This window comes from Lacerta agilis, chromosome 8 (assembly GCF_009819535.1).
Source record: "Lacerta agilis isolate rLacAgi1 chromosome 8, rLacAgi1.pri, whole genome shotgun sequence".
Classification (NCBI taxonomy): Eukaryota; Metazoa; Chordata; class Lepidosauria; order Squamata; family Lacertidae; genus Lacerta; species Lacerta agilis.
In genome coordinates this window covers 6,460,545-6,601,456 of record NC_046319.1, presented here as the reverse complement: position 1 = coordinate 6,601,456, position 140,912 = coordinate 6,460,545, and the positions used below count along the sequence as shown (strand labels likewise).

Below are 140,912 nucleotides of genomic sequence, written 5' to 3'. Positions count from 1 at the left end.
CAGCGGACAAGCCTTTCATCTGCGCCAGCCTCCCCTGGGGGCTTTTTCCTCTAGCCTCCTTGATGTGTAAAGGTTTGCTGTTTCAGTCTTGGCCGCAGAGCAAAAGAATGTGACTGCTAGGACTCTATCTCTTCAGGGTTCTCACCTATCATAAAGGTGTGTGTTTGGCTCTGCAGATGCCAAGGTGCTCTGCATCACTCACCAATGCAGCATCCAAAGGTGCTCACCCTTTCCTCCAGCCTTAGAGCAGAGGGAGGGGTAACAGGATAATTGCAGCCCCCTTTGGAAGCTCCAGGAGGAAGAGGAAGACTGGGTGCTCATTTGCCAGAGGGTGGTGAGCATAAATTGTGATATTGCCAGCATTCATATGTTGCAGTTTTCACTCTGTAGGCAGGCATGCATAACTTAATATTGTGTCCTTGACTCTGTTGCCAGCCCTGAATGAGGCCTTGAAGAGTGTGGGTGTGTCATCCTGGGATGTCGATTCAGGCTTACAGCTAGACTTCAAAACAGAATAATGTAGATTGGGGCAGCCAAATGTTAACATGGTTACCAGTAATTGGAGGGTCCCTTATCTTTTCTTTTAGCTGCAGCTGGAAGGCAGAGTGTCAGCTTCCGCCTGCCTTTCCTATGAGCAAGAGCTATGAGCCCATGTAGGGTAAAGGAAGGAGAAATGTCAGTGCAGTTGGAGGCTGCAGTTTGCTTCCCAGCCCAGCAAAAGGGAAAAAAAGGGGTGGGGATTGTGACAACCTTAGGCTCCACTTTGGGAACCCTGATATATTGAAGCTGCCCAGCCTGACATCAGCTCTTTGTCCACAGTGGCTTCAGCATTGAGCTGGCATCTGCTTTGACCGTAGTAATTGCTTCAAATGTTGGCTTGCCTATCAGCACGACTCACTGCAAGGTAAGTGGAAGAGCTTCTTTGCGTAACACTTGGATCTATGTCACTGGCAAGGGCAGTCCATTTGAGGTTCAGGGGCTCTACAAGTGGGCTTTGGGAAGAAAGTGGGTCTATAGAGTGGCAGATTTTGGTTGGCTCAGAACCGGAGTGGGGCATTGCCTTTTTATTCTCATCCGGGCTGGGAGAGAGTCGTTTGCTCAAGGCCACCTTGGCTTCATGGCTGAGCAGGGATCCGATTCCTGATCTTGCGGATCCAAGTCCTAGCATACTTTCCCTGTTGCCTCTGCCTCAGCTAAAGTTTGAGAACTGGATTAAGCTTGCTTTTAAAATTCATTTGAGCTCTAAGGAAATGGAGAGTTCTTCACACGCTTCATCGTTTGTGAACTGGATGAATTCTGGACTGTTCTAACTAGCCTTTGTGGGCCCGCCTGCCTTGGTGCCTGGGACTCTCAGATATTACCCCTTGTCAGGAGTGCTTGTGCAAGACCTGTGCTTTGTCCCTTGCTGCAGGTGGGTTCTGTGGTCTCTGTGGGATGGCTACGCTCCAAGAAAGCCGTGGACTGGCGCCTGTTCCGCAACATCTTCATGGCCTGGTTCGTCACAGTCCCAATTTCTGGTCTCATCAGTGCTGCCATCATGGCACTGTTCAAGTATCCCATCCTAGGGCGATGAAACAGACGTGCCGGACACCCCGTAGCTTTGCTGCCCACAAGCGCCTGTCTGCATATCCTTGCCAAGTGGCTGAAACAGTGTTAGGGTGACTCCACCATGTGCAAGAGGGGCCGGTTGTCTTCTTGATGCTGTACCTGCTTTTACGCGTAAATCTCTCGTCTTGGAACTAGAGAAGTCCCACTTCTGCTGGGCTGTGAATAATTGTGTCTACATTTCTATACTGTTTTGTATTGAGCTTTAACTTCATAATTAATGTTGTTAGACCTATCATTCTTGTTCTCTGAGCTGAGCCTTGAACCTGGCGAGCACAATGAGGAGGGAGTAGCTTAGCAGAAATGTATGTGATGAGGGGCCACTTTTATAAATAAAAAAAATCTTTTTAAAATAAAGTAGGCTGGGAGTGTGTTTTGGTGGGGGGGGGGCAGTACTGAATCTTTGCTTGGAAGTACATGGCAGACCCAAATGGGGCCCAAGAGAGCCAACAACACAAACTCTTGTTAAAGAAGCACCAATCCAGTTTGGGGCAGTGAGCCAAGAATGTGTGCCTGTGCTAGTGGCTTCACTGCGTGATTTGGAAATGGCAGCACCCGTAGAGTTGAAAGGGGACCCCCAAGGGTAATCTAGTCCAACCCCCTGCAATGCACGAATCACAGCTAAAGAATCTCTGGCAGATGGCCAGCCTCCCAATGAAGGGGAATCCATTACCTTCTGAAGGATTCCTGGAGCTAGTCCTCTCCTTTATGAATGAAGGGGCTATTGATGTCTGCTCAGCTTGCAGTTGGAGGCAGCAGTGCTTCTGAATGCTAGTTTCTGGTAACCACAGGAGGGGAGAGATCCTGCTTGAGGGTCTCCTGCTGGGGCATCTGGTCGGCTACTGTGAGAACTGGTTCCTGGACTAGATGGGCCATTGGCCCGATCCTGCAGGTTCTTTTATTCTGAATGATCCACATTTGTTCTTTAATGTCAAATGCACTTACAAAGATAAACATTAAAATGTTAACTAACAGGCCACAAAATCAAAGAAACAGCATGAAAATATCAAATATTTGAACCATTGCCAAAAAGCTCAGGAAGATCAAAAGGACTTTGCAGAAGGACAGGCGCCTGGGGAGATCCTGCAAGGCACCACCTTCAAAGCAGTCCCGTATATTTGTTTATAGGTGGGTACCCAGGGAGGGCAGAAGCAGCCCTTAAGTGCTCTGGCCCTCAGCCATGAAAAGCTTTTCTAGGTCCCAGCAAACAGATTGGGTGCCCGAGGGGATTGATATACCACAGGTGTCACATGATACCAGCCAGTCCTAACTAGTCATCTAGCAGACACGTTCTGTCCTTAGGGCAGTTTATGGACACAGCCCTATGTAATGAGCCTGACCTGCAGGTTACTGGAGCATGGAGCGCAGAGGCCCAACCCTGCCCATCGGATTTATCATGGAAGCTAAGATTTATTAACGCATTCCATTCCAAAGAATGGGTCTGAACTTTGCTGAGGTCTAAGTTGATGCCCAGGGGAACCCTCCACTTCCATGCTGTCCTGTCTACCTTGCCTCAATCTCCTCATCCCTTGAGACACATGGGTGGTGGTGGGGGAGACCTAGAACTTCTTTCATCCCCCTTGAAGATGGTTAGAGCATATTTTCTGGCATGCCGCCAGGCCTGGAAGATCATAGCCAAATGCCCCGAGGAGCATCCGGCACACTGGTAAGTGGGATTCTTCAGCAGCCATGTGGATGAGCAGTTAAACTGCAATGCTGAGAAGCCCGTCTTATTTCATGCAGCCTCCTGTTGCCTCTATAGCATGCTCTAATCTTTAAGCTGCACCCTGTAATTATATAATTACTCTTTCCCACTCTGCTGGCTCCGTGGAGTTGTGAGCTGGGGTGGGGGCAGAAGGGAGTCCTGCAAGGATCTCTGCTGGCCCTGAGGACTTCCTGTCCTGTAGGCACAACTGCAGATTTTTCTTTCCCAGGCAGCTCTCCCCTTCCTGGCATTTTATCTCTTGTAATTGCTCTGAGGAATATTCCATGGCTCTTGGGAAAGTGGTAACAGGCAGTTGGGGAACTGTAGGGATGGTCCTAAAGTAAACAGAGCCTGGCCTGCAGCTGCAGGATCAGGCTAAAGGAGGGCCCATCTAGTTATGTGGCCAGCCAGCTGCAGTGCCTTACACCCTGCAATTGGTATTGGAGTGTTGCGGGGAGGACGTTGTGGTGATCTAGTCCACCATTTCTGGTAGCAGCCAACCAGATGTTCTGGTAGCTCCCATGCATGGCCTGGGCACATGGCCTCCCAGGTTTGATCTTCCTCGGGAAGCCCCACAGATAGCACACTGCAGTAATCCAGTCTTGAAGTAACCAGTGCATGAACTTTAGTTGAGAGTTCTGCGTTGGAGGGTGTTTGCTGGATCAGCCTTGGGATCCCTTCCAGGTCTACCATCCTATGATTCTACTGTGGCAAGGCTTTCCCAGTCCAAAAATTAATGCTTCATTGGAAAGTGAGGAGGTACAATTTGCCTTGAAGGAATCAGTGCTGCTCCCTCTCCTTAAGAAGACTCCCGCCCTGGCCCCATAAGTGTTAACAACTGTTGCCCAGTGGCAGATACCCACTTTCTGGACAAGGTGCTTGAGAAGGTTGACGGTCCAACTTCAGGCATGTTTGGAGGAAGCTGATTACTTAGATCTGTTCCAATCTGGCTTCAGGCCTGGTCATGGCATCCAAGAGGACTTGGTTGACCTTGGCTGATGACATTTATTGGGAGAGAGATGAGAGAGTTGTGCAATCTTGGCTCATTCTCCTCAACCTGCCTCTTTGGATGGTGTTGGCCCCAGTATCCTTCCAGACAGTTGCGCCATCTCCTAGGGGCTGAGCCCAATATGCAGATGAAGCCCAGCTCAATCTCTGTTCCACCTGAATCAGGAGAGGTGGTTGAAGGGTTAGACCAGCGCTTGGAGGCAGTGATGGGTGGGATGTTAGCCAATAAACGGAACCTGAGTGCTGAAAAGACAGTGGTATGACGGGTCCCAGATTCTCAGGCCCCACAGATGGGGAGCCGACTCACCCTTGGTGGGGTTGCGCTCTCTTGGAAGGCGCAGGTTTGGAGTTTGCTGCTGGGTTCAGCGCTGTCACTGGATGACCTTAGCTGCCTTATTTCAGCTTTGACTGATTTGCCAGTTTTAACCCCTTCTGGATTGAGATGACTTGGCTTCTGTACTCCGCACGTGGTAACTTCCAGATTGGACAATTGCAGCGCACACTATGTGGGTCTGGCTCTTTGTCAGGTGCTCCCCCCAGCCATTTTCAGCCTAGCCCGCCTCGCAGGGTTGTTGGGAGGATGAAAGGGGTGAAGGGAACACGGAGCTGTTTAGAACAGGCTTCCTCACTCAGCCCTCCAGATGTTTTGAGACTACAGAGAGCCAGTGTGGTGTAGTGGTTAATAGTGGTAGACTCGTAATCTGGGGAACCGGGTTCGCGTCTCCGCTCCTCCACATGCAGCTGCTGGGTGACCTTGGGCTAGTCACACTTCTCTGAAGTCTCTCAGCCCCACTCACCTCCCAGAGTGTTTGTTGTGGGGGAGGAAGGGAAAGGAGAATGTTAGCCGCTTTGAGACTCCTTCGGGTAGTGATAAAGCGGGATATCAAATCCAAACTCTTCTTCTTCTACAATTCCCATCATCCCTGACCACTGGTCCTGCTAGCTAGGGATCGTGGGAATTGTAGGCCAAAAACATCTGGAGGGCCGAGTTTGAGGAAGCCTGGTTTAGAGGAAGAGCAGAAGAAAATCCAATTCTGATGGTTTGCAGAGCTTTGAGGCTTGAGACTCCCTCAGCAGAGAGGTTGGACTGAAATGACCCTCAAGGATTCCTACTGACTACAATTCTATGGCATTGCCGGGGGGTGGCTATCCATCTTGCGTTGCTCTGGAATGGGATGCCGAACCGGCCCCCTCCGAGGTCCAGAACATTTTAAACTCTATCTGTTAACGAAACTATGCTGCCATGTCTAATCGGTTCCGTTTGCAGCTCTTAAACTGAGAGATTGCGTTACACTTGGGTCCAGTTCGCATAAAGGCAAGGTGTCGTCCCTCTGGCAAATTAAGAAGCGTCTAAATTCGAGGTCCCCTTTGTGCTTGAGAAACACACACCCCCACTCCCCACCTCGCCAAATGATCCTTCCGATTCCTCATCCCCACTCACCCTGTCTGACCCCGAGTTGCATTGTTGGAAGAATGTTGGGGGGCATGCAGGCAGACGCTCTGATTGGTTGGCCCCATCTCCAGGGGAGCTTGCCTGCCTGCCTGCCAGAGGAGGAGGAGGGGGAGCCCCCTCCCTTTTTGGCAATGGCTGCTGCTGCTGCTGCTGCTGCTGCGGTTGGGAGCCTGCAAGGTCACAGCACCTGCTTCTGCTCTTGTAAGGACGTCAGAGGCTGACTATGCCAGCGCAATCCACTTAATAGCTAACTGCCTCTTCCCAAATGCCAGCTCAATGCAGTACCTGAAGGGTGAAGCTTTAAAGAGGACATTCTGCCCTGCATGGAGATGGGGGGGAGGTGTAGCCAAGGTGATTTCGGGTGCAATGGCGGTTCTTTGTCCTGGTGATAAGAGTGGGTGGGCTGTGTCAGGTTTTGTTAACAAGTGTCAATACGCGCTCATGCATATTTCATCATGGCTAAAGGTCTCCCCTCGCCTGTTGCAAAACTTGTCGTATTTAGCTTGCGAAAGATGCCGAAATAATTTCGCTAGCAATTGGCTGGGCAGAGAAGAGCTGTTCTGGGCCTGGAGCAATGGGGGAGAGGGACCTGCTTGGTTCAGGGGGTGGGGGGGCAGTGATGGGCCAAGGCAGGGCAGGTGGGAGGGTTTGCTCTTGCTTGCAAAGGGGACAAAGTTGCAGGGATAACCCTGAAGTGCAGCAAGCGGCAAATAGCATTAGAAACAATTTCATCCCTGATCCGGAGCCCAGTGGGATAATGGCCCGTTCCATGTGCTGTATTGAGTGTGAAGGAGGGGAGAAGGTTAGTCTGGAGGTTTTAAAATAGGTTGGTTGGTCATTTGCCAGGGATTCCTCAGCTGCAATTGCTGCATTGCAAGGGGCTGGGCTGGCTAGATGGCCCTTGGGGTCCCTTTCAACTCTGCAATTCTATGATGCCACGGTGACTGCAGTTTGGCTGCTGCTGCTGTTACCTGAGGAGAAACCAAGAGCTGGGAGTGGGGGGGTGGGAAGGATCTGCTTTGCTTACCTGCTCCCCAACCACTCCCAGATAGTTTGTGCCTTTGACAGTTTTACCCTTGGAAATATAGGAACCACACCTGGCCTGGGATGGGGGAAGAGGGCCTTTGTAACCTTGGCCAAGGTCCTTTGGGTGCAGGAGCCAGGGCTGTGGGTGAAGAACCCCCCCCCCTCGAAAGGTGCAAAGCGTGTGCCAGGGAGCAGCAGGGGGTGGCAGAAGTTAGGTGCCTGGGTGCTGGCTTTGGGAAGGCAGCCATGTTCAAAGCCGGAGGAGGAGAGAGGAGGGGGTTCCTGGAACTTCTGGCTCTCAACTCTGGTGGCAGTAGCTGAAAGAGGCTCTTGTGTCTTCCTTGTGGGTGGTCTGGCTCCCTTAATCTACATTTAAAGATGGTGATGAATCATGATCTTGGGCATCACACTTTCATTCTCAACTTCCTGTGAATGTTTTCCAAAATTAGAGGGGGCTTGCTTTGTTGTTGTTTTAATTTAATTTCTGTTTAGGTGGAAGATTTAAATGTGGCAGGTGAAAAAAGGAGCTGGGGTGTGTGTGTGAGAAAACGCAGGGGGGAGATGGTGCGAAAACAGAAAGCTGGCTCTCCAGAGTGCTGGAGGATCACACAACTGCCACCTTGGAGGCTTGCGATTTGTTTTTTGTTTTTCACAATGCAAATGACGCTCCCAGGAGTCCCCGTGATTCGGCCGTCTGATTTTGTGTCAGATTGCGCATTTGTACCTGTGAAATCCCAGAGGGGTATGTGTGATGCCTCATAGGCAGAGTCACTGAGTGGGTGGAGGAGGAGGAGGAGGAGGAGAAGGAGAGGGAGAGGAAAAAGAAGAAGCCAGTGTTGCATAGTGGGTAGAGTTGGACTAGGACCTGGGAAGAGACCAGAGTTCAAATCCCCAGTTGGTTGTGAAGCTCCCTGGGTGACCTTGGGCCAGTCACTGCCTCTCAGCCTAACCTACCTCACAGCGTTGTTGTGGGGAATTAAATGAGGACGGGGAAAGAACTGTGTTAGCCACCTTGAGCACCTTGGAGGAAAAGGTGGGATATAAATGCAAAATAATAATAATAATAATAATAATAATAATAATAATAATAATGAGCCATAAGCACTGGGAGAAGCCATTGGCTGGCCAGGAATTTGAGTCTGTTAAGGAGATTCCAAAAATCCCAAAGCAGAGTTCCAAAACTGGTGAAGGCCTTCTGGATCTGGCTGCCCACATGCACTCGGGCAAATCTGGAGGAGAGGCTCCTGGATGGGCAGTAGCCAGCCAGGTCAGGTTGACCCTGTGGTGGGGAGGAAGTCCAGCCTGAAGTGCCACTGGGATGTTTGCTCAGCCTCTCCAGCCCAGCTGGTCCTCTGCTTCTAGCTTCTAGCTCCAGCTCCTTTGACATTGCAGAAGTGAGGGGTAAGTGGGGGAAAAAATATATCCACAGCTGTGTTCATCTCAGGAGGCCCTGGGGTGAGCGAAAATAACCCTCTCTGCAGAGGCAGCCAAGAGGTTGCTTGGTTCAAATAGCTGAAGAGCTGTCCCACGGAAGATGGAGAAGCTTGTTTTCTGCTGCTCCGGAGGAGAGGACCCAAACCAATGGATTCAAATGACCCAAAAGGAGATTCTGACTAAACCTTAGGAAGAACTTTGTGATGGTAAGAGCCATTTGACAGTGGACCCGGAGTCCCTCAAAATCCCCTTCCTTGGAGGTTTTTAAAGCAGAGGTTGGATGGCCATCTGTCAGGGATTATTTAGCTTTGCAGGGGGTTGGACTAGATGACCCCGGGGGTCCCCTTCCGACTCTACCGTTCTATGATTCTGTGAGTTCTGATGCCAAAACAGCTGAGCAAAATATCAATCAAAGCCCACGTCTACCTGGCAGAAGGGGGGGGGGGAGAAACACAACAAGCCCTAGTGGGCCAGTGAGTGGCCCAGCCAGCAGGATGGGGGGAAGGCCAGGATCCCCTTTTTAGCTTCCCTACATGATGGCAAGAGGCAACGCTCCCTTTGCTTTCCTCTAGCCCGTTCCAAAACAGAGCAAGTGGAGTTCAGTTTCCTCCCCTACCTGCCCCCCAGCCACATATTATCTGGAGCTGGTTTTGAGGGTGTGCATTGGGGGGGGGGCTGCAGGGCAAGGAAAGGAACAGGATATGCTGCAAGTGGGTGTTTCTTGCGCTTATGGAGCAGAAGTGTGGGATACCACCCCATTATTTCCTTCGTCAGATTAGAGTGTGTTAATCTAGCGAATGCTCGGATAAATAAACACACCCAATCTAGCTATATGGCTGAGCCTCAAAGCACCTGTGCTCATTTCGAATCGATTTGCATTCCTAAAATTGTTTTCTCAGAAACAATGGGATCCATGGAATTCACTAGTGTGCAATTTTAGGGCTGGGCTGAGCTTACCGGTACTTAAAAATGTGGTTCATTGAATAAATTGTTTATCATTTAATTTTTAACCAACTATGAAGAGTTCTGCAGGATACAGGATGGGTGACACCTGGCTTGAGAGCAGTACATGTGAAAAGGATCTAGGAGTCTTGGTAGACCATAAACTTGACATGAGTCAACCGTGTGATGCAGCAGCTAAAAAAGCCAATGCAATTCTGGGCTGCATCAATAGGAGTATAGCATCTAGATCAAGGGGAGTAATAGTAACACTGTATTCCGCTCTGGTCAGACCTCACCTGGAATACTGTGTCCAGTTCTGGGCACCACAGTTCAAGAAGGATACTGACAAGCTGGAACGTGTCCAGAGGAGGTCAACCAAAATGGTCAAAGGCCTGGAAACGATGCCTTATGAGGAACGGCTTAGGGAGCTGGGTATGTTTAGCCTGGAGAAGAGAAGGTTAAGGGGTGATATGATAGCCATGTTCAAATATATAAAAGGATGTCATATAGAGGAGGGAGAAAGGTTGTTTTCTGCTGCTCCAGAGAAGTGAACACGGAGCAATTCAAACTACAAGAAAGAAGATTCCACCTAAACATTAGGAAGAACTTCCTGACAGTAAGAGCTGTTTGACAGTGGAATTTGCTGCCAAGGAGTGTGGTGGAGTCTCCTTCTTTGGAGGTCTTTAAGCCATCTGTCAGGAATGCTTTGATGGTGTTTCCTGCTTGGCAGGGGGTTGGACTGGATGGCCCCTGTGGTCTCTTCCAACTCTATGATTCTATGATTCTAGTCCAAGTTGTGTTTGCCATCTTACTGCCTGTTTCCCCAATCTGGAGAAATCTTCTTTGAGCTCTCCACAGCCTCTTTTTCTTTTAACCACCCCAAAAGAATTAGTATCTTCCTATTTCATGACTTACTCAGGAACCTCACACAGGAAACGGAGAAGGAGGTGGCATCACAGTTAACAGTTTGTGATGTTGGAGAAATATTTGCAACAGAACTAAAGAAATATGAGGACAGCGAGGAGAGGGAAAGAAACCCAGAAGAGAGATGGTAGACAAAGAAACTGAAGAAAGATGAAATATATACAAGGGGGAGACCAATAAAGTTCCAGAATAAATGGGACCTCTCTCTCGGGTGCTATTAAAGGTAAATGTAAAAGCTGAGATGGAAAACAAAAAACAAAAGGGAAAAAAGATGCTAAAATGTGGCTAAATATGTTTATTTGTTACAGAAGAAATTACAGTTGAACTGGATCTGCACAGGGACGACAGTGAAATGACAAGGACAGATTTAGCTGTTAAGATTCCGAAATAATATTAAGCGGAGAGGAAAGTGAAGGAGAGGACCAGTCAGAGTACCTTTAAGGTACAGAGTGGGAGTCACAGAAAGAGCTTATAGGATTAACCTGAGATCTGCAGTTAAAAATAAACTTGACAGGGATATTCACATTAAATATATGAGAGTGAAATGTCATAAACTGAGAAGACATAGAAATATTAGCTGATGTACAACCAACGTGATGTTTTGAGGCAAAGGGAACCTGTGGTTTTTTGTTTTTTTTTAACAAAGTGTTTAGACGAAAGAAAGATTCAGTCTAGGTGTGCATGGATAAAGAGGAGCAAATTTTGGTTCAAAATGCTGAAGAAGAGGAAACGGCCCTACTAGAAAAACTAACCGGTAACCTGAAACTGACACGGGGACAAACAGAAGAAGACGCCTTCACCCCGGTATGGCTCCCCTTCATCTCACACACACAGCCCAACAAGACAATGACAAAAATCTACCGAGAGCGTACAAATCAATATGGCTAACCTGATCCAAAACACCCACCAACCCCACTCACACAGGAAACCAAAGATCACCACAGCCAAGCACAAATGAACAATCGCACCCTACGCCAACCTGAACCTCTCTCACCGCCAAAGAAACACAAGCGAACAACAGAGAACCTACACAGACAACGCTGACGCCAAACCCTACATATATTAAGCAAAATAGAAACATCATCACCCCACCCCACCCACCTCCCCATCCCACCCTCCTCTCTTCCCCTTTTTCTTCCTAATGTCTTGAGAGCCAGTGTGGTGTAATGGTTAAGAGCGGTAGACTCATAATCTGGGGAACCGGGTTCGTGTCTCCTCTCCTCCACATGCAGCTGCTGGGTGACCTTGGGCTAGTCACACTTCTCTGAAGTCTCTCAGCCCCACTCACCTCACAGAGTGTTTGTTGTGGGGGAGGAAGGGAAAGGAGATTGTTAGCTGCTTTGAGACCCCTTTGGGTAGTGATAAAGCGGGATATCAAATCCAGACTCTTCTTCTTCTTCTCAACAACCGAAACTGATTTGTAAAAATGTTACATGGAAAAAATACGAGACATTACATACACTTTTGTAAATCAAGAAAATCTTCAATAAAAAAAAATGCTGAAGAAGAGACAATTGCTAGGAATAATAACTTGCCCAACAAGGGTGGAGAAATTTGGGGGGGGGCAGGCGGGGAGAAGCAATAAGGAAGCAGCCCTTTTGGGGGTTAAGATCTATGAGTGTTTTTCAGTGAACATACATAGAATTAATGATGCGGCAAAAACAGAAAATGATAGTTACAAGATGTGGCCGCGGGATTGCTGACTTTCTGATTGCAGTAAACATATGCAAAGAAGGGAAATGAACAAAAAAAAATCATTTGTAACAAGCTGTATATTTAGTACTCTCTGGTAAACTGGGTATTAGAACCTGCCTCTGTAATCTCGCATTTATTTATTTTATTTATTTATTTCATAAAATTTATATACGGCTCGATTGTAAAACAAACAAAATCCCTCAAAGCAGTTTACAAAAAGATAATAACACCGAGTAAACTGGCAATAATGTAAAAATCTAAATCAAATAAGTGTTGGAAATGTAAAGAGAAAGAAGGTTTCTTTTATCATATGTGGTGGTCTTGCAGTAAGGTTAAGGCTTGCTGGGAAATGATTTACACTGAAATGAAAAAGATGCTCAAAATAATGTTTGTAAAAAAAAACCAAAAACCCCAGAAGCCTTTCTCTTTGGAAATTATAGGAACAGAACTACCTAAATTATATAGAAACGTATTCATGCGAGAATGTTACTTGCCCCAAAATGGAAAGAAGTCTCACAAAGGAAGAAAGGATACAAAAAATTACGGACTATGCAGACATGGCGTAACTTACCAGAAGAATAAGAAATCAAGATGACAAACTTTTTTAAATAAAAGAATGGAAATGGTTTATTGAATATTTACAGATAAATTGCAAACAGATGAAAACATGAGCAGGATTATTGTAATAACCTGCAGTTTTAGAAGAGTATATATTTAAAATAGATAATTAAATGAGCAAATTAAATGAATTTGGATATTATTATTATTATTTATTAAATTTATATACCGCCCTATACCCGCAGTGCAGAAGTTATTAAAAATATATATTTAATGAACCGCAGAAAGGGGGGGGGAAGGAAGTCAGACTTCGAAATGTTAAATTGATTGTAAAACTAATGGAATGTATAAACTTGAAAAGTATAAATAAAACTTTTTTTAAAAAAAAAAAGATAATACAATTGATAAAAATTCACAGCCATACTTTAAAACATACAAAAGTCAAAATAATAAAACAGATTAAAATTAGCTCAACTTTCTAAGCATCTAGGTAGGCTTGTCTAAACAAGAATATTTTTAGCAGGCGCCAAAAGAACTACAATTCCAGCTTATCAGGAATTATTGCTAAGTCCCAGAAGCTTTAGGTACATTTATCTCCTTTTTACTGGGAAACTGAGGCCTAGGTGGGGTCACGAGGTTTCCATCCGCTGTGAGGCCACCAGCCCTGCCTGCGAGGTGATAAAACTATCAGGGACTCTGGGGCATCCTCATGTGATCGCTGCAGCTTGTTTTGGAAGGCGGGAGAAAGTTCCCACCACTGACCTAAGAGGCAAGTCGCCCTCTGCCTCTTTTTGCAGAGGGAGCCCAAGGCCACTCTTAGCTGGAAGCAGTGCCGGATTTACGTATAAGCTAAACAAGCTATCGCTTAGGGCCCCACTCTCTTGCAGGCCCCCCAAAAATTTAAAGGGGGAAAAAAATTGGACGTGCATTTCCAAAATGTAAGATAAAAAAGAAAATAAAACCTACATACAGCAACAGTATGGCCAGCTCATGAGAAGAGAAGACTCCCTAGAAAAGACCCTGATGTTGGGAAAGATGGAGGGCACAAGGAGAAGGGGACAACAGAGGATGAGATGGTTGGACAGTGTTCTCGAAGCTACTAACATGAGTTTGGCCAAACTGCGAGAGGCAGTGAAAGACAGGCGTGCCTGGCGTGCTCTGGTCCATGGGGGCACGAAGAGTCGGACACAACTGAACAACAGCAACAGTGTTTTGTATTGTGTACTGCCTCCGACTCATTGGAAGTTTCTAAACAGATGGCCACCTGTCAGGGTTGGGATTGATGACCCTTGGTGTACATCGCAGCTAGCTGTGCAATTGTAGTTGTTCCCCAGACATATGAGGGGTGGGGTGGGGGGTTAAAGGTAAAGGGACCCCTGACCGTTAGGTCCAGTTATGTCGGACTCTGGGGTTGCAGCGCTCATCTCATGTTACTGGCCGAGGGAGCCGGCGTACAGCTTCCGGGTCATGTGGCCAGCATGACTAAGCCGCTTCTGGCGAAACGGAAACGCCGTTTACCTTCCCGCCAAAGCGGTACCTATTTATCTACTTGCACTTTGACGTGCTTTCAGACTGCTAGGTGGGCAGGAGCAGGGACCGAGCAACGGGAGCTCACCCCGTCGCGGGGATTCGAACCGCCGACCTTCTGATCGGCAAACCCTAGGCTCTGTGGTTTAATCCACAGCGCCACCCGCGTCCCCGGGGTGGCAGGTAGCCCTCCACAAACCCCCTTCTCCCTGCCTGTCTCCAGCAGAAGGGGAGCAGAAAGGGCCCCTCTCTCCCCACCCACCCACCCTGCCAATCTCTCAGCCACAGTGGGTGGCCCAGCTCAGCCTGGCTCTGGAGATCAAAGGCTGGCGCAGGTTTGGGAGTGGCTGCTGGAGACAGCCGGGTGCAAGTCACTCCATGTCCTTCCCTGCCATTATCTGCTCCTGCAGTGGCTCTGGAGCTGGTGGGAACCCAGGACTGGGGGTGGGGGGTGGGGGAAGGAAAGAAGCAGAGGAAGGAGGGAGGGCTTTTGGCTCCTAGCTCAGGCTCTGCTAGCTCGAACTGAAGGGCCTCTTCCTCCTCACCTCTGCCCTGTTCTGTCACCCAGACAGCTTCATCAATAACAGCCCCGTCTGTTGGGGGCACCACAGAAAGCCCTTCCTGCTCCCCCACTGTGTGGGAGAGCATTGCACATGGATGAGCCCCTCCCTTTCACAGGCCTTTTAGCTAGCATGGTGTTGTGGTTAAGTGTTGGCGTAGGACCTGGGCGATCTGCATTTGAATCCCCTACGCAGCTGCGAAGCTCTCTCCAGGTGACCTCAGGCCGGTCTCTCACTTTTAGTCCAACCTACCTTGCTGGGTTGTTGTTGTGAGGATTAAAGGAGGGGGAGGGGGATGACCATGTATATACAACCTTGAGCTTCTTGGAGGAAAAGGTGGGATAGAACTGCAATAACTATGGGTGTCGGACCCATCTAAATTCATGCACCCAGCAAGGATTAATATATAAGCCAGGTGAGCTTCCTCTCGAAGTAATCGCCTGGGGTGATGGGCCATTGAGAGTACAAAGGAACAGTGATGGGCAAATGGGTGGGACCCCTCCAGCTCTTAGATAGTGAGAAAGATGAAAGCCGGAGTTTCGGGTTGAAGAAGTTGTCTATGAGATGACCTAGAGGGGGAAAGGTTGGAAAAGGCAGAGCACGATGTTTGATTTCTGCTTGAATCCAAGGCTACAGCTATGGAAGAAACGGGACCCTCTTGGGGTGTTAATGCTGTGAGCCCCTCCATCATGAGCTCAGGTTGTATATATTTGTAAATAAACCATATATCACAAAGACACCACAGTCTCCGTTGTGCCTCATTTCCAGAAGGTAGCAGGAACTCTGGGTAAGCGCCTGGAATCTGCACTGCCCCGGAGACCGGTGTGACGTGCAAGCAATATCTTGGAAGGCACACGGAGGACAAGAGATTCCTGCACCAGGCTGTTCCATTGCTAGTATTAAATTGTTTCTAGATGTTGTGTTTATTATGCTGGCATAAGATGGGACTGGTGTGGGCATGGGCATTGCCTATTGGATTTTTTAAATAATTTTTTTTTTGTATGTACGCCTGGCTTTGTACTTTGAACTGAGGCTGTGGTCCTGGGGTCAGGGGCGTTTCTAGCCCCCTGGCTGCCAGGGGCGGCAAGCCAAGAGGCACCCCTGGGGGCGGGGCATTGCGGCATGTGCATGCGTCATGACGTCATGACGCACGTGCACAGCGCGATGCCACGCCCCTGGGGATGCCCCCGCAGGGGGAAAAAAGGAAAGCAAAGCGGGCGCTTGAACGCGCCAGCTTTGCTTCCTTTTCTCTCCCTTTTGGCGCCCAAAGGGGCGGCCGAAAGGGGGGGGGAGAAGCAAACAGGCGCGTTTAAGCGGCCGTTTGCTCCCCCCCCTTTCCCTTTTGGACGCTTCTTTCGGCACTGGCTGGGCTGCGGCTCTGCAGTCCAGCCGGCACCGAAAGAAGCGACCGAAAGGGGAGAAAAGCGCCCGTTTGCTCCCCCCCCTTTCCCTTTTGGACGCTTCTTTCGGTGCTGGCTGGGCTGCGGCTCTGCAGCCCAGCCAGCATTGAAAGAAGCGTCCGAAAGGGGAGAAAAGCGCCAGTTTGCTTCCCCCCCTTTTCCCCTTTCGTCCGAAAGTGAAAAGGGGGGGAAAGCAAACGGGCGCTTTTCTCCCCTTTCGGTCACTTCTTTCGGTGCCGGCTGGACTGCAGAGCCGCAGCCCATCCAGCGCCGAAAGAAGCGTCTGAAAATGAAAAGGGGGGGGGGAAGCAAACGGGCGCTTTTCTCCCCTTTCGGCTGCTTAAACGCGCCTGTTTGCTTCTCCCCCCCCCTTTCGGCCGCCCCTTTCGGCTCCGCAGCCCAGCCAGCGCTGAAAGGGGCGGCCGAAAGGGGGGGGGGGAGAAGCAAAGCTGGCGCGTTTAAGCAGCCGAAAGGGGAGAAAAGCGCCCGTTTGCTCCCCCCTTTCCCTTTTGCCGCCGTTCGTTCCGTCGCCCCAGGAGCAGCAGCACCGCACACACTGTGCGCTGCTGCTCCCACGGCGACGGAGCGAGCGGCGGTGAGCAGGGTGAGCAGCGGCGGGTGGGGGTGTCAAGCGGCGGCCCCTCCCACCACTCCCCACGCACCACCGGTCACCCCGGGAGGAGCAGCGCTGCACGGACGGGGTGCTCGCTCGGCCGAGCGAGCACCCCGTCCGTGCAGCGCTGCTGCTCCCGGGGTGACGGAGGGAGCGGCGGCGCGTGGGAGTGACGGGAGGGGCCGCCGCTTGACACCCCCACCCGCCGCTGCTCACCCTGTCACTGGGGGCGTACCGCCCCTACCGCCCCTCCCCAGCGACGCCCCTGCCTGGGGTCTAGGAGAATGCCAGATGCTCCTGCTGACGCTGGGCAGCTAACTGGGCTGCAAGGGGGTCCTTGCGCAAGGGAGACCACGGACTCCCCAAGCTATCCAAGGCTATGCTGTTGCTGAGGCAGCTCTCTGGCTGTGCTGCGTGTGCAGAGGGGCTTATTGCCAGCCTCCACCCCTGCCCTTTGCCCGCTTTTCGAACGTGAGGCCTGGATGGCCCATCTGCACTGCTTGGTTAGGGCAACCTCTGGCGGTCAAGGCCTGGCCACTTTGACGGTGCCAAAAAGCTGGCTGTTGCAAGACGGATGGGTGATTGCAGGGTGGGAGAGCTCAGATCCAGTTTCTTGTGCGTTTGGGGCTCTGGGAGCTGCAGTTTCCCCACGGATGCAGGGGCGTAGCAAGGGGGGGTGAGGGGGGGCGGACCGCCCTGGGTTCCATAATGGAGGGGGTGACAAATTAGCAAGAAATATTTTTTTTGATTTTTTTTTTGAAAATGTCTGCTCATAAGGTCTTATCTTACTATACTAGGGATTATATAGCTTTATATGAAATTTCATGCATATCGGTTAATATCTTGATCCTCCTCCAACAAAATAGCTGTTCACTTGGCTGTTTTCCTATGTCATGAAGGCTGAAATTTCAGTTCAGAGAACACTTACTGTTCCCAACCCTAACCCTGTGGAAAGCCATCTAATTAGACTTTGAGAGGTTTTTAGGAGGTAATTTAATTATTTTTTGATTTCATACCAATGTTATGTATCTGGTGTTAGCCACCCTGACCCCAACTTTGGCCGGGGAGGGCGGGATATAAATAAAAGTTTTTATATTATTATTACTTGTTATTATACCTTTGTAAGAAAATATGAAATAATATAAAACCATTTTTGCGGGGGGGATCAATGGGGGGGGGTTGACAAGAAATTTTCCGCACCGGGTACCGCATGACCTTCCCATGCCTTGGGGGGGGGGGGTTGACAATTTTTTTTTGCCCCCGGGTACCAATTTACCTAGCTACGCCCCTGCACGGATGGTAAAATGGCAATTTGTGGATGCCGAAATCCAGCATTGCCTGAGCTCTGTGAGTGCAGATTTCTCCCAATTGAAGTGCAGAGTGTTTCCGGACCGGGACATTCGCAGGGAAACCAAAATGCTAGTTTACAAAGCTATTGTGCTACCAACCTTACTATATACTTGTGAAACATGGACCACTTATAAACGCCATCTCCAACTCCTCGAAAGATTCCATCAACGGTGTCTCTGAAAAAGTTTACACATCGCTTGGGAAGACAGGTGAACTAATGCCAGTGCACTGGAAGAAGCAGAGATCACCAGTGTTGAAGTAACGATTCTTGAACATCAACTTCGTTGGACTGGTCATGTGCGGATGCCTGTTTATCGTCTTCCAAAGCAACTACTCTATTCTGAACTTAAAAATGGAAAGTGTAATGCTGGTGGTCAACAAAAGGGGTTCAAAGACTCTCTCAAGGCAAATCTAAAAAAATGTAGTATAAACACCAGCAACTGGGAAACACTGGCCTGAGAACAGTTGTGAGCTTTGAAGACGCTCAAACTCAGGACGAAAGAGAGAAATGTGGTAAGAGGAAGGCATGTTTGGTAAACCCTCACCGGGATCAACTCCCGTCCGGAAACCCATGTCCCCACTGTGGAAGGACGTGTGGATCCAGAATTGCCTCCACAGTCACTTATGGATTCACTGTTGTTGTTGTTGTTCAGTCGTTCAGTCATGTCCGACTCTTTGTGACCCCATGGACCAGAGCACGCCTATCCTTCACTGCCTCCCGCAGTTTGGCCGAACTCATGTTAGTAGCTTCGAGAACACTGTCCAACCATCTCATCCTCTGTCGTCCCCTTCTCCTTGTGCCCTCCATCTTTCCCAACATCAGGGTCTTTTCCAGGGAGTCTTCTCTTCTCATGAGGTGGCCAAAGTACTGGAGCCTCAACTTCAGGATCTGTCCTTCTAGTGAGCACTCAGGGCCGATTTCCTTGAGAATGGATAGGTTTGATCATCTTGCAGTTCATGGGACTCTTAAGAGTCCCATGGATTCACTGTTAAGACCATGTTAATGGAAGACAATCTTACTTGACTACCAGTGATCGCCAAAGAAGAAGAAAATGGCAAATGCAATTCCATGTGTTTAAAGCGATGCAAGTTTGGGCAATTTCTGTTTCTTAAATTCACATATATGATCATGGGGCTGGAACCGGGGGTGACGGAGCGGGAACAAGACCTTGGTTCATAGCAGGCAGCAGCTCAAGGAAGATGTTGACCAAGTGTGCGGCGGCCGTGAAAAAGGCAAATTCTAAGCTAGGGATCACCAGGAAAGGCATCGAAGATAAAACTGCCGACATCACAATGTCATCATACAACAAATGTGTGTTGCAACTGCATTTGAAATGCCACATGCAGTTTAGTTGCGTCACTTCAAAAAGGATATTGTAGAGTTGGAAACGGTTCAGGAAAAAGGCAAGCGAAATGATCCAGGGGGGGTAGAGAGACTCCCCTATGAAGAAAAGTTGCAGCATTTGGCATGGATTCCTTCCTAACTCTGGAACTAGTGGATATCGAATGAAGCTGAATGCTGGAAGATTTGGGACAGAGAAAAGAAAGTGTTTATTTATGCAGCTCATAGTTAACCTATTGAACTTGCCTCCACAGAAGCCACTGATAGTCACCAACGTAAATTCACGGAGGAGAGGGCTATTAAAGGCTACTAGCCATGATGGCTCTGCTCCCTCCATGAGCACCAGGTTGGCCACTGTGAGAACAGGATGCTGGGCTAGATGGGCCTGATCCAGCAGGCTGTTTTTATGTTCGTATGTTCAGGAGGCCTATCACTCAGATCCTTGAGTGTTTTTTTGGGAAGCTGCCATCAGCTTTAGCACACATTCCACCCTTGGCGAAGCAGCTGCAGCTTTGGATAATATCGCATGGCCTTCCTTGCAAGGCTGTTGTGAAGGCTACAGAGACAATGTGTTTGCTGCACTGTCCATCTTCTCTGTGATGGGGAGGAGCATGGAAGCAGCCAGGCATTGCCCACACCCGGGGGGAGGGGGGGAGTGAGGTTCGTAGCTGCTGTTTGCTATGAAGGACTAGAATGTTCCCAGCATGAAAACTCTTGGGAAGAGGGAGTTTGGTCACCATTGATGCAGGGGCGTAGCGTCGCTCCGTGAGGGCGGGGCGTTGCTCCGTGCGCATGCGTCGTGACGTCACGATGCATGCACATGGAGTGAGGCCCCGCACGGACATGCTCTGGCCCGGGCAGAGCCGCGGAGGCAAGGGGCGGGCCAGCGAGGAGGGGTGTCACTCCAGCCTGTCACCCTTCCTCGCTGGCCTGCCCCTTGCCTCTGCCTGGGCCAAGCAAACCAGCTGCCGCCGCGCCACATGAACGGCTTTGGAGGCACCGATCGCGGGGTCGGGGTCCCACCCCTAGTGTCACCCCCCAGGGTGCTGCCCAGGGCGGACCGCCCCCCGCCCCCTTGCTATGCCCCTGCATTGATGCATTTCATGTCTTCCCAGAGGCTGGTCCTGCCCATAGCTGTCAAGTTTCGGATTTGAAAATAAGGGATCAGCAGTCTCACCTATCCCAGGGACAGTCACATGTCAGTGGTGGGTGGAGCCAGAAGCAAAAGTGGGCGGAGCAGCAATGTAAACTCCAAGCGGGCTCGGGCTCGGAGCGGAGCAAAGAGGAGGGCAGCCATGTGCTCCGCACGATGGAGCCCCATCGTCTTCTTCTCTGATCCCATCAAAACAGGACAGGAAGCAGCAGCTGCTCAAAGGCAGCCAGGCTCCGCTCACCAGCTAAGCCTATTGGCCAGCTGAGGGGCTCGGCGGCAACGGATAGGGGCTGATGGAGGGGGAGGAATACACCCCCCTGTAAGCACGGGAAACGGCCCCCACTTGCTTTGAGGGCTGAGACTTTTCTCTCCAAGTAGGTGAGGTCTTCCCACCCAGTCCCTGGCCAGCAGGGGAGGAGCTGCTTCCATTAAAAACGGGAAATTTAAGGGAAATAAAAAAAATAAGGGAGAGCAGCGGGAAACTGCTTGAAATAAAGGAGAATCCCCGGGGAAAATTGGATACTTGACAGCACTGGTCCTGCCTGGGGTGTGGAATAGTGCAAATTACGAAGCCCGCTGCCCCATTGCCGCTGATCCTGTAGCCACACTGCCTCTGTGCCATGAAAACTCAGGCTGCTGGTTTGTGGGACCCAGGGCCCCCTGCTCCCCTTGAAGTGAGAAGGCGCCTTGTCCATGTGACTTCTTTATAATCAGCTGAGAAAGTTGTTCTGTGACCAAATAAGCCTGGTGTGGTGAGTATTCTTAGCACTCCCTGCCTTGTGATGTGTCTTTCAGAGTCCGGGGCACCAGGGTGGTATTATTTATATCTGAATTTCATCCTGATAGCCCATTTTACACTCCAATGTCATGCTGTCTTTTGTATTCTGTTTGAATTCGCTGTTGCACAAATCAGTTGAAGCTCTTAAGCTCTTCCAAATCTCCTTTACCACCCAGCCTGAATAAATTTACACAGTGGGACGTTTGAGTGGGGTGGATTCAATTTGCTTCGGCCAATTGCAGCTACCAGCCAGTGAGAGGTTTTTTTTCGGTGGGAGGAGGGGAAATGCAGCTCTGTGAAGTCTTGAGATGGGACTGGCCCCCCCCCCCCACTTCCCACCACAGAACTTGGCCTTCAAAGGTTCCTGATGGCACCACCAGAGATTATCTGGAGATTCTGGTGTATAATTAATGGAACAAGTGAGGTGGTGGTGGGGAACATGGGAACAGAGCTGGCCTCTTTGAAGGACGAGGTGTGCCAACACAATCCTACGCCTGTTTGCTCAGGAATAAACCCCACGAAGTTTACTAAGTGATTTCAGGAATGCAGCCTTACTGTGGCTGGAGAGAGACTTTTGTGGATTAGAAGCTGATTTGTGGGGTGTTGTCAGTCACTGGCAAAGTCACACTTTTCTCTCCAAGTGTTGTGACATTTGTAGGCACTTTGCATTCCCTCCAGTCTCAGGCCTGGGAACCCCTTTCCCCACATCTGTCTGAAGCTGGTGTGGGGAGTGTCCTGCCTGCAACTTTCCTGCAGGGGTTGGACTAGATGACCCTTGGGGGTACCTTCCTGTGAAAACAGGAACGCAACTGATGGCTTTGGCCAACAAAGGTTGGCCCCTTCGGTCATCTTGATAATAGGCTTAGGCATAGCTGTCAACCTTTCCCTTTTTTGCGGGAAATTCCCTTATTATAGCATTGGGAAACAGCAGGGAGGGTTGACAGCTATGGGCTTAGGGCTTGTCCACGCTTCTGCTGTGCCTAGAATGCATGGGTCTGAGCATTCCCCCCTTGTCCCACACTTTCTAAGCAAGGGTCCGAGCAACTTTCTGTTTGCGCTGCCCGCGAAAACCCATTCTTTAGCACTGAATTTCCGCAAATCCGATTGACGTTTGTTCCGATTCAGCACCGAAGAGCGGGTTTTCCTGGGGGGGAAAGTGATGGGACAAGCCAAAGCCTGGATGGGACATGGCCAGCTGAATAAAGGATGGCATCCAAGTGCCACCAAACTGGCTTTAGTTGTGAGAACGCAATCGATAACGTGCAACTTTCAGGAAAAGAAATCAAAGGAAATTTAGCCGCTTTAACTGTATGAATAATGGAAAAAGGGGAATAAACAGTAAGGCTGTTGTGGGTTGTGGGGGCAAAACAGTTTGTGGAAGTTCTGCCTTAATAATGTATCTGGTGGTCTTCCAGATCCCACCAAAGGAAAAAATGCCAATAAATTCCTTTAAAAAAAAATGCTAAACTTTCTCAGAGCATCCCTGATTCTGGTGGACAAGGGGCGCCCTCTGCTGGAAGATCCACACAATGGCACCTGGTCTTAAGCTATGTAGTCTTTTGGTTACCTTTCCCCATTGCTCATCATTCAAATGACAGATCTGTCTCCATGCTCTCCCTGCCCTCGTGGCCCCCTGGTTCCTAGAACTGCCCCAGCATGAGCAGTCCAGCTTCACCAGAACTGAATTGGCAGAACAAATTCCAGGAATATGTTGAAATGGCCCAGTTAACTAATAGCCTGAGAGGAAACAACACACAGGTTTTTTTTGTGCACAAACGGGAGAGATATAGAGTGTATCTACAAGGCATTAACAATGGTATAAAGTCTGTGGCGGCCTTTGAGTGACCCTGGAGGTAAAATAACTGTATGAAACAAATTAAGGCTGTATCTGGGTTTCAGAATGTATTGGAAATAAGCTAAAGGATAAAATGAAAATGTTAAGTACTGTACTTTCGCAAGCAGAAAAGGAATGTTCATCGGAAAAGATTGGAAGTCTATAATTTATTTAATTTCTATTTTTGCTTTTTGCTTTTTATTTAATTATTATATATATGTTAGTTTTTTATTTTTTATTTTGTATTTTGTTATTCACTGTTATTATTATTATTATTATCATCATTATTTTGTTTTTAAATGACTTATTAGTATCTGGAATGGAAAGGTATGTTATGGAAAACTTGTAAATTTGTAAACTGTGTAACTGTTTATAATATTGATAATAAAGGATTATTTTGAATTTAAAAAAAAAAAAGAATTTCACGGTGGCATGCCTAAGAATTGAAGGCATAAGAGAGCAAATTGGAGAAAAATACGTCAAAGAGAGTTGAGGCAAGAAAGCAACCCAGTTTCACACTTCCAGTAGCACCTTAGAGACCAACTAAGTTTGTTCTTGGTATGAGCTTTCGTGTGCAGTGTGCATGCACACAAAAGCTCATACCAAGAACAAACTTTGTTGGTCTCTAAGGTGCTACTGGAAGGAATTTTTTTATTTTTTATTTTGTTTTGACTATGGCAGACCAACACGGCTACCTACCTGTAACTGTTCCACACTGCTATCGAGGATGAGCCGTCATACTGGACAGTGCCATGCATGCTCTCGTGGAAGGGACACAGTCATCTTGGTGCAACCATAGCAGTGACCAGAGGAGGCATGACCGCTGGAAAGAGTGCAGAGAGAACAAACACCTTGGTGCATCTACAGCAGCACAACCGGACGCCCAGCTGCAACAAAACATGGCTCTCCTCCATCGATCTGTACAGCGACAACAGGTGCTGCAACACTACTAACAGTTTGACTTCATCCGTGATAGCGAACTCCTCCATTGCCTCCCAAGACAGACAGTTGCCAAACATACGTAAGAATTAATTATCTACAACAGAATAGTAAACCCCCCATAAAACACTAACACTGCATTGGCTCCCAGTACGTTTCCGAGCACAATTCAAAGTGTTGGTGTTGACCTTTAAAGCCCTAAACGGCCTCGGTTCTGTATACCTGAAGGAGCGTCTCCAGTGGCGGAGTAAGGCTCCGCGGTACCCGGGGCGGCAAAGGAAACGCCCCGGGGGCGGGGCGTCGTGACATCACATTGTGACGTCATGACGCTCCGCCCCCAGGGCGTTTCCGGGGGTGCCGGCGCCGCTTCTGCAGCCCTCTTTTAAGCCGAAGAGCTCGCTTTTAAGCTCTCCGGCTCAAAAGGAGGCTGTGGAAGCGGCGATCCGATGACAGAGTGCGCCTGCGCGTGCAGGTGCACTCCGTCGTCGGGCCGTGCGCTGCCGCTCCCAGGGTGACGGAGGGAGCGGCAGCGCGTGGGAATGGTGGGAGGGGCTGCCTCCTGCCACCCCCACGTGCCGCCGTTCGCTCCGTTGCCCCAGGAGCAGCAGCACCGCACACACGTGCGCTGCTGCTCCCAGGGGGACGGAGCCAGCGGCAGCGCGTGGGGCTGACAAGCGCCGGCCCCTCCTGCCACTCCCCACGCTGCCGGTCACCCCGGGAGCAGCAGCGCTGCACGGACGGGGTGCTCCCTCGGCCGTGCGCTGTTGCTCCTGGGGTGACGGAGGGAGCGGCAGCGCTTGGGAATGGCGGGAGGGGCTGCCGCTTGTCACCCCCATGCGCCGCCGCTCGCTCCGGTCGCCCCGGGAGCAACAGCGCACGGCCGAGGGAGCACCCCGTCCGTGCAGCGCTGCTGCTCCCGGGGTGACCGGCGTTGCCTGGGGAGTGGCGGGAGGGGCGCCGCTTGTCGCCCCCACCCGCCGCTTGTGGCCCCCACCCGCCGCTTGTGGCCCCTGTCGCCCGGGGGCGTACCGCCCCCAGCGCCCCCCCCTAGCGACGCCCCTGAGCGTCTCCACCCCCATCGTTCAGCCCGGACACTGAGATCCAGCCCTGAGGGCCTTCTGGCGGTTCCCTCATTGCGAGAAGTGAGGTTACAGGGAACCAAGCAGAGGGCCTTCTCGGTAGTGGCGCCTGCCCTGTGGAACGCCCTCCCATCAGGGGTCAGAGAGATAAACAACTACCTGTCATTTAGAAAATACCTGAAGGCAGCCCTGTTTAGGGAAGTTTTTAATTTGTGACTTTGTATTGTATTTTGGTATTTGTTGGAGGCCGCCCAGAGTGGCTGGGGAGACCCGGCCAGATGGGCGGGGTATAAATAAATAATAATAATAATTATTATTATTATTATTATTATTATTATTATTTATTAACCAGCAATATAATAAAACTTGCGAGGAAATAAATGGCCGCTTTGTTTGTGTATCTGCAACAGGGTTCGTTCCTGGTAGATTCCAGGAATGTCTTAAGCCCAGACACTGGCTTCCCATAAGGACATAGGAAGAGCCTGCAGGATCAGGCCAGTGGCCGGCCTTGTCCAGCATCCTGTTCTCACAGTGGCTAATCAGATGCCTGCTGGAAATGAGCAAGCAGGATTCGGACCCAAGAGCCCTCTCCTCTTCTGTGGTTTCCAGCAGCTGGTTCTTCAGAAGCATTGCTGCCTCCAGCTGTGAAGGCAGAGCCGAGGCCTTGCCATGAACTGTCTAATCTTTTAAAACCAGCCAAGGCCCTCACTGTTTCCTGGGGGAGGGAGTTCCAGAGTTGAACTCTGTGCTGCCTGAAGAAGTCTCTTCTTTTATCTGTCCTGAACCTTCAGCTTCACTGGATGTGCAGGAGTTCTAGTGTTATGAGAGAGGGAGAAAAACTCTCTCCACGCCGTGCACGATTTTATTAACGTCTATCATGTCACCGCATAGAATCAGAGAGTTGTAGAGCTGGGCGGGACCCCCAAGGGTCATCTAGTCCAACCCCCTGCAATGTAGGAACGACTTGCCTTTTCTTTAATCTAAAATGCCCCAAACGCTGCAACCTTTCCTCTCAGGAGAGTCGTTCCAGCCCCTTGATCGTTTTGGTTGCCCTTTCCCGAGCCTGTCCCAACTTTATCATATCCCTTTGGCAGCGACAACCGAGTGCAGCCTTCCAAATGCGGTCGCAGCACCATAGGTTTATGGCATATATCGCCTTATGATCCCACGATCGCTGGCATGAAACTGCAGAGGAACGAGAGAGAGGGAGAGGTCCGGGGTGTGTGTTCGAGAGTGCCTGGCGCGTTTCTGGAAAGCGCCTTCAGGCAGCGAGCTGCAAATGCGCGCATCTTGCAGAGAGCCCTTTGCAGGATCCCACCCTTTCTCTCTCCCACCTCCCCCCGCCCCACTCTCTCCACCCCAATCAGGCCAGGGCCAGGTCCGGGAGGGGTCCGTCTGCAGCTGGGATGGCTGCCTGGAAGCACGAAGAGGACGGGGAGGTGGTGTTTTGTGTGTGTGTGTGTGCGTGCGGGGAGGGGGGAGAGGCTAAAAATACGCCCCGGCAGGAGGAGCAAAGTCCCCGGTAGGGGAGCGCAGTCGTGGCGGGGAGGCGGCGGCGCTGGCCAGCTTGAGCGAGCGGGGCAGCCCTCCAAGCCCAGGCACAGCAAAGGGGGGGGGGTGGTAGGCTGGCTGGCGGGGGGCGGGAGGAGGAGGGCCATCAGCTGGGCCGGGCTGATAGCCTATCTCCCGGGTAAAAGGGAGCAGGCCGCCTCCTCGCCTATTCCTCCTCCGCGCCAGCCGCTGTCAGAGGATGGGCAGCATCACCAGGGAGCCAGCCGACGGAGCCATGCAGCCCAGCGCCGAGCTGAGCGCCCCCGAGCCGCGCGCCCCCGTCAAGCGGGACTACCATCACCGGTAAGGGGGGGGGGGCAGCCGGGCCACCGGGGCTTGGGGAGTCGCTGCTACCTCCAGACCTTGGCATCCGTAGAACTGGAGAGCTGGAAGGGACCCCCAGCGGTCATCCAGTCCAACCCCCTTGCAAGGCAGCAGTCACAGCTCAAGGCTCCCGGACAGATGGCCAGCCAAGCTCTGCATTAAAAACCTCCAAGGATGGAGATTCCACCATCACCTTAGGGAGCCCAGCGCCAAGAGGCTGCTGCCAGCTGCTCTATAGAGTTGGGGGCGGGAAAAGGGGGCAGCGGGCTCCCCCTCTGAGTGTGTGTGGGCAAGGGAGTGTTTCTGAGTGAGATCTCTTGGCAATGGCTGTGATGTTTGTTTATCCAGTGGCAGGGAGTTACTCTGGTCCCCCTAGAGCAGGGATGTCCAACCAGTAGGTCGTGATCTACTGGTGGATCCCTGGTAGATTGCAGGATCCTTATCGTGTACAAAAAGTTATGGAGGGAAAGCTAAAAAACTCTGTGCAATCCCCCCCCCAAAAAGCTCAACAACTCTGGGCAATCCACCCACCCCATACACGCTCCTCCTCCCTCCAATAACAATGGGTGGATCACTGCCAGATTTTTTTAATACTGGGAGTAGATCACAGCCTCTTGGGAGTTGGACATGCCTGACCTAGAGGATGTGGGGGCTTAGGCAGGGGTGGGGGAATATGTCTCTCTTCAGTTGAATATGGTGCGGGGGGGGGGCCGGGGGACAACGAGGAAAGTGGATTATTGATGGGAGCAGTACAGCTCTCCCCTCCTTCAACTGCACTCGATTTGCAATGGTTGCTGATATAATCCCTGGCCAAATTCAAGGTGTTACTTAACAGCGTTGTTACTTGTTACTTAACCAGTTTACCTGCAAGATCATCTCGCCCCTTAACACCCAGTTGACTGCTTCCATCAGCGGAACTGACCCTGCCACAAAAGGCCTGTTCTGCCTTTGTAAGAACTCTAGATTTTAGGGTGGCAGCTCGCCCACTTTGGAACTCCCTGCCTATTGACATCAGGCAGGTGTCTTCACTGCACTCTTTTTGTTGCCTGCTAAAATCATGTTTTGTTAGGGCAAGCCTACCCAGGTGTTCAGAAAGCTTAAAGGTAAAGGGACCCCTGACCATCAGGTCCAGTCGTGTCCAACTCTGGGGTTGCGGCGCTCATCTCGCTCTATAGGCCGAGGGAGCCAGCGTTTGTCCGCAGACAGCTTCCGGGTCATGTGGCCAGCATGACAAAGTCGCTTCTGGCGAACCAGAGCAGCGCACGGAAATGCCGTTTACCTTCCCGCCGGAGTGGTACCTATTTATCTACTTGCACTTTGACATGCTTTCGAACTGCTAGGTGGGCAGGAGCTGGGACTGGGCAACGGGAGCTCACCCCGTGGCAGGGATTCGAACCGCCGACCTTCTGATCAGCAAGCCCTAGGCTCTGTGGTTTAACCCACAGCGCCACCTGGGTCCCTCAGAAAGCTTATGCTAGTCTTAATCAGTTTTCAGTCTTTGTTGTTGTTGAGTCGTTTAGTCGTGCCCGACTCTTCGTGACCCCATGGACCAGAGCACGCCAGGCACTCCTGTCTTCCATTGCCTCCCACAGTTTGGTCAGACTCATGTTAGTAGCTTCGAGAACACTTGTCCAACCATCTCATCCTCTGTCGTTCCCTTCTCCTTGTGCCCTCCATCTTTCCCAACATCAGGGTCTTTTCCAGGGAGTCTTCTCTTCTCATGAGGTGGCCAAAGTATTGGAGTATTTTCAGTCTATTGCCATTTTAATGCTATGGATGCCTTAAATTATTATTGCTAATTTTTCTTAGCGATAATTTCATTGTTTTGTCTCTTTTGTGAACCAGTTGGAGGCTTCTCCTTTACAATCAAGTAGGGTAAAAATGTTAAGAAATAAATGAATGACTGAACAGATTAGTGTTCCTGGGGACGAAGGGTGAGGAGCAGGCGAGAGCAGGCGCTTCCTGGTCAGAGAAAGAAGCTTTGCTGCATCCAAATTGGCCCCTCTTCCACTTCAGGGCTCATTTCCATCTCAAAAGCGCTTTCTGCTCTAATAACTTGAATTCTCTCTCCCCCCCCCCCACAGTCCTCCTCCTCCTCTCCTGGCAAGGCCTTTCCTCCCCCCCTCCCCCCCTGTCAACAGGGAAGCTGCCCTGCAGGCAGGACCCAAGGGCCAGGAAGGCTGGGGGAATGGGGTGACAGGGGCGTAGCAAGGGGGGCGGGGGGGGGGGGCGGTTCGCCCCGGGTTCCATAATGGAGGGGGTGACAAATTATCAAGGAACAATTTTTTTTTGGATTTTTTTTTTGAAAATGCCTGCTCCAAAGGTCTTATCTTACTATAATAGGCATTATATAGCTATATATGAAATTTCATGCATATTGGTTAATATCTTGACCCTCCTCCACCAAAATAGCTGTTCACTTGGCTGTTTTCCTATGTCATGAAGGCTGAAATTTCAGTTCAGAGAACACTTACTGTTGTTCCCAACCCTAACCCTGTGGAAAGCCATCTAATTAGACTTTAATTTGATTTTAAGATGTTTTTAGAAGGTAATTTAATTATTGTTTGATTTTATACCAATGTTATGTATCTGATGTTAGCCACCCTGAACCCGACTTCAGCCAAGGAGGGCGGGATATAAATAAAAGGGTTTTTTATTATTACTTGTTATTATTCCTTTGTAAGAAAATATGAAATAACTTAAAACCATTTTTGCAGGGGGGGAATCAAAGGGGGGGTTGACAATAAATTTTCCGCACCGGGTACCACCTGACCTTCCCATGCCTCTGGGGGGGGTGTGTGTGACATTTTTTTATTTTTTTTTTGCCCCCGGGTACCAATTTACCTTGCTACGAGGGCAGTCAGTCCTGAACAGCCAAACAGCATTGCAGGCCCAGAAACTCAAGGTGGGGGGGGGGGGGGAGATAGGAGGAGAAGGACTTTTCCTCTGGGGTGCTCCTGTAATGTTGTTGTTGTTGTTTATTTTAATTGTTGTTATTTTAGTTATTGTATTTATATCCCACCTTTTTCTCCACGGAGCTCAAGGGGGCATACATGGTTCTCTTCCCGTCCTCATTTAATCCCCCACAACAACCCTGTGAGCTAGGTCAGGCTGAGAGGCAGTAAGTGACTGGCCCAAGGTCACATCCAGTGGGCTCTGTGGCTGAGTGCGGAGTTGCACCCTGGTCTCCTGGGTCCTAGTCCAACACTCTAACCACTATGCCACGCTGTCTCTCCACAACAAGGGTGTCTCCTCTGGGCACTGGTGGCTGAATATGCAGCCTAGGTGGCGAGTGTCAAACGATCCCTCCTGAGCCCCTTCTTTGGCAAATGTGTCACTGGGCCCTTGTGACACCGGCCTTTGAACCGCCAGTAAGGAACCCAGATCAGCCTCATCTGCATTCCAAGAGGAGTTTGGCTCAGATCTGGGTCAGGGGAGCTTGGGAACTTGACGGCACTTTCCTTCAGATTCCGCTCACCTCCTGTTTGCAAGGAGGAGGGTGGGAGAGACCCTCCCCTCGTGGCTTTTCCTCCTTCCCTGTTGCACCCGTGTCTGCCTGCAGGGGGGCCTGGTCCGTCAGGGCAAAATGGGGGCACTGCCAGCCCCCACTTGCCTGCCTTCCTGCTTTCAACCAGATGGCCCTGGGGGGTCCCTTCCAACTCTACAATTGTACAAATCCATGAACCCTCTGTCTCAGTGTTCAACTGCAATATAGAGACCTCTTGGGACACGGGTAGCACTGTGGATTAAACTACAGAGCTTAGGGTTTGCCGATCAGAAGGTCGGCGGTTCGAATCCCCGCGACAGGGTGAGCTCCCATTGCTCGGGCCCTGCTCCTGCCCACCTAGCAGTTCGAAAGCACGCCAAAGTGCAAGTAGATAAATAGGTACCGCTCCGGTGGGAAGGTAAACGCCGTTTCCGTGCACTGCTCTGGTTCGCCAGAAGCGGCTTAGTCATGCTGGCCACATGACCCGGAAACTGTACACCAGCTTCCTCGGCCAGTAATGCGAGATGAGTGCCGCAACCCCAGAGTCGGACACGACTGGACCTAATGGTCAGGGGTCCCTTTACCTTTACCTTACAGTGTGACTAAATTTGCAATACTGTGTACGATTCTAGCCACCTCACCTCCAAAAGGATATTGCAGGTTGGAAGAGGTTCAGAAAGGGGACACCCAAATGATCAAGGGGATGGAGTGAACCAGTGTGCCTTGAATGATGGTCAGGGGTGCCGCGAGCAACACTGGCCTCTGTCCCTCTTTCCTTCCCTCCCTCCTCGGATGCCCTCTGGCGTCTCTGCCTCCCAAAGGCTTGCACAGCTGTTTGTTGCAGCAGCCCTGGCTACAAGCTCCCCAGGTGAATGATGCCTCTGGGAGGCACCTCTCTTTGGGGCGGCGGGTGGGGGGAGCAGCTCAGAGAACCAGGAACAGCAACAGCAGCTGCCTGGAGGACTCCCAAGGAGAGAGGAGAGGAGAGGACGCTGAGGGAAGAAGAAGAGAAGAAGAGTTTGGATTTGATATCCTGCTTTTCACTACCCAAAGGAGTCCCAAAGTGGCTCACATTCTCCTTTCCCTTCCTCCCCCACAACAAACACTCTGTGAGGTGAGTGGGGCTGAGAGACTTCAGAGAAGTGTGACTAGCCCAAGGTCACCCAGCAGCCGCATGTGGAGGAGCGGAGACGCGAACCCGGTTCACCAGATTACAAGTCTACCGCTCTTAACCACTACACCACGCCGGCTCTCTCAAGGGAGGGTGTTCGAAAAGGGTTGAGGGGCTGCCAGCTCTGTAGGCAAGGGGTGACATGACTGGGCTCCTGAGCCCCCACAGGGGTGCCGCAGAAAGAATGTAGTTGGTCAAGGGAGCCGTGGACTCAAAAAGGTTGAAAACCTCTGCCCTGTGAGAAAAATGGCTGCAGCAATTTGGGACTTTTTAGTTTAGAAAGGTGAGTGAGAGGCAACATGAAAGAATCGTATAAAATTATGCATGGCATGGGGGGAGGGGGGGGAGAGAGAAGTTCTGTCCCCTCTCTCATAACACTAGAAATTGTGGAGAGCCAATGAAGCCAAAGGTCAGGAGACGCGGGACAAGAAGAACTTGTGTGGTGTAATGGTTAAGAGCGGTAGACTTGTAATCTGGTGAACCGGGTTCGCGTCTCCGCTCCTCCACATGCAGCTGCTGACCTTGGGCCAGTCACACTTCTCTGAAGTCTCTCAGCCCCACTCACCTCACGGAGTGTTTGTTGGTGGGGGAGGAAGGGAAAGGAGAATGTTAGCCGCTTTGAGACTCTTTCGGGTAGTGAAAAGTGGGATATCAAATCCAAACTCTTCTTCTTCTCTTCTTCATGTAGCACATAGCTAAAACTACAAAACTACCGGTAGGAGGCAGTGATGGCCACCAACTTGGATGGCTTTTTAAAAGGATGGGGCCACAGGATTAGGATATGGCCATCAATGGCTGCTAGTGGCTACCGTATCTTTTACCTCCACTCTGCCTCTGGATACCAGCTGGAATTGCAGGAAGGCAGAGTGCTGTTGTCCAGCTCGTAAGTTTCCCCTTGAGACATCTGTTTGACCACCGTGAGAACAGGATGCTGGGCTAGACAGACTCTGTTGGCCTGATCTAGAAGTCCTTGCCTTATATTCTTAGGCTGTGTACCTTTGGTAATTTTTATTAATTGTCAAGGAAGGACATACAAAGTTACGCAAAACACAGTGTTGTCAAAACAGGATCTGATGACAATATTCTAGCCCTTGGAGCACCGTCGAACAAATGGCCACATACTTTTTGGAGCAGGAACCTATTGAACTTAAAATGATACATAGGAAGGAAGCTGTGAAATTTGGGCGGGCCACAGCTCAGTGACAAGAGCATCCTCCTGGCACCTGCGCAGGTTCAGTCCCTGCAATCTGTGGGTCAGACTGGGAGAGGCTCCTTTCTGAAAACCTGGAGAGGGGCTGCCTGTCAGTGTAGACAATATTGAGCTAGATGGACCAAGGGTCTAATTCGGTATAAAGCAACTTCTAGTGGCTTTAAAAGGAGGTAAGACAAGGAGGAGACTCTTGAGAGTCCCATGGACTGCAAGAAGATCAAACCTATCCATTCTCAAGGAAATCGGCCCTGAGTGCTCACTAGAAGGACAGATCCTGAAGCTGAGGCTCCAATACTTTGGCCACCTCATGAGAAGAGAAGACTCCCTGGAAAAGACCCTGATGTTGGGGAAGATGGAGGGCACAAGGAGAAGGGGACGACAGAGGATGAGATGGTTGGACAGTGTTCTCAAAGCGACTGGCATGAGTTTGGCCAAACTGCGGGAGGCAGTGAAGGATAGGCGTGCCTGGCGTGCTCTGGTCCATGGGGTCACGAAGAGTCGGACACGACTGAACAACAACAAGACAAATTCATGGAGGAGAGAGCTATCGTAGCCATGTTGGCTATGTTCTGTCTCCACAGTCGGAGGCAGCAATGCTTCTGAATGCCAGTTGTTGGAGAGGGCTGTTGTGTTCAAACCCCGCATGCAGGTTTCCCACTGAGGCATCTGGGGTGGCCACTGTGAGAACAGGATGCTGAGCTTCGGCCTGATCCAGCAACCTCCTCTTCTGATGTTCTTATGTAAGCGTGAGCCATGGGAATTCCAGGGTCAGCTCTGGAAGCCGCAGGCAAAGTGGTGTCCGGAGTCAGGACTATTTGCACTGGCTCAAAGCAAACAGGAGTGTCTCTTACCTTTGGCCGGGGCCTCCGCTCATCCTACCAGGATGGCTTCTGGCTACACACCTCCTTCCTGGCCTCTCCTGGCGGACCTTGCTTTGGCAAGAGAGGGGTCCGTCCCCGAGGGAGGAAAGGTTGCCCTCCTGTGTGGGCACTGCCTGAAGCCATTACATCAGCTGGAGCTGGGGGAAGCGGCCAGGGGACCCTTTCCAAACATAAGCTACCGTTTATGATGCAAGGCTGTGACGCACGTGCCGAGGTCAGGGCCCTCCCTTGGCTGCTCAAGGCCTTTCTGCAGGGCCCTGCTGGACTTCTCCAGAGCAAGCAGCTAACACCTCCCTGGGACAGGGTGGACAGGACGAATCACTGCATTCCCAGGGGTTGACTTTGTAATAAAAATTAGGTTCGGCCCCAGAAGGGAGTCCACGAACCCGAGGGAGAGCCTCAGCAGGGCTCCCCTCCTGTCAAGAGCACCTAAGAACAAATAGAGACGATACAGAATCTCCCAAAGCAAGGCGATAGCCCTTTATTAGAAAACTGCTGCAGCAGGGTGTCTTGCAAGCAAAAGACCTCAAACAATGGCGCGCAAGCTCCTATATAGACTTTTGAAATTGCCACCCTCCAGCTCAAGACCACCCCTCCATACATCAGAATTACATCAAAAATTGGGAGGGTCTGGTAGCAGTGATCTGAGCATCTTGGACCCTGCCCCCATGTCTCCTCTTGCCCTCCACCCAAAACCCATCAAGTGAAACAAAAGATATTTATATTTCCCTATATCCCAGCCAAGTTAATCACACCCTTTTGTCTGACACTCAGATATCAGGATGCCAGAGATTATCACTCAGGCAGAGGGCTGCTGAGTAGCTGGAGGGGCAACCCCCCCCTTTGTTCCTGAGAACTTGGCCAGTTGGGAGTCAAAATGGAGTGAGTCCTGTCTTCCTGTGCTGTTTTCCAGACATGTGGCCTTATTTGTTTTGGTACATTAATAACAATTATTATATATAAATGAAATATCTTAAAATTCTTACAACAACTTGATGACTTTTTGGGTCTACGATTCTACAATTCTTCGCTACTAGCATTTTGTGGCTGGCCACCGGGCCTTAACGGCAGGCTTTGTGCCTTGGACGTGGCTGGGTCTGCCCAGTTAAGGAGCTGGCAAGCAGCCTCTGGAGGGACCTGCTCCTTCCCTACAAAGAGGTCAGCTCCCTCCTTCCTCCACCCCTTGCACATTCAAGGAATCTGCCTGGTGCCTTCCAACTAGGCCACATTGTATTTAATGTAGAACTTGGAAGCTCCTTTGGTAGAATGCGAGTGTGAGATCTGCTTGGGCGTTTTGTTAGTAAGGAGGATTAAGTTTCTAGACCTCATGGGGAGGGTGGGAAGCCCTCCCCCAAAGTCGGGGTTGGTTTCAGCTTGTGAAGGGGTGGGGTGGGAATGCAAGCAAGTTAGGGGTGCTCAAAAAAAGACTCGGGGGGGGGGACACACACATTGCTGAAAACATTAAGACCACCGTCCAGAAGCTCTTCAAATATATTAGCGGCAGGAAACCATCTAGAAAGGCAGTTGGATGACAAGGGAGTCAAAGGAGGACAAGGAGATGGCAGAGATGCTGAATGAGTTATTTGCATCAGTCTTCACAATGCAGGATGTTGGACACACCCCAGTGCCTGAACTAACTTTTGCAGAAGGTGAGTCCGGGAAAGACAGTAGTGAGGAGAGGTCAAGTTCCACCTTCATGATACACCTTTAGGCACCAGGCAAAAATGTTCCTTTTTAACCAGGCCTTTGATTGATTTAGGGGATGCGGGTGGCGCTGTGGTCTAAACCACAGAGCCTAGGGCTTGCCGATCAGAAGGTCGGCGGTTCAAATCCACACGACGGGGTGAGCTCCCGTTGCTCGGTCCCTGCTCCTGCCCACCTAGCAGTTCGAAAGCACGTCAAAGCGCAAGTAGATAAATAGGTACCGCTCCGGCGGGAAGGTAAACGGCGTTTCCGTGTGCTGCTCTGGTTTGCCAGAAGCGGCTTAGTCATGCTGGCCACATGACCCGGAACCTGTATGCGGACAAACGCCGGCTCCCTCGGCCTATAGAGTGAGATGAGCACCGCAACCCCAGAGTCGTCCGCGACTGGACTTAACTGTCAGGGGTCCCTTTACCTTTACCTTTACCTTGGTTGATTTGATTGACATCCTATGCCCTTCTAAAATGTTTTTTTTTTTTGGGGGGGGGTTATTGGGTTGTTGTTTTTATTTTGATTATGCATTTTGTGGTTTTATATTTTGATTTTGTTCTGTGAAGCGCCCCGAGACCTCTGGGTATAGGGCAGTAGATAAATTCAATAAATAATAATAATAATAATAATAATAATAATAATAATAATAATAATAAATTAGAAGAAGAAGAGCATATGCTGGATCAGGCCAGCATCCTGCTGTCGTGGCGGCCAGCCAGAAGCCCATTGTGGGAAACTCACAAACCTGATCCAGCAGTGGCCCGTCTTCTGCTGTTGGTACTATAAATTGCCAGCTCCAAGAGGGAGTTAGCCACCTGGATTGTGCAAGCACTGGGCTAGTTTGCGGCTCCTCCTGGCCAGTCTGTGCAGGGTGTGTGACTCTGTCCTGGTGGTCCTGGAGTTTCACCTGGCAGAGTGAAAAGATGACTGCTGCTGCTCCACGCATCCCTTTGGGCCCCTTTCCAAACTCTGATGTGTGTTGGCTACTTCTTCCACGCAGCGGGGAAGACCCCCGCGGGAGAAGAGAAAAGAGCAGCGTTTTCCTAGGTGCCTTTGGAAGCAGCAGTTGGGCAATTGCAGAGCCCCAGTAATGATTCTCAGTATCATAAAACATAATTAGAAAATGCCTGGGATGCCTGCGGTGGAGCCCTCTGTGATCCTCGCTCAGTGTCAGGGAATGTGGGTGGGAGAGAGAGGAGCCTCCCTTTTCTGGAGGGCTGTGCGTGTATAAGGGCTGGCGGATGTATCAAAAACTCCTTTGCGAGCTGGTCTGGGTCTCGAGATCTCGCATGGAGGAATCTTTCGGTGAATGTTACGTTCACGTGGGGTCTGTGTGTGCGCTTAAAACAGGGGAGGTTGAGTTTCATAGCTCATAAATCCCTGTAATGGGAAACCTGTTGACATAGCCTGTCCAGGAGCCTTGCTAATGTTACACAGCTACCCTTGGTGCCCACCAGGCCAGCTCCCTCCCTCTCTGTGCATCAACGATGCTGCCAGGCTCATCATGCCGAGCCACCCACGACCAGCAGCCACGAGTCAGGCCTGGGTGTAGGAGCAGTGGGGGGAAAAAATGGAAACCTAAAGAAATGGGATGCAGGGGGTCTTCCAGGAAGATTGGGCCATCTAGTCCAACCCCCTGGTCTACAATTCGCACTCAGAACTCAGGGCTCTCCGTAGCCAAATGACCGGCAGTGATGCAGTGTGACTTGGAGTAACTGGAAGATGGTTGGGCTTTCTCGATCTCAAAAGGACTCTACACCGGTGAAGGCAGAGAGTGGAGTGTGTGTGTACCTTTCAAAAGAGGGTTTGGGTAGAAAACCTTCCATGACCCAGCACCCCAGTTTCCTAGGTCCTTTCCAGACAAAGCGCAGCCGATGAGATGGGACACCCAAATTGTCGGCAGGTCAGGGGGCAGCCTCTGGCTCCTGGGAACCTCATGACACAGCCTCTCCTTTGCAGGATCTTTGTGAACCGGAGTCTGGCGCTGGAAAAGATCAAATGTTTCGGCTTTGACATGGATTACACTCTCGCAAGTAAGTAAGAGGCCACCAGATGATAAAAATTGTGACCCATGATGGCTAAAAACTCTTCTTTTTATACTTGTTTGCTTTCCGAATCACTTTGAGCTGTTTTTGTGAAAAAGCAACTAACCAAGGGGATACTGAGTCCTTGGGGGAGTTGGGCTGTAAAAGCCAACCCCCCATTCCCCCCCCTTATATCAGATACTAATACTAAATGGTTCCTCCCTGTTCAGGGGCAGTCTACCTCTGAGTATACAAGCAACAGGGGAACGTTAGCCCGGCACCTGGCTGCAGTTCTTGTCCACTTTGCATAAATACTTCATTTTGATTGCTTTCTAAAATTTGCATGCTTGCGTGTTTATTTATTGTTTCATAAAATTTATGCACCGCTTGACTGTAGAAAACCTCGAAGCGGTTTCAAAAGAAGCCCCCCCCCCAAAAAAAAATCACTAAGAAAATTAACAATAATTTAAGACATTAAATACAGATAGACTAAAAAAATAATAATACTGTATTTTCCAACATATAAGACGACTGGGCGTATAAGACGAACCCCAACTTTTCCAGTTAAAATATAGAGTTTGAGATATACTCGACTGCAGATTCTCCACCCGGCGTATAAGACGACCCCCGACTTTTGAGAAGATTTTCCTGGATTAAAAAGTAGTTTTATACGCCAGAATATACAGTAATTGTTTAGGCTTGTTCATAATTCCATGACACAAAAAAAAGTAGAATCCAGTTGTTACTCCAATGACTCTAGAATATCCAAAGCAAGATGATGAAAAAGAACCAGGATATTGACAAATACAGAACTGCAATTGGAAGTTTGCTTTATTTAGCAAACATATCCAGGCCTGACATAACAAATGCAACTAACATACTTAGCAGAAAAACGTCGCAAGTTGACACAGTAAGCTTATAATGAATGGTTCCTTTAAAGTATCTTAAAACACATATCATTTCATTGCATTCCAATCTTTCTGTATTGGCTTGGGCATTTTTCTGCTAAGTATGTTTAGTTGTATTTGGATATTTCTGCTAAATAAAGCAAACTTCCAATTGCACTTCTGTATTTGTCAATATCCTCAAATTCTTTTTCATCATCTTGCTTTGGATATTCTAGAGTCATTGCAGTAATCATTGCAAAAGGGAAAAAAGACCACTGGGCTGTATTTGATAGATGTGGCCCAAGATTTCCTGAATTTGCTTTGCAACTTTTTTTGGGGTGGGGAGTCAGACCAGCCTGCAAAGATACACCCAGGAAGTGCCTCCCTAAAATTACTTTTATCAAAGTAATTGTTGAACTGAAATACAATTAAGAAGAAGTAGAATAATAATAATAATAATAATAATAATAATAATAATAATAATAATAAAATTTATTTATACCCTGCCCATCTGGCTGGGTTTCCCCAGCCACTCTGGGCGGCTTCCTACAGAATATTAAAATACAATAGTCTACTAAACATTAAAAGCTTCCCTAAACAGGGCTGCCTTCACATGTCGTCTAAAAGTCTGGTAGTTGTTTTTCTCTTTGACATCTGGTGGGAGGGCGTTCCACAGGGCGGGTGCCACTACCGAGAAGGCCCTCTGCCTGGTTCCCTGTAACCTCACTTCTCGCAGGGAGGGAACCGCCAGAAGGCCCTTGGTGCTGGATCTCAGTATCCGGGCTGAATGATGGGGGTGGAGATGCTCCTTCAGGTATACTGGACCGAGGCTGTTTAGGGCTTTAAAGGTCAGCACCAACACTTTGAACTGTGCTCGGAAATAGTGAGATACACGCTGTTGCTGTATGTAGTTTATTTTATTTGTTTTTTTATCTTATATTTTGGAAATGTACATCCAGGTTTTTTCCCCTTTCATTTTTTTGGGGGCCCCCAAGAGAGTGAGGGCCCTAAGCTATAGCTTGTTTAGCTTATCTGTAAATCCGGCACTGCTCCCCAAACTGCCTTTTGCCTCTGCAGTGTACAAATCTCCGGACTACGAGGAGCTGGCCTTTGAGCTCTTGCTGGAGCGCTTGGTGTCCATTGGCTACCCCCACGAGATCCTGGAGTACAGATACGACCCCACTTTCCCCACCAGGTAAGGGAGCAGCGATGCCTTGGCAGCCCAGAGGTGGGAGCCATGTGGCCCGGGGGGGGGGGAAGGACCCACCCTCCTCACCCGCCCTCTCCTCTTCCTCAGGGGCCTCGTATTTGACGCCATGTACGGCAATTTGCTGAAGGTGGACTCCCACGGGAACCTGCTGGTCTGTGCCCACGGCTTCCGCTTCCTCAAAGGGTAGGTGATGCCTTCCACCACAACCAGGTTTTACTCTCTCCAGTCCCCACCAGCTGTGGGCCCCCCCAAGAAAAGCAGTCAGCCCTGGGAAGCCACAAGGAGAAGGCCCTCTTATGTCTCCTGGGATGGGGGGACGGACGACAACACACATTTTCCTTCGCAGGAGGTTTTTAAGAAGACGCTGTGTGGCCATCTGCAGGGATTCTTAAGCTGTGGTTCCTGCATTCCAGGGGGTTGGAGTAAATGACCCTTGTGGGTCCCTTCTGATTCTATCTATCTGTCTATCTATCTATCTATCTATCTATCTATCTATCTATCTATCCATCCATCTATCTATCTTTTTATTGGTTTTACATAAAATTATACACAATTGCCATAACCATTCCAAAACATACAGTAAAAACAAAGAAGGTCCTTTCGAACCTTCAGACCTCCTTCCCTCCCTCTGTGGGTTCCATTTCCAAAAATTTAAACGTTTCCCCCTGCATCACAGAGCCAGTGTGGTGTAGTGGTTAAGAGCAGTAGACTTGTAATCTGGTGAACCAGGTTCGTGTCCCTGCTCCTCCACATGCAGCTGCTGGGTGACCTTGGGCCAGTCACCCTTCTCTGAAGTCTCTCAGCCCCACTCACCTCACAGAGTGTTTGTTGTGGGGGAGGAAGGGAGAAAGAGATTGTTAGCCGCTTTGAGACTCCTTCAGGTAGTGATAAAGCGGGATATCAAATCCAAACTCTTCTTCTTCATCATCTTTTACCGTTATCCATCTATTATATAATCATATTAACCACAGTTCATTTCACTTTGCAAGTGTCATTGTATCCCTGCCAATGATTTCAACAGTTTACAGCGGCCTTTTAAGTATATTACAAATTTATTCCAGTCTTTTAAGAAATACTTGGTCTTCCTGGTTTCTGATCTTTCATGTCCATCTTGCCATTTCTGCATATTCCATCAATTTGGTCTGCCACTGTTCTCTGGTCGGTACTTCTCCTTCTTTCTATCTCTGGGCTAGAAGCATTCTCGGTGCCGTCGTTTCATACATAAACAACCTTCTATTTTCTTTTGGTAGTTGCTCACCTGTTATACCTAACAGAAAAGCCTCTGGTTTTTTTTAATAAAAGTTTTCTCAAACATTTGATTTAGTTCATTATATATCATTTCCCAGAAAGCTTTTACCACCCCACAGGACCCCACCACATATGATAAAAGGTACCTTCTTTCTTTCCTTTTACATTTCAGCACAAATTTGAGCTGGTTCCAGGGGCGTAGCAAGGGGGGGTTGTCCGCCCCGTGTTCAATAATGGAGGGGGTGACAAATTATCAAGGAAATTTTGCAAAACTTTTTTGAATTTCTTTTAAATGCCTGCTCCAAAGGTCTTATCTTACTGTACTAGGGATTATATAGCTATATATGAAATTTCATGCATATCGGTTAATATCTTGACCCTCCTCCACCAAAATAGCTGTTCACTTGGCTGTTTTCCTATGTCATGAAGGCTGAAATTTCAGTTCAGTGGAGCACTTACTGTTCCCAACCCTAACCCTGTGGAAAGCCATCTAATTAGACTTCAATTTGATTTTGAGGTGTTTTTAGGAGGTAATTTAATTATTGTTTGATTTTATACCAATGTTATGTATCTGATGTTAGCCACCCTGAGCCTGACTTCGGCCGGGGAGGGCGGGATAGAAATAAAAGTTTTTTAATATTATTACTTGTTATTATTCCTTTGTAAGAAAATATGAAATAACATAAAACCATTTTTGTGGGGGGGGATCAATGGGGGGGTTGACAAGAAATTTCCTGCACCGGGTACCACCTGAACTTCCCATGCCTGGGGGGGTGTGACAAATTTTTTTTTGTCCCCGGGTACCAATTTACCTTGCTACGCCCCTGGCTGATTCTGTACATTTTTGCAATTTTACTCGGAGTCGGGTACCAACGATGCATCATTTTAATATAATTTTCTTTCAAACGAACTGCAGGCCGTAAACTTCAGGTCCTCTCTCCATAACCTTTCCCCATGATGAAAATTGTATATTATAACCAAAATCTCTTGCCCAGTGTATCATCACTGATTTAACTTCTTCATTTAACTTCTTCAGTAAACCATTCTGATTCTATGACTCTTCCAGGAAGAGCCCCCCCTCCCCCCGCCACGTTATTTCCACCTCTGCTGCTCATGAACTAACAGAGGTCTGGGCGGGAGGAGCTGCTATGGCGTGGGGAGGAGGGGGGCAAGCTGGTTGCCCAGTCCCCATCAGGATAGGGCTTCTGCCAGCTGGGGGGCTGTTGCAAAGAGTCTGCCACCGCTGAGATTGCAGAGGGAAACCAGGGCAGTGGATGCGGCCCCCCCCCCTCTGAATCTCCCTCCTTCCTGGCTGCAAGAGCTCTCCGAGGGTCATCTAGCTGCGGGAATAGCAGCTAAGCTATGCCTGACAGGTGGCTCCCCAACCTCTGTTTAGAAACCTCCACCAACTTGTGAGGGAGTCCGTTCCATGGCCAACCAGCTCTTACTGCCAGGAAGTTCTTCATTCTTCTTCCACGTGCTGCTGGTGGGCTGTGGATGGGTGGTTGTTGTTGTTGTTATTATCATTTATTATCATTGTATTAAATTTTCAACAAAAGTAACAAAAACGAAACACAATAACAAATACAATAACAACCACAATATCTATCTATCTATCTATCTATCTATCTATCTATCTATCTATCATCTATCCTATCTATCTATATATATTGTGGTTGTTATTGTATTTGTTATTGTGTTTTGTTTTTGTTATTTTTGTTGAAAATATACACACACACATACACACACACACAAAGACAATATCGAATCCATAAAATGGGATTCTCTGAATCCTGTGACTTCTCTCTCTCTCTCTCTCTCTCTCCCCCCCCCCGTTCCTTAAATTTTCTTTTCGTCTGCATATCATTTCTTCTCCAAATTACTATTATTTTTACCTCAGATTTCCTGTACTATTTCTAAAATTGCAAGTGTTTTTAAAATCCTGCCAATTTTATTAACCCGTTTACAATACTTTTGCAAATACATAAAAAACATTTCCCATTATGTTTTAAATTCCTTGTCATCTTGATTTCTGAGCTTTCCAGTTAGCTTCGCCGTTTCAACACAGTCCATTAACTTGGTTTGCCAACCTTCTTTGGTCGGGACTGTTTCCTCTTTCCATCTTTGCGCTAACAATATCCGGGCGTCCGTCATAGCATACATAAACATTTTTTTTCTGGTTACAGGTAGGTAGCCGTGTTGGTCTGCCATAGTTAAAACAAAATAAAAAATAAAAAAATTCCTTCCAGTAGAACCTTAGAGACCAACTAAGTTCGTTCTTGGTATGAGCTTTCGTGTGCATGCACACTTCTTCAGATACACTGAAACAGAAGTCACCAGACCCTTATATATATGGGTCATGCACACGAAAGCTCATACCAAGAAAAAACTTAGTTGGTCTCTAAGGTGCTATTGGAAGGAATTTTTTAATTTTTTAATTTATTTTTTTTCTGGTCTTTTAGAATCTCTGCTCCTACTATACCTAATAAAAAGGCTTCTGTTTTTTTGTTTTTTTTTTACAAAGGTTACTCTAAACATTTTTTTCATTTCGTTATAAATCGTTTCCCAATTTTTTAAAAACCTTCCTACGTTTCCACCACATATGATAAAACGTACCCTCTATTTCTTTACATTTCCAGCCCTGATTAGGTCTTGTTCTGTTCATTTTTGTTAATTTAACCGGGGTTAGATACAACCGATACATCATTTTCATATAGTTCTCTTTCAGTAGAGTACATGCAGCAGATTTCATATCTGTCTTCCAAAGCCGTTCCCAACCCGTCATTCATATATTATGCCCCACATCTTTCGCCCATTTTATCATAACGCATTCGACCTGTTCCTCTTCGGTGTCCCACTCCAAGAGCAGGTTGTACATGGGTGGGTCTGTAACTTTCCCTCTGTGGGTTTTCCTACAGGGCCAGAGCTGCCAGTCACCTTCTCAGGTGGCAGGTAGGTAGCCGTGTTGGTCTGCCATAGTCAAAACAAAATTAAAAAATTTAAAATTCCTTCCAGTAGCACCTTAGAGACCAACTAAGTTTGTTCTTGGTATGAGCTTCCGTGTGCATGCACACTTCTTCAGATACACTGAAACAGAAGTCACCAGACCCTTATATATAGTGAGAGAGTGGGGAGGGGTATTACTCAGAAGGGTGGTGGGAATGGGTGATTGGCTGATGGGTGCGGAAAACCTGTTGATGACTGTTAACGACTGCAATTGGTCTTACAGGAAAAAGCAAGGGGTGAGATGGCTAAAGATAGCTTTGTCATGTATAATGAGATAAGAATCCAATGTCTTTGTTCAGACCAGGTCTCTCCATGGTTTTAAGTTTGGTAATTAGTTGCAATTCAGCAACTTCTCTTTCCAGTCTATTTCTGGTACCAGAGCCTGCAATAAACCCAGATGCCAACTTTGCTGCCGCGTACACCCGGACAACACCATCACTGGCCCCAACAACATCAAACATACCATCTCAGGACTATTTAATTGCTCACCTTCTAACATTGTGTATGCCATCAAATGCCAACAGTGCCCTTCAGCTCTCTATATTGGACAAACAGGGCAAACCTTATGCCAAAGGATAAATGGACATAAATCTGATATCAGGAATCAGAAGATCTCAAAGTAGTTGTCTTACTGCAAAGCAATTTCAGAAATCCCCCCACTCTCTCACTATATATAAGGGTCTGGTGACTTCTGTTTCAGTGTATCTGAAGAAGTGTGCATGCACACGAAAGCTCATACCAAGAACAAACTTAGTTGGTCTCTAAGGTGCTACTGGAAGGATTTATTTTTTATTTTTTATTTTGTTTCTTCTCAGGTGGGAGCAGCTGGCATGACCTTGGTGGTGGCTTCAGTCTGCTCTTTGGAGAGCTGTTCCACCTCCCCCCCCCTCCCCCCCAGCACATTCCTGCCTTGCATTGTTTTGATATCTGGGATGGTTCTTTGCCCTCTACTGCACACAGGGCCTGGCTGGGAGGGGGAGGGACCCATGGCAAGGTCACTCCCCGCCCCCATGTCTCCCCAGAGGAAGAGGAGCAAGGTCTGGGCATCCAAATCACCAGCCTGGCATTTGCTTGCTCTGAACCAGGGAACCCTTCAAGCAGGATTTGAACGCAGCTCTCCCCCCTTCTGTGGTTTCCAGCAAGTGGTATTCAGGAGGAGGCAGAACCCTGAGCTCTGGTGACCACCAGTAGCCCTCAATGCCATGAATTTGCCCAATCCAGGAGGCAGAATCAAAGCCATAGCTGTCAACCCTCCCTGCTGTTCCCCACTGCTATAGGCACCTGGCTTGAGAGCAGTACATGTGAAAAGGATCTAGGAGTCTTGGTAGACCACAAACTTGACATGAGTCAACAGTGTGATGCAGCAGCTAAAAAAGCCAATGCAATTCTGGGCTGCATCAATAGGAGTATAGCGTCTAGATCAAGGGAAGTAATAGTACCACTGTATTTCGCTCTGGTCAGACCTCACCTGGAAGACTGTGTCCAGTTCTGGGCACCACAGTTCAAGAAGGATACTGACAAGCTGGAACGTGTCCAGAGGAGGGCAACCAAAATGGTCCAAGGCCTGGAAACAATGCCTTATGAGGAACGGCTTAGGGAGCTGGGTATGTTTAGCCTGGAGAAGAGAAGGTTAAGGGGTGATATGATAGCCATGTTCAAATATATAAAAGGATGTCATATAGAGGAGGGTGAAAGGTTGTTTTCTGCTGCTCCAGAGAAGCGGACACGGGGCAATGGATTCAAACTACAAGAAAGAAGATTCCACCTAAACATTAGGAAGAACTTCTTGACAGTAAGAGCTGTTCGACAGTGGAATTTGCTGCCAAGGAGTGTGGTGGAGTCTCCTTCTTTGGAGGTCTTTAAGCGGAGGCTTGACAGCCATCTGTCAGGAATGCTTTGATGGTGTTTCCTGCTTGGCAGGGGGTTGGACTGGATGGCCCTTGTGGTCTCTTCCAACTCGATGATTCTATGATTCTATGATTCTAGGCCCCACATCTCCCCTCTCCCAGGGTTGGCCAGTTCGGCGTGGCTTCGCCTTTGAGTTTGCCCCCCCCCCGCCCGCCAATTTCAAGGTCTCTGCCATTCTGAGAGCAGAACCAGCGCCCTCTGGAACTCACATTTGCCCTCCCTGCCAGCAATATGCCCCTGCTCTCCCTTTCCCCACAGAGGTGCCCCCCCCTCTGTTTTTGTCCCTGGAACAGGCTGAGAATAGCTTTTGCAGGCGATCCAGCCTGCAGGAGGGGGAGGCTGGAGTTGTGGGGGGGGGGATAGTTCCCAGCTGCTGTCATAATGCTAAATCCTGCCCAGATGACTTTCCCTTTCCTATAGCGCAGATACTTCTGCTTCCCTAAGTGCCAGGCTTATTGTCCCCGGATTGCACCACTAGCTCTGGCGTCCCTCCTGATGCCACTCCTGATATACCGCTTGTGTTAAACCAGGACAGAGTTGTGGGGCTGGGGGTGCAAGGAAGTGGCAGAGAAATGGGGAGGCCCCAAATAGACGTTGGTCCGAATGCCGCCAGAGCCTCCGTCAGTCGGGGATAGCCCGCCCTGGGCTGCAAGGAGGCCCAGCTGATCACCGGGAAACAGGAAGAGACAGCGTGGTGCAGTGGTTAAAGTGTCGGATTGTGACCTGGGAGACCGGGGTTCAGTTCAAAGCTCGCTGGGCGTGACCTTGGGGGTCAGTCCCTGCCCCTCAGTGCAACTTATCTCACAGCGATGGAAATAAATAAACTTAAAAAGGCAGTGGCAGCCCAAGTGGAGGACTTTCTCCATCCAAGAGGGGGCCTGGTATGGAGAGAGCGGCCAGGAAGACTCCCCCCTCTTTCTCTTCTCTGGGTGGGTCCAGAGCCAGCTTGTCACTCACCTGGCATCAGGTGACATCAGCTGCAGGGCAGGTAAGGCACAGCTGTCAGGGAACCATCTGGCCACACAAGCCTCCCCCATCACAGCTTTCAGCAGGGAGCAGAAAGTCCCCCTGATGTCAAGTGGTTGACAGGTGACCCATAGGTCAGTGATTAACTGGAACCCTGAGGTGCCAAATGACGGACAGGCTATTCAGGAGGTTGGCACAACACATAATTTAATTTTCCACCATGGGGTTTAGATAAATTCATGGAGGAGAATGTTATTTATTATCTTACATTATCATCTGTGATTACATATGATGATATTATTCTCCTCCATGAATTTATCTAAACCCCGTGGTGGGAAATTAAATTACATGCTCCCTGAACCCCCTGAGTAGCCTGTCCATCAGTTTGGAGGGGCGTGGGATGAACTTCAAATTTTTTTATATATACTGCCCCATACCAAAGGAGCCCAGAACATCAAGACAGTCACAATGGAGTGTGTTGTGTATGTATCTCTCTCTCTCTCTGGGAGCCAGTGTGGTGTAGTGGTTAAGAGTGGTAGACTCGTAATCTGGTGAACCGGGTTCACATCTCCGCTCCTCCACATGCAGCTGCTGGGTGACCTTGGGCTAGTCACACTTCTCTGAAGTCTCTCAGCCCCACTCACCTCACAGAGTGTTTGTTGTGGGGGAGGAAGGGAAAGGAGAATGTTAGCCGCTTTGAGACTCCTTCAGGAATATCAAATCCAAACTCTTCTTCTTCTTCTTCTTCTTCTTCTTCTTCTTCTTCTTCTTCTTCTTCTTCTTCTTCTTCTTCTTCTCTCTGTGTAATCTCTCCTGCTGGGGAGCCCAGGTGGGGAGAGAGTCTGCCTTTGTCCTCCTGCCCAGTTTGAGGGTTTCTCATCAGGGCGCCTTGTGGGATGCTGGATTTACTGGGCCCCCTCTGGCCCAATCCAGCAGCCAGCCAATTCACCACTCCCTTTTGTGAACAGCCTTACTTTCAAAACCTCTGAACGGAGGGGGAGGTTTGGGGGACCCAGTCTTCCGGTTCCCTCCAAGGGTGCCCCCCTCACCTGCTTCCCCGTTGCACCCCCCACCCCCGCCTCATGCCTGTGTGCTGTCCCCTCCCCCTCCCTGCTTTTAGGGCCGAGATCTGGAATTATTACCCCAACAAGTTCATCCAGAGAGATGACATGAAGAGGTTCCACATCCTGAACACGTTATTCAACTTGACAGGTGAGTGCAGATGGGGGAAGACAGCGATGGATGGCTCCTTGCCGCGATGGATCTGCCCTGCCTCCACAGCTGGAAGCAGCAACGCTTCTGAACGCCAGTAGCTGGAAGCCCAGAGTTGCTCTTGGGCTCTGATTCTGTTTGCTGGTTTCTCAGAAGAGGCATCTGGTTAGCCGCAGTGGGGAGAAGAGGGTGACACTATGGGACTGAAACCGCCTTGGGAGTGCTGGTCGGTGATTTCCAGCAGGCTAGGGAGAGAGGTGAAAGCTGCTTCCTGGTCCTGCTGGATCTTTCAGCGGCCTTTGACACCATCAACCATAACATCCTTCTGGACCGTCTAGAGGAGCTGGGAGCTGGGGGCACTGTCATACAGTGGTTCCGCTCCTTCCTCCTGGGCCGTGTCCAGAAAGTGGTAATGGGGGATGAGTGTTCAGACCCTTAGGCTCTCACTTGTGGGGTGCCTCAGGGTTCCGTCCTCTCCCCCATGCTTTTTAACATCTACATGAAGCTGCTGGGAGAGATCATCAGGGAGTTTGGGCTGGGTGTTCATCAGTATGCGGATGATACCCAGCTCTACCTCTCTTTCAAATCAGAACCAGTGAACATCCTGTGTGAGTGTCTGGAGGCAGTGGGGGTTGGGGGTGGATGGCGGCTAAGAAATTGAGGTTGAACCTGGACAAGACAGAAGTACTGTTTTTTGGGGGGGCAGGTGTGGGAGACTCCCTGGTCCTGAATGGAGTATCTGTGCCCATAAAGGACCAGTTGTGCAGCCTAGGAGTAATTTTGGACTCATGGAGGCCTCTGGGTAGCTCTGGGAAGGGATCCCTGCACTTCAACTGACCTCTTCCTTTGACGTGCCCCACTGACCTCTTCCCCCCTCTTTTCCTGCAGAGACCTACCTGTTTGCCTGCCTGGTGGATTTTTTCACCAACTGCTCCAGATATGTGAAGTGAGTGTGATGGATTGTTTTGCCTGGGCGGTCTGTGTCGAGGGGGCATGAGTTGCTGAGCAGTGCCAGGGGGGAGGAAGGTGCGTGAAATGGTCCAGAAATCCAAACATCTGTTTGTCATGTCTGTTCCTCTTTCCCCAGCTGTGACACAGGCTATAAACACGGGAACCTGTTCATGTCCTTCCGGAGCATGTTCCAAGATGTCCGAGACGCCATGGACTATGTCCACCTCTCGGTGAGCACCGTAGGGTGGGCAGTGAGGGGTGGGCATGGAGCATGGAGAGTGACAAGGGAGCATCACCCACCTTTAGAAAACTTGGCCTCTGCCAACCTTCCCCAACCTGGCGCCCTCCAGATGTTTTAGACCTTGGCTTCCACCAGCCCGAATCCTCTCAAGATCTCATCAAAAGGTGTTTGATTAATGGCTGGTGCTTTCATGTCATGCCAGGATCTGTGCTGGGGGGGGGGTCTGGGGAAGCCCCGAGGATGCCCTGCCGGCAGCCCCCAAAGCCTTGCCTTATCGCTGGCTAGAGTGGGGGGTCCTGATGACCTCTTTGTATCTTCGTCTACTAGGGCTCCCTCAAGGAGAAGACGCTGGAGAATCTGGAGAAATACGTGGTCAAAGACGTGAGTGTTGACCAGGCCTAGGTGCAGAATTGCTGCCAGACAGGAAGCTTTCTTTGGGGCTGGGGGTCTCCCAAGACCGGTGTTTGTGTGTGTGTGTGTGTGTGTGTGTGTGTGTGTGTATAAGGGGAAGCCAGAACAAATTACAGTCTTACCTCGGGTTACGTACGCTTTGGGTTGCGTACTTTTTGGGTTACGAACTCTGCTACCCCAGAAGCGCAACCCGAAGCGTGCGCGATTCATGCATGCGCAGAAGCGTTTTCGCGGTATGCGCAGAAGCGATTTTTTGAGTTTTAAAAAATTATTTGGGTTATGTCCTTTTCGGGTTACTTACTGTAACCCGGAATGAATTAAGGACGTAACCCGGGGTACCACTGTACTGGGGTCCACCAGTCCAGAAGGGGGCCTGGGGCCAGACTATCTTGCCTATGTTTTATGCAATTCTTAACCAAACGTATATTCTCTGTCCGATGCACACATAGTTCTATATAGTGGCTTGCAAACTTGTGCTGTGGACCGAGCATTTCTGACTCTCTGTGAATGTTCACTTCTGTACTTTGACAGTATGAAACCGCAGCCTCGCCTTGTTACGCACAGCTGCATTTGTAGTGCACACCCTGCGAATGCAACACGTTGTTCTGCGTTATACACCCAAGTTTAGCAGCTGATGTGTACGGTTAGTTCAGCAAGGATTGTGTGGGTGCCTGCATTATTGCTGTTGGTCATTGGGCTCTCAGTATTCTCAACAGCCACCAATCCATACCCTCCAACGTTTCTCCGATGAAAATAGGGACGTCCCATTCCATAACGATAATTTTCCTATTTCTACCCCACACATCTTGTTGGGTTGCCGCAGCCGCTCTGGGCAGCTTCCAACATATATAAAAACATTAAACATTAAAAAAAACTTCCCTCTACAGGATTGCCTTCAGATGGCTCAGGGGAAGGATAACTCCATACCCCCCAACATTTCTCCAATGAAAACAGGTACATCCTAAGGAAAAGTGAGGGACGCGGTTGGCGCTGTGGTCTAAATCACTGAGCCTAGGGCTTGCTGATCAGAAGGTCGGCAGTTCAAATCCCCGCGATGGGCTGAGCTCCCGTTGCTCGGTCCCAGCTCCTGCCTACCTAGCAGTTCGAAAGCACGTCAAAAATGCAAGTAGATAAATAGGTACCACTCTGGCGGGAAGGTAAACGGCGTTTCCGTGCGCTGCTCTGGTTCACCAGAAGCGGCTTAGTCATGCTGGCCACATGACCCGGAAGCTGTACGCCGGCTCCCTTGGCCAGTAACGTGAGATGAGCGCCGCAACCCCAGAGTCGGACACGACTGGACCTAATGGTCAGGGGTCCCTTTACCTTTACCTTTAAGGAAAAGTGGGGCATTCCGGGATCAAATCAGAAACCGGGATGCCTTCTTTAAATCAGGGACGCCCCTGGAAAATGGGGACACTTGAAGGGTCTGCCAGTATTATCATATTTATTATTTACAACAAAGTTGAGATCTTGCATTTATTTTATATCCCTTGTAAAGATTTTTTAGCTGGCCTGCCATTGCTGGGCAGGGACCCATGCGCAGCTTGTTTTCACTGGGACCCAAATCTGCTCCCAGTGGCTCTGGGTGCTCCCCCCCAGGCCACAGCCTCTTTCTCTTCACCAGGGGAGCTCCAGGAGTGCGAGGTAGCTTCCGGCTCGGCAGCTGCAGCTGTCGGTGCAATTCCATTTTTCAAATTTCCTGTGCTCGGTCGTACTTCAGCAGCTGTTGACAAAGAATCTGGGGAGCGCGGATCCTTCCCCAAGGTCATTTCGGCCAGAGGAACCAGGGGGCTGAGCGACAAGTCCAGAAGTCCCTAGTTCGAATCTCGTCTCTGCCCTGACTTCACCAAAAGGGGGTGGAGCTTAGGCAAGCCCCTCCCACACAGCCTCAACCTTCCCTTCTGCAATATGGGGTAATAATACTCACCCTGCTGGGCGTTGCAAGGATTACATCAATCCATTGAACGTAAAGCCCTTTGATCACGCCAACGGAATTGGCAAATCCTAAGTCAGGGGTCCCAGGCGGGACCCAGGTGGCACTGTGGGTTAAACCACAGAGCCTAGGGCTTGCTGATCAGAAGGTCGGCGGTTCGAATCCCTGCCACGGGGTGAGCTCCCGTTGCTCGGTCCCTGCTCCTGCCCACCTAGCAGTTCAAAAGCACGTCAAAGTGCAAATAGATAAATAGGTACCGCTCCGGCGGGAAGGTAAAGGGTGTTTCCGTGCGCTGCTCTGCTTCGCCAGAAGTGGCTTACTCATGCTGGCCACATGACCCGGAAGCTGTCTACGGACAACTGCTGGCTCCCTCGGCCTATAGAGCAAGATGAGCACCGCAACCCCAGAGTCGGACACGACTGGACCTCTGATGGTCAGGGGTACCTTTACCTTTACCTTTAAGTCAGGGGTCAGCAAACTTTTTCAGCAGGGGGCCGGTCCACTGTCCCTCAGACCTTGTGGGGGGGGCGGACTATATTTTGAAAAAAAAATGAACGAATTCCTATGCCCCACAAATAACCCACAGATGCATTTTAAATAAAAGCACACATTCTACTCGTGTAAAAACACCAGGCAGGCCCCACAAATAACCCAGAGATGCATTTTAAATAAAACGATGCATTCTACTCATGTAAAAACATGCTGATTCCAGCACCATAATTCAAAAGCATCAATTCTTCGACGATCAGCCTTCTTTATGGTCCAGCTCTCACTTCCACACATCAGCCCTGGAGCAGGAACTGGCAAGCCACTCCAGTATCCCTGCCAAGAAAACTCCATGGACAAAATAAAATAAAAAATTCTTTCCAGTAGCACCTTAGAGACCAACTAAGTTTGTTCTTGGTATGAGCTTCCGTGTGCATGCAGAAGGTATCTGAAGAAGTGTGCATGCACACGAAAGCTCATACCAAGAACAAACTTAGTTGGTCTCTAAGGTGCTACTGGAAAGAATTTTTTTATTTTATTTTGTTTTGACTATGGCAGACCAACACGGCTACCCACCTGTAACTGGATCCATGGACAAAGACAACAAGCTGTTGTGGCTTGTAGCCATCAATAGCCCTCTCCTCCTTCATGAATTGGTCTGTTCCCCCCTGAGGTCTTGCTGCCTGCCTTCTTCATTTCCTCCTGCCTTGCTTCTACAGCCACGGGTGTCTCTCCTACTGAGCCGCATGAAGGACCACGGGAAGGTCTTTTTGGCCACCAACAGCGACTACACCTACACAGACGTAAGTAAGCCCCACCCCACGGCTCACTGAGGGCGGATAGGTGCACCTCTGTCCTCCCCACTTTGTGTCTGGCTCCACCCACAGAGAGGAGAAGTGGCCGGCTGCCAGACTTGTGCCAACCCTCATCCCCCCACTTCTGTGGCTCTTCCCCACTGAGCTATCCACCGAGTGCCACTGCCCCACACCATGCCATGGCAAGGCGTTGTTGGCTGGCAGGGGTCAGGAGGGAACCACACAGTCAGAGATGTGATGGCAGCCGGGGTGGCTCCTTTGGAAACGAGGAAGGCGAGCCTGTCTTGGGTTCGAGTTCCTGCAGGAAGCTCCAGTGACATGTGGGTCTGTCCCTTTGCAGGCGATCATGACGTACTTGTTTGACTTCGGAGAAGACGACGTGGTGAGTTGCCGCTTTTCCCGATTGCTAGCTCTCGCCCTTTCTCTTGTTCCCTGCTCCCAAGGACCAGTTGGAAAATTCCCAAGTGGGCCTCATGTGAGGAGAGCATCTTGTCTTCTGCTGGGTGGCAGGAATGGGGGAGATTCCCCTTGGTGGGGTGCTGCCTCATCTGCCTCATGGGTGGGCCAATTCTGGGTTAGAGTGTTGGACTAGGACCTGGGAGACCCCAGGGTTAGAGTCCCCTGCTTGGCCTTGAATGTGTGGGAATGTTGAGGGATGTGGGAGAGGATATATTGTTTTAGATATCCTATCCCAACTTGCGTTTACAAGCTCGATAATATCAGCAGAGCTAACATTCCCTTTTTACCTCACACGCACAGCGGATAATTTGCATAGACTCGCTAGAGTCATAAAAATGTTATCCTGGTGTCTTCCCCTTTTGATCCCTCTTTCAATAAGACACTTCACAGTCTTCGGTCAAGTGAAAAACATTTACTCACAAGTAATCATCTAGTCACACACAGGATCCTAGAGGCAGGCTTAAAAGTTGCTAAACAATATACGTGTGGTGACTTTCTCCTTATGAGAGAAAGTCCCCCTTTTCTACTTTTGGCCTAGTGCCAACGGTACATTTTTAGTAATGCTGCTTTTAAACTGTCAGAGAGAGAGATCAACACGACAACTGACCAGCGACAAAATGGAGCCCGGCCTGAGTTACAGTTGGCCGCTCCCAACTGTGGAGTTCCATATAAGGAAGTTTTGTCTCAGTCCAGGAAGACAGGAAGTTCCGGCTTGAGGACTAAGACAACCTTCTAGAAAAAGTTGGGTTTGACTGCCCCTGTTCTTTTTACATCCCACAGAATGAATCTGTCACTGGGTGTGGCATTCTATCTCAGCCTGACCTACCTCACAGGGTTGTTGTGAGGATCAAATGGGGAGGCGGAGATGGAAAGGTGGAATACATATGTAATAAATAAACCAATAAGCTTCCAGACTCAGAGGCCAGCCTCTTCCCAACAAAGACCCCCTCCCTCCCAGCTGCCCTGATTTTTCCTGTCCCCCAGCAGGAAGCACCCCAGTGCCGCCCCTGGCGCTCCTACTTCGACCTGATTGTGGTGGACACTCGCAAGCCCCTCTTCTTCGCGGAGGGCACTGTCCTTCGGCAGGTCAACACGGTAAGTGCCCTTTTGGTGCCAGCTGGGAGGCTGGATGGGGGTAGAGGCATTGCAGGGGGTTGGACTAGATGGCCACTGGGGGGACTCTTCCAGCTCTACAGTTCTATGATTCTAGGAAGTGCTTCCCCATCCAGAATCGAGGCAGGATTGGGTGGGATGGGGCCTGACCTGAACAGAAGTTGTCCTGCCTGCTTGGATGGACCAAGCCCCTCTTAGAGAAGTTTCTAGAGCAGAACACATGGACAAAGGCAATTCCTATTGCTGTCGGGGGGGGGGGTGCTTTAGCTTGGGTTCCTGCACTGCAGGGGGTAGGACTAGATGACCGCTGAGGATCCCTTCTCAACTCTACAATTATGTGATCCCACGCTGAGCAGCTGGGAAGCCGGTCACCCTGCCTTCCAGCTTCCCTCATTCCTCTCCTGCCTGACATAACTCCCTGTCTTTTTTTCTCAGGACACAGGGAAGCTGCGGATCGGTACCTACACAGGACCCCTTCAACACTGCGCTGTCTATTCGGGAGGTAAAGCCTGCACCAAAAGCTATAGTCCACGTTGGGAAAACTGCCTGGCCTTTAAAAGAACCCTCCTTGTTAGCCAGACGTGGGCTGCCGCAGAAGGGAAACGGAGCCACAGGGAGTGGCGTGAATCCATCAGGTCTGGACTCTGTCGGCTCTTCTCTTTTCAGGCTCTTCAGACATGGTGTGTGACCTTTTGGGAGTGAAGGGCAAGGACATCTTGTACATCGGAGACCACATATTTGGGGACATTCTCAAATCCAAGAAGAGGCAGGGGTGGAGGACCTTCCTGGTGGTCCCCGAGCTGGCCAAGGAGCTGCAAGTCTGGACAGAGAAAAGCGGTGAGGAGGAAGGTTTCAGTGGGTGGAGGCAGGCTTCTCTCACCCCATGCGTGTCTTTGCAATGACCCAGAGAGCACTGACAGCACTGAACAGAAGTTTATTAAATTTGTGAGGTCCATGCCTTTACACAAAATACCATATAACATTATTAAAAAGGATAAACAATAAAATTATTAAAATAAGTTAAAATTCATGCCGCGCTGTCCCAGCAAAGGAGACAGAACCCAAATCCCCCCACCATACAGGAAAGAGGATACAACAACAGGTTAGGAGGGCGATGGAGGGGCCCTCCCTACATCATCCATGAACCCCACCCGTAGTTTTCATAGCCCTCGCCACAAAGACCGCTACCACGTGGGAAATCCGCGGGTCAGCGTCCACCAGCAGAAACTTTACTTGGTCCCCAAGAGTTGACTATTGATTTGGGAATAGTTTGTAAGATCACATCCCCGAAGGCCGAGTAGATGGGACAGTGCAACAAATAATGTGTGAGATCCTCTTTGGTTCTCATGTGACAAGGACATATAAGGTGCTCTACCGGGATTTTTGCAAATCTGCCTGACAGATAGGCCGTAGGGATAGTATGAAAACACCACCAGCCAGATTCTTTGCACAGTGCCTTGTTAATCTCTGGAACTCCTTCCCGCAGGAGTCAGTGCTGGCTAGGAACTTGGATAGCTTTCAAAGAGGATCAGACAAACTCGTGGAGGAGGAGTGGGCTATTGATGGCTCCTAGCCAGGATGGCTCTGCTCTACCTCCACGGTCAGAGGCAACAATTTTTCTGAATACCAGTTGCTGGAAACCACAGAATAGGAGAATCCTGCTGGTGGTCTTCATCTGGTTGGCTACTGTGAGATGAGGATGCTGGACTAGATGGGCCATTGGACTGATCCAGCAGCCTCTTCTTAAGTCCTCTGCCCTCCCATGGTTAAGGGGTTGTCCCAGCCCATCCTACCTCCAGATCTTGGCTCCGATCCGTTTACTGGTGCCCAAAACCCAGGGACGTCTTATTTCCTAGATGTGTTTCAGAGAGCTTTGCTACTTGCAGATACCAAGAATCTAAAGACCCACCTCACCCCCCAGTCCTAAGAGGATGAGCTGGCAGCACCTCCATTTCAGAAGCCACACTTAAAGAATGTCCATTTCCCTCCTTCACAGAACTTTTTGAAGAGCTGCGGAGCCTGGACATCTTCTTGGCTGAGCTGTACCAGTAAGTCAGGATTCTTGCCCATTAGCACTTTGCCTGGGTGCTGCCTGTTGTGTGCACATGAGAAATTTGCAAGGAACCCACGTTTCGTATTGCATGTCGATATCCCGACCCCTCCCGTGAATAAATAAGACACAAGACACCGTAAAAAAGGTTAAATGGACAATAAAAGGCCACAACTTTATTGGTTCCGGATGTTGAGCGGTATTGGCTTTAGGCATTGGATCTAACTAGACTATATCCGACTCCAGTACGACGTGCTGGCAGTCCAGGAAGGGATAACCACTGTTGGGTGAGCCCTTGCTGCTGCACATCAGCTAAGGACTCACCCTGTGATCACCGATCTGGGGCGTGCCTTAGGCACTCACCACCCACGGCTCCGGTCACGGACACGCCCCCCGGACTCCTTTACGAAGTACCATTCAGCACTTGGGGGGAGGTGTTGGCCCGTCCCCCCCACCTCCTAACCTTCCTGACCTTATCCAATGCCTAACCGCCAAACCAAAGTTGTGACGAGTTGCTACGAGGTAGGCGAAAACCACAAGGCGGAGCCAATTTGCCAGGTGGAAAAATTCCTACCAGGCCCCTCAACGGCGACCAACCGCGGTCCATAGCAAGGTCAAGGAAAACCTAGCCTAAAGGGAGGGTGGGAAGGGAAAGCAGGAATGGACGGGAGCCCAGGAAAAGAGGGTGAGCTCTGGCTTCGAGCCCACTTAAGTGCAGTGGGCACGCCCTAGCCGGCTGCACCGGTTGGTCAGCCAGCTGGGCACCGCACCCAGAGCTCACCCAATAGCGCCAGGGAATGCAAGCATCCCCTGTGCACATGGAGGGCTCGTGCTAACTGCAACCCCCCCTCCTTTCTAAGGGCGGAAGGGGCTTTACTAGAAGAGAAACTTTGTTTTTAAAAAAACGAACAAGATTCTGGATGTGGAGTCGTTGCCAGGGAGAGCTGCCTCTATGGGAGGCGTTGCCACGGCTGGAACTGGACTGGAAGCAGTGGCGTAGGAAGGGGGGGCGAAGGGGGCGGGGTGTCCCAGGTTCCAGGCTGGAGGGGTGACACTCTGGGCAGCCCCCCCCCCCCGCGTGACACCCAAGCCGAGCCCCACGGACGCCGGGGAAAAGCCACGCTCGGCGCCGCCACGGGGCTCGCAAACCTGCTCAGCGCGTGCTTTGCTATTTCCGGCTCGGGCGGAGGCGAGGGGCGGAGCCGCCCCTCGCCTCCGCCCGAGCCGGAAATAGCAAAGCGTGCACCGAGCAGGTTAGCCGTTGGCGTGCGCTTTGCTGCTTGGGCTGCGGGCGGAGGCAAGCTGCGGGCCAAGCCCCGCCCCTCCCCTCCGCCTGCAGCCCGAGCGGGAAGGAATGGGAACAAAGCGCCGAGCGGGCGCCACTCGGCGCATTGCTTCGTTCCTTCCCGCGGCGCTCGGGCTGTGGGCGGAGGGAAGGGGCGGGCCTCTTTTGGGCCGCTGATGCCGCTCCCTGGCTTGCCTCTGCTCGGTAGCGCGCATGCGCAACGTCGAAGTTGCGTATGCGCACAAGCTGCCCTGGGTGGCGAAGCGGCTTCCTCCGCCCCGCCTGGAAGTGTCCTGCGGTGCCCCCTGCCCTGATTATGGCGATTATAGAATCACAGAATTGTAGAGCTGGTTGGAACCACAGTTAAAGAAGCCCTGGCAGATGGCCATACAGCCTCTGCTTAAAAACGTCCAGCGAAGGAGAGTCCACTAACTTCCAAAGGAGTCCATTCTACGGACAAACAGCTCCTACCCTCAGGAAGTTCTTCCTGATGCTTGGTCGTAATCTCCTTCCTTGTCATTTGAATCCATTGGTTCAAGACTTACCCTCTGGAGCAGCAGAAAACAAGCTTGCACCACTTTCTATGGGACAGCCCTGAAGGTACTTAAAGATGGCAATCAGATCCTCTTTGTTTGCGTATTTCGAGCATCTTTTTGTTGTCCTTCAGGCAAAAAGAATGGGCTTACATACAGTAAAAACAAGACAGTCCATACTTGCAGGCTTACAATTAAAAAAAATATTCCTGTGATAAACAAAGGAAAAACGACGGAGAGGGAATAGGAAAGCCAACATGAAAATTCAGGCACCAAGTTCAAAACAGCTGTTCCTACAATCCCCAGCTTGTACTGGTCAAGGGGCAAGGAAGTGCCGGGTGGAACTGGGCCCCCAGCAAATCTTTAGGCAGGCAATGTGACCTCCACACAGAAGGGATTCAGGTGGGATTTTGAGCACAGGTCTCTTCTTTACCCCCCCCTCCAGGCACCTGGACAGTGGGAGCAACGAACGGCCGGACATCAGCTCCATCAAGAAGCGGATCCAGGTATTTCCCCCCCCCTCACCCTGGTTCCCAAGCAGCATCTTGGCCTATGGCCTTACTGAGCCCATCACTCAAGCCTTTGGGCTGCTGGTCAAGGCTTCTGGGGTCAGAGCTCAGACTCACTCAGAAATAAATCCATTTAGGGCTTGCTTAGTAGGCAGCAGAGCTGGCTAAAGAATGGATGCCCAGTAGCGTCTTCCTCTTGGTTCCTACCTGGGGGGCTATGACGACAGGCCGCAGGTGACAAGCAACAGGTGTAACCAGTGGCGTAGCAAGCCTCTGCGCTGCTGGGGGCGACGGCGGCGCAGAGGCACCTCCAGCTACTCAGCAGCCCTCTGCCTGAGTGATAATCTCTGGCATCCTGATACCTGAGTGCCAGACAAAAGGGTGTGATTAACTTGCCTGGGAAATAGGGAAATGTAAATATCTTTTGCTTCACTTGATGGGTTTTTGGTAGAGGGCAAGAGGAGGCAGGGGGCAGGATCCAGGATGCTCAGATCACTGCTACCAAACCCTCCCAATTTGTTATGTATGGAGGGGTGGTCTTGAGCTGGAGGGGGGGGGCAATTTCAAAAGTCTATATAGGAGCTTGCGCGCCATTGTTAGGGGTCTTTTTGCTTGCAAAACACCCTGCTGCAGCAGTTTTCTAATAAAGGGCTATCGCCTTGCTTTGGGAGATTCTGTATCATCTCTCTTTGTTCTTAGGTGCTCTTGATAGGAGGGGAGCCCTGCTGAGGCTCTCCCTCGGGTTCGTGGACTCCCTTCTGGGGCCGAACCGAATTTTTATTACACTATATTGAAGACCTTAGAATTCCTATGACAACCCTCTTAGGATGGAGCGTGGGGCTGGCTACTATGGGGACAGGATGCTAGAGCAGATAGGCCATTGGCCTGATCCAGCAAGCTGTTCTTATGTTCTTATGCTAGGCCAAATCAGCACAATAGCACAGATAGAAGTTGCCTTTGGGTGGGGGTGCACTAGGTAAAATATTTTTATTTTACCTAGAGGCACTGCATTGTGATTCCAAAAGCGGTTCCGTCAGAGCCCACCAAGTTTGTGTTTAGCTTGATTTAAAAATCAAATAAAAGAATGGAGTAGTTTTTTTAAAAAAAAGATTAAAAGTAGTGCAGGATATCTGGTGGGCCAGCCTTTTGGAAGGCACCCTCGAGAGCTATAGCTCTCCCCATGTCCACTTTCCCCCCCAAGCCCCGAAAAAGGTAAGCCACCCCCGCCCTGGTTTTAGGAGGCCGCAGAGAGGTCTGCTCACGTAGCACAGATTATTCAGGCAGTCGGGGAAACATGGGCTAGAACCGCCGGATTCAGAACATTGCAACACAAGCTCGCCGCAGAGGAAAGTTTGTTTTTCTTCTCAGGCCCTTGAGCGCTGCAATCCAGCTGACCACAGCTGGTTTTGCAACAACCTGAGGGGGTTACTCCAACTTTAATTACGCCCCTCTCTGTTTCCTGTGTTAAAAGTTAACCAATCCTGATAAGAGACTTCTGGGTTTGTTTGTTTTTTTAAATGTTCTGTTATAGAGAAGTGGTTCCCAAACATTTGTGGGCCATTGCCCCCTTGGTTCCATATTATTCAGAATTGTATTTTGCACACCCTGTTATGGAAGATAACACAGTAAAATTCAGAACAGGAAGAATGAATCGCGCATTTATTCAAAACCCAATCAGAACAGCTTTTGATTAAGGAAGTCAACAAAAGTGATGAACTTGATCAAGTGATACCAGCTTTTTGAAATATGATAGTCATTTATACCTCCAGCTGCCCCGCCCCCCCAGGTCATCCTATGACCCCAGTGGGTGCTACAACCCAAGTTGGGAACTCTGTTATGGAGTTGTTATAAGAATTTACAATTCTTATATATATATATTATAATTGTTATTAATTTTCCAAGCAAACAGGCCACATGTCTGAGGCAGACAGGTCTCACACCATTTTGACTCTCAAAATGACCAAATGTTTACCAAATGGGTCTCTGCAAGGAAGGAGGGGTGAGGGATCTAATTGTCCCAGGAATTACCTGTACATTGGTTCTCAAACTCAATCCGTTCTGGAAGTTCGTTTGACTTCCAAAACGTTTGAAAACTAAGGCGCGGCTTCGGATTGGCCCCGGAAACCATGCCAACAGCCGAAACGGACGTTCGGCTTCCGAAAAACGTTCATAAACTGGAACACTTACTTCTGGGTTTGCAGCATTTGGGAGTCGATTTGTTCGTCAACTAAGCTGTTCGGAAACCAAGGTACCGCTGTACTGAAAATTCCCCTGGCACCTGGACATTGGGGGTGGGGTGGGGTGGGGTGAGGGAGCATTAAATGTTGTCCTGTTTTGAAAGTCACGGGAGAAAATGAGGAAGAATACACAATTAAGGGTTCAATGCAAAAACTTAAAATATTAGTCTGTACTGACTGACTGCCGAATAATTTTTATTGATTGAAAATATTAGTCGGAGCAGCCACACATCACTTCAACTGCTGTTAAGGTTTCCCATTTCCTACCTGCTGAGAAACCTCATCATCTGTGAACCACCCTAGGACCTGCGGGTATAGGGTGGTATACAAATTTTTTTTGGGAGAAAAGCAATGACAAACCTAGACAGCATCTTAAAAAGCAAAGACATCACTCTGCCGACAAAGGTCCGTATAGTTAAAGCTATGGTTTTCCCAGTAGTAATGTACGGAAGTGAGAGCTGGACCATAAAGAAGGCTGATCGCCGAAGAATTGATGCTTTTGAATTATGGTGCTGGAGGAGACTCTTGAGAGTCCCATGGACTGCAAGAAGATCAAACCTATCCATTCTCAAAGAAATCAGCCCTGAGTGCTCACTAGAAGGACAGATCCTGAAGTTGAGGCGCCAGTACTTTGGCCACCTCATGAGAAGAGAAGACTCCCTGGAAAAGACCCTGATGTTGGGAAAGATGGAGGGCACAAGGAGAAGGGGACGACAGAGGATGAGATGGTTGGACAGTGTTCTCGAAGCTACTAACATGAGTTTGGCCAAACTGCGAGAGGCAGTGAAGGATAGGCGTGCCTGGCATGCTCTGGTCCATGGGGTCACGAAGAGTCGGACACGACTGAACGACTGAACAACAACAACAACAAATTTTAATAATAATAATAATAATAATAATAATAATAATAATAATAATAATAATTTGGTAAAACTTGCAAACTAGAAAAAGCTACCTCACGTGTGGAGCAAGACCAGCATGATGGGTCTTTTGCCAAGAAGCTGCCACCATCGGTGAGCTTTCTTGCTTGTAGGATCTGCTGAGTTCTTCAGGGACACTTCCCGGTTGAGGGAGTTGGGGACGTTTAGCCCGGCGAAGACTGAGAGGTGACGTGATAGTCATCTTCAAATACCTGACGGGCTCTCAAGTGGAAGACGGAGCGAGCTTGTTTTGTGCTGCTTCAGAGGGGTGGACCCGAACTGATGGATTCAAATTGCATGAAAGGAGATTCTGACTCAACAGTAGGAATAACTTTCTGGTGGCAAGAGCCGTTTGCCTGTGGAACGGATGACCTTGGAAGGTGGTGGACTCTCCTTCATTGGAGGTTTTGGATGGCCATCGGTCAGGGATTCATGCATTTCAGGAACCAGATGACTTTTGGCGTCCCTTCCAACTCTACAACTCTAAGATTCACTTGGGCTTTGATTTGCAAAAGTCCACAATGTACAGATGGTAGAATTGGAAGTTGTGGCCGCATCTCGCACAAAGCATTTGTGTTGCCACCACAGAGAGACGGTGTGTGTGTGTGTGTGTGTGTGTGTCCTCCTCTCCCCTGACAAAGGTCATAAAACCAAAATGGGGTACCTGGTTGCCACGACCCCACCTCCCAAGCCTAGGTTTCTCCGCTTCCATCCTTGCCCCCTGACTGAGCAGGGACTCTTCTTCTCTTGCAGAAAGTCACCCACGAGATGGACATGTGCTACGGGAAGATGGGGAGCCTCTTCCGCTGTGGCTCCCGCCAGACCCTCTTTGCCAACCAGCTGATGCGCTACGCAGACCTTTATGCCGCCTCGTTCATCAACTTCCTCTATTACCCTTTCAGCTACCTTTTCCGGGCACCACCTACCCTGGTATGTGGGTAGGGCACCCTGGGGCAGGAGATGGGTGTGTGTTTGTGTGTGTGGACCTGCCTCTTGGCCCAGGGAAAGGGCTGAGGATTAGACAAATTCAGGGAGCAGAGGGCTATCGATGGCTGCTAGTCCTGTTGGCTGTATTCTGCCATCATAGTTGGGGGCAACAATGCTTCTGAATGCCAGTTTCTGGAAACCACATGGCGGGAGGGGAGAGGGATTCCCACTGGGGCATCTGGTTGGCCACTGTGAGAACAGGATCCTGTACTAGATGGGGCCCTTTCGGCCTGATCCAGCAGGGCTCCTCCAATGTTCTTACATCACAGGCTTTCTCCATGGAAGAGACTCTTCCTCTAAGCTGGCGGGGGGACGGGACAAGACGAGAGGGGTAACCGTCTAGCCTTCCTGCGCAGGCTCGCAGCTTCTGGCCATGCTCTGCAGGAGCTTCGCTTTTTTTTTTCTCCTCTGGGAGGCTGGGTCTGCCTCCTGGTGCCCACCCCTGACAGTCGCATGACAATTCTTGCCCCTCCAGATGCCCCATGAATCCACCGTGGAGCACACCCGGGTGGAGTTCAGCGAGATGGGTCTCCTGGCAGGGCATGTGATGCCCCTACACAGGCCGCTGCAGGTGAGACTCTCTCTGCTCTTCTGCTGTCCCACACCCCCCCTGCATTCTTCCCCCTTTCCCTCCCGTGGTTTTTGGCAGCCCTCTACTGACATCCACATTGGCACACTGAAAATGGCTTCAGGTTCCAGTTAGTCATTGCCAATACAGTGGTACCTTGGTTCTCAAACTTAATCAGTTCCGGATGTCCGTTCCAAAACCAAGGCACGCAATCAGTCGGTAGCTGAACTGGGTAATAATCAGCCAGTTCACAAAAACGCAAAGTACCGTATTTTTTGCTCCATAAGACACACTTTTTCCCTCCTGAAAAGTAAGGGGAAATATCTGTGCGTCTTATGGAGCGAATGGTGGTCCCTGGAGCTGAATTGCCCAGGGGCCAAAAGAGGATCATGCTTTTTATTTTACAAAGAGAAAAGGGGGTGTTGAAAGGACCCCGCTCAGCAGCTGATCAGCAAGAGATCGGGAGAGAGATAAGAGTCCCGGCTCCCTTTCAGCCCTGCCCCCTCCATTGTTGAATGTGCTGCAGAGGGAGGTTGTTTGTTTCCCCAGCAACATGTGACTGGCTGATTAGATTATCTGTCTGGAAACTGTAGAAAAGGCTCCCTTTCCTTTAGAAGCTGCAGAAATGTGAGTTGAACCCCATAAAAACGGGGCTTTTCCTCTTTGCTTTTCCTCCTTTGCAAAAAAAGCTGCAAAACTTTTAGCTGATCCTCAAAAAAACAGGGTTTTTAGAGGAGGAAAACCAGAATTTTTTTTTTCTGGGTTTCCTCCTCTAAAAATGAGGTGCGCCCTATGGTCCCGTGCGCCCTATGGAGCGAAAAATACGGTAAATAGCAAAAACAGACAGACCTCAGCGTGGCACTCAAAATGGAGCATGTTCGGCTTCTGAAAATAGTTTGCAATCTGGAACACTTACTTTGCAGTTTTGGGGTTCCAAATTGTCTGAGTACCAAGGCGTTTGAGAACCAACGTACCACTGTACTCCTAAAAGCTGCGCCACACTAACTGAAACATGCAAGGGTTTCTGCAGTGCAGGAATATGCAGCTGTCCCCCATGGGGATCGAACCTGCAACCCCGGCATTATCTGCGCCATGCGCTAACCAACTGAGCCATCGTGAAAGGATGGAGCAGAGAGATCTTGACCTCTTGGACATCCAGCACCCGAATACAATGAACACTCCGGGATCCTATGTCCACATCCCATGCCGCTTCTTCAACGGGATGGGGCTGTTCAAATCCTCACTTGGGTGTGAAGCAAACTGGGGTGACCTCGGGACAGTCACTGCCTCTTAGCCTAACCTACCCTCACAGGGATGTTGTTGAGGATAACGTGGGAGAGCTGTGCCACCTTTTCGAGCTCCCTGCAGGAAAAGTGGGATATAAATATAAATAGATATCCAGCTCCCCTCCGACTGTCCCAACAGAGGCCGTGAAAGGAGGGCAGTGGTGGTCGCCACACTCTGCAGGTAGAAAGGGCAGGGTGGGGGAAGCGCCAGGGAAGAGAGCGCCCCTCTGAGGAATGGGCAAACTTGGCACAATGAGCTGCTGGGGTGGAGCACGGGTGCCCCTGCAGTAGAGTGCGCAAGGCACCCACCCAAAAACCGAGGGAGATGGGCAGGCGTGTCTTCTGCCCGCTAGAGAAAACACACAACAGGTCACTAGCTTTTAGATAATTCCGTCCCACAATACAGCCTTATTTCAATTTGCTTGTTGCTGTGAACTAACCTTTAGAGGGCTGCATAGCCTTGAAAGGTGGGTCACAAATACCTACCTAAACAAAGAGGAGAGAAGAAGAAGAAGAAGAGGAGGAGGAGGAGTTTGGATTTGATATCCCACTTTATCACTACCCGAAGGAGTCTCAAAGCGGCTAACATTCTCCTTTCCCTTCCTCCCCCACAACAAACACTCTGTGAGGTGAGTGGGGCTGAGAGACTTCAGAGAAGTCTCAGGAACCACGACAACCAATTCTGAGCTCAGAGAATTGGGTTCCAGCACAAGGGTCATCTAGACCAACCCCCAGGCAATGCTGATTTTCAGCTTTTTTTGCGGGGGGGGGGGGGGGAAGTCCCTGCATTCGGCTGCCATTGTGAGAGAGCCAGTGTGGTGTAGTGGTTAAGAGCGGTAGACTCGTAATCTGGGGAACCGGGTTCGCGTCTCCGCTCCTCCACATGCAGCTGCAGGGTGACCTTGGGCTAGTCACACTTCTCTGAAGTCTCTCAGCCCCACTCACCTCACAGAGTGTTTGTTGTGGGTGAGGAAGGGAAAGGAGAATGTTAGCCGCTTTGAGACTCCTTCGGGTAGTGAAAAGCGGGATATCAAATCCAAACTCTTCTTCTTCTTCTTCCATGTGGCCACTCACATTTTTCCTCCTTGCCCTTCTGCGTGCCTTACCGACCTTTCTAAATGGCCTTGGCCCAGTATACCTGAAGGAGTGTCTCCACCCCCATCGTTCTGCCTGGATACCGAAGGCCTTCTGGCGGTTCCCTCCCTGCGAGAAGTGATGCTACAGGGGACCAGGCGGAGGGCCTTCTCGGTGGTGGCGCCCGCCCGGTGGAACGCCCTCCCATCAGATGTCAAGGAAATAAACAAGTAGCTGACTTTTAGAAGACAACTGAAGGCAGCCCTGTTTAGGGAAGCTTTTAATGTTTGATGTTTTATCCTGAATTTAATATTCTGTTGGGAGCTGCCCCAAGTGGTTGGGGAAACCCAGCCAGATAGGTATAAATAATAAATTTTATTATTATTATTGTTATTACTCTACTCCCACCGATGCCTGAGGGTTACACTTCATGCAACTGGAGTGGATTCGAGTCCAGGAAAGAAACAGCGGAAGTGTTTAGCATGCAACACTTGACTGAGAGCCACTTGAGAGCCAGTGTGGTGTAGTGGTTAAGAGCGGTGGATTCGTAATCTGGTGAACCGGGTTCGCGTCTCCGCTCCTCCACATGCAGCTGCTGGGTGACCTTGGGCTAGTCACACTTCTTTGAAGTCTCTCAGCCCCACTCACCTCACAGAGTGTTTGTTGTGGGGGAGGAAGGGAAAGGAGAATGTTAGCCGCTTTGAGACTCCTTCGGGTAGTGAAAAGTGGGATATCAAATCCAAACTCTTCTTCTTCTTCTTCTGCTGCTGCTGCTGCTGCAAAGGAGCAGCTATGGGGCCTCTCTGAACGCCTGCACCGCTCTTTCCCTGTCCCGCAGAAGCTGCACAACGCTTCCCAGGAAGACACCGATGATGAGCACGACTGAGCCAGACCCCAACGGAGGATGTGGAAGGAAAATCTCGAGTGGGACAAATGCCTTAAGCTGCTAAGAGAGGGGTGGGGGGGAGGAGAGGTCCGCCCCAGACCCTTCTGCTCAACTTCCCAGTGGGTGGCTCCAAGCGGCGGTCATTCCAGGAGGCTTACCCCAAGGGACAGCACCCCATGGCTGCTTTGCGGGGGGCTGGGGAACACCCATCAGCTTTCCAAAATGGGAGCTTTCTGGGGTGCAGCCCCAAGCTTGAGCTCCTTATGGCTGCTTGCTTCAACCACCTCCCCAAAGGGCTTTTGAGATCCCTTCCTATTCCCAAGCACCGCTGCGGTTGTGGGGTCAAGGATTTAAGGGTGAAATCCAGCGTGGCCCTCTGCCGCTGTGCTGGAGGGAAGCCCCTTCTTCCCTCAAGGCTCCAGCCACTAGGCCCACCTGCTCTTCCTAAGACTCAGGAAGTCCTGGGCGGGGCAGAAATCGGGAGATGCTTACAGTAAAGGAGAGGCTCTCTGGTGGGGTTGGAGAAAACCCAAGCCCCTCTTTTGCCTGGGCACCGAGGGAAGTCAATGCAGTTGCCAGAAATGTCTGTGGCTCTGTGTTTTGACAGGAACAGCTGTGGCCTCGTCGCTGAGCACTTGCAAGCCAGACAAGGCCCCCAGCTGTCCCTCGAGCACAAGGACCTCCCAAAAGAAGAGAGTGTCCGAGGGAGAAGAGGGGGAGCCGGCATTTGGGGGCACGGTGGGCCACCCGCTGAGGATGGGCTTGCAATGGAGCGGATTGAAGCATGAAGTGACTTGCAGAGAAGCCAGAAGCGGCCCTAGAAAGGAGTTTAGAAACAGCCCCACGCCAGGTCCGAGGGGAGCCCTGAGCTTCAATGCACCCCCTTTTCCACAATGCCCTCTCTTGCAAGAAACGCAGAAGAGCTAACAACCCACTCGCAGCTCCCAGAAAATCCACACAAATGCCACCGCCAAGGGGCTTTCCGTCTACGGGCAGCTGGCAGCCAAGAATTGGACTTTGTTGGGGTCTAGGGTGAGGCGCCAAGCCCAGGACGCCAGGCCCCACCCCACTCTGAAAAACCCATTCCACAACCAGGATATGAGGGGAGGGTTTCCCTTCTCTGCCTGTGCCCACAAAATGGCAGGCAGAGGCTCCCCACCCCCTGAAATTCCTTTTGCGCAGAGAGAAATGAGGACCCCCCCCCACACACTTTTTGGCGCTTCCTAAAGCCACCTGTGTTGTCAAAAAGGTTGTTTTCTTTTTTTAATCATTTCAAGAATAAAGATGCTTATATATTCTGAAAAGCGTCCCATGCTGTGACCCCACGTATCCAGTCCGCCGATGCAGCTCTAACAGAAAAGGGGCCTGCGCACGGATGGGGCTGGGGAGGTTGGCTCCAGGGTCTGTGGCAGAAACCCCTCCACCTCCACCGTCTCTGGCAAAGCTTCGTTCTTGCGGAAGATGAAGCCACAGCCGTCCTCTGCGTCCATGATTTCGTCCAGACAGGACACGACGGGGTCGTGGTCCCTCAGCATCTGTGGGTAGCGGGCAGACGCCCGCTCTATTCGCAGGGACCGCCGGACGGGGGTCAAGAGCTTCAGGCCCGGCCTCGCACTCGGCTCCTTGGCTCTGAAAAGGGACAGAGGGCATGGAATCATGGAGGCACCCACCCAGACCCAGAAGGCGGCCTTTTTGTTGGGTTTGAACGATGCCCATGCCTGCCCTGCATAGCTGTCAACTTTTTCCCTTTTTTGCGGGAAATTCCCCACCGTTTCCCAATGCAAGAAAAAGGAAGGTTGACAACTACGCTGCCCGGCCACCTTGTCCTTTCTTTCCTGGTTGCCCCACCTCAGCAAGGATAGGGTAGAGCTGAAAAAGACAGAGCTAAGGCCCACCCCTTACCTGGGCAGCGATGCCACTTGGAGCTTGATTGCTGAAAGAGGCTGGCAAACCGGTCCTTGCCCATTGCTCTGCACCTGCTCCTTGCCGGGAAGTCGGAGTTCAGCAGGGGTTGCTGTTGGGGGAGAAGAGAGAGTAGCCATTGGAGGACAGGCAGTGGCTGAAGAGCTCTGAGCTGGGTCTTCCTTTGCCCAGAGCAGCCTGGAGGGGCCTTGCTGGCAAGGCCAAGAACGGCAAACCCTTTCTGGTTTTGCAGGAACTGCTCCATGTTCCCTTGCAGAAGATTATCCTGCTTCCAGGGGCAGGCAGTCGCCCAGAGGGCCCATTGCCACACTTGGCAACCAACAGCAAGCTGGGCATCTTTCCAGACACGCCGCCAGGGAGGCAACTCCAGCGCTCTCAGGCCCAACAACATTAAAACAGTGCTGGGATTCTCCAGCGTTACCCCCCCTGTCCTCCCCCCCCATCAGTCCAGGTCTAAATCTCTCTCCCTGCAGGGCTGCGTTGGGGCATTTCTGACTAAGGACATGCAGAGCGAACTACGGTACATTAAGACACAAAATATAAACTGAACGTAGATTTATATATGCAGAAATCGCAATCTGGTAAAAACAAACACGCACACAGCTTTCTCGATGAGCACTGCTTGGAAAACTCTGAAGAACAGGGAGCTGCCTCTGCTGAAGGAAAGCAGGCATGAATCAAACAGCCCATGGCCACTTTGGGGATTGAGAAAGGGGTCACGAGATCCACTGTGTTGGATTTGGAGGTGCGTGGTTCCTTGCAGATACTAGGGCCAACCTGGAACACCCCCTTTCCCTCTTTCAGGGAATGGTCCTGAGCTCCAAGGAAGCTTTGGCAAGAAGCAAAGGAACATCCTGGGTTCGGGGAGCTCCCCGAGCAGGAGGGTGTTGACACAAGGGGGCCAGAAAATGGAAGCTTTGACTGGGACCCAAGAATGCTCAGCCCAATCCCATCTGGAAAAAAACCAGGAGCACTGCCTGCAGAATTGAGAGAGGGATGCAGGGTTTGCTGTGGGCATTATGTGCAAAAGGCAGCTGTCCATGGAGGCGCAGGTTAATTCTGTGTCCAGGGCAGCTGTCTACCAGTTCCATCTGGTACGCAGGCCGAGACCCTACCTGCCCGCAGACTGTCTCGCCAGAGTGGTGCATGCTCTAGTTATCTCTCGCTTGGATTACTGCAATGCGCTCTATGTGGGGCTACCTTTGAAGGTGACCCAGAAACTACAACTAATCCAGAATGCGGCAGCTAGACTGGTGACTGGGAGCGGTCGCCGAGACCACATAACACCAGTCTTGAAAGACCTACATTGGCTCCCAGTACGTTTCCAAGCACAATTCAAACTGTTGGTGCTGACCTTTAAAGCCGTAAACGGCCTCGGTCCTGTATACCTGAAGGAGCGTCTCCACCCCCATCGTTCTGCCCGGACACTGATGTCCAGCGCCGAGGGCCTTGTGGCGGTTCCCTCGCTGTGAGAAGCCAAGTTACAGGGAACCAGGCAGAGGGCCTTCTCGGTAGTGGCACCCGCCCTGTGGCACGCCTTCCCACCAGATGTCAAAGTGAAAAACAACTAGCTGACTTTTAGAAGACATCTGAAGGCAGCCCTGTTTAGGGAAGCTTTTAATGTTTAATAGACTATTGTATTTTAATATTCTGTTGGAAGCTGCCCAGAGTGGCTGGGGAAACCCAGCCAGATGGGCGGGGTATAAATAAAATAATAATAATAATAATAATAATAATAATAATAATAATAATAATAATAATAATAATTAATAATAATAAAAAATATTTTATTCCCAAATGCAGAGACACAACATTAAGGTCCAGTAAGGAAACTAAAAAACAATTTTGGCTACAATTCCTTCACTAGGCACTGGCCCTAAAGCAACAGTAAGGTATTCTACACAGGGAAGGAGAAGCTGCCCTCTCTCCACTCTTTCGTGTGTGTGTGTGTGTGTGGTTTTTTTTTGGGGGGGGGCAGAGTTTGGCTGGCAGGCCCGAAGCCCAGACCAGCCAGCGATGATGGCTAAGCTCCACAGTTGGAGGCAGCAATGCTTCTGAATCTCAGCAGCTGGAAACCACAGCAGAGGAGAGGGCTCTTGGGCTCGGATCCTCCTTGCGGGTTCCCAAAGGCATCTGGCTGGCCACTGTGAGAACAGGATGCTGGACCAGATGGGCCCTTGGCCTGATCCACTGCTTACCCCAGGCTTGACTGGAATGCTTCAGAGTGTCAACAAGGGCATCTCTCAACTCTCGCAGCGGCTGGAATGAGAAGCAAAAGGAAGTCCACCACTGAGCGACCAGAGCAGGCCTCAGAGCGCTGCCTGCGGGATTTCACAGAATCATAGAATTGTAGAGTTGGAAGGGACCCCAAGGAGTCATCTAGTCCAACCCCCTGCAATGCAGGGATCCCAGCTAAAGGATCCTCAACCTCCGCTAAAATAAATAAATGCAATTCCTTTCAAGGGAGCAGGTTTCATGCACAAACATCCTTTTGCTAACAGCTATTTGGGGAGCAGGGGACACGGGTGGCACTGTGGGTTAAACCACAGAGCCTAGGGCTTGCTGATCAGAAGGTCGGCGGTTCGAATCCCTGCCACGGGGTGAGCTCCCGTTGCTCGGTCCCAGCTCCTGCCCACCTAGCAGTTCAAAAGCACGTCAAAGTGCAAGTAGATAAATAGGGACCGCTCCGGCGGGAATGTAAACGGCGTTTCCGTGCGCTGCTCTGGTTCGCCAGAAGCGGCTTAGTCATGCTGGCCACATGACCCGGAAGCTGTCTGCGGACAAACGCCGGCTCCCTCGGCCTATAGAGCGAGATGAGCGCCGCAACCCCAGAGTTGGACACGACTGGACCTGATGGTCAGGGGTCCCTTTACCTTTACCTTTATTTGGGGAGCAGGGTGAGAGATGCACATGTTGGAGGCACAGAGCTGGCGGCCCCAGCAAGGATGGTCCTCTATAGCTAGGGTGGGAGGACAACAGCCAATTGCAACCCCCTCCCCTTCCTGTGGGCCCACACGTCTTCCAGCAACCCCCAGAGAATCATAGACTTGTGGGGACTGCCAAGGGTCATACAGTCCAACTCCCTGCAACACAGGGAAGTCCAGCCCCCGTGATCTGATGTGAACAAGAGCTCATAGCAAGAAATGGCTCCTTATTGTGGATGCGCCCCACATTCTGGGGCACCACTTGTGCAAATCCCAGCCAAGCGGATGCTCAGAGCATTCTCGGCCCAGGTGGGATGTGCAAAGGCTTTGGGGTTCAGGAAGCTCAAGCCCAGACGGTTCCTGAGGAAGACGCCCTGGTCTCCTTGCTTCTGCGCACCGTCAGCCAGGGTTGGAGAGTCCAGCGGGAGGGAGGCAGGAGGCTGGCTTAGGGCTCTGCCTCTGCTGGGGAGCCCTGTACCTCCCTACCCCTCTTGGGAAGCTCCTTTAGGCCTCCGTGGGTCTGACTTAATTTTGAACCCTGGCCTCCCAGGTCCTGGCCCAGCACTCTAACCACTACGCCACACTGCCTCTGCCTCTCTGCCGCAGACACAGCGGACGAGAGGCCAAGAGCGAGGGAAGGCCACTCACCACAGCTCCGGCGCTAGCAGCAGCACGGTACAGCCCGGCTGCATCAAACGGGCCTTGGCGGGCCAACAGCTTCGCCTTGCAGGCCCAGAACCGGGCAAACTTCTCTGCCTCTGGGATGTGGGACAGCATAGCCAGGAGCTCTTCCGAAGGAACCCCCTGGAGGGAAACAGAAAGGAGTCATAAGGAGGCGGGCAGATGAGGGACGCTTTGGGCTCGCTCTGTAGGCCGACTGCACTGGGGCAGCGCTAGCCCAACCTTAAGGGCGTGTTTGCGCAGAATCGGTTCTTGTTTTCCCTTTGCCCCAGTGCTTGAGGATAGAACCAGCAGGTGGCAAAGTCGCTGGCACTGAAGACAGAAGGTTGGGTGGGCATCCCTGTACCTCCGGACATTACAGAGCCGGGCATTGGGAGACCCAGGCCTGCCAAGAAAAGGAGGCGGGGAAAAAATCAGTCCCTCTTGACCCTGAATATTTTAGGACCCTCCTTATTTCTGTAATTTTGAGTTGTTTTAAATTGTTTTTTGTTTTGTTTTTGGTGTAATTTTGTGTTTTAATTGCTACCCGCCCCTTGAACCTTAGGTCACCCAACCTCCCTTTAAAAACATCCAATGAACAAAACAAACAAAAAATCGAAAGCGAGTGGAAATATGTGGATTACTTGATTAAAGAAGGTATAAAAACGGAATTGGTGATTTGTCTAGAATGAGATACATAAGGGAATATATAGATGGATAGTATATTATATGGCAGATTGATGCTTTTGCTAGATGGTGGTATTGTATGGTGAGGAAAAGTAAGAAATGTTAAAACGTAGAGGGAAACGATATACAAATGACAGGGTCATTGTTTTTATTTTTTGTTTTTATTTTTATTTTTTGCTGTTTTTTGGGGGGCTATTGGTTATCTTTTTTTCTCTTTTGTGATTGTGTTTCTATTGTATGATTTGCATTTTTCTTTGTTGTATATTGTGTGTGAATGTATTTTTAAAAATTAAGATTATTTATAAGTAAAAAATAATAATAATAAAAACATCCAATGAAGGAGTCAACCACTTTCCAAGGTAGTCTGTTCACTGTCAAAGAGCTCTAATATTAATAAATGCACGTGGGTCCTGCGTTCTGACTTCCCCATAGAAAATGGGCTTGAACTCGCTGCCCGTCAGGCCTGACATTCCCCGCTTTGGTCTGCAAAGGGTCAGGGAGTTCCACAGGCTCTATGCAGACCCCCATCCCCCCCCCCCCGATCTAAATGACTTAGGGAACTTTCCCTTTGATGTTGGACAATGGGCGCTTCTGAAAATGTCTCTGTTTCATCTGACTCTTGGGCTGCCCAGTTTGTTTCTTGAGAGTTACAATGCAATGGGCCAAGGGCATCAAACAATAAGACCCTGACAGACTTCCTCATTTCATTCCTATCCTGCTCGATTGTGAGAAACTCTGCTCCTGATAGTTTCAAAGGGAAGAAAAACAATATTGCACACCATGGCAGGTTTTTCTTCCTGCTTTTATCATTCCTTGCGGATTTCAATGGTTGCATGTTTGTATGGGAAACAACCCGGAAGATATTGTTACGAGGAGATAGGATGGCATGTCTTGGAGTTATCCCCAAACTCAGCTTCTGTGTGGATGTTTCTTTAAGGAAAGAGAGCTTGGATGTTTGACCACAGACGTTGCTAATGAAGATCAACCTCTCTATAGAGCCTCGTCACGGACCCAGGGTGAGGGTAGAGTGAGTCTGTTTGTGTGTCCTTGCTACCCATTTGAGGGGCTCCTGGGAGCGGATTGGGGATATCCTTGAAAAGAACCGCTGCATTTGGCAGAACAGTGTTTTATTTCGTCAATGGTTCTGCTTTTAAGCCACACAGTGAATATTTATTGATGGGTGGGTGCTTATCAGTTTAACCAACCATCCAAGGATCCAGCTCCCAAGCAACTTTCCAGACCAGACGGAAGACGCAAAGCTCACCTCGTCTGCCAGCTTCGCGCACTCTGCCAAGGTGCTGGCGATTTCCTGTGCCACCTTTTGCTGCTCCATCTCTTCCTCTATGCAGTCCCAGAAGGAGCGGTTCAGGGCCGCCTGCTCCTTGGGCGGGGGCCGCCTTTTAACGGGGAAGGTCACCGGGGGCCGCTTGTATCGTTTCCCTTTGGATGCCAACCACTCCTCTAGCAGCTTCCTAAGGGAGAGCAAGGAGAGGTCAGACGACGTCATAACCGAAGACAGGCCGGCCGGATCAGCCCCCCGTTTCATTTCAATTTGTGTACCGCCTTTCTATATCGCTACAAACGAGGCAGTTTAAAAACTGAAGGAACAACAAGACCAGGGGGTCGGCAACCTTTTTCAGCCGTAGGCCGGTCCACCGTCCCTCAGACCATGTGGTGGGCCAGACTATATTTTTTGTGGGGGAAATGAACAGATTCCTATGCCCCACAAATAACCCAGAGATGCATTTTAAATAAAAGGACACATTTTACTCATGTTAAAACGCGCTGATTCCTGGACCGTCTGCGGGCTGGATTTAGAAGGCGATTGGGCCAGATCCGGCCCCTGGGCCTTAGTTTGCCTACCCATGGCCAAGGAGGCCCAATTAATAGTTACTGGCCAGAGCAAAATTGGGGTCATCTTTGACCCCCTGCAGGCCTAACACTTTTCTTCTTCCTTCTCCCTCCTTTGTTTGGAGCTGCTTTCTGCATGGCCTTCAGTATTCATGGAATGGCAGAGCTGGAAGGGACAAAAAGGGCCATCTAGCCTGACCCATTGCAATGCAGGAATCACAGCTCATCATCCCCAAGATGCGTCTCCTGCCCTTCAACCGGAGGGTGCCTCCTCATGCACGCAAAGTAACACATGGACACGATGTCCCCGGTAAAGTGTGGAAGGTCTATCTGCAAGCAGTTTCACTCACAAGGAGGCACTTTAGTGTGCCTTTTCCAAACTGTAATCTTGAATCTCCTATCAGCCCATCAGCAGAACCTGGTGGAGATATTGAATACCTCAGCTGAATAAAGATCTTTAAGGGACACGCCTAGAGCCCATTCCCCATGCAGGAAAGACGGACAGATGGAACAAGACGGTGGCATCAGTCCAGTCCTGTGGAACTCTCTGCCGCTAGAGATTCAGGAGGCAACCTCTGTGCCAAAATTTAAATGCCTGCCTGTGCAGACAATTAAGAATACATCATCCCACAATGGTTGATGGATGGATGTTCTAAACTTCTTTATACAGTTGTACCTTGGAACTTGAACAGAATCTGTTCCGGAAGTCTGTTTGACTTCCAAAACGTTTGAAAACCAAATCGCGGCTTCCGACTGGCTGCAGGAAGTTCCCGCAGCCAATCAGAAGCCGTGGAAGCCCCGTCAGATGTTCGGGTTTCCGAAAGAACGTTCGCAAACCGGAACAATCACTTCCGGGTTTGCGGCGTTCGGGAGCCGAAACATCCAAGTTCCAGGGCGTTCGGGATCCAAGGTACGACACTATAGTTTTATGGCATGGTTTTATGCATTTATTGCTGTAAGCTGCTCTGGTGTATTTTTATAAATAAATAATTGAAGTGGGCGCAAGAGCCACCCGGGCACCCACTTCTCTGACCAGTTGTGAACAAGAGCCCAAACATTCCAGGCACAAACCCAAGAAGGGGCACCTTGTCGGCCCAGACCCCCCCCCCACCCCGCAAATCCCAGATCCCCACCATGCACCCTTGCTAGTCACCGCTCAGGGCGGTGAATGCAACCTGCTCTGGATTCAACTTGCCTCCGATCCCGAGTCCCTGGGGTCTTGGACTCTTGGCCTGTCTCCCTCGCCGGCTGCTTTGCTCTCCCACGTCCTCCAGAGCCCTGCTCCGAGGCTCTGTGCCTGGATTTTGGCTCGGAAGTCCTGGGCGATTGCTTGAACTTCTTGCTGCCCGGTTCCCTCCCTGCCGGGCTTCTGTTTTGCTTGGTGCCACCAGGCGCTGCTGGACGACGCCTCTCCGGAGTGGCCTTCCGCTTCCTCTGCAAAGCCCCGTAGTGGCTGGGCAGCGTTCTCTCCTGCAGAGCACCGGCCTGAGGCCTGGACCGACCCCTCTGTAGAATCCCCAAGGAAGAGGATGACGCTTTTTCTTCCCTCCCAGCCAGAGACCCTCTGGGCACAGGAAGACCAGCAGGCTGTTTTATTAATCTGGGATTTTGGCCTCCGACTCCTGGCCTAGAAACAGCCGAGGGCCGTCCACGGGGCGGTGAAGTTGGCGCCACTGTGTTGCAGTGGACTTGCCCTTGAGGACCACCTAAGGGTGCTCTGGGTTTAACCTGTGCCGCAGCAGCCCTGTGGTTTTTCGAAAGGGTGCTGTTCCCCACAGCCTGCTTGGCGTTCTTCACGGGCGGTTTTGAGCCAACTTGGAATTTGGCTTGGAGGCTGAAACGAGACGTCTCTCTCTTCCGAGGCTGCCCAACCTGCTTCAGTCCAGAGTTCTCTTTATCCCGCTCTGCCTTGCTCGAGCCTGAAAGGACGTTTGACGTCCCGGATGCTGTGGCCAACACCTGCTTTCCAGGTTCTCTCGTCCTGCCTAAGCAATGTCCAGCGGATGAGCTCCTGCTGATCAGCTTCTCGGGGTGTTTTCTGGCAGGGGGCTTTGAGGGAAGAGGAAGTAGTGGCCCCCCCTTCCTTGGAAGTTGTGTGGGTGCATTGTTTGGCTCCCGATGCACAAGAGCCCTGGGAGGCTTATCTGGAAGGACTTTGCTAGCAGGTCCCGACCCCTTTGCCTCCCTGGTCGATGCACTTTTGGCTGTGCTTGGGGCAATGTTTTTCCGGGATCCAACAGTCTGGAAATGGAGAAAATAATACGGTGAAATTATCTGAGAAACTCTTTACCGGTAAATCAACTTTTCACCAAATAGAGCTTTCAGGACATTTTATATAAAACAGAATTATAAAATGAACGGACAAAAATATTCAGATTGTTACAGACCCTAATTGCTTTTAGTGTCATTGTTCCCATCCTGTGGAACTCTCTGCCACTAGATTCAGCTTCAGCACCTGCTGAAAAGCATTCTCTTCCGTCAGACCTATGCAGTTAACTAAGAACGAATTCTTCCACAATGGTTATGCTTTTACTTTTTTTATTGCATGAGGACAATTTTAGTGAGGAATCTTAAGAGAAATACTTTTAAGCTGAGTAAGCCAATGTATAGAAAGACAGGAGCTTTTGGGAAAAGAGTTTTTAGACAGCAGAGAAAAGGGTGGGGGGGGGGAAGGAGGGATGAGAAATATCGCACTTTTGGAAAAAGAAGGTACCCTTTATCATATGTGGTGGGAATGTAAGAAAGTGAAATGCTTCTGGGATATGATATATAATGAAATTAAGAAAATGTTGAAATATACATATATTTAAAAAACCCGGAAGCTTTTCTACTGGGAATTGTAGATACAGACATAAACAGACAAGATATTAAGCTTTTTCTATATGCAAACAACCACAGCAATAATTTTATTAGCACGGAAGTGGAAAGATGAGGTTTTACCGACAAAGGAAGAATGGCAATTGAAGCTAATGGAGTATGCGGAACTGGATAAGATCACAGGAAGAATCCGAGGACAGCGAGACTAGAAGTTAATCAAGGATTGGACTAAATTTGTGAATTATTTGAAAGACAATTGTAGTCAATTAAATACGTTGGTAGGACTGCAAGAAGCTTTGTAAGGAAAGGTATAAAAATCATTGCAGGGAAGATATTTTGATATTTCAGATTTGAATGCAATGGTTTAAGTAGTGAAAATGCAGAAATTTGAAATGAAAGATTGAAAATCATAAGGAAGGATTGAAGGAAGTCATGGCCATAAAAAGCCAAAATGTATAATACAAGAGGAGAGATTGTAATGGAAAGTATTGTTGTAAAATTAATAAAAATGATACTTCATGGCCAATTGATTTGAACCCTGGTCTCCCGGATCCCAGTCTAGCATTCTAACCACTACACCACTCTGGCTCTCTAGATCGCAATACAGAGGATCGCTGTATCTTGTCTACTTACAGGCTGTGCTTTGGAGGGAGCTGGATTCTTCTGCCTGCTGTTGTCCTTCAAGTAGGGCCTGTGCAGCATAAGGAAAAGTTTGAAAATAATTTACTTCCTTTTCATTCCCACTCAATCTGAAGAAGTGTGCATGCACACGAAAGCTCATACCAAGAACAAACTTAGTTGGTCTCTAAGGTGCTACTGGAAGGATTTTTTTTTTATTTTTTTATTTTGTTTTGACTGAAGAATCTTGCACAGGATCAGGTTGCAGAAGTGTGCATTTATTTCTCAGCCTAACCTACCTCACAGGGTTGTTGTGGGGATAATAATAATAATAATAATAATAATATTTATTATTTGTACCCCGCCCATCTGGCTGGATTTCCCCAGCCACTCTGGGCGGCTTCCAACAGAAATCAAATACAAAAATAAAAATGGGGAGGAAGAAAGCTTATGTATACCACCTTGAACTCCTTGGAGAGAAAGGTAGCATATAAATGCAATGAATGAAGGAGGGTTGCGAGCCCAGGATGAAGCCCACCCCTCTTCTCAAGCCAGCAGGCCTTCACCATCCTCAAGGGGTGCTGGTCTGTTTCTGGGGTCAACCCCAGGGGCTGATTTGGGTGCGGCTGGTGCATTGAAAACCTGTTTGGTTGCACGGGAGAAGAGTGAGGAACTTTGACAGAAGCCTGCACCCCCACTCGCATGTTTCCAGCTGGCCCACTGAGGCAGGCAGGCAAGCAGGCAGGGGTTCCCAGCCCCACCAGAGCTCCTCCTTCCTCCTCCAACTGCCACCTCAGGCTGCCTCAGTGGAGAGCCAAGAGGAAGCAGGAGGCTCTCTTATATTGCACTAGCTTTACAGGAGGGCCAGATCCAGGCAGCAACTCTGTGCCGTTAAAACTGTGCCGCCTTGGTGCCTGCGTATTCTGAGTTTTCCTCTTCCCTCCTTGTCCCTTTCCCCTTGCATGCCATGTGATGATGATGATGATGATGATGATGATTGATTGTAAAGTTGCGGGTAGGATAGGGGGGCTTTCTTGTCTCGATGCTGCGTAAGCAACTCCGAAAAGCAAAAAAAAAAGAAAAAAAAAAGCAAAGACTCACTTGGTGCTGGGAGGTCTCAGCCTTCCTTTGGCAGCTAAATATTCTTGCAGCTTCTGCCGCCGCTCCTCCACTGCTGCTGCTGCAGGAGAGATAGAGAGAGAGAGACAGGAAAAGTCCTCAGAGGCGCCCCCAATTCCTGGAGACCCCCATCCCACCCCAGTCCCTCTGGAGGGTCAGCAGAGAAGTCCAAAGAGAGGGGGGAGGATAATCCCCCCCCACGGCCGCTTCCAGAGGTTCATTTCCCCCTGGACCCCCTTCCCCGTCCGCGCCTGCTTAGAGGCACTCTGCACATGCTCCGGGGACCCCTGCACACCCTCACCGATCTCCTCTCTTCTTCTTCCTCCTCCTCCGCGCCCTCCCGCACTCAGAGGCGCCTCCATGACAGCCAGAGGCAGCGGGCGGCAGCTTCCCCCCCCCCGGTAGCTCCTGTTCAAAGGGACCAATGGGCTGCGAGGGGCGGGGAAGGAGCCTACCTAATTGGCCGGCGGAGAGCGGAGTGGGCGGAGCCGGCGATGGCCATTTCAAGAAAGGGAAAGGAAGACTCCCCCGGCCGCGCCCCTCGTGCCTTAGCCACGCCCAGGGCCAACTCCCTTCCTCTTGCCACGCCCCCTTCTCCCTGCTCTCCTGCAGCCGCCGGGGAGCTATTTCCCACGTGCAAAAGACCCCGCCTCGGTGGTGGGGGCGGGGCTGCGCAGGGCTATCTAGTTTCTCCCCCCCCCCACTTTTTAAAGGGTGCCCAGTCCAGTCCAGCCCAGCCCCTCCCCGCCCCCCGCAATTCCTGTGCTCAGACGGGAGCGCTGGGAGTGCAATGGGGTTTTGTCCTGGGTGGGGTGAAGGCAGCCCCTTGTCAATCATGGAATCATGTGTTTCCTACACACTGCAGGGGGGGTTAGACTAGATCAGGCATCCCCAAATCCAGGTGTTTTTGGGACTACAATTCCCATCATCCCTGACCATTGGTCCTGTTAGCTAGGGATGATGGGAGTTGTAGTCCCAAAACATCTGGAGGGCTGATTTTGGGGATGCCTGGACTAGATGGCCGTGGGTGGTCCTTTCCCGGTCAGGATGATTCAATGACGGGTGTCCCCGCCCAACCTATCAAAGTTGGGCCCTAGGTAGAGATCTGGCAGCCGCATCGCACCATCCAGAGACAATGGAACCCCCCCTTCCCGGCTTAACTGTTCCATCAAGGGGTTTCTCCCTGGGGAAATCATGTTCTTTTGGCTCTGGGACCGACCGATGCCCCGCTCCTTCAACCCCTGAAGTGGAGTCAGCGGGGACACTTATTCCGCCACTAAAAATGGGCTGCAGCCACAGGAGATGCAGCATGCGTTTTTATTTCAAGGTATTCCAACCCCCCCCCCCTCTTTCTTGGGAGAATCTGCTCAGCCTTATTTTTAATTTACTGGGATATTTCAACTACCTGTTTGCAGTATTAAGCCCTCATTTGTAAACAGCTGTGAGGTTTTTGTTTGTTTGTTTAATTTGAACAACCGAGTGGTGCTCCTCTATAAATTGTATAAAAATTAATAAATGTGGAAACCCCTCCGTCTCTGCCCCTCTACTTTTTGGTGAATCTGGGAAGTGTATGTGGATCTAAAGTCAAAAGCTACTTGTATGTGTTGAATGATGATTTAAAGTTGTTACAAAGTTACTAAAGTAAATCTGTAATGAACGCAGCATAGAAGATGGGAGGAAGTCCATTAAGTAAGAATCAAACAAGTATAAGAATGTTTAGGATCTATTTGTTGTATTTTTGATGTTTTAGTGTTTTATTGTTTAGTTAAGTGTAGTTTGTATATTTTTCCTTTTTTGGATGTGTAGTGTTTGTTTTTATATTTTGTATTTTTGTATTTTGTATTTCTTTTTTTGTTATTTCTGAAATATAATAAATTTTCCTTTCAAAAACAAAACAAAAGCTACTTGTATGTGTTAATGCAAAGTGAATGCAGAGGCAGCAAATCCACATTTAACCAAAAAACAGCGTGTATTAAGTTAGTACTTTTTAATGCATCAAAATGTTCAAGTAGGTCAATGCTAATAAATAAGCAAGTGAATGAATGAATGAATAAATAAATAAATAAATGCAACATTTCTATATACAATATATACATGATAAAAAAACAATGTTTACAAAAACTGCTCTGAGAGTTTTTTTCACAATCAAGCAGTGTATAAATTTTAGGAAATGCATGCATGCATAAATAAATAAATAAACAGACAAATAAATAAATAAATAGTATAACGTGCGAGCACAGGAGTTGTGCAAGGCTTGGGATGTACACGGTACATACGTGTCCCCTGAGAAATTCAGGCAGCCTAAAAAGACAACCAACCAGCCCACATATCACCGTGGCTGAAAACATGAATTGTTATAAATATAAATGAAAGTCCGTGTAGAAACGTTCTCCGGTGATGTTGTGCATCTGTACGTAGCCGCTATCTTTTGGGGTAGCCACGTACCACCCGGGACAGACCAGGGACTGGAAAGTGAAGGTTGTGCTGGTCTTGCTGGTGGGCTTGTAATAAAAGAGGAACTTCTGGTTGTCTCCGGAGATTTCGCTCAGGGGCTTCTCTGCTTCCTAGAGGAAAGGGAGAGCGGTCAGGGGGCTGCCACACTCCCCAGCACACACAGCCAGAGTCTTGGAGGCACACAGAGTAGCCTGAGGAGCCCCATGCTATCTTGGAGGGGCCTCCACCCACCCACCTTGCCAGGGTGATGGGGCCACCTCTCACCTGGCGCTGCTGTGACTCCAGGAGAGGCGGAGTTGGTGACCAGCACCGGAGGGCCCTTTGGGGCAGCAGGCTGGGGGAGACCGCCCCTCTACTGAAGGGTGGACCCCTTCTTCCCCTCCGGGATACTCACCTCCAGCTGCAGGTGGCACCCGTCTCCCTCCTTGATGCACGTCAAGTACAGTTTGCTGTCTACAATGTCCAGAGCGACCAGCTGCCCAGACTTGGCATCGCTGCCCAGCAGTGAGCGATAGAAACGCAGGTCCAGTTGCACTAGGAAGAAACCAAAGGGCAAATCCTGTCTCGGTTCTGATGAGCTCAAGGCCAGAACCCTTGCAGAGGGAGGGGCTCGAGCTTTGCCTATGTCTCTCTAAGCCCCCTGCTCCTGGGTGTGCACTTCCAGTACACAGAATCATAGATCAGGCACAGGGTGGGTTTCTGGTCTCCTGCCTCTGCCCCTAACTGATGTTCTCACCGATTCCCTGTTGAAACTTCTAGAGGGGTGACTTAAAATGCACCCCTTAAAATGACAAGCAGGCCGTATCGTTGTCTTGGGACACTTTTTCAAGTGACTCAGATCAGCAGACTTTCACAGCTCAAGCAAGAGGTCCTCCTTGGCACTAGATTCCCCCTCTTTCGTTTTATTTATGAACATTTATAAATCGCTAAGTGGGTCCCATGCAACTGGGTACATTTGAACTGCCTAATACCTAAGCATTAGATGCCAGGGATGTTCTGATCTCGCCCACCGCCTGCAAAGACCTGGACAAAAAGATTTACCTTGCCCTGACATCGAAATATATGCCACAAGGAGGCTGGGCATGCCACAAACTGGGAGCTGGCACAGAGAGGACCCTCTTATTGTTTCCCTCCTATGTTTCATTGACCAAACTGTTGGAGACCATTGGAGGAGGAGACAGATCCAGGATGGACATTGGCCAGCCTGCCTTACCCCTGGCGCCCTCCAGATGCCTTGGAGCATCTATAACTCACACTACAGTGGTGCTTGGCAGGAGAAAGGAGGGAGGCTGGTGTATGAGGGAAGATGGAGAGGTGGCATGCTGGCACTTTCAAATATCTGAAGGGCTGTCCCACAGAAGATGGAGCCAGCTTGTATCCTGCTGCTCCAGAGGGCAGGACGCAGACCAATGTGTTCAAATGGCAAGAAAGGAGATTCTGAGTAAACATTAGGAAGAACTGGACTCCCCCGGAAGGTGGCAGATTCTCCTTCATTGGAGATTTTAAAGCGCAGGTTGGATGGCCATCAGTCAGGGGTTATTTAGCTTTGCAGGGGATTGGACTAGATGACCCTGGGGGGTCCCACCCAGCTCTACACTTACATGATTCCTTACCTGGCTTGTCGTTTGCTTGTATGTGCAAGGCAAAGAGCTTGGGCTGCCCTGGTGTCCCATCCAGGAAAAAGCACTTGTTGTCAAGGTCTTGGATGTTCCACCTTTGCACCTTGACATAGGTGTAAGTAGACGGAAGCCCCGAAGACACAAGGCTGGCTTCAGCAAAGGAGGATGGACCTGGACATGCAAGAGGCAACAGGGAGCATTATGGTCAGCGCAAGGGAGAGGCCAGCAAGACTTGGAAGCTCTTGCCACAACCCTTCCACAACAATCCTCTCGACGCTCCTTCCGGTGGAAGCGATATTCTCCCAATCTTATCGCATCTTTATCCTCTAAAGACCTCAGATTGGTACACATGGTTCTCTGCCGGCTCATGTTTCCTTGTGAGGTAGGGTCAGGCTGAACGGTGGGGCTAATGTCACCCGGTGAGCCTCATGGGCGTGTGGGAACTTGCATAAGAACAGAAGCAGAGCCTGCAGGATGAGCCCAATGGACCGTCTAAGTCCAGCTTCCTGTTCTCACAGTGGCCACCCAAATCCCTGTAGGAAACCAGCAAGCAGGATTTGACCACAAGGGTCCTCTCCCTTCCTGCGGCTTCCAGCAACTGGCATTCAGAAGCACGGCGGCTTCCAACTGTGGAGCCAGAGTCCGTCCGTTGTCGTCGTGGCTAGTAGCTGTCAATGGCTTCCTCCTCCTCCATGAGGACGTCCAATCCCCTTTTAGAGCACTGCCATCTTTTGGACCTCCTCCCCATTCAAACTAGGACTGGCTCAGTACCTCCCACCAAGTTGGTGCTCAGCATCTCGCCCAGGTCGGCATCTGTGAACAGCCTGCTGCGGCTGGGCCTTCTCCGTCTCGGTGGCTGCATGCCGGGCTTGGATGCGGCATCTTCTAGAACGCAAAGGATATCTGCGCGCTGGACAGACTCGTAGAAGGAGATCTATAGGGGGGGGGGGAAATCAGCCAGAATAGTCAGAAAGGGGCCCTGGAACAAACAGCGCAAGGTGTCCCCTTATGGAAAGAGCCCCTCCCTCACGGGCTCTGACTCATTCTGATGAGACCTCAGTCCTACCGCTCCCTGCATATGCACCCTGCTTCCATCCCTTCTCCCATTGCACCCAGTCAAGGCTTGGCTCTCAGGCATCCGAGGGAAGGAAGTGGCAAGGGAGGTCTGTTGTCTGCTGCTGATAAGAATGCTCAGGCTCAGGCCCTTTTTACTGGAGTGGATTTTCTTCAACTGACTAAAGCTGTTGTTGTTTACTGCATTTATACCCTGCCTTTTTTCTCCAAGGAGCTCAAGGTGCAATGCTTCTCTTTTTTCCTTATTTTTTTATTATTATTATTATTATTATTATTATTATTATTATTATTATTATTATTATTATTTGTACCCCGCCCATCTGGCTGGATTTCCCCAGCCACTCTGGGAGGCTTCCAACAAAAATCAAATACATTAAAATATCACACATTTAATAAAAGCTAAAAGATGGAAAACTGAAGAGCTACCAACAGTCGAAGAATGGCAGATGAAGCTGATTGAGTATATGGAACTCGCAGAACTGACCGCGAAACTCCGAGACCAGAGGGAGGAGAAGGTGCAAGAAAATTGGAAGAAATTTAAAGAATATTTGAAACGACGTGAAAAGTTAGACATTTGAAATTGAAATCAGTGGACATTTTAGGCGATAGTAATAAAATGTTAGGTGAAAGTAGGATGTAAGAAGTTAGAATTGTGTTGTGTTTATTTTGTTAGGAATAAGTTTATAGATATATGATGATAGATAAGGATGAAGAATATTGGATGAAGGGGAATTGAAAAATGTTATAAAGTTACTACAGTATATTTGAAATGAACGCAGAAGAGAGGATGTGAGGAAGTCCCAAAATAAGATTATAATTAAGATAAGTATAGTTAAATAATTGTTTGTTTGTTAGGTTTTGTTTTTGTATTTTGGTTGTATTTTAGTGTATTGTGATTGTGTTTTGTTTTGTATTTTGTATCTTGTATTTTGTATGTTTATTTTTTATGGTATCTTTTAAAAAATCAATAAATTCTTGTTAAAAAAAATATCACACATTAAAAGCTTCCCTAAACAGGGCTGCCTTCAGATGTCCTCTAAAGGTCTGGTAGTTGTTTATTCCCTTGACATCTGAAGGGAGGGAGTTCTACAGGGCGGGTGCCACTACCAAGAAGGCCCTCTACCTGGTTCCCTGTAGCTTTGCTTCTCGCAGTGAGGGTACCGCCAGAAGGCCCTCGGCACTGGATCTCAGTGTCCGGGCTGAATGATGGGGGTGGAGACGCTCCTTCAGGTATACAGGACCGAGGCCGTTTAGGGCTTTAAAGGTCAGCACCAACACTTTGAATTGTGCTCGGAAACGTACTGGGAGCCAATGTAGATCTCTCAGGACCGGTGTTATGTGGTCCCGGCGGCCGCTCCCAGTCACCAGTCTAGCTGCCGCACTCTGGATTAATTGCAGTTTCCGGGTCACCTTCAAAGGTAGCCCCACGTAGAGCGCATTGCAGTAGTCCAAGCGGGAGATAACCAGAGCATGCACCACTCTGGTGAGACAGTCCGCGGGCAGGGAGGGTCTGAGCCTGCGTACCAGATGGCGCTGGTAGACAACTCCGTGACATAGGCTGAGAGGCAGTGACTGGCCCAAGGTTACCCAGAGAGTTTCATGGCCAAGTGGGGATTTGGTCAAACATTTTAACCACTGCACCACACTGTCTCTCCATTGCAAGAAAAAAGATTCCAACTAAACATTCAGAATAACTTTCTTGTGGCAAGAGCTGTTCAACAGCGGAAGGTGGTGTGGACCCTCCTTCATTGGAGTTTTTTTAACAGAGGCTGGATGGCCATCTAACAGGAATGCTTTTTTTTCGTGATCCCTGAATTGTAGAGGGTTGGGCTAGATGACCACTGCAGTGCCCCGTCCAACTCTGTAAATTCTAACCAGACCCAGCTGTGACGTTTGAGACAGCTTTGCTCGGCCAGAACTACAGCAGCCGCTGGGGAACACACACACAAAAGTAGAGTCCGCAAGGCATTTGCTTTACACGAGCGTAAGAGAGGCGTTCCCCGGCCTTTGCCTTACACATACGTAGAAATTAAGTCACGTAAAGAGCAGTTACAACCAGATAACCAAGCTACAGCCTTATCAGAGGAGCAAGTAGTAACATCCTAGGCCAGAACTGCAGAAGAAACAAGGCCAATCCCTCTTCCTTCCTTTATGAGGAACAGTTGAGGGAGTTGAATATGTTTCGCCTGGAGAGGAGATGACTGAGAGGAGATATGATAGCCATCTTCAAATATCTATAGGGCTGCCACATGGAAGATGGAGCAAGCTTGTTTTCTCCTGCTCCGAAGGGTAGGAGACGAACAAATGGGTTCAAGTGACAAGGAAGGAGAGATTCTGACTAAACTTCAGGAAGAGCTTTCTGATGGTAAGAGCTGTTCGAAAGGGAAATGGACTCCCTTAAGCAGAGGTCATCTGTCATGGATGCATTAGTTGAGATTCCTGCGTTGGGCTAGATGACCCTGTGGGTCCCTTCAAACTCTTCAATTCTAGGATTGTATGAGCTACGAGCATCAAGCAAATTCCTTCACGCTTCCTCACAGCGTTTCTGGCCGAGGGAGCCGGCGTACAGCTTCCGGGTTATGTGGCCAGCATGACAAAGCCGCTTCTGGAGAACCAGAGCAGCGCACGGAAACGCCGTTTACCTTCCCGCCGGAGCGGTCCCTATTTATCTACTTGCACTTTGACGTGCTTTCAAACTGCTAGGTGGGCAGGAACTGGGACCGAGCAACAGGAGCTCACCCCGTCGCGGGGATTCGAACCGCCGACCTTCTGATCGGCAAGCCCTAGGCTCTGTGGTTTAACCCACAGCGCCACCCGCGTATACATCTTAGGCTATCTGTTAATATGTTTTTCTGCCACGGGATCTAAGGCTGTCCTGCCTAGTACTAGAGCCTTGTGATGGGAAGAGCGATAGCTTAGTGGTAGAGCATCCGCCTTGCAATCACAAGGTCCCAGGTTCAATCCCCGCTGGCACCTCCGGGTTAGGAATGGAAGATATCCCTGCCTGAGATCCTGGAGAGCTGCTGCCAGTCAGAGCAGACAATACTGAGCTAGATGGACCAGTGGTCTGGGTCAGTCAGTATAAAGGCAGCTTCCTATGTTCCTCCTATGGGGGCATCTGGATGACATTGTGATGACATCATTGCCCTCCTCTGTTCTATTCTTAGCCTTTCTTCAGATTGCAGAATATCCAAGTTTTTCTTTTTGTAAGCACTGCAGCAGCAGGAGTATCAGCAGCAGCAGGTCACCACAGATGTGGGTCCCCCTCTTTATTTGTTCCCACAGAGCAGTGTGGGGCAGTGGGATTCCCCGGGGAGGGGGAAATGCTAAAAGGCAAGCGGGCAGCAGGGGGCAATGGAGGTATAAAGGAATATCAGACTTAGCAAAGCTGGTATCACCAGATCAAGTTCATCAGTTCTGCTGAATTTATTCAGCTGCTAAACAGTTCCAACTGGGTTTGGAATAAAGGTGCAATTATTAATTGTTGCCGTTTAAAATATTTTTTTTATTGTGTTATCTTCATTGACAGCTTGCGCACACTGCTATTCTGAACAATGCTTTTCATAGGGGAGGGTAGAGGGAGGGAGGGCAGGAGGCCAGGGGGCCTGGCAAAAAAGATCTGGGGATGCCCCCCTCCCCAACAATACGCCCTGAGCCTAACTATGGCACTGTGCTTAAGTGCCAGGTGAAAAACAGCTCTCTGTCTGGAAGGGTGACTTCCTGGACTGATCCCCAAGCCTCCCCTGCCATCTGGGTACCACTGAAGGAAGGCACTCTAATAGCCCTGCAAACCACCCCTATTCTCAGGTGGGAGCCGAGTAAGGGGGTGAGCAGTGTTATGGGGTTCCCCCCTCCCACACCCCCAAATGCTTAAGGTTTCTTACCTCGTTGCTGAATGAGAACTCCATCTCCATCTCTTCCTCACTGGAAAGGAAGGGGGGAAAGGAAGGAGGTGAAGAAGAGAGTTTGGATTCTGAGATATCAGACCCTTAAGGATAGGACTCATTAATGCCCAACGCTGCCCTGGCCAACTGGTGACTCTTCCCATCCAGGCTACAGCAGGGCCAGGAAGCCAAGAGGGTCGCCTTGGGGCCTTGCAGCACCGGTTGGGGTGGGGAGATGCCAAAGAGGGCGGCACACCTCAGAGGGGTACCAAGGAGCCCAGCAATGGGAGAACAGACTTTGGGTTGGGGCAGAAAAATAGACGGCAGAGGCGGGGTCAAGCAAGGCCTACATATTTCATGACATTTATACAATGCTTGAGAGTTAAAAAACAGCAACACTCAAAGCTATGTACAAATAAAGATTGGCAGAGGGAGGCAGGAACTATCTCAGGGGGCAACTGCTGGAAGACAAGGGTGGCTGTTCCTCCCAAGGTTCTCAGGGCCGGGCCAAGAGATTTAGTTGCTTAAGGCAAAGAAGAAGAGTTTGGATTTGATATCCCGCTTTATCACTACCCGAAGGAGTCTCAAAGCGGCTCACATTCTCCTTTCCCTTCCTCCCCCACAACAAACACTCTGTGAGGTGAGTGGGGCTGAGAGACTTCAAAGAAATGTGACTAGCCCAAGGTCACCCAGCAGCTGCACGTGGAAGAGCGGAGACGCGAACCCGGTTCACCAGATTATGAGTCTACTGCTCTTAACCACTACACCACACTGACCATATGGAGCTACAGCTGAACCTCAAATGTTAGTGATGAGGCACCGTTTTCCCCCATCCCTGAGGGCAGCAAGCTGGCACCTGCATGGCATTGATAGCTGCTCAGCACTCCAGCATCTTCTGCCTGAGGTAACGGCTTGCTCTGCCTCTGCTCCGCACTGTCTCCTAGCGGTGTCTGAGCCGTGGGTGCCTGGACTGAGTCTCTGTCACAAGCCTCTGGCCCTCAAGGCTGGCGCAGGATGCGACCCCATTGCTGGCATGGAGGCAAGATTCAGCTGCTGGTAGATTTGGCTTCTGTGTAAGAACATCAGAAGAGTCTGCTGGATCAGGCCGATGGTCCATCTGGTCCAGCACTCTGTTCTTACAGTGGCCGACCAGGTGCCCATTATGGGAAACTTGCAAGAAGAGTTTGAAGAAGAAGAGTTTGGATTTGATATCCCGCTTTATCACTACCCTAAGGAGTCTCAAAGCGGTTAACAATCTCCTTTCCCTTCCTCCCCCACAACAAGCACTCTGTGAGGTGAGTGGGGCTGAGAGACTTCAGAGAAGTGTGACTAGCCCAAGGTCACCCAGCAAGCTGCATGTGGAGGAGCGGGGACGCGAACCCGATTCACCAGATTACGAGTCCACTGCTCTTAACCACTACACCACGCTGGCTCTCAGGTTTGGAGCGCAAGAACCCTCTCCAATCCCGCAGTTTGCCAGCGACTGGCGTCCAGGAACATCTCTACCACCAACTGTGGTGTTGGTGAGCTTCTTGTCCTCTGTTCCAGGCAGCAAGTGAGTCAGCCCTGAGACGGGCCCTGCTGAGGAGCAATGATGAGGTTCATGGGTTGTGTGTGGGGCCCCCACCATGACTTCCTATGGTGCCAACCATCATACCCCACCACATAAAACCCTGCTTCTGCCTCTGCATAAGCAGATACCAGGAGTGTAGATCACCCAGCAAGGAAAGGGGGGGAAGATGCTCACCTGATGTCTCTCAGCAACATGTCTGGGACTCTGGCCATGGTTGTGTCTGGAAAGGGAAAAGTGCAAGGGTGAGCCCCACCAACCACAGGCCTTGCCTGAATAGGGTTGCCATGTGTCCCCCTTTTCCAGGACACGTCCTCTTTTTCAGGGGTAAAATTTCTGTCCCGGTGGGTTTTTTAAAATTTGCTGAAATGTCTCTGGCTATACTTTCTGGTTGAGACATAGACATAACTGGTGGCTGAAGACTTGTTTTCCTCTCCTCTCCTCCTGCCACCCCCTCCCCCACATAGCAATATATCACAGCTTCTATAGCTTACATGGAGTAGGGTTATTTAAAATGAGAGTCATCATAGCGTCCTCCTTTTTGCTCTTCAGAATAAGTGGAAGTGGAAAATTGGCACCACCCGGTGAAAAACAAAATCCTTAGACCCTTATTTCTTGCATTTATATATCCCACCTTTTTCTCAAAGGAGCTCAAGGTGGCGTCCATGGTTCATTCCCCCTCCTCATTTAATCCCCACAACAACAATCTTGTAAGGTAGGTTGGGTTGAGAGGTAGTGGCTGGCTCAAATTCACCACCCAGCAAGCTTCATTCGTGGCCGAGTGGAAGGATTTGAACCCAGCTCCTATTCCGTCACACTAATCCAGACCTTTTCAAACTTTTTATATTGGTGACACACTTTTTAGACATGCATCATTTTGTGACGCAGTAATTGAGTTTCCCCAGCAAACCAGAGGTTAAACGAACCCCTTTCCAGCCCCGGGAGGAGCAAGGGGAGCGTTCGCGCGACACGCCAACACACAGTTTGGAAAGCTCTGCTCTAACCACTATGCCATGTTGCCTCTTGAGTGGCATCCTGCCAGTAGCTGAAAGACATGACCATTTCCTGGAAGCTTCTCCTGGCAACCCCAATTGGCAGGGGGCAAGCTCTGGCAATCTGGGTGGAAGGGGCTGCTGCCATTGCCCCAGGCGGGGTGGAGAAGAAGAAGAAGAAGAAGAGTTTGGATTTGATATCCCGCTTTTCACTACCCGAAGGAGTCTCAAAGCGGCTAACATTCTCCTTTCCCTTCTTCCTCCACAACAAACACTCTGTGAGGTGAGTGGGGCTGAGAGACTTCAGGGAAGTGTGACTAGCCCAAGGTCACCCAGCAGCTGCATGTGGAGGAGTGGAGACGCGAACCCGGTTCACCAGATTACAAGTCTACCACTCTTAACCACTACACCACACTGGCTCTCCAGGTGAAGGAGCTTCAGGATGTGGCTGCAAAGGTGAGGTTCTCCAAAGGAAGTCTCCCCACCCATCATCTCCTCAGCAGAGCCACCAAGAGAGGAGGATGCCTGTGATCAGAAACCAGGTGGGAGGGGAATCTATGGAGGCATCCTTACCTGTGGTTTTCGATCCAAGGCTGCTTGATGATGCTCCTCTGATTTGCTTCTCACTCCAGAAGCGGCTCTGTCCAAATTTATAACATGGAGAAGGTGGGGCTTGAGCCTGGAATTTCCACCTCTGCCTTTTCTACGGACCTGCTGTCAAGCTCTGATTGTGCAATCTACTTCTGCGTGGCTGCAAGGCTGGAAAGTCTGTGCGTGGGGTGGAGAACTATCTTGGCTCCACCCATGAGAAAGACCAGCTCCTTCCTTCCAGCTGTTCCTGGGGTCAGAGATAAGATCTTGGAACGTTCTTGATGGTTTCTCTAAATGCAAACCATCTGGCTGAACATTTGCTGCTGGATCAGCCCAAGCTGCAGAATCCGTCCCCCAAGCAGGGCTTTTCTCCGCTTCTCAAGAGCACAAGCCCAGAATTAGTATCCTTTTTTTTTTTTTTTTGCAAACACTTTATGATGACAAATGTATGCTTTCAGTTTTTAGCTCCATCGGTATTAAAGCTGCAAATGTTGGGATAGAGCATATATTCTGGAGATGTCCCCAAAGCAGAAAATTCTGGGAAGATATTGCAGTGGAAATTGAAGGAATAGGTAACTGGCAATACCTATGGATCTTCTAATTTTACAATATTGATATGTTGAAGAAACTGTGCTAATAGAGGACAGGGAATTAATGCAAACACCTTTGACCCCATTATTCTATGAACTCTTAACTGCTGCCAGAGTTATTATTTGTCAAAACTGGGGGGCGATAATGAGGACACTGTCCATGAAAGAATGGAGAACTAAAATGTGGGATTTTGTATGCATGGTTAAGCTTGCATATATGGTGAGAAACAGAGAGGACAGGCAACAAGATAATGCCCTTATTGAGAAATAGGTCTTTTTATAATATCCTGGAATAATGAGAAAACAAAATAGAAAATTCTTTCCAGTAGCACCTTAGAGACCAACTGAGTTTGTTCTTGGTATGAGCTTTCGTGTGCATGCACACTTCTTCCGTTTCAGTGTATCTGAAGAAGTGTGCATGCACACGAAAGCTCATACCAAGAACAAACTCAGTTGGTCTCTAAGGTGCTACTGGAAAGAATTTTCTATTTTGTTTCGACTATGGCAGACCAACATGGCTACCCACCTGTAACTGGAATAATGAGGTACGGGATAATGTAAACACATTTGTGTTACCTGCAGCCTTGTGATATTAATTAGTTAATTATGTTTGACTTTGGTGTGGAAATTCGTTCCTGTGTGTTTGGTTCTAGATATCCCCTTCTACTTTTGCTTCATTGAAAGGGCACCTCCTTCATGCAACCCATTTCACAGCTCGGAGAACTGAGGCTGGGGGCTTTCCTTATTATTAATCACGGAACATACTGGTTTACTTCTGAGTGAACAGTTACAGGATGACACAGCTCAACAGCTCTTACATATTTGGGCATAAGGAAAAGCCAGTGTAGTGGTTAAAGTGTCTGATTAGGACCTGGGAGACCAGGGTTCAAGTCCCCACTCAGCCATGGAGCTCACTGGATGACCTTGGGCCAGTCACAGTCTCTCACAGGAGGACAACAAAGGTGGGATATAACTGCAATGAAGAAACGAATAAGCTCTTTATTTGGGCTAATAGCAGGACAGGCTCAAGAGCAAGCACAGAGTCCGAGGTCAGGATCCTTATCTAAGGTTCAAGGGCAAGGGAAGAGCTGCAGGACTGCACAGAAGCAAGGAAGATGTCCCAATGGCTGCAATGCTCTCTCCTCCAGGGCCATCTGATTGGGTGCTGGACTACATGGGCCAAAGGTCTGATCCAGCAGGATCTTTTATGTTCTTATTTTGGTCATACGAAGCAAAATTCCAGCATCTAGCACTTCCTGTGACTCACTTCCTTGTTATTTTGTGATGTCAGAGGGTTCCCTTGGACACTCCCTTGGTTTTTCCCTCCCCCTTTAGATCTATCTAAGAAAACAGTAGTTTAGTTCCTTGTTTTGAAAAAAGGCGGGGGGAAGGCATGGAAAAAGCAATTCTTTAAAAAGCAAGAAAGACAACGTACTGTTCCAAGGTTAGAATTGGAAACCTACAAAAAATATTTTTCATTATGGTGGGAAACATGAAAGAAACTCGGGGATTCTTAGTAAGTTTTGATTCTAAATAATAATAATAATAATAATAATAATAATAATAATAGTAATTTATTTATACCCCAGCCACTCTGGGTGGCTTCCAACAGAATATTAAAATGCAGTAATATATTAAACATTAAAAGCTTCTCTAAACAGGGCTGCCTTCAGATGTCTTCTAAAAGTCTAGTAGTTGTTTTTCTCTTTGACATCAAACTTCAGAACCCCAAATCATGTGTCCGGGTTTAATACAGTATTGTTATGAGTTTGTGGGTGCCAGGGTTTGTAGGTCAATACACCCATAATTCCTGGACTTTGTAAATGTTAGAATTTTATCAGTGCTTGGAGAGTTAAACTGGAAGTCAGACTTTCATGTTCCCTGTGTTCAAAAGATCGCTTGAAAGATGGGCCATTAGTAGGGAAAACAGACAGAAAGTTGGGCTATCAGCAAATCAAAGACTCTGTGCCAACCTGCAAAGGGCAGGGGCGGAGAGAGAGAGAGCCCCTCCCTGAACTCAGAGTTTTTGTTTGGAGGAAGTTTTAGGATTTCAGTTGGCTGTGGCATGATCAAGGAAAAGAGGTGTCAGTCTGTCAAATGCAGCAAACTGGAGGGGTGGTGGTCAAAGGTCAATCTAGGCTGAGAGTTTGAATCCAAGGCTGCAGCAATGGGAAAAACGGGACCCTCTTGGAGTGTAATGCCTTGAACCCCCTCCATGGCAGGCCCAGGTTGCATATATGTGTAAATAAACCATCTACCATAAAGACACCACAATCTCAGCTGTGCCTCATTTCCAAAGGAAACATAGGCCCTGGGTAAGCCCCTGGATTCCTGGAAACTTGCACCGCTCAGAAAGTGGGGTGGTGGCATGTAACAATATCTTAAGTTTTCCAAAGGATGTTTTCAGTCTGCCGTGACGGCCAGCTCACACCCACAAGGATAGTGACAAACTGTGCAGAGGAGGGCAACCGGGATGATCAAGGGTCTGGAAACCCTAGAGGGAGTTGGGTATTTTTAGCCTGGAGATGAGAAGACAGAGGTGACACGATAGCCATCCTTCCAATAACTGAAGGGCTGTCACACGGAAGATAGAGCAAGATTGTTTTCTGCTGCTCCAGAGGGTACAACCCAAACCAATGGATTCAAATGACCAGAAAGGAGATTGCAACTAAACCATTAGAAAGAAGATTCTGGTGGCAAGAGATGTTCAACAGTGGAATGGACAACCTCAAAATGTTCCTTCACTGCAGGTATTAAATCAGAGGTTTTAGGGCCATCGGTCAGGGATTCTTCAGCTGCGATTCCTGCATTGCAGGGGGTTGGATTAGATCAGGGGTTGGCAAGGTTTACTCCAGCAGAGATCCCTCTGTGGGCTGGATCACGCTTGGAGCCGCGATTTCCAGTGTCTGTGTCTGTGCAAACACAATTTCCGGCGTCTAAACAGATGCAATTTTCAACATCTGAGCATGCGCAGACACGATTTCCGGTACCACAGAAGCGAGGCCCTGCGCTGTGCTGTGCCACTTTAGCACAGCATGCGGGGACTCGCCGAGCGGGTGGCTCATTTGGGGGTTGCGGCTTGTGGGCTGGTTAAACGACCCCCATGGGCCGCTTGTTGCCTACCCCTGGACTAGATGATCCCCTTGGGATCCCTTTCAGCTCTGCAATTCTGTGATTCCTTCATTTGAATTGCAAATAAATCCTCGAGGTTCCACCCAATGGCATGTGGCACCCTGCGCAGACCTTCCCTCTGGGGAACTTCCATATCTCATGTCATCATCAGGAAACGGAAAACCACAATTTCCACTGCGAGGAATAACCAAACTGGCTATAACCGTCCAGATTTATAAGAGATCCTGGGTGTTTCTGGGTGTCACCCCAATGAGGCTCATAGCTCTGCCACTTTGTATGTGTGTTTCCCCCCCCCCTTTATTGCAAAACAATTTACATGTAACAACACAGACAAACAAAGACAATACCTCAATGACAACTAAACATTAACTAACAACACATCGTCTAACATCACACACACTTTTGACTTCCGATTCACCTCATTGTGCTTTCTACATATTCTTAACCTTTACGCATTTCCTGTTGTTATATCTGCTACATATCCAGAAAAATTTCTACATTCATAGTTTTCCTTAATATTCAAGATTCAATCTAGACCTGTCAGGAGAATTGCATTTTCACAATATCGTTTTAGATATTCTTTAAATGTTATCCATTCTTTACACACTTTCTGGTTTGAGTTTCCTCTTATTCTCCCAGTCATTTTCGCAAGTTCCAAGTATTCTACCATCTTCATCTGCCAGTCAAGCTTTGTAGGAATTGAGTCTTCGTAGGAATTTCCAGTTTTTTGCTACTAAAATTCTAGCCGCCATAGCTGCATACATAAAGATGGTTCTAAAGTTTTTTGGGATTTCATAGCTCTGCCGTTGTGAACCCTGTCGTCACAATAGGACTTGTACACTTCCGAAAGAAGGCGTGCCATTACACATGTGCAGAGTGCCTTTGTCTTCGCACTAAAAAAAAAAAATCTCTGCACTTCTTTCGACAGGGAAAGAGCTTCCATGTGAGAGTGTCAAAATATGATTTTGAGATAAAAACAACTCTATATCTCATATTTAGAAATTAAGCCATACTGCATGCCATAAGTTTATGAATTTATGTATTTATTACATCTACACATCCATTGCCAAAAAACTAAAACACCGAAGCTTTTCAAATGTGCGGGACACTTAATTCCATTTGCATGCAGTTTTTTCCCCCTCCCTCCAAAAATTAATTTAACTTTTTCCTTGAAATTAAAAGGATTCCAACCTACAGACAATGATTATTTTATTTTAGACAGAGTGTAAGCCTACTGGATCAGGCCAAAGGCTCAGTTGCGTTCCCTGCAGCAATCAGCTGATCGCTGCTGAGCATGTTTCTTCAAAGGAGGTTGCTGCAATCGCTGATCAGCTGTTTAACAGTTGCAGCAACCTTCTTTGAACTTTGACTGGAGTCAATCACCTGACATCATTATGACTGACAGGTGATTGGTCCCAGCCACCTGCCCAATTGGCCAACCAACCCTGACTTGGATGAAGGGGTAGAGAGAATCCCTATCAGATTTTCAGACAACACAAAGCTGGGAGGAACAGCTGACACTTTGGAAATCAGGTACTGTATACCAGGCATGTCCAACAGGTAGATCGTGATCTACTGGTAGATCACTGGTAGATCATTGGCTCCCCCCAAAGAAGCTGAACAACTGTGGCTCCCCTAAAAAAAGCTCAACATTTTACCTCTTCCCTGAAAAAACACAACTTTGACCTGAAACCCAAAAAGGGGGTAGATTACTGCCAGTTTTTAACTCTGTGAGTAGAGCGCAGTCTCTTGGGAGTTGGCTACCCCTTCTGTATACAATACAACAGAGAAGGTTTTGGGAGAAGCCAGAACTCTGCAAAATTAATGGGACGCGGGTGGCGCTGTGGTCTAATCCACTGAGCCTAGGGCTTGCCGATTAGAAGGTTGGCGGTTCGAATCCCTTCGACGGGGTGATTGTTTAGTCCCTGCTCCTGCCAACCTAGCAGTTCGAAAGCACGTCAAAAATAGAATAATAGAATCCTAGAGTTGGAAGAGACCACAAGGACCATCCAGTCCAACCCCCTGCCAAGCAGGAAACACCACCAAAGCATTCCTGACAGATGGCTGTTAAGCCTCCGCTTAAAGACCTCCAAAGAAGGAGACTCCACCACACTCCTTGGCAGCAAATTCTACTGCCGAACAGCTCTTACTGTCAGGAAGTTCTTCCTAATGTTTAGGTGGAATCTTCTTTCTTGTAGTTTGAATCCATTGCCCTGTGTCCGCTTCTCTGGAGCAGCAGAAAACCTTTCTCCCTCCTCTATGTGACATCCTTTTATATATTTGAACATGGCTATCATATCACCCCTTAACTTTCTCTTCTCCAGGCTAAACATACCCAGCTACCTAAGCCGTTCCTCATAAAATAGGTAACACTCTGGCGGGAAGGTAAATGGCGTTTCCTTGCGCTGCTCCGGTTTTGCCAGAAGTGGCTTAGTCATGCTGGCCACATGACCCAGAAGCTGTCTGCAGACAAACGCCGGCTCCCTCAGCCTATAGAGCGAGATGAGCGCCACAACCCCAGAGTCGTCTGCGACTGGACCTAATGGTCAGGGGTACCTTTACCTTTACTTAAACCCAAATGGAACTAGATGGCTGGCACTTACGGTAATATGAAAACTTGCAGAGCAACTTTTAAACTGACCCCTGGGGGAATTCTGAGAGGAGCTGGGTACATCTGGTTTGGGATGAATCACCCCAAGGAATTAGGGCAAAAGTATCTCTTGATAGTCCAAATGAGGGCAGAGGAGAAGGAAACTGCAATGCACACACCACACCCTTGGAGAAAAATCCCTATCATTTATTTGTATGCTGCCTTTCCATAGTTAAAACCATGCCCAAGGCAGTTTACAACATGACAAGATTTGCACAATTAGAAATATGTAACAAAAATAGTCCCAAGCAACAGTTTAAAAAACAACAACCCCAAAATGTACGAAACAGAGTTATTGCAATTCCCATCTAAGTCATAATAAGGTCACAAAATAAAGATACAAAGAATTCATATCAATGATCAGCAAAATTCACATCTCCAAAATTAAATCTTGACCCCAGCTAAAAGCTGTAAACCATACCCCACCCCAAGAGTCTGCAGACATCCTGAGAAGCAGGTCTTGAAGGATTGGGACCCTGGCACTCACTGTTCAATAGCTGAAGTCAACCAGTCAAGGCCCTTCCCTGCCCATCCGGGTGGAATGAGGTTAGCAAGACAGGGATTAGGTCTTGCAAGACTCACTGCCTTGGATATGCGAAACCGGAGAGGTGATCTGATAGCCCTCTTCAGATACCTGAACAGCTGTCAGGTGGAAGACAGAGCAAGCTTGTTTTCTGCTGCTCCAGAGGGGAGGACATGAAGCAATGGATTCAAATGGCAAGGAAGGACTTTCTGACGAAACATCAGGAAGAACTTCCTTATGGTAAGAGCTGTTTGACTTTTAGGAAGGACTACGAGGTCATGTTTGACAGCGGAACGGACTGTCTCAGAAGGTGGTGGACTCTCCTTGCCTGGAGGCTTTTAAGCAGAGGTTGGATGGCCGTCGGACAGGGATTCTTAGCTGTAATTCCTGCTTTGCAGGGGGGTTGGACTAGATGACCCCTAGGGATCCTTCCAATTCTTTCTTATGAGGTGGTTTTGCTCTGTGTGCGTCAAGAAGGGCATTTTCCAACAAGCTAGCTAGAAATCCCAGAAAGGGCAGACTCCTCCGCAAAACCAGATGAGATGCATGCATACTAATAAACTTTTCCTGCTATGCAAATTGCCGGGGGGAAACGTCCACCCCCCACCTACACATACACAGAGCAGAGATTCTCCAGGCTCTTTACTAGGAAGTATAAATGATTCTCGGTGCTATTGTTGGGCAAAGAGCCGAAGATTATGTCATTGCCTGCTGACAAAAGCACGATGATCAGCCAGGAAGTGATATTTCCAAACCACAAAATTTCCGGCAATTCGAAATGTGACAGAGGCTTAATGCGGCTTCTATTTAGGCAGATGGCCTCAGGGCGGCTAAAGAAGCAGTGATTTAGAGTGAGCAGGGAGTACGATTTAATGGCCAATCCATTCAGTGAAGGTTACCCATCAATTTGGAGGGCCAGTAAACCTTGCCAGATCATCACAATCCTGGAGGCTGGAGTTATTTTCAGACAGTGGCTGGCTCTGATAAGTGCAATGAAACGGTCACCAATATGAGGGCTGAAGTCAGCAGATGCCAGCGACTGCCTGCTGCATCACCTACATGGCAGGCAGGATTGGACCCTGGTTGGAAGAGCAAAACACGCAAAACACTTTCCCAAGTGCCACATTAAACACGACCATTTATTGCAGCAACACCAAACCTTGGGAACTCCCTGCTTATTGATATCAGGCAGGCGCCTTCAATGTGTTCTTTTGACACCTGCTGAAGATATTATTATTTAGACAAGGTGATGGGGTGAGCTCCCGTGGCTCGGTCCCTGCACCTGCCAACCCAGCAATTCGAAAGCATGTCAAAGTGCAAGTAGATAAATAGGTACCGCTCCGGCGGGAAGGTAAATGGCGTTTCTGTTCTGGTTCACCAGAAGCGGCTTAGTCATGCTGGCCACATGACCTGGAAAAACTGTCTGCGGACAAACGCCGGCTCCCTCGGCTTGTAAAGCGAGATGAGCGCCACAATCCCAGAGTTGTTCGCGACTGGACTTAACTGTCAGGGGTCCTTTACCTTTGCCTTTTTGCCCAGATGTTTAGATGTTTGTAGGAGCTTTAATCTGTTTTAGTCTATTTTAACGAGGTTTTAACTTTCTGTACGTTCTACAATATGGTTGTAAAACTTGTTTGTGATAATTTGATTTTATCTTCTTTGCAAACTGCTTGGAGGGTTCCCCCCCCAAGCAAATTTTATGAAATAAATAGCTTAAAAGAGCAAAAAAGCCTTTTCGCAGCATCCCTGGCATCGATTAGCTGTGATTGCAGGGGGTTGGACTAGACTAGACTAGGGACAGTCAACCTTTTTATACCTACCACCCACTAATGCATCTTTCTTGATGGTAAAATTTCCTTGCTGCCCACCAGTGCTCGATGGAAGGAGGATTCAGCTTGTGCCGTAGAACCCCCTACCGCCCACCTAGAATCCTGAAACGCCCACTAGTGGGTGTTAGGGACCAGGTTGACAACCCCTGGACTAGACCCTTGGGGGCTCCTTCCAACTCTCCTATGATTCTAGGAGCAGAACTCAGATACCTTTCCCTCCCTGTTGCTCCCAGGGGACAAGGCAGGGTCTGGAAAGGTTACCGGGGCTGTGAAACCAGAAGGGCCAGTCCAAGACATTTTGCTGTCCGAGGCCAACACGGTACCTGCAGCCCCATGCCCATTCCATGCACCAAGAAGCTGATGGGATTTAAGGCTTGTTGAAGTTCCCAGATGGCCATGCACACCAGGCAGGGATCAGAGGAGCTGAAGGAGGGATGCTTTCATTAGAGTCTGATGCTCTCACCAGAGAGATGGCCATGGCCAATGGAAGAAAAAGAAGAAGAGTTTGGATTTGATATCCCGCTTTATCACTACCCGAAGGAGTCTCCAAGCGGCTCACATTCTCCTTTCCCTTCCTCCCCCACAACAAACACTCTGGGAGGTGAGTGGGGCTGAGAGACTTCAGAAAAGTGTGACTACCCCAAGGTCACCCAGCAGCTGCATGTGGAGGAGCGGAGACGCGAACCCGGTTCCCCAGATTATGAGTCTACTGCTCTTAACCACTACACCACACTGGCTATCAATGGAGGCTGGGCCCTCGGCTGCAAGCAGGTTCTCCAGGAAAACCCTGGATTAGCATGAGGGAGGCAGGGTCAGGCCTTGATTCAGGGAAAGATAAAGCACGGGGATATTTTTAAAACTGTTGTTTAAGCCCAAATGTTTCATTGATGACACAACCGGGAAATTTGTTGTGCTAAACAGTCAGGCACGTAGTTGCAGCGTGTCTGTTGCCAGTGGTGAACTGATTGCGTGCAAAGATGCACTCCAGACGCCTTCCATCTCCAGTCCAGTTTTCACGGATATACGCCTGCACGGACTCCCCCTTGACATGCTGCTGCACACACACACAAACACCCGTGAGAAGTGAAGACCGAGTGGAGCGGAAGGAAAAACTCAAGTCTGCGAGACTCAGAATAAATACAACTATTTTAACATAGAAGTACTGCAAATAAGGAAGTGGAAGTCTGGAGCTAAAGTCTGGCAGGGTTGCTGAGTAGGCACTGGTAAAAAAGGGCAAACAGATTTGCGTCAAACTTACCCATGCTAATATATATATATATAGAGAGAGAGAGCACGCTAAATTGAGACATGATTGTTGTTGTTGTTCAGTCGTTCAGTCGTGTCCGACTCTTCGCGACCCCATGGACCAGAGCACGCCAGTCACCCCTATCCTCCACTGCCTCCCGCAGTTTGGCCAAACTCATGCCAGCCGCCATGTAGAAGAGGAAGCGCCCAACACCTGAGAGCAAATTGTGTGAGGTAGATGTTTGATTGTGGGCAGATTTGGCACTTAGCACCACTACCTCCACAGCGGCTCTAAACCATAGAGCCTAGGGCTTGCCGATCAGAAGGTCGGCAGTTCGAATCTCCACGATGGGGTGAGCTCCTGCCAACCTAGCGGTTCAAAAGCACGCAGTGCAAGTAGATAAATAGGTACCGCTCCGGCGGGAAGGTAAACGGCGTTTCTGTGCACTGCTCTGGTTCGCCAGAAACGGTTTAGTCATGCTGGCCACATGACCCGGAAGCTGTACGCCAGCTCCGTCGGCCAATAAAGCGAGATGAGCGCCGCAACCCCCGAGTCGTCCGTGACTGGACCTAATGGTCAGGGGTCCCTTTACCTTTACCTTTTACCACCACCTCCAGACCAGATGCTGGGCTAACAGGCAGCCTCAAATCCGGGCACATAGGAGTGAATCAGAGCGGGCAAACAAGGACTCTAGCCCTCCTCTTGGGGTGCTTTGGCTCCAGGCCAGCCTCTCCCTCTTGGGGTCTGGCCAAAGGGACACACCCATCCTCTTTCGGAAGGCCCTTCTCTTTCCGCCTGGCTCGTTCAGTTGGGTGTCGGAGGTACAATTTACAAACAGCACTCAGAGGCGAGCATTACATACCAGATAATTTATTAAGATGTCACCAAGGCCGCCAGGCAAAAAAAATAATTATTAAATTATTAATAAATACTTGAAATAAATGTACAACAGAGAACGGCAGAGTCGAAAGGGACCCAAAGGGCCATTTAGTCCAACCCCCTGCGATCCTCATTATTCACTGCTTTCTTGGAAACTGCCAGCTCCTTCCAGAGAAAGGAGGCAAGTGTTGCGTTGTCTCAGTGATGTGACTTTCCTTGTCACGGATTCAGGAGGCTGAAATTTGTCCAAAGGCGCATGTAAGGGTTCTCACCTTATTGCGCGTTTTATGTGACAATGTAATCCACGATGGAGACCTCCCCAATCCGGTTTGTCACGCCGACAGCTTCGTTGACCTGGGCAGATGTGCAGATGTACCACTGAGGGAAGGCAGCCGACTCGAACCTGGTGTAGTCCCCAACTGCAACTCTGTAGAAGAGGAAGCGCCCTTTGTCGGATTTGTCGAGGTCCCCTTCGATGCTGGCCTCCTGCGGGTGGAAAAGGTGAGATTACGTCTAAGGAAATCCACTCTCCATCCTCATATGACGGAGATTGGTTGGGTGGGGCCAAAGCGCCTACACTAGCACAACAACAACAACAACAACAACAACAACAACAACAACAACAGCAGCACCAAAAATATTTGTATACCGCCCTATACCCGCAGGTCTCAGGGCGATTCACAACATAAAACCACAACAAAAAAGCAAAAAAATACATAGTAAATGCAAGAACAACCCAATAACCCCCCAACACATTTTTAAAGGGCACTGGATGTCAATCGGCCAAAGCCCTAGTTAAAGAGGAATGTTTTTGCCTGGTGCCTAAAGGTGGATAATGAAGGTGCCTGGCGAACCTCCCTGGGGAGAGCATTCCAGAAATGGGGAGCCACTGCAGAGAAGGCCCCGTTCTTGCATTGTTCCCCCCTGGACCTCTCATGGAGGAGGCACGTGAAGAAGGGCCTTGGAAGATGAACTCAGGGTCTAGGTGGGTTCATATGGAAAGAGGCGGCCCTTTAGGTACTGCGGTCCTGAGCCGTTTACTCTGGCCATCGCAACAACAAAAGAAGAACCTGCTGGATCAGGCCAATGGTCCACCTAGTCCAGCATCCTGTTCTCACTGTGGGCAACATAGCTGTCAAGTTTCGGATTTGAAAATAAGGGATCAGCACCCTCACCTGTCCCGGGGACAGTCTACAGTTCTCAGGGACAGTCCATGCCGCGGTAATCCCCCCCCCAGGCTACAAATTAATTTACACCAGGAATGAGCTCCCAGGAAAGAGAAATCAGGGCAGAGAAAAGAAAGCACTTATTCACGCAGCACACGGTTAACCTCTGGAACTCCCTGCCACAGGGAGCAGCGATGGCCACCAACTTGGATGGCTTTAGAAAAGGATTAGGCAAATTCATGCAGGAGGAGAGGACCACTGATGGCTTCTGGCCAGGTTGGCTCTGCTCTGCCTCCAGTTAGGGGCAGCAATGCTTAATCTGAGCACCTGTTGCCGAGAAACATTCGTCTATTTTATCTTCTTCTTTATATATCTGTCTGTCTGTTTGTTATTAGGTATTTATATTCCACCTTTTTCTCCAAGGAGCTCCCTGGTCCTAGTCCTCATTTAATCCCCACAACAGTCCTGTGAGGTAGGCAGGCAGGGCTGAGAAAGGCAGGGACCCAAGGAGTCCCCAGACTCCAACTCTCCTTCCCGGAAATAAGGGAAATTTAAGAGATATCAACAATAAGGGATAGCTGCGGGAAATGGCTTGGAATAAGGGAGTTTCCCGCAAAAAAAGGGATACTTGACAGCTATGGTGGGCAACCAGCTAGCAGGATCCAAGCCCTCCCTTCCCTTGGGATTTCCAGTAACCGGAAGCATAAGCTGAGAAGCAGCCTCTCACCTCCAGCTGCAGTGCTGGTTGGTCTCCGGTCTGCACGCAAGACAGGTACAGCTCCTTCCCTTTGATTTTCAGGGCGATGGGGATCTTTGCCCTGCCTTCCTCGATTTTCGGCCGATAGACGTACATTTTCACCCTCGCTGCAAAATGCGAGGAAACGGGATTAATAGCAAGAAACGTTTCAGCCCGGCTAGGACCGGCCACCCGTAGGAGATGGCGGGTGAGGAGCATCAGGGGTGGGGGTGGGGTTCCTACCTTCTTTGCTGATGTCAGCCTGTTGGAGCTCCAAGGCCACCAGCTGGGTTGTCCCGTTCAGGACAAGGGACTTCTGGTTGACGTCTCTGATGTTGCAGGAGATGCTCCTGCTGAGGTGGTAGATGGGATCTGTGGCATAGGTGCATTCGCAGGTGTCAAAGTCAACTGGTTCTGAAGGGGAAAAGACATTCCGGGTCAAGACCTGCCTGCCACTTGCAATGCAACAGTTAGAGCTGTTCTTCAGTGGAACACGTGATCTCAGAAGGTGGGCAGCTTCCTCCTTCACCGGAGGCTTTTAAACAAAGGTTGGATAGCAGGGATCCTTTAGCGGTGACCCCCCACTTGCTGCTGCCCCCACTCTTATCAAGCCAGAGCTGCTCTTTTTTTTTGTACCCACATCCAGCGGTGGAGCAAGCCGATTGGGTGCCTGGGGCAGTGTGCGTGCCCTGCGCCCAGGGGTGCCCAGGGGCGAGGCCAGCTGCCCGTGGGGCGGGCCGAGCCAGGGCAGGATGCTCCACAGTCTGCCTGCCTCCTCCCACTCACCCACCCTACAGTTTGGGGCAGCACAGAGCCTGCAGGTGCCCAAGCCACCATGTCACTCCCAGGAGAGACGTGTGGCTCGGGTGCGCTGCAGGCCCCATGGTGAGTGCCGCCCGGCATTTTGTCACCCCCCAGTGGTGACACCCGGGGCGGACCGCCCCCACCACACAGCCCTTCTTTCTGCCCCTGCCCACATCTATCTATCTATCTATCTATCTATCTATCTATCTATCTATCTATCTAATTTTTGCATATGTTTTCCAAACATCATTTAACATTCCTTCATATCTTATACAATATTTTTGGACTTCCATCAACCACGTCTAAAGATTTCCAGTCTTCATAACTTAACCTCGTATTTTCACAATTTCACTATTACTTTTAATAATCTATAACCAACGATCGTTTCCCTAAATTTTCTCTGTAACATTTCATATAGCCCTCCTTACAAAACGTCTTGCAAACCTACTAGCGTAATTTGTTGTTTTTCAAATAGTTCTCAAATTTCTTCCAATCTTCCGAAGAACCTCTGGTCCCACTGGTTTCGAATTCTCCCTGTCATCTTGTCCAATTCTGCGTAGTCCATTAACTTCATCTGCCACTCTTCTATCATCGGTAATTCTTCTTGTTTCCATTTCTGTGCCCCCCCCATCTTACTCAGCATTAACTCCCAGAAGCGTTTAGGCAAACAGGAAGAGATCATGGCCTCTGTGTGGCCCTGATCCACCTCAAAGGAAACTCTGGGACTTTTGAAGGGCCCTGCAGTCCAATGGATGTTGTTGTTGTTGTTGTTGTTGTTCAGTCATTCAGTCATGTCCGATTCTTCGTGACCCCATGGACCAGAGCACGCCAGGCACCCCTATCCTTCACTGCCTCCGCAGTTTGGCCAAACTCATGCCAGTCACTTCGAGAACACTGTCCAACCATCTCATCCTCTGTCGTTCCCCTTCTCCTTGTGCCCTCCATCTTTCCCAACATCAGGGTCTTTTCCAGGGAGTCTTCTCTTCTCATGAGGTGGCCAAAGTACTGGAGCCTCAACTTCAGGATCTGTCCTTCCAGTGAGCACTCAGGGCTGATTTCTTTAAGGATGGATAAGTTTGATCTTCTTGCAGTCCATGGGACTCTCAAGAGTCTCCTCCAGCGCCATAATTCAATGGATGTTGTTGCTTCCCTCTAAAGCCAGAGGGATGGCAGAAAAGAACAGCGACAGCAGCTTCCAGTTGGGTCTGCTTCCCCAACAAATGGAATAAAGTGCTTTGTCCTTCAACCACCTCCTGCTGCAGGAAGCAGCCCTAGGCTCCTTGCTGGGGATTCCCATTGGGAGCACACCAGTGGCGTAGCTAGCCTCAGTGCTGCTGGGGGCGGCGGCAGCGCAGAGGCACCCCCCTGGGGGAGGGTCACGACGCGTGCGTCATGACGTCATCATGACGTCACGATGCACGTGTATGCAGAAAGGGGAAATTTCCCCCTTTCCGAGGCTTTTTTTCGGCGGGGGTGGTGGCCAGCTAGGAGGGGGTGGCAAGCGTGACACCCCCTCCTCGCTGGTCGGCCCCCCCGCCGGAAAAAAAGCGGCGGAAAGGGCAAAAAGAAGCAGAGCAAGCACTTGAATGCACCTGTTCTGCTTCCTTTTCCCGCCCCCCCAGCATTTTTTTTTCAGCGGGGGGTGGTGGCTAGCGAGGAAGGGGTGACAGGTTTGACACCCCCCCCTCGCTGGTCGGGCCCCCCCCGCCGAAAAAAGCGGAGGAAAGGGCAAAAAGAAGCAGAGCAAGCGCTTCAATGCGCCTGTTCTGCTTCCTTTCGGCGGGGCGGGGTGAGAGGGGCCGGCCAAAGTGTCACCCCACCTCCCCTTGACCTAGGGGTGGCCCGCCCCCCCACCCCCACCCTGCGACGCCCCTGGAGCACACCCAATATGGCAGCCAGCTGGTGTTGCATACTGTACCTAAGACGGAATTGATGATGTCCATCAGGTCGTCGTCTGTGAAAAGCGCCCTGGTTTTGGAGAACTTCTTCTTCTTCTTCATCCTCTCGATCGCCACCATAAGGATCGCTGCCTTCTGGAAGCGATCTGAAGGGCTGTTGGCGATCTTCACCTGAATGCCCACTTTGCAGGCAGGATGTCTCAGCCCCGGGAAGGCCTCCTGTGGTGGGGGAGCAAAGAAAAACATCAGTTGAAGCCAAACCGTCGGCAGCAAAGTCCCCTCCTGTCCACCTGGGGACAAGGAGTCTCATCCCGCAATTGTAAGGACTTGATTATTTCTGTGTGGCGGCCCCCGAACTCTGGAACTCCCTGCCTATTGACACCAGGCAGTACTCTTTTTGGTGCCTGAAATTTTATGATATTAAATAAATAAGGGAAAGTGCTGAGGAATGGGGCACCAGGTACCACTCATTGTTCTTCAGGGAACAGTTGTCTAGCCTCCTTGGTGTGATTTTAAACATTTTTTTCTCAGTTCATTATAAATCATTTCCCAGAAGGCCTTACCTATTTTGCAAGTCCACCACATGTGAAGAAATGTACCTTCTTTAACATTACACTTCCAACATATGTTGGTCGTGTTCTTATACATTTTCACTAGTCTTGTAGGAGTCAAATACCACCTATACACCATCTTTATATAATTCTATTTTAACGCACAGCAGGCTGTAAATTTTAAGTCCTTATTCCATAACTTCTCCCATGAAGCAAATTGTATATTATATCCCACATCTTTTGCCCAGTGTATCATTACAGACTTCCTAATTGTTAGTGTCCCATTCCAGCAACAATTTATACATTTTTGACAGAACTTTTTCATTGTTATCTAACAGTTCTTTCTGCACTTTGTTCAATCTAAAAAACCGACTCTCTTGTTCAATCTAAAAATGCCATTTAATTGCTTATATTGGAGCCAATCAGTTAACAAATGTCTTATATCCTCTTTTTTTAACTTTCAGTTGATTTTCCTCCTCAGTTAATAGTTCTCTATACGCGGGCCATAGTTAAAGCTATGGTTTTCCCAGTAATGATGTATGGAAGTGAGAGCTGGACCACAAAGAAGGCTGATCGCCGAAGAATTGATGCTTTTGAATTATGGTGCTGGAGGAGACTCTTGAGAGTCCCATGGACTGCAAAAAGATCAAACTTATCCATCCTTAAAGAAATCAGCCCTGAGTGCTCACTGGAAGGGCAGATCCTGAAGTTGAGGCTCCAGTACTTTGGCCACCTCATGAGAAGAGAAGACTCCCTAGAAAAGACCCTGATGTTGGGAAAGATGGAGGGCACAAGGAGAAGGGGACGACAGAGGATGAGATGGTTGGACAGTGTTCTCGAAGCGACTGGCATGAGTTTGGCCAAACTGCGAGAGGCAGTGAAGGATAGGCGTGCCTGGCGTGCTCTGGTCCATGGGGTCACGAAGAGTCGGACACGACTGAACGACTGAACAACAACAAATACTCTGGCCATTCTTTTTCCATATTTATTTTTTTCATGGAGAATGCTTCTAATGGTGATAACCATCATGGGGTGTCTAGCCTCCTTGGGAGGCGAGTGACCTGCTTGCTTGGAGGAGGCTGTGCAGCTCCAGCCATCCGGTTTACTAAGCCCTTTTCAGGTGTTCATTTCTGCTCATGGTTAGGATGGGACGGAGGGGCTTTCTTGAACAGAAGCAGCCTGGATAAATTCCTTACCTTGGCCAGAGAAGGCTGGTCCTCTTCGTAGAACGGCACCTCGTCCACACTGCAACCAGAAAGCAAGAGAAGCAGGTCAGAGAGACTCCCAGGCAAAAGTCAACAACATTAGAACTAGGCTGAATACGAGCACGACACATTTCTTGGGGTATTTGCTGGCATTTTAAGGGGAGTCAAGGTGTCGGGCAAACAAACCCCAGGCGACACCTTCTGGAACTGCCTCTTTAAGAAAGGCACAGGGCGTTTTCTCCCCAGATCTCGCCCACCCCGGTTGTCCATGTCCAGTGGGATCAATAGAGATACACACACAGAGAATCCCCCTCTCCAGTTCCTATGGTAGATCTTCTACCAGGGACTCAGCTACATTGGTTTTTTAAAAAATAAAAAAATAAAAAGCGTGTTTTAAATGTGTTATAATACTGTGACACCAGATGGCACTATAGAGTTCGATCCTTTGGCAATATGATTTCCCATTACTGTATGTTATACAACACATTTTCCTGAAATGTTTTTTTTTTAAGTGTCTAGATCCAGCCAAAAACAACACTGGCTGCTTCTGTTCCATGTCTAGACCAAAAGCTGGATTAAAATGGGTCTAGCTCAGTGGTTCTCAAGGCGGGTGGTGGGATTACCTGGTGTGTGTGTGTGTTTGTGCACACACTAAGAGTCAAGAGGGGCAGGGAGGCACCTGAGGTATAAATGACTACCTGTCTTTGGAAGCTGGCATCGTTGGATCAAGTTCACCAGTTTTGTTGAATTAATTAAACTGAATAGTTTGAATTGGATTTTGAACAAATGTGCAAATAATTTCTTACCGTTTTGAATGCTAATTGTGCTATTATCTTCCTTCCTGGGTCATGCAAACCACTATCATGAACAATCCTTTTTATAGGGTAGGAGCACTGTGGGTCAGTTTATGTTGGGAACCATTGGGCTAGGGAATCCACATAATCAATCAATACCTGGACCTGAGAAGCGGGTGGCAGTCATAGTGGCGTAATTAATCTCTGCTGGAACCATTGGGGGCACCAGTTGTTCCTCCTGCCTTGCCCCAGCCCCCTGCCATGGACCCATAAAAGGGGGAGCTTCTGCTTAAGTGCTAATTCTTGTTGTCTCTTAATGTTTTCGGACACGTGGCGCTGTGGTCTAAACCACAGAGCCTAGGGCTTGCTGATCGGAAGGTCGGCGGTTCGAATCCCTGCGACAGGGTGAGCTCCCGTTGCTCGGTCCCAGCTCCTGCCAACCTAGCAGTTCTGAAAGCACATTAATGTGCAAATAGATAAATAGGTACCGCTCCGGTGGAAGGTAAACGGTGTTTCCGTGTGCTGCTCTGGTTCGCCAGAAGCGGCTTAGTCATGCTGGCCACATGACCCGGAAGCTGTATGCCGGCTCCCTCAGCCAATAAAGTGAGATGAGCGCCGCAACCCCAGAGCCGTTCGCGACTGGACCTAATGGTCAGGGGTCCCTTTACCTTTACCTTAATGTCTTCACAGGGAATAATCTGTTGCCTTTCTGGCAGGAAAATGAATGTTGGATTTGCTGTTTGGAATATTATTGAATTGGCATGTTTGCAACTGCATTGTTTGTGAGCCGCGTTGGGGTGTCTTTTTTTGCCAAGGGTCTCTCTCTCTCTCTCTCTCTCTCTCTCTCTCTCTCTCTCTCTCTGTGTGTGTGTGTGTGTGTTTGTCCCTGAGCACCCAGCCCAGCTTCACAGCTTGGGGCCATCAGTGGTAGTTACCTGCAGAAATCCATCACCTCCTCTTCGCACTCAGGCACTCTAGACATGGGGGCTTTTGATCTAGGGAGAAGAAAGAAATGGACAGGAGTTAGTGAATGAGTCTCGCTTTGCAGCACCTGCAGAGGAAGGAGAAGCGAAGCTGCTGTTTCGTAACCAGACGGACAAGATTGCGGTTGAAACTATGTGCACATTGTGTGGAAAGATTACGAGCAGCCCCAGCCCCAGAGAAGGTCTTTGCACAGCTGTTGTGAAGAAGAAGAAGAGTTTGGATTTGATATCCCGCTTTTTACTACCCGAAGGAGTCTCAAAGCGGCTAACATTCTCCTTTCCCTTCCTCCCCCACAACAAACACTCTGTGAGGTGAGTGGGGCTGAGAGACTTCAGAGAAGTGTGACTAGCCCAAGGTCACCCAGCAGCTGCATGTGGAGCAGTGGAGACGCGAACCCAGTTCCCCAGATTACGAGTCTACCGCTCTTAACCACTACACCACACTGGTCCCACAGAATGCAAACATGTGCAACTCAAGCAAATTACTTAAATGAAGGTGGAGTTTATGATCTTCGTTGTCTGAAAACAAGCAATTCCCTTAACCACTTAGTAACTCAAGAGTATTTGGATGCGATTTAAGCCAGAGCCTTTGCTGAGTACTGTGTTGTCCCCACATGCCCCCTTGCCCAGTCTCCTGACTCTTACTTATCATCCTCCTCTAATTCCCAAAAAACTCTCACCTCCAGCCTGCAGAGGGAAATGGAGAATTTTGGGGAGTGAAGAGAACCCCTGAGCATGCAAGAAAAGGTCAAGTGCACACATGCCTTCCAATAACTTTAGTTCGCATGAGGAATTTCAGCTTGCAGACTTCCCAGAGTCTTCTGCAAGGAGCTGCAGAGCTTCTGCAGAGAAGGACAGAGCTGGGAAGGGGCCACAACTTAGTGGTTAGAGCATTTGCCAGGCAAGCAAATTCACTCCCTGCTGGCATCTCCAAGGGGTTGGAAGAGACCCCTGCCTGAAATCCTGGAGGGCAGCTGCCCAACTTGGTAAAAGGCAGTTTCTTATGTTCCTGCGGGCTGGAGCATCAACCCCAAGGCAGACTGTCGGGTGGCCATGGGCATGCTGCTCTCTATTCTCCAATAACACCCAACCTATGGCCATACAAATAATTTACCATATCTCCGTGGGCCTGAGATACAGCAATTTATAGGTATTGCAAGTCAAAATACTACTAGCTAAATGGTTGAAGGCAGCTTTGCATTCTGAAGGGTCAGGCAAAGCAGGGCTGACCATTTGGGAAGGGACCCAACCCCATGCAATGCTGGAATCACAGCTAAAGAAGGTTGAGGTCTCTTCATGAAACCTGCAAGTGTCCCCTTTGACCGCAGACTGTCTCGCCAGAGTGGTGCATGCTCTAGTTATCTCCCGCTTGGACTACTGCAATGCGCTCTGCGTGGGGCTACCTTTGAAGGTGACTCGGAAACTGCAGTTACAGGTAGGTAGCCATGTTGGTCTGCCATAGTCAAAACAAAATAAAAAAATAGAAAAATTCCTTCCAGTAGCACCTTAGAGACCAACTAAGTTTGTTCTTGGTATGAGCTTCCGTGTGCATGCACAATTCTTCAGATACAGATTCTGTTTCAGTGTATCTGAAGAAGTGTGCATGCACATGAAAGCTCATACCAAGAACAAACTTAGTTGGTCTCTAAGGTGCTACTGGAAGGAATTTTTCTATTTTTTATTTTGTTTCGGAAACTGCAATTAATCCAGAATGCGGCAGCTAGACTGGTGACTGGGACTGGCCACCGGGACCATATAACACCAGTCCTGAAAAATCTTCATTGGCTCCCAGTACGTTTCCGAGCACAATTCAAAGTGTTGGTGCTGACCTTTAAAGCCCTAAACGGCCTCGGTCCTGTATACCTGAAGAAACGTCTCCACCCCCATCATTCTGCTCGGACACTGAGATCCAGCGCCGAGGGCCTTCTGGCAGTTCCCTCACTGCAAGAAGCAAAGCTACAGCGAACCAAGCAGAGGGCCTTCTCGGTGGTGGCGCCCGCCCTGTGGAACGCCCTCCCAGGAGATGTCAAGGCAATAAGCAACTATTTTACTTTTAAAAGACAACTGAAGGCGGCCCTGTTTAGGGAAGTTTTTAATGTTTGGTGCTGTGTTGTTTTTAATATTTGGTTGGGAGCCGCCCAGAGTGGCTGGGGAAACCCAGCCAGATGGGTAGGGTATGTATCTATCAATCAATCAATCAATCAATCAATCAATCAATCAATCCAGTCTTCTCAAGGCAGTTGCTGTGGGGGTCTCTCTCCCCAAAGTCAGGGTTAGCAGGGTCCTCTCTGCCCTCCTTCTTCATGAGATCATCTGGCTCAGGCTGGGCCAGCTTCCCCCTCAAACCGATTCCTTCTTTCCCCCTTCATAGGAACCTGCCTTTCACCGAGTCAGAGAACTGGGTCTACCTGGCTCAGTATTACCTAGGCTGACAGCCAGCGGCTCTGTGGAGTTTGAGGTAGGAGTCTCTTCCACACTTACCAGAAGATGCTTGTGGGGATTGAAACTGCTGGCAAGGCAGATCCTCCACCACTTAACTACAGCTTCTTCGAGTTCTGACTCCTAAACCAACCCATTTTCACATGGAACCCTCAGCCAGATGTCTGCCTGGGGGTCCGTTTAATCCTTGCAGAACCTCTTGGCTGACATTTAATGAAGCCAATCGTAGACTCAGCCTTGCAAGCCAGACATATTCCTCAAGACGACCTCCCTGCAAAGCAATGCAGAAGTTTTACCTGTCCACGCCGGTCTCTTTCCAGAACAGGGGATTTCTAGCCTTCCAAGCTGCTCCTCTCGCTGTGAAGTGGTCTCTGCTACAGCTGGGATGGCCCTCTTATCTGTTTCTCGGCAGCGGAAGAAAATGTGGTTGCGCCAACAAACTTCCCTCTCGTACCTGGGCATTTCGAAAGCCGTGAAAAGGATGTCCTTTCCTTCCTGCTTCCATGAACAGGAAGCGGTCGCGTTTCAAAATGAGCACAACACCACAAATTGTGAAAGCGCAGAATTTTGTGGGGATTTGCTGAGCTCAGCAGAGGCAAATTACAAGAATATCAGAAGAAGTGACACCCTGGAGGCTTTCAAGAGCTTTGCTTCTGCTGCATGATGTAATCAGGCCATTTTGGGATTTTTCCGGAGTCCCAGGGGGCTCAGCTGGTGAGGAACCAATGGCGAGGTTGGGTGGTTAGGTCAAGTAGTATTCCTGTACTCCCACCTCTTTCATGTGGCTTCCCACCCAGTAATCCAGATGAAGGAGAGCATGGGGAGAGCATCCCACAAAATGGGGAGGTGCCACTAGCTGGTGGGGAGGCCCACCCATTTGCTTGATGGTGCAGAGCAACTCCTTTGGTTATGCTTAACCAGTCAGCTAAACACCATTACCGTCCTAGACAAAGTAGGGATGCAGGTGGCGCTGTGGTCTAAACCACTGAGCCTAGGGCTTGCCGATCGGAAGGCCGGCGGTTCGAATCCCTGCAACGGAGTGAGCTCCCGTTGCTCAGTCCCTGCTCCTGCCAACCTAGCAGTTCGAAAGCACATCAAAGTGCAAGTAGATAAATAGGTACTGCTCCGGCGGGAAGGTAAACGGCGTTTCCGTGCATTGCTCTGGTTTCGCCAGAAGTGGCTTAGTCATGCTGGCCACATGACCCAGAAGCTGTACGCCGGCTCCCTCGGCCAGTAAAGCGAGATGAGCACCGCAACCCCAGAGTCGTCCACGACTGGACCTAACGGTCACCTTACCTTTTACCTAGACAAAGGGACTGGTTGGGCAAGCTTGGTCTCATACCTTCTACCCCCCACAGATACAGGCTCCCGAGAACTGGAAGGGTCTCAGGGCGGGCATCACCCAGACTGAACCCCAAACCCACAGCATTGTTAATGCAGGATACCTAGGTTTGCTACGACCGGCGGTTCAGTGGATGGGCATGTACTGAAATGCCAGCGTGGCTCATGCATTTCTCACGGGGGATGTGTATCCAATGAGACACAATGAACAACAGTACTGTATGAACTGGCTCTTCATACTGAACTCTGGGTTTGCCAGCAACCCTAATTCTTTTTTTTTTTTTAAACAGAATTTATTAGCATTTTCATAATATAACACAAACCCAACCCCACACCTACAAATACAAAAACAAATACAAATACACATAATGTCAGGATTCTTCTTCTTATTTATATACCTTGCAAAAAAAAAAATTCTAGTTCTGAATCTTGACGTTTGACTTCCCCCGCCTATTCACCTTCGGTTTTAAATCAATATACTATTTCCTTAACAACTTTTCTCTATAAAAATTTTTAACTTTACTTAAAAACAAACAAACACACAATTGTCTTAATCTTTGCATTATAACCTAAATCATAACCAAATATTCTTATAGCTAAACTTATTTCTTCTATCCTTTATCATGCTGCTTTTGACTTAAGATTCAATATCTCCTTACTTATTTAAAATAAACTTGTAATTAACAGACTTCACACTCCGATTTCGGATACCATGGCAGACCATTTGGATTATACATTTAATACTTCAACCCACTCCCCCTCTGTCCATTGTCTTTTTCTGTCTTTCACCAGAACCAAATCTCCAATTGTCTTCCTCTGAGTATCCACAGATCCAGGCAACATCCACAACAAACCCCGCATCGAGCCTCAGGGTCTTCATCACCTCCATTCTGGGCTCCTCCGTTTCTTTTTCTTCTTCTTCTTGTAGAAATCTTAATTCCATGTCCCTTGCCCCCGAGCTGCCACCTCGGAGTCTGGATATTGTAAATTTTCCCGTTCCAGGGCTGCCACCCCCAGAAATCGGTTCCTTTTCCCGGAGTTGCCAAGCCATTTCAAGCCATCCTTCAAGCGCCCCTCCCAGCTCTTTGCCAAGGTTTGATTCCATTGTGTAAAACTTTTGAAAAGCCTCCTCTGTGGAAAGTAAGTCCTTTTTATTTATAATTCCACTCAAAACTTGTAGTTTCCGATTAAGCAGTTCCAGCTTCAAGACAGTGAGCATTTCCTCATCCTTTAAACCAGAGTTCAATACCAGTGCGAGCACAAAGTCCAGCATTTTAGAAGGGAGGGTGAGTATCAAGTTTCAGTTCCTGTCTCTTCCTTCCTTTGTTTCAGTTTTTTCCCACGACAGTCCAAGTCGTCGCCATTTCTCCGAAGCCGGAGTATAAAGACCAAAACTTCAAATGGAGATATTTTTTCCCCAGTTAACCCCCGAAGGGAAATCTCAACAGTCTCAGTTTTCAAATTCCAGATACTTTCTATCGATTGTTGTAGCAGCAGTCACTTAAAGAGTTAATTTCTTTCATCTCCCGAAGGGAGGGAGGCGGGCTGCCTTTCTTCTTTCCCCCAGATCGTTCCAGGAATACAAAGAGTCAATCAATTACTCACAGCCTCTGGGTTCTTATCAGCTCGTTAAAGACAGGTAGAACTTAGATGCTCATCACAGGCTTTGTCGCCGCATTTACATCCCGGTTGGGGCATGTCCCCTATAGCCCGGCTCCGTCGTCCCTTCACCCCCACTCCCCCTTTACAGGGGGAGCGGGGGAAGGGTTCGGAGCCACAACGGGCACAGCCGGGGAGCCCAGGGTGCGGGACGCTCTTCCCGCACCCCAACCGGAGCCCCGCTATGCGGCTGCAGGGCTCCTAACCCCCGGGATGGACTGGGTGCTTTGCAGCCGAAGCAGCCCACGACCACCCGCAATGGCGTCAGCCGCCGGAAGCCTGCCAGCAACCCTAATTCTGAAGCCCATCGGAGAAAGCCTCTCTGAGCGTCCCTGCCCATGGATTTCCGTGGTAGCTCAGCGGTACAGCCGCCGCCTTGCATGCAGCAGCTCCCAAGTTCAATCCCCAGCAGCTCCATGTAGGGCAGAGAGTCTACACTGCCTAAAACCCTAGAGTAGGGATCAGCAAACTTTTTCAGCAGGGGGCCGGTCCACTGTTCCTTAGACCTTGTGGGGGGCCGGACTATATTTTGAAAAATAAAAATAAAAAATGAACAAATTCCTATGCCCCACAAATAACCCAGAGATGCATTTTAAATAAAAGGACATGTTCTACTCATGTAAAAACACACTCATTCCTGGGCAGTCCACGGGACGGATTTAGAAGGCCATTGGGCTGGATCCGGCCCTCGGGCCTTAGTTTGGCTACCCATGCCCTAGAGAGTGGCTCCTGCCAATCCATGTAGACAATACTGAGCTAGAGGGACCCCAAGGGTCTGACTCTGCATAAGGCAGCTTCTTATGTTCTGTTGTGCTCCAGGAATTAGGGTGACTCAGAGATTCACCCATCTCACCCCACAGTCCCGCTGGCGACTGAATCCCCAAAACAACAGCCTGGTTAGGATTCGAAGTACCCCTTGAGCAAAACTGGAAGTTGGACGTCACAGATGCTCTGTCTGAGCGCATTGCTGGGCAGTCCTGGGTGCGCGGTCGCTGCTCAGCTGTGGTCACGACCAGAAGCAAACTTCCTCCTTTGCATCACCGCAACCCGCTTCCTGCTCTTCTCATTGGCTGGGCTGCATTGTCCTACGTGGGGTTTGACTAGGTCTGGCAGGTCTCTCGATTTACATATGTGGGGATTTGTGAAATTGTGACAAATCCCCTTCTCCCCCCCCCCCGGCTGACCCAGCAGGAGAGCAGGAATGGTGACTCAGGTGGGTTTCCAGTTTGGCTCCTGCATTGGGAAAACCCAATCCCCATGCCCAGCGGATGGGGTGTAATGGAAGGGAGGGTCTGGGGGCACCTGGGGGTCTCCTTTCCGTAGCTGAGTGTTGGAGCTCAGGGAGCGAAATTTGCAGCGAGAGCCGTTTTGTGCATCTGCTGAATAAACAATAAAAAGGTAAAGATAAAGGATCTCTGACAGTTAAGTCCAGTTGCGAACGACTCTGGGGGTTGCGGCGCTCATCTCGCTTTACTGGCCGAAGGAGCCGGCGTTTGTCCGCAGACAGTTTTACCGGGTCATGTGGCCAGCATGACTAAGCCGCTTCTGGCAAAACCAGAGCAGCGCACAGAAACGCCGTTTCACTTCCCGCCAGAGCGGTACCTATTTATCTACTTGCACTTTGACGTACTTTTGAACTGCTAGGTTGGCAGGAGCAGGGACTGAGCAAGGGGAGCTCACCCCGTCGCAGGGATTCGAACCGCCAACCTTCTGATCAGCAAGCCCTAGGCTCTGTGGTTTAGACCACAGCGCCACCCACACCCCTGAATAAAGAATAGAGGCCTCTAAAGCAGTGTTTTTCAACCTTTTTTGGGCAAAGGCACACTTGTTTCATGAAAAAAATCACGAGGCACACCACCATTAGAAAATGTTAACAAATTTAACTCTGTGCCTATATTGACTATATATAAAGTAATTCTCTTGAATAGGAATCAAATAAATACAAAGAAAGTATTTTATAATTACTTTATTATGAAATAGTAAGTAAACAGAAATATGAAAAATTATAAAATACTTTATTCAGTGCGCAACCAGGGCCTGTTTGGCTGAACACAAAGCTGATATTCTGGCTGGAATTTTTCCCACGGCACACCAGGCAACATCTCGCGGCACACTAGTGTGCCGCGGAACAGTGGTTGAAAAATACTGCTCTAAAGGAGTCGTCCTTTTAGAGCATGACAGAGACATCCTTGCGGTTCCTGAATCTCCTGCTCCCAGCTGGAGGACCCTGAAAGCACAGCAGCCTCTCAGTCTGGGCCAGTGGCACCCAAATCTTTTTAGGACACTGCCCCCTCGGTTACATAAACTGGACCCTGGAAATGCAGTGAGGTCGAGGGTACGTTCTTGCACATGTGGTGGACCTGTAAAAGTGTAAAAGAGTATTGGGAAATAATTTAGATAATGAACTGAAATAAATGTTTTAAAGCACCTTTCCAAAAAAATCTTTGTGTGTCAGGGTCTAATTTTTTCCTTTTCCAAAATTTCTTTATTGGTGTGTGGTTTTCTTTTTGTAAATCTATGTAAGAATTAAATAAAATAGGGATTAATGGGTTTTCTTTGGATGGTGGAGGTCCTGTTGGATGTCGTGGTGGCGGCACTCGCCCTGGGGTGGGGGGCTCTGTGGGGCAAAACAGGGTGTTGAGGAGGGTCAGTTGTGGGGAGTGAGAAATGTCCCTATTTTCATCTGAGGGATGTTGGAGGGAATTTGCACCGTACTCTGTAAAAAGCGTTATGCAGAATAGCAGTTTGCATGGCCCACTACGGAAGATAATAACACAGTAAAATTCAAGCCAGTAATGATTAATTGCACATCTATTCAAATAAATAAATAAAATACATATATGCTCCAAACTAATCTTGTAGCTAAAAAGAAAAATAGAAAAAAGAATATACAGCCCAAGAAATATTCTTACACATTCTCACTAACGAAAAGTTAAGGGCGAAGGAAATTTATAGCATAAAATATTTATACGCAACTACTTACCAAATATGCACAAACCTTCAGCTGCCACAAATGTACGGCAACTAATTTCTAAGGAAATCAATAGCTATTTCCAATAATTGGCTATCTTGTGACTTGTGGCAACTCGGCATCATAAATACAAACCAACGTGTCCCAAAGAAATGGCTTTGAAACCGATAAGAGGCAGGAAAACTCTTAAATAGGAAGCAAAAGAGGGCATTTCGCTCGAGGCTCTGGTCATTTGTGAATAAGTCACACACCTGCCTGGGTCCTTGTAGGGCCTTAAGCATCACACCCGCGCTACGCCCCATAAACCTTCCGGGGGTCCCTGCAAAACTGACCCTGGGTTTGGATTTGGATTTGATATCCCGCTTTTCACTACCCGAAGGAGTCTCAAAGCGGCTCACATTCTCCTTTCCCTTCCTCCCCCACAACAAACACTCTGTGAGGTGAGTGGGGCTGAGAGACTTCAGAGAAGTGTGACTAGCCCAAGGTCACCCAGCAGCTGCATGTGGAGGAGCGGAGACGCGAACCCGGTTCACCAGATTACGAGTCTACTGCTCTTAACCACTACACCACACTGGCTCTCACTGGGTGTGTGTGACCAAAGGCTCTTCTCCTTGCTACTGACATGAGAGCTCCTCCTGCTCCCCCTCTTCTCTGCTGATTGAAGAAACATGGATTCGGTAGCATCCATTTTCACGAGGAGGTCAAGCAGGTGCCAGGAAAGTTGGAGGCTGAAGGAGCTCTGAATGCCCCCTGTTATATCTGTCTCTAAAAATATTTGTATACCCCTGCGTCATTGAAATATATATTAAAGCATTTCGCAGCCACAGAAACATTTGGCTGCAGGAGACCAGAAGAGTTCAGTTAGCGCAAGTGTTCAGCTGCCACTTTTATTTTGAAAATAAAAACAAATATTTATTTTATTTATTTCATTGTTAATCAAAGGGGAGTGGAAGAAAGCAGCTGCCCACAATTCATTTTTCTTTGTGTGGCTTTTAGAAGCATCATGGCTAAGGAGGCTTCCATGGTGAGAGCCCGCACGGCGTATGGGCACACTGAGGACTAGCGCAGCCAGCAGGGGTGGTTTAGTGGGGGCCTCACGGGGGGGGGTGGTGGTGGTGGAGGAGGAAAGTCCTCAGTTTTTCATGCTGGGTCTTAATGCTCCCTGCCTGCCCCAAACTTGGCACCCTCCAAAGCACCCGGCATCTTCATGTGCCTCGAAGCATCGGACCTTGGCTGATGACCCCCACCTAGTGGCCAATAAGGGAAATTTCACTGTATGGCTCAGGTTCAAGTCTGAGGAGAAGAGACGAACATGTGAAATGCTGGCTCCATTTCTAAGCACTCTGTATTGTGAGCTAAAGTTAGAAAGGAAAATAGAAGAAAATAAAATAGAAGGATTATACAAGAGTACCAAAGTAGTAAACTAGAAGAGATAGACTGACAACCTGGGATGAAGACAAGTGGAAGCCGTAAGGGAAGGGGAAGTAACAGATAGTAGAAATGGACAAGTGTGGACAGAAGAAAGGAAGAAAGAAGTATTACTAAAGGTTAGTAGAACTGATTTATATGAAATATGGAATTGGATGTTAGGTTTTGTTTTGTATTATTTACAACTGAATTATTGGGAATATAGGAAGGCATTAATTGAATGCATTTTGTGGTTTTTAAAGGAAGAATTCAACATGTAATCTTTTAACATTGTTATTCTTTGGTTATCGTTTGTTTTTTATTCAGTGTTCTTTTTTTCTTTTGTATAGATGTAATAAAGTAAATAAAATTAAAAAAAAGAGTTGCTTTCAAAGTGTGGGGTAGTATATAACCCGTGTCAGGTTAGTTAATAAAAGAATTAGGCTGGATCCCTAAACCCAAAGCACAGAGGTGAATACACTCTCAGACAAGGGAGAGCCTGCAGCAGAATATTAAAATCACAGAATCATGTGAGTCACACAGTAAAGAGTGAGGACTATGTTAGACGCTTTAAACATCCCATTTAGTCGGCTTGCAGTGCTTCCCCTCTCTACCCTTCTCACAATGAAAAGACCGCATCATCAGTAAATTTAAATCCTTTACTTACAAACGCCAAAGGTCCGATTCATGTGTCAATCCATGCAGCAGCAGGAAGAACACAAATAGAAGATTATTGAGCTACAAAATACAGGGTGGGGGGAAATACTTCTGAGTACATAGTCTGGGCCAGACGTGTTGCCTGGTTGGTTTCACATGGTGGAGGAGAATGAAGAAAGAAGCTTTCTGTCAGGGCCTGGTTGGAGAGCTGGGGGCCACCAGCCCAAGAGCCTGCCTCCCAAAAGTGCCCCCAGGGAGGCTCTGGAGCAGGGGTAGGCAACATAAGGCCCGTGGGCCGAATGTGGCCCAGTTGCCTTCTCAATCCGGCCCACAGATGGTCCGGGAATCAGTGTGTTTTTACATGAGTAGTATGTGTCGTTTTATTTAAAATGCATCTCTGGGTTATTTGTGGGGCCTGCCTGGTGTTTTTACATGAGTAGAATGTGTTCTTTTATTTAAAGTGCATCTTTGGGTTGTTTGTGGGGCATAGGAATTTGTTCATATTTTTTTTTTCAAAATATAGTCCGGCCCACCACATGGTCTGAGGGACGGTGGACAGGCCCATGGTTGAAAAAGGTTGCTGACCCCTGGTGTGGAGGGACAGCTGAGTTAAGACAAACCAGGGACATTGCTGGGTTGTTGTTTTCTGCTATTAAAAAGCTAATTGTCTTCTGTGCCTTCCGTATGTGTGTGTGCCCAGGGGCGGAGGAAGGGGTGTGCGGTGGGTTTGGGCTGCCCCGGGTGTCACCACTGATGCGGGGTGACAAAATGCTGGACAGTACTCACTGTGGAGCCTGTTGTTGTTCAGTCGTTCAGTCGTGTCCGACTCTTCGTGACCCCATGGACCAGAGCACGCCAGGCACGCCTATCCTTCACTGCCTCTCGCTGTTTAGCCAAACTCATGTTAGTAGCTTCGAGAACACTGTCCAACCATCTCATCCTCTGTCATCCCCTTCTCCTTGTGCCCTCCATCTTTCCCAACACCAGGGTCTTTTCTTGGGAGTCTTCTCTTCTCATGAGGTGGCCAAAGTACTGGAGCCTCAACTTCAGGATCTGTCCTTCTAGTGAGCACTCAGGGCCGATTTCTTTGAGAATGGATAGGTTTGATATTCTTGCAGTCCATGGGACTCTCAAGAGCCTCCTCCAGCACCATAATTCAAAAGCATCAATTCTTCGGCGATCAGCCTTCTTGATGGTCCAGCTCTCACTTCCGTACATTACTACTGGGAAAACCATAGCTTTAACTATACGGACCTTTGTCGGCAAGGTGATGTCTCTGCTTTTTAAGATGCTGTCTAGGTTTGTCATCGCTTTTCTCCCAAGAAGCAGGTGTCTTTTAATTTCGTGACTGCTGTCACCATCTGCAGTGATCATGGAACCCAAGAAAGTAAAATCTCTCACTGCCTCCATTTCTTCCCCTTCTATTTGCCAGGAGGTGATGCCTGCAGCGTGCCAAAGCCACATGTCTCTCCTGGGAGAGACGTGGTAGCTTGGGCGCGCACAGGGTCAGCGCTGCACGAACGGTCTGCCTGCTGCCTCCCCCCCCCCCAGCTGTAGGGTGGCTGAGTGGGAAGATGCAGGCAGACTTCAGAGACCCCGTGGTGCGTGCTGCCCCAGGCGCCCGAGCAGCATCCTCCGCCGCTGTGTGTTCCTGCCCTGTGGATGACCTGGCTTGTTGACAGCTCCTTGACACTTTCACTTCCTTCTTCACTGGAGGACCTAACTGAGCCTAGGAATACTGTCCAGTGGCCTTAACCCCTCCGTGCATTACCTAGCCCTAAGCTGGCCAGTTATATTTGACTCCAATTTCTCACCCAAGCAGAGGGTCTCGAAGGCAGCAGCTCACCCTCAGGGTCACCTCCCAGCCGAAAAATGCCTGACTGCTCCTTTGAAAACAAGTTTTGCTGGCAACATACCCTATTAAGGGCTCGTGATCTGCAATTCTGTCTGTCCCTGGATTTATTCTAGTTACAGGTGGGTAGCCATGTTGGTCTGCCATAGTCGAAACAAAATAAAAAATTCTTTCCAGTAGCACCTTAGAGACCAACTGAGTTTGTTCTTGGTATGAGCTTTCGTGTGCATGCACACGAAAGCTCATACCAAGAACAAACTCAGTTGGTCTCTAAGGTGCTACTGGAAAGAATTTTTTATTTTGTTTGGATTTATTCTGTTTGTCCCATGATTTCTAGGCATGGCTCAGGAAAACTCGCTGTTTACCGCTGATTCGGAACGACCATCAATCTGTAGAAAACCTGATTGACATTTGTTCTAATTCAGCAGTAAACGGTGGGTTTTTCCCCGGGAAAAGCGGTGGAACGAAAGAAAAAACCCTCCCAAGCTTCTGTCACGGTTGTAGCCAAGGGCCTTGCCACTTCCCACTTTTTCATCAGCAACATTTTGTTCTTTAAAATGTTGCCTCCTGCCAGTTATCCCACTCCTTGTGGATTCAAGCAGCGTGTGGAACGTGGCTGTCAGTTTAACAAGACTGATTGAGTGCTTCCTGCGGCATTTGTGTTGGCGTCGAACACAGCTGCTCAACCACCCCGCAGAGAATCGTATCGCTGTAGAGTTGGAAGGGTCCCAAGGGTCATCTAGTCCAACCCCCTGCAAATGCTGGAATCACAACTAACACACATGTCAAAGCTGTACCTGACAGCTGTGTGTTTGGAGGCTGCTGCAATGTTGGACGGCCCCTCATTCACAATGACTTAGATACGCCTGACTGTGGGAATGTTGTAGGTATTAGGAGAGAGGATTGTTGTTGTTGTTGTTCAGTCGTTCAGTCGTGTCCGACTCTTTGTGACTCCATGGACCAGAGCACGCCAGGCACCCCTATCCTTCACTGCCTCTCGCAGTTTGGCCAAACTCATGTTAGTAGCTTCGAGAACACTGTCCAACCATCTCATCCTCTGTCTTCCCCTTCTCCTTGTGCCCTCCATCTTTCCCAACATCAGGGTCTTTTCTAGGGAGTCTTCTCTTCTCATGAGGTGGCCAAAGTACTGGAGCCTCAACTTCAGGATCTGTCCTTCTAGTGAGCACTCCGGACTGATTTCTTTAAGAATGGATAGGTTTGATCTTCTTGCAGTCCATGGGACTCTCAAGAGTCTCCTCCAGCACCATAATTCAAAAGCATCAATTCTTCGGCGATCAGCCTTCTTTATGGTCCAGCTCTCACTTCCATACATTACTACTGGGGAAACCATAGCTTTAACTATACGGACCTTTGTCGGCAAGGTGATGTCTTTGCTTTTTAAGATGCTGTCTAGGTTTGTCATTGCTTTTCTCCCAAGAAGCAGGCGTCTTCTAATTTCGCGACTGCTGTCACCATCTGCAGTGATCACGGAGCCCAAGAAAGTGAAATCTCTCACTGCCTCCATTTCTTCCCCTTCTATTTGCCAGGAGGTGATGGGACCAGTGGCCATGATCTTAGTTTTTTTGATGTTGAGCTTCAGACCATATTTTGCATTCTCCTCTTTCATATATTTATTGAATAGGATACTTCCTCACTCATGCTTGTGAGTCATTAGCAGAGTGCACTCCATAATATGTAGCAGGAAGCTAGTTGGTAGATTCGTTTGAATCTCTTTAGTTAAACAATCCAATCTGGCTTTGTTCAGATTGGGTTTGGTTCCTGGTAAGTTCCCTCCTAAAAAAGAATAAAGACACAAGGAGCTTCTTTTAAAAGTATAACAAGAAGTTTACTCACATTCAGTTCACATTTGGATCCCTGAAGGCAGGCTTTAGCTTAGAGCAGTGGTGGCAAACCTATGGCATGCGTGCCAGAGCGGGCACTCAAAGCCCTCTCTGTGGGCACACGTGCCATCGCCCCAGCACCAAGTTCGCCAGAGTTCGTTACTAGAAGGCCATCATGACACAGACGCAGGGATAGTTTTGTATTGGGTCCTTCATATTTTTTTTTTAATTTTGTGTTTTTGTAGACTCTGAGTCCGGAACACCCAAAAAGGGATACAGCCCCCCACTCCAAGGCGCAAGAACAGAGAGTGGAAGATCATTGAACGCAATTGGAAAGCGTTATGTCTTCTGTGTCATGAAAAGAGTTTATTGAAGGGAAATTGAGATTTTGCAACTCACTTTTTAGAACTGGTCATCCCACAGCTTACCAAGTGTGAGCCAAGGTTAGACAAATGATCAGCATGGATACGACAGCAATTGTTCCAAAGCATGCCAAATGCAAACTTTTGCCTTTCAATAAAAAGTGGTCTGTATCATGGAAAGCTCTGTCATTGTGCTTTTCTTTTAAGGCAAAATATGTTAATGTCCAGGGACGCGGGTGGCGCTGCGGGTTAAACCACAGAGCCTAGGGCTTGCTGATCAGAAGGTCGGCGGTTCGAATCCCCGCGACGGGGTGAGCTCCCGTTGCTCGGTCCCAGCTCCTGCCCACCTAGCAGTTTGAAAGCATGTCAAAAGTGCCAGTAGATAAATAGGTACCGCTCCGGCGGGAAGGTAAACGGCGTTTCTGTGCGCTGCTCTGGTTCGCCAGAAGCGGCATTGTCATGCTGGCCGCATGACCCGGAAGCTGTACGCCGGCTCCTTCGGCCAGTAATGCGAGATGAGTGCCGCAACCCCAGAGTTGGACACGATGGGACCTAATGGTCAGGGGTCCCTTTACCTTTATGTTAATGTCCACGTTGTTTTTTCTAAACGAAAACCTCAGTATTCCGGTTAAATTGCCGCGTTGGCATTGGTGATCAATAAGAGGGTTTTGGGTTGTAGTTTGGGCACCCGACCTCTAAAAGGTTTGCCATCGCTGGCATAGAGTTACATGCCTTGGGGCATAGCTGAATTCTGGTGGCCTCATAGCTCAGTTGTGCTCAGACCCTCTTTCCATTTGCCACATGTATTCATTTATTTCATAAAATTTATACACTCCTTGTTTTGTTTTTGTTTTTTTAAAAAACCACCCTCCTCCAAGCGGTTTACAAAAAAAGATAAAACAAAAAAATTACAAATTAGAAGAATTAGCATCAATAATTCTTGACTTCCAAAAAATAAAAAACAAGAACCCATAAACTAAAAACAGATTAAACTTGTGTCAAGTTTCTAAGCATTTGGGCCAGCTTGTCTAGACATAATTACTTTATTTCATAAGTTTTATATACCGCTGGAATGTAATAAAACATCAATATGGTTTGGAAATAATAATAATAATAATAATAATAATAATAATAATAATATCAGCAATAAGCTAAAAACCAGATTAAAACATATATCACCATACTACATGTCAGGCATGCCTAAACAAAAATGTTTTTAGCAGGTGCCAAAAGAGTAAAGGGAAGGCACCTGGTTGGTGTCAATAGGCAGGGAGTTCCCAAGTGTGGATGCTGTCACACTAAACTACCAAGTTCCAGCAAATGTGGGGCAAGGCGATCTCGAAAGTAAACTGGCCCCAAATCATTAAGGGCTCCATATACTAATTGTAACACCTTGAATTCGTCTTGGTAGCAGATCAGCAGTCAGTGCAGGTCTCTGAGCACGAGTGTCGCTTGCTGGCAGGGTCTGTCTCCTCTCAGGAAACGTGCCGCAGCTTTCTGCACTGAGTGCAGCTTCCGGATCAGGTGCCCCGCCTTCAGTGCATGGCATAGCTGTCAAGTTTTGGATTTGAAAATAAGGGATCTGCACCCTCACCTGTCCTGGGGACAGTCTACAGTTCTGAGGAACAGTCCACGCCGCGGTAATCCCCTCAGGCTACAAATTAATTTACACCAGGAAAGAGCTCCCAGGAAAGAGAAATCAGGGCAGAGAAAAGAAAGCACTTATTCACACAGCACACGGTTAACCTCTGGAACTCCCTGCCACAGGGAGCAGCGATGGCCACCAACTTGGATGGGTTTAGAAAAGGATTAGGCAAATTCATGCAGGAGGAGAGGACCACTGATGGCTTCTGGCCAGGTTGGCTCTGCTCTGCCTCCAGTTAGGGGCAGCAATGCTTAATCTGAGCACCTGTTGCCAAGAAACATTCGTCTATTTTATCTTCTTCTTTATATGTCTGTCTGTTTGTTATTAGGTATTTATATTCCACCTTTTTCTCCAAGGAGCTCCCTGGTCCTAGTCCTCATTTAATCCCCACAACAGTCCTGTGAGGTAGGCAGGCAGGCAGGCAGGGCTGAGAAAGGCAGGGACCCAAGGAGTCCCCGGACTCCAACTCTCCTTCCCGGAAATAAGGGAAATTTAAGGGATATCAACAATAAAGGATAGCAGCGGGAAACGGCTTGGAATAAGGGAGTTTCCCGCAAAAAAAGGGAGACTTGACAGCTACTGCACGGCCACACGCGCTCTTTCTTTGCTGCGCTTTGTGCAGATCTTCCAGAGGTGTAGAAACAGGAGCAGAAGGACCGCGAGATGCCGTCTCTCAGGCTGCTGACCCGCACCAGCCTCGACAGGAAGGGGAGGAGGGCGCTTTCCCGAACTCAGCCACCAGATGGCAGCAGCCAGCTGCGCAAGGGAGGACCGGACCGCCTTGCTGAGATGCTCCTGGACCTCCAAGTCCATCCTGAGTAGCTTTTCGTCAAAGGAGGAGCTCCCGCTGCTTGGAGCGGGGCCCCTTCTGCTCTCGGCCTCGCCGTGAGGATAATAACCATCGAATCATAGAATTGCAGAGCTGGGAATGCAGAACAGGTATTATGGCGCACTTTCAACAATGGAAGTTCTGCAGATCAGAGTGATTCAGTGGGTCAGGTGATATAGAGGGCAAGTTTCTAAGTTTAATAGATCACACACACACACACACACACACACAGAGAGAGAGAGAGAGTTAATGTTTTATTGCTTTTAATGTTTTTTTCTGGCTATGCTTTTTAGCTGTTTCTATATTATCTGTAAACCGCCTTGAGTCCCTGCCTGGGAAAAAGGCAGGATATTAATAAAAATAAAAATAAGTTCATAATGCAATTCCGGTTGCGGGACCCTTCCTCCCTACCCACATATTCCCAGAGTTGTCAGCACCTCAGTGTTTTTGGCGTCCTTGGTGTCCTGCTATCAAAAACAAACTTTTACGTCTTGGGTTGAGAAATTTCAGGCCCTTTTGTTGGGATTTGAGTGGGTAGAACATAAAAAAGGCGAGTAGATTTGGGTGTAAGTACTATTTCGATTAACGGGATTAAGTGTTAAATTCAGTTTACTCCACCTGTTTAGATCCTTCTCTGTAATCTCTCATAAATATGGTGGAATGACTTGTTGAGGTTGTTTGCAAATTCTTCAGGGTTGGGTTTTTGTTTTGTTTTTGTTTTTCTGGCTATTCTTAATTGGCCCTCTTGAATAGCAGAAGGGAATGTTGCCTAGTGATACACTCAGGGCATGTGGGATCTTCAATGGAGCTACTGCTGCTGCTAGTTTATCCCCCAAATCAGTGGGTCCATCTAGCCCAGCATCCTGTTCTCATTGTGGCCAACCAGATGCCTTTGGGAAACCTGCAAGCAAGATTTGAGCATCAGAGCAACTTTCTCCTCCTGTGGTTTATAGAAATTGGTATTCAGAAGCATTGCTGCCTCCAGCTGTGGAGGAAGAGCAGAGCCATCCTGGCTAATAGCCATCGATATCCCTCTCCTCCAGGAATTTGTCTAATCTTTCAAAGCCAAACAAGTTGGTGGACATTGTGGGATGTAAACACAGAGCAGCCAAACCCAACACTGCTAGAGTGGACATGAAGGTAACTCAGTCCTCCAGGCTTAACTTGCTGTTTACCTGGACTGAGTTACAGGAAGCAGAAGTAGGTGTGGTCTTACCTGGGAACAAGATCCCAAAGATCACTCTCCATTTTTGCCTCGTCTTTTGAACAAGCAGGATGCTCTCTCTCAGCTTGCAGCTGAGAGAAGCAGAGGTGAAGCCTGTTCCCCTATGGAATCAGCTTCACCACATGTAAATATATTTATCTAAGCTTATCTGCCTCTTTGAACCTGTACTGTAACTCATGGATGACTGTAAGTAAACTCTTTTATATCTTATAATCAGTACTGTGTTGTGTCTTTGCTTTTAAGAGGGAAGAAGGGGAATATACCAGGAATATATATTTCTTATAGAGGCTTTAGCAAGCCTATGCAACCGTTTTCTGCTGTGTTTTAGAAGGGAATGTAACTCTGCTAAGTTTGGAGCTTGCTCACACAAGCTGGGATTGAGATATATAAATAATATATACTCATCCACACTCCTAAACATTCCCACAGACATCACTGCCTCCTGCGGGAGCAAGTTGCACAATTTAACTCTTGTGTTGCATGAAGAAGGGTTTCCTTTTTTTATTTGTCCTGAATCTTCCAAAACTCAATTTCATTGGATGCTTGCGATTTCTAGTGTTAGGAGAGAGGGAGACGAACTTAGAGTCTCTTTCTCTGCCTTGCAACTGTTTCCTGGATAACCAAAACCCAATGGCCAAGGGGCGTGTGTTGGCTTCGCGGTCCCAAATTTCAGCAGCCACCCTATGCGAAGCCAAAATTCAGTGCCTCTCTACCTCTCATGCTCCATTCTAGATCATGGACAGGCAAGCTAAGGCCCAGGGGCCGGATCCGGCCCAATCGCCTTCTAAATCCGGCCCGTGGATGGTCCGGGAATCAGCATGTTTTTACATGAGTAGAATGTGCCCTTTTATTTAAAATGCACCTCTGGGTTATTTGTGGGGCATAGGAATTCGCTCATTTCCCCCCCCCCCTTCAAAAAATAGTCTGGCCCCCTACAAGGTCTGAGGGACAGTGGACCGGCCCCCTGCTGAAAAAGTTTGCTGCCCCCTGTTCTAGATCATAGTTGCAGTGTCCCAGGTGCCCCAGGCTCTGTACCCACTGCAACCAATCTGGCCACGCTCCCTTAAATCTGCCTCTGCAAGAACCCTCCAGGATGACTGGTTCCCTCTCCCCACATTCCCGGCCTCTGGTTCCTCCGAACTCGAGGTCTTGGTGGGTCTTAATCCATCTTGTTTGTTTGCTTCTGTTAATCTAAGAAACAGCATTAGCTGGCGCTGGGCTCAGCAGGGGCCTGTTATTGGAGTGAAGTAAATTGTCTCCTTAATAACTACAAATCAATTATCAGCTGGCTTCCCAGGAGAATTCCCCCCCCTACCTTTAGATAGCAAACAACAATCAGCTACGATCTCTCTCCTCCCATGAAAGGAAAGGAGCAGCTCCTGACATGATGCCAAAACGGTAACAATAAGGGAAAACCAAACCGCACAGATAATAATAGATCAATTAGTAACCCTCAATGGGGCAGGGTTTGTGTGTGGTGGGTTTACCCTCAGGAGAGTGCATCTGCGAAGAGGGGCCATCTTTTTCTTGCCACGTACATAGACTGACACAATTACATGTTCTGGTTGCTCAATTTTTAATTGTACTTTGAAATGATGATGACGATCCTAACATTTTTTCCAGGCTGGGAGTCAAGGTGGCTTACGGATATAAGTAAAACGCACAGATAAAATCTGAAAAGCTAATCCCCCAAAGATTTCGGAGCCCAGGCATGTCTATATGGGAAAATACTGTCTTTCTGATAATCCGGGCCTAAGCCATTTTAAATGTTTGTTAACAATTCTAATCAACAATTCTAATCAACATAAAAAAAACTAAGCTCATGGCCACTGGTCCCATCACCTCCTGGCAAATAGAAGGGGAAGAAATGGAGGCAGTGAGAGATTTCACTTTCTTGGGTTCCATGATCACTGCAGATGGTGACAGCAGTCACGAAATTAGAAGGCGCCTGCTTCTTGGGAGAAAAGCAATGACAAACCTAGACAGCATCTTAAAAAGCAGAGACATCACCTTGCCGACAAAGGTCCGTATAGTTCAAGCTATGGTTTTCCCAGTAGTAATGTATGGAAGTGAGAGCTGGACCATAAAGAAGGCTGATCGCCGAAGAGTTGATGCTTTTGAATTATGGTGCTGGAGGAGACTCTTGAGAGTCCCATGGACTGCAAAAAAGATCTAACATATCCATCCTTAAAGAAATCAGCCCTGAGTGCTCACTCGAAGGGCAGATCCTGAAGTTGAGGCTCCAATACTGTGGCCACCTCATGAGAAGAAGACTCCCTGGAAAAGACCCTGATGTTGGGAAAGATGGAGGGCACAAGGAGAAGGGGACGACAGAGGATGAGAAGGTTGGACAGTGTTCTTGAAGCGACTGGCATGAGTTTGGCCAAACCGCAGGAGGCAGTGGAGGATAGGGGTGCCTGGCGTGCTCTGGTCCATGGGATCACGAAGAGTCGGACACGACTGAACAACTGAACAACAACAACAATTCTAATAATAAAAATAAAAAATTTATTATTTACACCCTGCCCATCTGGCTGGGTTTCCCCAGCCACTCCGGGCGGCTCCCAACAGGATATTAAAAACATGATAAAACATCAAACATTTTAAACTTCCCTAAACTGGGCTGCCTTCAGATGTCTTCTAAAAGTCAGATAGTTACTTATTTCCTTGACATCTGATGGGAGGGCATTCCATAGGGCGGGTGCCACTACAAAGAAGGCCCTCTGTCTGGCTCCCTGTAACCTCACTTCTCGCAGGGAGGGAACCACCAGAAGGTCCTCGGAGCTGGACCTCAGTGTCTGGGCTGAATGATGGGGGTGGAGACGCTCCTTCAGGTATACTGGGCCTTTGAGATGGTTTAGGGCTTTAAAGGTCAGCACCAACACTTGGAAACATACTAGGAGCTGATGTAGGTCTTTCATGACCAGGGCTATGTGGTCTCAGTGGCCACTCTCCGTAACTAACAGCCGTCAGGATAAGAAATGTCCCAAATAAATGAAGAAAAGAAATATTGTAGGGACCCCTTTGATTCTGTAACCATCATAAGGAGATGATCACAGAAGGAATAAATGATGTGGGTTTGGGGGGCATAGCTATCAACCTTTTCCTTTTTTTGAGGGAAATTCCCTTATTATAGCAGTGGGGAACAGCAGGGAGGGTTGACAGCTATGAATGGGGGGGGTCAGTCTGGATGATGCCCTGAGCCCCTTCCAATTCCTGGGGTCCTGTATTCAATGAGGGTTAGAATCTAACAGAGGAGTTTATTGCTGATCTCGCCAGACAAGTTTCTTTGTAAAAGTGGCCTTTGTTGGCTACTTAAGTGTCATCATTGGTATCCCAAAATAGTCTAAGCCAATGGTGGGCCTTTTTCCACCTCCATCACCTAGCTGCTAACTAGGAGGACAATATCATGTGCAGAGTGTGGGGACTGAGCTGGAAGCAGGCTGGAAGCTGGAGACACAGAGACCTGCTTGCTCTGTGCTGGGTCTGTGACTAATGGAGAAGCAAGATCTTTTGGGGTGTTGATGCTGTGAGCCCCTCCAGGTTGTATCGATGTGCTAATAAAACCATATATTCTAAGGACACCACAGTCTCCACTGAGCTTCATTCTAAGGAAAACGAACCTGAGTAACTGCCAATAACCCCTGGATTCTCTCACTAACTGGAGATTTGGGTGGCATGTAATAATATTTTCTTTTGGTTGAGGAAGAAGGCTTAGGTTAAGCCCAAGTCTTTGCAAAGAGTGAACAATGGTAATAGAATGAATTAAAATATTGATATTTGGCCATCCAATTTCCTTGCTTTCACTTGCGCTCACTGGAGGAATAAAGAGTGGAGACTTTGGACTCTGCTGGCGTGTGGCTCAATCTGCCTCTCCCATATTTTTTTTTTATATGTTGGAGAACATAAACTGTCAAGATGATGGATTCATCTATGCTCGCAACTGAATTGTGTGTGGCCTGGCAGGATTTATGCCTCAGTAACATAATTGATTAATTGCTGCAAACACACACACACACACACACACACACACACACACACACACTCTTTCCCACAGAACGAAATGGCCATTTTTAGGTGCATCAAACGGGAATTTCCCATGCTCCTTTAGTTCTTTGAGACCCAAGCCTCCTCCTGTGGCATTCAGAAGCATTGCTGCCTCCGACTGTGTAGGCAGAGCACAGCCATCCTGGCTAGTAGCCATCGATAGTCCTTTCCTCCTCCATGAATTTGTCTCTTAAATCTCTTTTAATGCCATGCAGGTTGGGGAGTGTTCCTTAGTTTAACTCTGCACTCTATCCTAGGATTTGCTGATCCTGGTGGGAAGCAGGACCAGAGAACCATCAGGCCCTGTTGCCATCTTTTGCAGCTCACAGGGTGTTTCCCTGGCATGGCCAAGCAGAAGCTACGAATGGGAGGCAAGATTGCCTTGAGCTGATTAATGTGGGATGTGAAACACAGGAGCAGTCCAGCACAACATGCCTAGAGTGGACATAGAAAGGGGGATGTCTGTTTCCCCTGAGCTGGGACAGACTTCCTCTGCGTAACTAGAGATGGGTGTGGCTTCACCAGTGCAGGTAAAACAAAACCACAGGCTAGCCACTATTTCTCTCTCTTTTCGACTCACTTTCAACGGAGCAACATGCGCTTAGGCAAGATGCTCTCTTGGCCTCCAGTCAAAAGACTAGAAGGAGCTATCGCCCTTAAGGAATAGCCAGTGTGGTGTAGTGGTTAAGAGCGGTAGACTCGTAATCTGGGGAACCAGGTTCGCGTCTCCGCTCCTCCACATGCAGCTGCTGGGTGACCTTGGGCTCGTCACACTTCTTTGAAGTCTCTCAGCCCCACTCACCTCACAGAGTGTTTGTTGTGAGGGAGGAAGGGAAAAGGAGAATGTTAGGCGCTTTGAGACTCCTTCGGGTAGTGAAAAGCGGGATATCAAATCCAAACTCTTATTCTTCTCCTAATGTATATTATATTTTCTAAGCTAAAAGTCTGCCTTCTGGGATCTGATTGTGAACAGATGATACTTGTAAGTAAACTCTTTATATTTTTATAGAAGACTGTGTCGTGTCTTATTTTAGGAGGGAATTAGAAGGGGGGAAAATACCAGGACAATATTATTATAGAGACTTTAGCGAGTCTGAGCAAGCTATCCGCTGTGTGTGTGTTTAAAAGGGGAATGAAAACTCTGCTAAGTTCTGGGAATTGTTAACACAAAGCCCCCCTTTCCCCCATAGACCAGTCCTCCCTCCCTCCCTCCCCTTTCCTCTCTGTCTGGGCTCCACTCTCCCCGAATTCATCAATAAATAAGCATCATAAAAACATAAAAGTAAACCTATTCTTTGGTTAATGCAAGGAGTTTATGATCAACTGCTCTGATTTAATGGCCCTATAGCCATTCAGTTGTTAACAAATCAATATCTCCCTAAGAAACAGTATGGACTTGCCATAAATATCCCTGTAGTTGTAGGAAACCGAGCCACATAATTCATGCGCTGGAGCAGCCGTAATGAGCTACATGATGGCTGCGTCAACGGGAAAATTTATTAGGGAATAATGCAAGTTGGATGGGCTGGGGGAGATAAAGCAGGCCCACAACCCCAGTCCGTGCTTCTCATAAGAGAATAAGAATGAGCCTGCTGGATCAGGCCATTGACCTATCTGGTCCAGAATCCTGTTCCCACAGTGTCCAACAAGGTGGACAGCCCTCTCCCCTCCTGTGGCTTCCAGCAACTGATACTCAGAAGCGTTGCTGCCTCTGACTGTGGAGACAGAGCAGAGCTGTCCTGTCTAGAAGCCATCAATAGCCCTCTCTTCCTCTATGAATCTGTCTAATCCTCTTTTAAAACCATCCAAAGTGTTGGTGCTGACCTTCAAAGCCCTAAACAGCCTTGGCTCCCAGTATACCTGAAGGAGCGTCTCCACCCCCATCATTCAGCCTGGACACTGAGGTCCAGCTCCGAGGGCCTTCTGGCGGTTCCCTCCCTGAGAGAAGTGAGGTTACAGGGAACCAGGCAGAGGGCCTTCTTGGTGGTGGTGCCGGCCCTGTGGAACGCCCTCCCATCAGATGTAAAGGAAATAAACAACTATCTGACTTTTAGAAGACATCTGAAGGCAGCCCTGTTTAGGGAAGTTTTTAATGTTTGATTTTTTTTAAAAAAAAAATTCTGTTGGAAGCCGCCCAGAGTGGCCGAGAAGGCACGGCCAGATGGGCGGGGTATAAGTAATAAATTATTATTATTATTATTATTATTATTATTATTATTATTATTATTAATCATCCAAGCTGGTGGCCATCTGCCTCCTGTGGGAGGGAGTTCCATAGTTTTACTCTGCAATGTATGCATAAATCCTTTCTTTCACCTGCCTTGAATTCTCCAGCAGTCAGCTTCATTGTCTATCCACAAGTTCTGGTGTTATGAGAGAGAGTGAGAAATACTTCCCTCTCCAGTTCACTTTCTCTACGTCATGAATAATTTTATAAACTCCTTTCGTGTCCCCTCTTAGTCATCTCGGAACTGAAAAGCCCCACACACAGCAAATCTTTTTTATTTTTATTTTTTAATAGAATTTTATTAAATTTTCAACAATATAACACAAACATAAAAAACTAACGCTACACACTATAGTGTGTTATAGTGCATGGCAAATCTTTTTCACAGGGGAGTCACCTGTCCACCACATCAAAGAGAAACTGCATCTCAACTTCCTTCCCCTCCCACCTGAACGTCCCTCCCCATCCCCGTGACCTCCAGGAGGGCTCTTGCCCTCTCCAGGCTGCTGCAGGTTGGAGAATTTGAGATCTGAAATTCAGATCCCCTCGTAACCCTTCTCTTTCCTTCTGGGAAGGGAGCGGGACGGGACCCACACATGAACACAGAGCTTTGCCTGATCTGCTCCTTTCTCACCATCTCCTGCCTGCCCAACCGAACCACGTTACAACCTAAGTTTTCGCTCACAATTTTGTGCCGAGGCCAGGTGGAAATTGCTGTCAATTTGAAGGAAATGGTTGGAAAATTGCTGTGCTTAAACCCATTTGTCATTAGCGCGCACCGAAATCATAGAGGTAGAAGAGGCCAGTGGCAGGAACCAGCTGCTGTTTCCTCTGCCTCCCTGATCATTATGGCATTTGTATACAAACGTCCAAATTGAGGGGGGAGGGGGGAGAGAGAGGAAGAAATGGCCTCTTAAGGAATCAGGGAGGCAGGTGTAATTCTCCCTCTCTGCTCTCCCCCTCCCTCCCTCTCTGTCTCTCTCTCTTTCTCCATTGGCTTGAATAACGTCAATCCCATGCTAACCTCAGAAACGGTTCAGAAAAGGGGCAACCCTGATGATCAATGGGTTGGAAAGATCGCGGAATTTGGGGCTTTTTAGTTTAGAGAAAAGGCGAGTAAGAGACTTTGTCTAATCCTCTTTTAAAGCCATCTTAATATCTTAATGATTACTTGAGTAAACAAGGAGTGAATGAGAGATTTTGGTTATCTTTAGAATAAGTATAAGTAAATATGAGAAGGTTAGGAAGAGACCCGAAATTTTGTATATAAAGAATGTTGATAGTTTAAAAATGACAGATGGAATGATGTAGAAATCAGAAAATGAATCGTTGTATAAGCAGTGGAAGTACATTTGGAAGAATAAGTATGCTTTCTTTTTCTTATTCCTTTTCCTTTTTTCTTCTCCCTCCTTTTTCACGTCTTTCCTTTTTCTTTCCTTTTTCTTTCTTTTACTCTCTTCCCCCTTTTCTTTTTCTCTCTCTCTTAACCCACCCTGTTTCTTTTTCCTTTTCTGCTTCGTTAGCTGGAAAACTTTTATAAATTTTATAAGCAACATAAATTATGGAATATGTTTTCTTCGTATGGGTTTGGTTGTTGCTATTGTTCTTCATTATTGTTCTTCATTTGTATATATTTGTATTTTAATAATTTTAATAAATTATAATAAAGATTTGTTTAAAAAAATAAATAAAGCCATCTAGGTTGGAGGCCCTCACTGCTTCCTGCAGGAGCGAGTTCCACAGATTAACTATTCGGTGCTTGAAGAAATCCTTTCTTTCATGTGTCCTGAATCTTCCAACCTTCAGCTTCATTCAATGCCCACCAGTTCTGTTGTTAGAGGCGGGGGGACGACGATGACGACCCTTTTTGCTTTCCCCTTTCTCCATGCTATGCTAGATTTAACAAACCTCTGCTGTGTTGCCTCTTCTTCTCCTCCCCTTCCTCTAAACTAAATAATAAAAAATGCTGCAACCTTTCTTCGTAGGGGAGGCACTACGCCCCCTTTCTAATTTTGGTCGCCCTTTTCTGAACGTTTGCAGAAAGGTGACCAGAACTGGGCACAGTATTCCCAAATGCTGTTGCTTCGGCGATTTATATTATGATAAAAGGTAAAGGGACCCCTGACCATTAGGTCCAGTTGTGGATGACTCTGGGGTTGTGGCGCTCATCTCGCCGTTTACCTTCCCGCCAGAGTGGTGCCTATTTATCTACTTGCACCTTGACATGCTTTCGAACTGCTAGGATGGCAGGAGCAGGGACCGAGCAACGGGAGCTCACCCCGTCACGGGGATTCGAACCGCCGACCTTCTGATCAGCAAGCCCTAGGCTTTGTGGTTTTTTCCAATTCCATTCCTAATAAAGACACGCCTTCCCTTCTGCTTGGCATGTATCCAAGTGTGGTGTGCCCGCCTCCCTTCCTGTCATGCAGGATCACACCCAGCCAAGACTCCTTGTTTATATTCCATCCAGAGACTTTGCTAAAGGCTTGTGAGCTGCATTCGTTCCAGGGAGCTGGGGGTGGCGGGGAGAAACTCAGGCTGTTGATCAAATTAGAGAGCTTTTCAGGGCTTGGCTCACATGTTTGGAACAGAGATGCTATTTAATGAAGTGCAAAGCAGCTGGGATCCAATTTGCATAAATCTGCATTGCCAAGGTGTTGCATAAACAACGGCCCCTAGATACCAGCCTGTACAAGGTGGATCCCTTCATTGCTTTACTACAAGGTGGGGATTGCCATTTTATACAATTTCGCTGCTAATTGCTCTCTCCCACTCTCCCACCTTTTCCCGTCTAAAAGCCCAGGTCTTAAAAAAAAAACAACAACAACCAGCTGCAAACATAAAACCACAATATGGCAAAACAAGAAAACAAGAAAACAATGTGGCCTTCTGAACAGCCAGTTGGAGTTTGTGGATGAGACCTGACTGGTGTTGGCCCCCCGAGGCTCAACTTTGAGCTTATGACATCTTTGTGGCATCAGGTGATGACTTGATAGAGGCTCTCTGAGTCCCATGGAAGGTCAGCCGCCAGCGCCAATCAACTGATAGCTGCTTAAGTGCTGGCTTTCAAAGCGCTGGCTCCCAGCACCCATTAGCTGTTGGGTGCTGGGAGCCCTCCTGGCTGCTGTAAGGCATTCCAGATGGAGTTCACTGATCCACTGACAGGGAGCCCCACTGGCCAAGGAATAGCCCTTCCAACTGTTCCTCCACAGTCGTGGATTCATCTTCCCCAACCTGATTGGCAGGTGCATTTGGGGGAAATGTGGATGGACCTAATGAGGCCTAAAGGGGCAATACTTGGCCATGGCTACAGCTGCCACTGAGGGATGCAGATTTAGGGAAGGCCATAGCTCAGTGGCAGAATGTCTGCCTTGCAGGCAGAAGATCCCAGGTTCAATCCCCAATGAAATCTCTAGGGAGGGCTGGGAGAGACCCCTGGTTGAGACCCTAGAGAACTGCTGCTGCCGGTCAGTGTAGGGAACATTGAGCTAAATCGACCAATGGTCTGATTTGGTATAATGTGGCTTTCTCTGTTTCTATGGGCAACCTTTTTCAGCTGTGGGCCGGTCCACCATCCTCCAGACCATGTGGAGGGCCGGACTATATTTTTCTGGGGGAAATGAACCAATTCCTATGCCCCACAAATAACCCAGAGATGCATTTTAAATAAAAGCACACATTCTACTCATGTAAAAACACGCTGATTCCCGGACCGTCCGCGGGCCAGATTGAGAAGGCGATTGGGCCGCATCCGGCCCCCGGGCCTTAGGTTACCTACCCCTGGGCTGGAGCATCAACCTCAGTGAAGACTGTCAGGTGGTCATCGGCATACCCCCCCCCCCCCGGCCATCATTGGTTCTGCAATATAATATCCGATGAGTGCACAAATAATTTACCATATTTCTGTGGGCTTGAGATGCAGCAGATTGTAGCTAACCAAAGGATGGGCCAAGTGGTTAAAGGCAGTCTTTCATTTCGAAGGATCAGGCAATGCAGGGCTTCCCATTTGGGGGTGAAACATAGAACTGTAGCATTGGAAGGGGTCCAGTGGGTCATCTAGACCAACCCCCTACAATGGAGGAATCACAGCTAAAGTAGGTTGAGGTCTCTTCGTGAGATTTCCAAGTCTCTCCTTTGGCCCCTCCGGTCTTCTCAAGGCAGTTGCTGCAGGGTCTCCGTCCCCAAGGTCAAGGCTGGCTGGGTGCTCTCTGCCCTCCTGCTTCCTGAGATGGTCTTTCTCATGCTGGGACAGCTTCTTCCTTCCTGCACGTGAAAAACGTAAGATCCAAACTAGCCCGGAATGCCCTTGATGTTGCGATGTAGAAAAGAGCCATCGCCAGTGATGGCTTATTGACTTTGGGAAGCCCCCGTTGCCTCTCTTCCTGTGGGGCACAAGTGATTTCCATAATGAGAGGCCCTAGAGGAAAACTCTGACCCCTCTTACCTGATCATCTGATGGCCATCTTCAAATAGCTGAAGGGTTGTCCCATGGAAGAGGGAACCAGCTTGTTTTCTGCTGCTCCAGAGGGGAGAGCCAGTGTGGTGTAGCGGTTAAGAGCGGTAGACTCGCAATCTGGTGAACCGGGTTCGCGTCTCCGCTCCTCCACATGCAGCTGCTGGGTGACTTTGGGCTAGTCACACTTCTTTGAAGTCTCTCAGCCCCACTCACCTCACAGAGTGTTTGTTGTGGGGGAGGAAGGGAAAGGAGAATGTTAGCCGCTTTGAGACTCTTTCGGGTAGTGATAAAGCGGGATATCAAATCCAAACTCCTCCTCCTCCTCCTCCTCCTCCTCCTCCTCCTCCTCCTCTTCTTCTTCTGTAGAATGAACTCCCTTGGAAGGTGGTGCGTTCCCCTTCATTGGAGGCTTTTAAGCAGAGTTTGGATGGCCATTGCTCAAGGACTCTTTAGCCGAGATTCCTGCATTGTGAGGGGCGGACGAGATGATGCATGATTTCTGGGCTAGGGCCACACCTGTGGTCTAGGCATGCGATGGAACTATGAGGTGCTGGAACCAAAAGCATGGGGTGACTCTCCCAATGGGAAGGAGACTCTGCTTCCCTTGGCAGCTTGTTCCTGTATGAATGAAGCCTGGAGGGCGGGTGGAGGGGGGGGGCAGGCGGCTCAACTTGGCTTTTATTGAGCTGGGCTCTGTGCTGTTTCCCCCCCTCAGTGGCTTTTTAGCTTGTCAGATACAGAAGTACATTGGTTCTCAAACGCCTTGGTATACTCAAACAACTTGGAACCCAAACACTGCAAACTCAGAAGTACCCGTATATGCTCGAGTATAAGCCGAGTTTTTCAGCACATTTTTTGTGTGCTGAGAAAGCCGCCCTCGGCTTATACTCGAGTGAGGCGGGCGGTGGTGGTGGTGGGGGGGGAGGAGCAGCCCGTTTCGGGCCCCTGATGCCACCGTCGCTGCCTGCCTCTCTCGCAAGGGCAGGGGTCGGAGCGCGGTTGAGAGGGGTGCTGCGGGGGCGGAGAAGCAGCGGCAGAAGAAGCGGGGGGGGGGAGCTGTGGAGAGGAGCGAGCGTGGCTCCCACTTGCCCTTTCCACCCTCCGTGCCTCCTTCGCTGCTGCTGCTGTGCAGCTACCGTGTTTCTCCTAAACACAGTATGGCTTATTTTCAGGGGATGTCTTATTTTAACCACGTCGCATCGGTACGCTGCATAGCCACACCTCTCCAGGCTGTTTTAATGGGAGGTACCACGTCACTATGGCTTATTTTCGGGGTATGGCTTATTTTTGGGGAATGGCTTATATTTCGCAAATGCATAGAAATCCTGCTATGGCTTATTTTATGGCTATGTCTTATTTTAGGAGAAACAGGGTAGCTGAGTGGAGAGAGAGAGAGAGGCTGCCTTCTGCTGATTGCAAGAGATTGGAGGGAGAGAAGGGACTAGCAATAAAGGAGGCTGCCTGGAGGGGGGGGGGAAGGTAAAAGCACATGGTTCCTCAGGACTTTTGCATTGGGTCACCCCAAATTCACCATCAGCTCGCATAGCATGTCCATGGCTACAGCCTGCACCAAAAAAATCGCGCATCCACTGTTTTGTGGGGCCGCAATGGCGCAAAAACCGTTGTATATTAATTTGTCTAATCTCATTTCAGGGTGCTCCTTCCTCCTCCCCCTCCGCCTTTGCCGCTGTTGGCATTTCCCACCAGGGGCGTAGCGAGGGGGGGCGTAGGGGGCGGTC

At 49.1% G+C, this 140,912-nt stretch overlaps 4 protein-coding genes and 1 non-coding gene across 7 annotated transcripts in view; 2 read left to right on the top strand and 3 right to left on the bottom strand.

The window, feature by feature from the left end:
* Nucleotides 1-1,774, top strand: part of SLC20A1 (solute carrier family 20 member 1) — a 7,888-nt gene extending 6,114 nt beyond the window's left edge. Inside the window, exons 9-10 of the mRNA XM_033159212.1 lie at nucleotides 820-904; nucleotides 1,412-1,774. Of these exons, the coding sequence (XP_033015103.1) occupies nucleotides 820-904; nucleotides 1,412-1,573 (247 nt within the window). The 3' untranslated portion in view covers nucleotides 1,574-1,774. The remainder of the gene's footprint in view (nucleotides 1-819; nucleotides 905-1,411) is intronic.
* A 24,792-nt stretch (nucleotides 1,775-26,566) lies between these two features.
* Nucleotides 26,567-66,525, top strand: LOC117052352 (cytosolic purine 5'-nucleotidase-like). Of its 3 annotated transcripts, none has more exons than XM_033159206.1 (18): nucleotides 26,567-26,779; nucleotides 37,201-37,274; nucleotides 39,230-39,347; nucleotides 39,450-39,545; nucleotides 47,611-47,702; nucleotides 48,591-48,648; nucleotides 48,790-48,883; nucleotides 49,222-49,275; nucleotides 52,444-52,527; nucleotides 52,880-52,921; nucleotides 53,998-54,093; nucleotides 54,547-54,613; nucleotides 54,778-54,948; nucleotides 56,108-56,159; nucleotides 58,425-58,485; nucleotides 62,399-62,575; nucleotides 63,108-63,203; nucleotides 66,399-66,525. In XM_033159206.1, exons 1-18 carry the CDS (start codon nucleotides 26,676-26,678, stop codon nucleotides 66,444-66,446), a joined length of 1,584 nt encoding a protein of 527 aa, XP_033015097.1. In that variant the 5' UTR covers nucleotides 26,567-26,675; the 3' UTR covers nucleotides 66,447-66,525. The 3 variants fall into 3 exon arrangements, with proteins under 3 accessions (XP_033015097.1, XP_033015095.1, XP_033015096.1); XM_033159204.1 differs by having other exon boundaries at nucleotides 53,983-54,093; XM_033159205.1 differs by having other exon boundaries at nucleotides 53,986-54,093; nucleotides 66,399-66,524.
* Nucleotides 66,526-67,692: 1,167 nt separating this feature from the next.
* CKAP2L (cytoskeleton associated protein 2 like) lies at nucleotides 67,693-89,861 on the bottom strand. Its single transcript, XM_033156804.1, has 16 exons — nucleotides 89,824-89,861; nucleotides 88,077-88,116; nucleotides 83,890-84,052; nucleotides 83,113-83,289; nucleotides 81,894-82,033; nucleotides 81,460-81,609; nucleotides 80,123-80,286; nucleotides 79,028-79,192; nucleotides 77,942-77,999; nucleotides 75,687-76,732; nucleotides 73,905-74,112; nucleotides 71,942-72,097; nucleotides 70,487-70,628; nucleotides 68,969-69,097; nucleotides 68,349-68,460; nucleotides 67,693-68,075 (listed from the first exon to the last, which is right to left on the bottom strand). Exons 1-16 carry the CDS (start codon nucleotides 89,859-89,861, stop codon nucleotides 67,796-67,798), a joined length of 3,168 nt encoding a protein of 1,055 aa, XP_033012695.1. The 3' UTR covers nucleotides 67,693-67,795.
* LOC117052539 lies at nucleotides 72,236-72,376 on the bottom strand. Its single transcript, XR_004427279.1, has one exon. It is a non-coding gene; the product is annotated as a small nucleolar RNA SNORA57 (small nucleolar RNA).
* Nucleotides 89,862-102,356: 12,495 nt separating the features above from the next.
* IL1B (interleukin 1 beta) lies at nucleotides 102,357-109,156 on the bottom strand. The gene is made up of 6 exons (XM_033156803.1): nucleotides 109,137-109,156; nucleotides 108,430-108,478; nucleotides 106,703-106,901; nucleotides 104,224-104,394; nucleotides 103,972-104,108; nucleotides 102,357-102,564 (listed from the first exon to the last, which is right to left on the bottom strand). Exons 1-6 carry the CDS (start codon nucleotides 109,154-109,156, stop codon nucleotides 102,364-102,366), a joined length of 777 nt encoding a protein of 258 aa, XP_033012694.1. The 3' UTR covers nucleotides 102,357-102,363.
* Nucleotides 109,157-140,912: the final 31,756 nt, after the last annotated feature.

Excerpts from the sequence above, each read along its gene's own strand:
- IL1B (XM_033156803.1), bottom strand. The coding sequence starts at position 109,156 with ATGCCAGCTTCCAAAGACAG. Across the intron at positions 108,479-109,136 it reads ATGCCAGCTTCCAAAGACAG|TGTGGACGAGGTGCCGTTCT; the intron begins GTAGTCATTTAT and ends TTCTGGTTGCAG. Across the intron at positions 102,565-103,971 it reads AACCAGCACTGCAGCTGGAG|GAGGCCAGCATCGAAGGGGA; the intron begins GTGAGAGGCTGC and ends TTCCACCCGCAG.
- CKAP2L (XM_033156804.1), bottom strand. The coding sequence starts at position 89,861 with ATGGCCAGAGTCCCAGACATGTTGCTGAGAGACATCAG. Across the intron at positions 70,629-71,941 it reads CTGCTAGCGCCGGAGCTGTG|CCGCTGCGAGAGTTGAGAGA; the intron begins GTGAGTGGCCTT and ends TTCTCATTCCAG. Across the intron at positions 68,461-68,968 it reads GTGCTCATCGAGAAAGCTGT|CAACCCCTGCTGAACTCCGA; the intron begins GTGCGTGTTTGT and ends CTCCCCCAACAG.
- LOC117052352 (XM_033159204.1), top strand. The coding sequence starts at position 26,676 with ATGGGCAGCATCACCAGGGAGCCAGCCGACGGAGCCATGCAGCCCAGC. Across the intron at positions 26,780-37,200 it reads AAGCGGGACTACCATCACCG|GATCTTTGTGAACCGGAGTC; the intron begins GTAAGGGGGGGG and ends TCTCCTTTGCAG. Across the intron at positions 47,703-48,590 it reads CACGTTATTCAACTTGACAG|AGACCTACCTGTTTGCCTGC; the intron begins GTGAGTGCAGAT and ends CTTTTCCTGCAG.